The sequence below is a fragment of the Xenopus laevis genome, chromosome 9_10L (genome assembly GCF_017654675.1).
Source record: "Xenopus laevis strain J_2021 chromosome 9_10L, Xenopus_laevis_v10.1, whole genome shotgun sequence".
NCBI lineage: Eukaryota > Metazoa > Chordata > Amphibia > Anura > Pipidae > Xenopus > Xenopus laevis.
Genome location: NC_054387.1, coordinates 132,610,617 through 132,754,269, shown reverse-complemented (window position 1 = coordinate 132,754,269; position 143,653 = coordinate 132,610,617). Strand labels below are relative to the sequence as shown.

The 143,653-nt window shown below is 43.2% G+C and overlaps 8 protein-coding genes across 18 annotated transcripts in view; 3 read left to right on the top strand and 5 right to left on the bottom strand.

The window, feature by feature from the left end:
• Window positions 1–23,723, bottom strand: part of setd1a.L (SET domain containing 1A L homeolog) — a 32,904-nt gene extending 9,181 nt beyond the window's left edge. The window contains exons 1-15 of one of the 8 annotated variants that reach the window (XM_041577431.1): window positions 23,346–23,723; window positions 19,703–19,855; window positions 19,051–19,149; window positions 18,610–18,880; window positions 16,735–16,841; window positions 16,480–16,586; window positions 15,442–16,252; window positions 13,322–13,396; window positions 10,399–11,211; window positions 9,548–9,715; window positions 8,337–8,421; window positions 8,047–8,189; window positions 3,143–3,197; window positions 2,398–2,670; window positions 1–1,216 (exon numbers count right to left, since the gene is read on the bottom strand). The exon at window positions 1–1,216 is cut by the window's left edge and continues 59 nt beyond it. In XM_041577431.1, the coding sequence (XP_041433365.1) occupies window positions 1–1,216; window positions 2,398–2,670; window positions 3,143–3,197; window positions 8,047–8,189; window positions 8,337–8,421; window positions 9,548–9,715; window positions 10,399–11,211; window positions 13,322–13,396; window positions 15,442–16,252; window positions 16,480–16,586; window positions 16,735–16,841; window positions 18,610–18,880; window positions 19,051–19,149; window positions 19,703–19,855; window positions 23,346–23,696 (4,727 nt within the window). In that variant the 5' untranslated portion in view covers window positions 23,697–23,723. The other 7 variants (XM_041577429.1, XM_018240253.2, XM_018240255.2 and 4 more) reach the window with 7 other exon arrangements.
• A 9,889-nt stretch (window positions 23,724–33,612) lies between these two features.
• On the top strand, window positions 33,613–45,940 carry fbxl19.L (F-box and leucine-rich repeat protein 19 L homeolog). Of its 2 annotated transcripts, XM_018240257.2 has the most exons (11): window positions 33,613–34,226; window positions 34,728–34,934; window positions 35,147–35,290; window positions 35,590–35,676; window positions 38,175–38,345; window positions 38,701–38,733; window positions 40,142–40,767; window positions 41,144–41,307; window positions 43,399–43,563; window positions 43,741–43,956; window positions 44,576–45,940. In XM_018240257.2, the coding sequence occupies exons 2-11, from the start codon at window positions 34,767–34,769 to the stop codon at window positions 44,764–44,766; spliced, it is 1,965 nt and encodes a 654-aa protein (XP_018095746.1). In that variant the 5' UTR covers window positions 33,613–34,226; window positions 34,728–34,766; the 3' UTR covers window positions 44,767–45,940. The 2 variants fall into 2 exon arrangements, with proteins under 2 accessions (XP_018095746.1, XP_041433367.1); XM_041577433.1 differs by lacking the exon at window positions 43,399–43,563.
• Window positions 45,941–58,142: 12,202 nt separating this feature from the next.
• Window positions 58,143–61,445, top strand: LOC108703852 (cardiotrophin-2). The gene is made up of 3 exons (XM_041576338.1): window positions 58,143–58,185; window positions 59,528–59,655; window positions 60,942–61,445. The coding sequence occupies exons 1-3, from the start codon at window positions 58,143–58,145 to the stop codon at window positions 61,443–61,445; spliced, it is 675 nt and encodes a 224-aa protein (XP_041432272.1).
• Window positions 61,446–64,235: 2,790 nt separating this feature from the next.
• On the bottom strand, window positions 64,236–74,430 carry LOC108703853 (serine protease 53). The gene is made up of 14 exons (XM_041577432.1): window positions 73,310–74,430; window positions 72,679–72,705; window positions 72,035–72,197; window positions 70,833–71,116; window positions 70,438–70,604; window positions 70,029–70,272; window positions 69,647–69,797; window positions 69,172–69,434; window positions 68,542–68,693; window positions 66,624–66,870; window positions 66,132–66,294; window positions 65,759–66,030; window positions 65,521–65,666; window positions 64,236–64,955 (listed from the first exon to the last, which is right to left on the bottom strand). Exons 1-14 carry the CDS (start codon window positions 73,368–73,370, stop codon window positions 64,764–64,766), a joined length of 2,532 nt encoding a protein of 843 aa, XP_041433366.1. The 5' UTR covers window positions 73,371–74,430; the 3' UTR covers window positions 64,236–64,763.
• A 7,883-nt stretch (window positions 74,431–82,313) lies between these two features.
• On the bottom strand, window positions 82,314–93,752 carry bckdk.L (branched chain ketoacid dehydrogenase kinase L homeolog). The gene is made up of 15 exons (XM_018240259.2): window positions 93,595–93,752; window positions 90,464–90,521; window positions 89,396–89,446; window positions 88,997–89,055; window positions 88,683–88,897; window positions 87,912–87,980; window positions 87,718–87,828; window positions 87,515–87,562; window positions 87,312–87,431; window positions 87,057–87,155; window positions 86,849–86,922; window positions 86,408–86,536; window positions 86,098–86,187; window positions 85,569–85,730; window positions 82,314–84,471 (listed from the first exon to the last, which is right to left on the bottom strand). Exons 5-15 carry the CDS (start codon window positions 88,875–88,877, stop codon window positions 84,327–84,329), a joined length of 1,242 nt encoding a protein of 413 aa, XP_018095748.1. The 5' UTR covers window positions 88,878–88,897; window positions 88,997–89,055; window positions 89,396–89,446; window positions 90,464–90,521; window positions 93,595–93,752; the 3' UTR covers window positions 82,314–84,326.
• A 3,233-nt stretch (window positions 93,753–96,985) lies between these two features.
• On the bottom strand, window positions 96,986–109,658 carry xnf7.L (Nuclear factor 7 L homeolog; the record flags this gene model as incomplete). The annotated part of the gene is given in 9 exon segments (NM_001088004.1): window positions 96,986–97,918; window positions 99,270–99,400; window positions 99,675–99,697; window positions 100,906–101,139; window positions 102,173–102,268; window positions 102,984–103,436; window positions 105,321–105,490; window positions 108,298–108,372; window positions 109,538–109,658. Coding segments are annotated over 9 exon segments (1,830 nt in total). The 3' UTR covers window positions 96,986–97,376.
• On the top strand, window positions 109,221–126,817 carry kat8.L (K(lysine) acetyltransferase 8 L homeolog). 3 transcript variants are annotated; one of them, XM_041577435.1, is made up of 11 exons: window positions 109,221–109,367; window positions 118,071–118,326; window positions 119,918–119,992; window positions 120,129–120,304; window positions 121,041–121,094; window positions 122,157–122,321; window positions 122,424–122,654; window positions 124,219–124,312; window positions 124,407–124,557; window positions 125,524–125,678; window positions 126,368–126,817. In XM_041577435.1, exons 2-11 carry the CDS (start codon window positions 118,086–118,088, stop codon window positions 126,430–126,432), a joined length of 1,407 nt encoding a protein of 468 aa, XP_041433369.1. In that variant the 5' UTR covers window positions 109,221–109,367; window positions 118,071–118,085; the 3' UTR covers window positions 126,433–126,817. The 3 variants fall into 3 exon arrangements, with proteins under 3 accessions (XP_041433369.1, XP_041433368.1, XP_041433370.1); XM_041577434.1 differs by lacking the exon at window positions 109,221–109,367 and adding an exon at window positions 117,432–117,670; XM_041577436.1 differs by lacking the exon at window positions 109,221–109,367 and adding an exon at window positions 117,773–117,904.
• Window positions 126,818–128,264: 1,447 nt separating this feature from the next.
• LOC108703949 (prostasin) lies at window positions 128,265–136,897 on the bottom strand. The gene is made up of 6 exons (XM_018240261.2): window positions 136,687–136,897; window positions 132,522–132,557; window positions 131,701–131,845; window positions 130,444–130,715; window positions 128,964–129,130; window positions 128,265–128,769 (listed from the first exon to the last, which is right to left on the bottom strand). The coding sequence occupies exons 1-6, from the start codon at window positions 136,724–136,726 to the stop codon at window positions 128,440–128,442; spliced, it is 990 nt and encodes a 329-aa protein (XP_018095750.1). The 5' UTR covers window positions 136,727–136,897; the 3' UTR covers window positions 128,265–128,439.
• Between the last annotated feature and the right edge of the window lie 6,756 nt (window positions 136,898–143,653).

Below are 143,653 nucleotides of genomic sequence, written 5' to 3'. Positions count from 1 at the left end.
AGTCTCTCGTAGGTGTCACGGAGGAAGGCCATATCTTCATAGTCAAGTCCCATGTTCCAGATATCATACAGGATAGTCATCTGCTCAAACTCACTGCGAATCTCATACAGAGGAGGCAACCGTCGTTGGACAGTTTTCCGGTTCTTCTGGGACCTCAACTGGCGAGAGCTTACCCATGTTCCTTCTTCCTCTTCCTCCTCTTCCTCAGAGGTTACCTCCCCTGGCTCCGCCTCTTTAGCCAGCGTCCTTTTGCTTTTGATCTTTGGCTCATCATGAACCAGTTTCACCAGAGCCTCTTCCATTTTCCTTGGTGATGTAATTTCCAAATGCCCAACATCGAGCAGCCCTGCCTCCCCATCTCCCCCTGGTATCAGACCTCCTCCTATGCAAACAACCTCCTCCGGGGCCTCCAGCACTGCTTGCCCAAGATCTACATGTACAAGTTCATTGGATTTCTCCGACTCCAGGGAAAGTCGCCGTTTCCTAGGAGGCTGTTTGAGTGCAGCGGGTATACATGCATAGCTGTGCTCTAGGAGTATCTGTCGTACTGGAGCAAAGAGTAGATCTTCTATGGATTCTGTCCTTTCTAACTCACAGGATTCTGATAAAAGAGGAGATTTTGGTTCCGGCTGCGTTGGTGCTTCAATCAGAGGAACTGGTTTGACCTCTTCTACTTCAGGTTCCTTTTCAAAGTCTTCTTCTGCTTCTTCCTCCATGCCGTCTTCTCTATGCACTTGAGGTGGGTAGGACTTCACCAATGATGCATGGTCCCAAGGAAGGTTGAGTACAGTGAGCTGCTCTGGGAGCTGTTTCTTAGGGGACGGTTCTTTGGCTGGAGGTGGAAGCTCCTCAGGCTCAGGTTTAGGGCTGGTATGAAGCTCTGAAGGTTGTGCAGAAGGAGCCTCAGGAGATGGAAGAGGGGTCTTCTCAGTGGGTAAAGGCAACATGAGCTTGGGCTCTGGCAGGGGGCTAACGGGCCGTTCAGGAGAAGCATTTTCTGGAACATGGTGGTTTTGGGGTTTGCTTTCTGACGCCTCTTCTTCTGGAAGGAGCTGGAATGACACGGTTTTACGCCTTTTCTTGGGGGGAGGGAGGAGCTGTAGTGGAGGTGATGGAGGAGCACAGGGTTTCGACAGAGGGTCAGGAGAAGGAGGTGGTGGAGGCTCTGGAATTTCTGTGGATTGTTCCTCTTTAACCTCTGGAGCTGGTGGTATATCTGTACGTCAGCCAGGAAAAAGAAAAACATTGAGAAAATGTGGTCAGAGATGCTGCACTGACATGAGATGAGTCTGAAGACTAATACAGAGAAACCTCAATTTTAAGTACCCTGATTCAAAGTTTTCCTGCATTTTACATTTTTTATTTGTGGTCCCACCAATTTAAAATGCATTTCAATAGCTGCATTTCCCTGATTTTAAGTAATGTTTTCCCGCACTTTACAATACTCAGTAAGAAGTACCCCGTTTGACCGTTAATAATAAAATGTCCAAATTATAATCAGTCTATAATGACCTCTAGTTGAGGAATCAACAATCTCCACAATTAATTTATAAACCATGCACAGCACTTTAGAAATTATATCACTTTATTAATTTATGAAATACGATTGATTGGGTTTTAATTAATTGTGTTTTTATGGTTAGAAATAATTTATTCTAAGCAATTAATATGAGTAGTACCGTCTTTACTGGGTTGTTGGACCCTAAGCACTTGCACTTTACACATTTGATTGAGGGTTTAGTTGGTGATAAGTGGAGATTGTTGATTCCTCAACTAGAGATCATTATCTCTGATTATAATTTGGAAATTCTATTATTAAAGGTCAAACGAGGTACTTCTTTACCTTCTTACCGACTATTATATCTATTTAAGTTATATCCCTGCCTTGACCTTTTGGTTATTAAAGTAGACAACTAAGGTATCAAATCTTTAATTCATTCCCGGATTTTACATCAAAATGTTGTCCCGATGTTCCCAAAAACTGCCTTTTTTCCTCTATGAATGTTATTATTTGTGAAATAAAGAGGTTTAACATACTAACCAGATGTATATTTTGCCATGGTTCTGCCTGTAAATGGTCAGTTCCAATTAGACCCTTATACAGTCCTGAACCAATCACTTATTGCTTTAAGTCTTGCACATGCCCCCCATAGTGTAACATTAACACTGCAATTTTTAACCCTTGTTATTAACACAGTAAATATTGTATCTCAAAGTAAAACGGACTCCTGTGCTTATATCCTCTCAGTACTTGAAGAAAAAGTTACTTTACATTTCCCTGATTTTACATTTTCCCAGATTTAGCATAATTTTTTCCTGATCCCCTGAAAAATGTAAAATGGGGGTTCCACTGTATACAACACGCCCAAAACAAGGGGAGGGCCAAAAACCACTTACCCAACGTCTCTTTTTTAACAGCGATGGGTTCCAGTTTTGGAGGAGGAGAGGCAGGGCTAGGGGGCCTGGCAGGTTCAGAAACACCCAGAATATTTGGGGTCTCCTCTTGTTCCTCCTCCTCCTCATCATCAGAGGAGGCTGGGGAGGACGCCGAGGAGGATGATGAAGACGAGGAAGATGAAGATGAGCTGCTGCTGCAGCTGTCTGATTCGCTGGAGCTGTCGCTGTCGTCGATGATCTTGGAGGAGAGCTTGGTGAGAGGAGAAATCTCTTCTGGAGAAAGAGAAGCAACCATGCATTGATTTGAATGAGAGACAGAAATATGATCTTCGGGGTGCACAGTCAATTCTCAAACACATACTTCACATATTAGTGTCCCAACGTTTTGGTCCTTGTTAGGACCAAATAGGATCTTTGATCTAAAGGTCCTAACAAGGACCGAAACGATGGGACACTAATATGTGTATCTAAATAAAAGTTGATGATTTCACAAAGGGAAGTGCTGGTCCTGGGATGATTCATTCCGAATTTGAAAAATATATATATATATAAAAAAATGATGAAGACCAATTGAAAAGTTGCTTAGAACTGGGCATTCAATAGCATATTAAAAGTTAACTTAAAGGTAAACCACTTGATCAGGCAGGCCTGGATATATGTCAAAGTACAACACACTACTTCTCTTCACTCCCCCATACCCAATCAGCCACATTAACCATATTTCTGTCCTCCTTCCCATTCTCACCTTCTGAATCCTCTCCTTTATCACTCAGTTCATCATCATCATCATCGTCGTCATCCTAGACAAGAGCAAAACAAGAGCATTTTTAGCTAGGCAAGGTCCAATTAGCGGTGCTCAATGGCTTGGGGCACATGTGAGGCAGGAGACGGCTGCTGTTCTCTCCAAGGGCCCCAATAATTGCATTCAGGCCAAGCCATTGGGCATCAGGGAGACTAGAGTTGAAAGGAGTCTGGTGCAGTCAGTGCCTCCAGTTGGCAGTTACTCATTTCTCCCATGCTGGAGCACCTGTACGTGACGCCTGGCTGCAAACACGCGTTCATTATACACACACACACACACGTATGGAAATCTGTGAAAAGATTGTATAGAGCAGTACTGTCCAACTTCTGTGCTACAATAGATGGAATTTTTCTGATCTACATGGTGGAGGGCAGATAATGGAAGCCAGTGTTGGCCACTCCCTGTTTTTAAGCCACACCCACTTTAAAGCACACCCATGTTATCTCATGTCACACTAAAAAACCAAATGGTTGGTGCTGATTGTAGGAATATCACTCATATGTGAAAAAAGGTTAAGTCATATTAAGACATACCCTTAAAGGAGAAGTGAATAGTATTTTACACTTGAGACGACTACTTTTACTTACCTGACACCTCGGGCTGGCACTCCTTTCAGCAGAAAACAACATGGCCCAGGGTTCTTTGAGCACCAAGGAGAGATCCTCTTCCTGTTTCTTCGGGTATCCTTGCAGTTGCGCATGTCCAGTAGAGTGAAAAGCCGGACTTTAATGAAAAAGACGCTATTTGGCTCTACTGCGCATGTGCCTGCCCAGGGAAATTTGAAAACCAATGAAGCAGGAAGAGGATTTCTCCGTGGTGCTCGCTAGAAAAACCCTGGGCTGGTGCGGTTTTCATACCAGGCTTATGTTATGGCACACACAGGGAGCATAGAGAAGGCAGAGTATGGCACACACAGGGAGCAAAGAGAAGGCAGAGTATGGCACACACAGGGAGCAAAGAAAGGCAGAGTATGGCACACACAGGGAGCATAGAGAAGGCAGAGTATGACACACACAGGGAGCATAGAGAAGGCAGAGTATGGCACACACACAGGGAGTATAGAGAAGGTAGAGTATGGCACACACAGGGAGCAAAGAGAAGGCAGAGTATGGCACACACAGGGAGCATAGAGAAGGCAGAGTATGTCTCACACACGGAGCATAGAGAAGGCAGAGTATGGCACACACAGGGAGCATAGAGAAGGCAGAGTATGGCACACACAGGGAGCATAGAGAAGGCAGAGTATGGCACACACAGGGAGCATAGAGAAGGCAGAGTATGGCACACACACAGGGAGCATAGAGAAGGCAGAGTATGGCACACACACAGGGAGCATAGAGAAGGCAGAGTATGGCACACACACAGGGAGCATAGAGAAGGCAGAGTATGGCACACACACAGGGAGCATAGAGAAGGCAGAGTATGGCACACACACAGGGAGCATAGAGAAGGCAGAGTATGCACACACACAGGGAGCATAGAGAAGGCAGAGTATGGCACACACACAGGGAGCATAGAGAAGGCAGAGTATGGCACACACAGGGAGCATAGAGAAGGCAGAGTATGGCACACACAGGGAGCATAGAGAAGGCAGAGTATGGCACACACAGGGAGCATAGAGAAGGCAGAGTATGGCACACACAGGGAGCATAGAGAAGGCAGAGTATGGCACACACAGGGAGCATAGAGAAGGCAGAGTATGGCACACACAGGGAGCATAGAGAAGGCAGAGTATGGCACACACAGGGAGCATAGAGAAGGCAGAGTATGGCACACACAGGGAGCATAGAGAAGGCAGAGTATGGCACACACAGGGAGCATAGAGAAGGCAGAGTATGGCACACACAGGGAGCATAGAGAAGGCAGAGTATGGCACACACAGGGAGCATAGAGAAGGCAGAGTATGGCACACACAGGGAGCATAGAGAAGGCAGAGTATGGCACACACAGGGAGCATAGAGAAGGCAGAGTATGGCACACACAGGGAGCATAGAGAAGGCAGAGTATGGCACACACAGGGAGCATAGAGAAGGCAGAGTATGGCACACACAGGGAGCATAGAGAAGGCAGAGTATGGCACACACAGGGAGCATAGAGAAGGCAGAGTATGGCACACACAGGGAGCATAGAGAAGGCAGAGTATGGCACACACAGGGAGCATAGAGAGGCAGAGTATGGCACACACAGGGAGCATAGGGCAGGCAGAGTATGGCACACACAGGGAGCATAGGGCAGGCAGAGTATGGCACACACAGGGAGCATAGGGCAGGCAGAGTATGGCACACACAGGGAGCATAGGGCAGGCAGAGTATGGCACACACAGGGAGCATAGGGCAGGCAGAGTATGGCACACACAGGGAGCATAGGGCAGGCAGAGTATGGAACACACAAGGAGTATAGAGAAGGCAGAGTATGGCACACACAGGGAGTATAGAGAAGGCAGAGTATGGCACACACAGGGAGTATAGAGAAGGCAGAGTATGGCACACACAGGGAGTATAGAGAAGGCAGAATATGGCACACAGGGAGCAAAGAGAAGGTAGAGTATGGAACACACAAGGAGTATAGAGAAGGCAGAGTATGGCACACACAGGGAGCATAGAGAAGGTAGAGTATGGAACACACAAGGAGTATAGAGAAGGCAGAGTATGGCACACACAGGGAGTATAGAGAAGGCAGAGTATTATTATTATTATTATTATTAACATGTATTTATATAGCGGCAACATATTGCGTAGCACTGTAAAGTAACTGTGATTATACAACTACATCACATGAATTACATACATAGAATATATGGAGTAACAAACATCACAATCAATACAGGTACAAAGAGGTGAGGAAGGCCCTATGCATAGGCATACACTCTAAGGGGAAGGGAGTAATACACAAGGTGTGGGAGTGGGCAAGATCGAAGTAAGTGGGTGAGAAATGTGGTGTTGTATGTGGTGTTGTGTTTGGTAGTTAAGCAGAGTGAGGGTAGGCTTCTCGAAAGAAGTGCGTTTTCAGAGATTTATGGCACACACAAGGAGTATATAGAAGGCAGAGTATGGCGCACACACAGGGAGTATAGAGAAGGCAGAATATGGCACACAGGGAGCAAAGGACAGGCAGAACAGGAGACAGGGAAACCCATCAGGACCACTCTAAGATATACTACATACAGTGACACAGTGCTGATGCTCCATTAGTATTTTGAATAAGATGTGAACATGCAAACAATATGGGCAATTTCAGTCTGGGTCTCAGGTGTGGACAGTACAGGTAAACATGGTAAGCAGACACAGCAGGCAGGCTTTCATGTCAGGGGCCACACAAGGCCCTGTTGGACGTCCCCGGTGTAGATCATACAGAACTTTTATTTCATGCTACACTGCCCTCTGGTGGCTGACATTAATATTACATCTCAATACACTTGATTTTCATGTTTTTAATCACTTTTTTGGTATCTCTGTGGAATTGCCCATATATAGAGAATATCTATTTGCATCTCCTGGTAAATAACAAATGCTTTATATGCAAAGCAATTTAAGCCTTTCCCTTTGCCTGAACTGAGTACACTGATCTGGGGGCTGATAAGAACATGCACTTGAATCTGGATGACACTTTGGTCTATGTTGGGGATGGGCGGGGGTGCTCCCTTGCAGCACTAAACAAGCTTATTCAGTCCTTTGGATCATTTTCGGACTCAACACCTGCAGCAGAAATTCAGTACTTTGTCTGGTAGGCCAGCAACATAGAGAATCATTAACAAACTGCCACCTCAGTCTGCCCCTATTCTGATGTCACAGTATCCCTCCATTTATTTCAAGCACTCAGCATAGATCCTGTTACACTATGGATTTTAAAACAAGCTCAGATCACTGAGAAAGTCTCCCTGTTGGTCCTGAAGGTTGGATACACTTGGGGGCAGATTTATTAAGGGTCGAATAGTAAATCCGAATTTTATTTTTTTTTTGTCAAAATTCACACATTCCAATTTTAATCCCCCAATTCGAATGTGAGATTTATCACACCTCGACTATGGAAACAGTTCTAATTCGAATATTCTGACGAGTTTATTTACAAGTCAATGGCAGAGGTCAGTTGAACCATTTGAACATATTAATCGCCTTCCTGACATTCAAGTTTTTTTTCGGAGGGAGAACTCGAATTGAACTCGATTCGAATTTTCGGGTCGGGGACTATTCAATCGAATATTAGACGTTCTAATTTTTTTCTTAAATAGATCGAGTTGTCAGTATATTCAAATTCAAAAAAAAATAAAAATTCAACCTTTGATAAATCTGCCCATTGACGTTTATTTTACGGAATGGAGATGCTAATTTGTTAGGTTCCTCCCAGTGATGATAACATCTAACCTTATACCCTGGGCTCCTCGAGCAGCTACATGTGCAGTGTAGAACATCTCTCCATTCTCAGTCCTGCACATTACCCCAGTTTCAATTATCGACACTGCCTGTGGTCAGTTACCCATGGCAACCAATCAAATTGTTGCATTCATTGTTCTACCTGCAGCTGCTTGCATAAAAGCCAAGCAGTGATTGGTTGCTATGGGTTACTTTTATTTTCCTTGATCCCTCCCTATCATTAGTTACAGGGAATGTTGGTAAATATACAGATGAGGAGTATATGGCTAGTGGTGGAATGTTGATTCAGACAAACACAAGCACTTGGACAAATTCTTATTAAATAGTAAACAAGTGCTCAGGATCATGTTTTCCAATAATGTAGGTCAGTGATTTCTGTGGTCTAACACAACAGAGCTTATTTCTACCACATAGGCTTTAAAGCTGAACATATATTTAGGTTCCAGGGTGCAGAGCTTAGCACCCATGCAGTGTCACCTTTTCTGACGCAGACTCCTCGGAGGCCTCCTCTCCTTCACTGTCCAAGTGGAATGGACGCCGGCGCTTGTGCACTCGCTTGTCTTCCTTCTGTGTGATTTTGCCCCCTTGCCTAGAGTCAGTCTCGGTCTCCTTGTCTCTTTCTGCAGGGCCAGACACAATATAGGAACAATTAGAGGTCATTAAATGTTTCTGCTGATACCAATGTCACGTCTCTCAAGGTTCTGGCAATGACAGGGGTCAGGTACTTCTCACACAATAAATAGGGGTTATTGGATCTGCTCACTCACCATCCTGTTCTTCCTCAGCTGGAGTGGACGGTCGAGGCCTCTTCTGCTCAATGTCCTCATCTTCTGATGGCTGTTTCCTTTTCACCTGTAATAAGGTGAAAACAGTGAGATTTATACATGCCAATTTATAACTGAACCTGCACTCCCAAGCTAACTATTAAATGGGAATGATCACAAAAATGACAATTAAATATAAGCTTCCTCATACTGAAGTAAGATACTTTCTAAATGCGATCAATTAAATATTCTGTATTGTTTCTGAAATAAATCACTATTCCTCTCTCAGCATCTGTTTCTCTTTATTCTCTCTTCATGCAGCAGTTGGGTGTCAGAGGAATGATCCAATAGAACTTATGGGGTGGCTTCCTTTCCTAGCAGATGTAATTAAGAGTTCACTCAAATTCCAGTACAAACAAAATAACTGCCTTTTGCACAAATCCTGCAGTAGAGAGACATGATGTCTGGTGATTTTAATAGAGTGAGCTCTAATACAAAGGAGCCCCCCTATAAGATATATTGGATCTAACTGTCAATGAATATCTGATACCCAACTGCTGCATGAAGAGAGAATGAAGAGAAACAGATGCTGAGAGACGAATAGTGAAGATAAACTTGATTATTTCAGAAACGGTACAGATTATTTAATGGATTGTATTTAGAAAGTTTCAGTATGAAGAAGCTTATATTAAATTATCATTTTTGCAATAGTTTCCCTTTAAATAATATCCTATGATAGAAGGATGCAATGAATAAACATGGGAGCACTTACCAGTTAGAGTTCAGCCAGGTTCCATATAGAGCACAAGAAAAAAAATGGAGTACCAAAGGAGCCAATTATTCGTCCATTAAAAGTAGTAATCTAATAAAGAATCATTAAAAATGGTAAAGGCATGCCCAGAACATATTGTAGGCTGCCCACTTTAATAGTTTATGAGGAAGTGTCCGGTAGCCACGGAAAGTGGGCAGCCTACAATATGTTCTGGGCATGCCTTTCCCATTTTTAACGATTCTTTAATAAATTTCTATTTTGTAACGCATGAATAATTGGCTCCTCTGGTGCTCCTTTCTTGTGCTCTATGACAGTAGGATGGTCCATGACAAATACTGTGTCACCTGCCATCCCCATCACACACACGGAAACCCAAGACACAACTGCCTGTGCCCCTCTAATTCATAGATCAAGTCTAATCCTGCAGAACTAGCTTTCTTACCTTAAATGATGGCAGCCTGAGAGCCTCTCTGAGCCCAGTACCAAAACCAAAGCCTTCTGAACCTCCGCTCTTGGCCCAGTCCACCAATGAGAGCAGGCCCGGCTCCTTGGGCCTCGGCTTCTCCTTCTCCTCTTCCCGTGGAGGTGGCTTGGCCACATTTTGAAAAGGCTAAGAAACAAAGAATGTCATTTACCGCCCCTTATCTCAAAGAAAACACATGGCCATTCCCTTAAAGGGATTCTGTCTTGGTTGTTATCATGTAGTTTTAATTTCTAAATGACACTGTTTACACTGCAAATAATTCACTCTACAATATAAAATTTCATTCCTGAACCAACAAGTGAATTTTTTAGTTGTAATTTTGGTGTGTAGGTGCATCTCAGGCAATTTTGCCTGGTCATGTGCTTCCAGAAAGATCCAACACTTTAGGATGGAACTGCTTTCTGGCAGGATGTTGTTTTTCCTACTCAATGTAACTGAATGTGTCTCAGTGGGACCTGGATTTTACTATTGAGTGTTTTTCTTAAATCTACCATTGTTCTGTTAGGCTGCTGGGGGGAAAGGGAGTGGGTAATATCACTCCAACTTGCAGTACAGCAGTAAAGAGTGACTGAAGTTTATCAGAACACAAGTCACATGACTGGGGCAGCTGGAAAACTGACAATATGTCTAGCCCCATGTCAGATTTGAAATGAAATAGAAAAACATCTGTTTGCTGTTTTGAGAAATTTCAGTGCAGAATTCTTCTGGAGCAGCACTATTAACTGATGCTTTGTGAAAAAAAAATTCCCATGACAGTATCCCTTTAAGGCTTTCATTGAAAACTATCCCATGCTCTTCTAGGTACTCACCTTGGCCTTTTCTTCCTTACGCTCCCACCAATCATCAAATGCTCTGAAAGCCACATTTTCCACCATCTTCCTGTTAAGGTCTCTCTGCATTGTGTTCTTCATCTCCTGGATCAATGCTGCTAATACACTTTCAATTGTTGAAGCATGGGGGTCCACTCCTCCCCCTGGGGCCCAGCCTGGACCCCTCATCTCTTGGCTGGGCCCCTGTGCTGTTCTGGCAGTGAACTCCCGAGGAGGCAATAGAGGCTGAGGTTGTTGGGCAGGGTAAGGGGGGAAGGCCGGGGAAAAAACTTGCTCGGACATTAGGGGTGGCAGAGGATGGGGCTGGTGGAGGCGAGGAGGAATAGGGTGTGGGAGGAGAGGTGGGGGGTAAGGGTCCTCAAAGGGCAAGTTTTTACCCTGCATGTTCTGCTGCAGTCGGCTGAGCATCTGTGTCTGCATCTGAAAGGACATAGAGGTGCCGCCCCATTGGTTACCCAGGCGGTTAACTAACTCCATTGAGTTCACAAAGTCATATATATGGGGGGCAGATGAAGAGGAGGGTGAGGGATCAAGTGCAGAAGGTGTGGATGAGCCAGCGGCGAGGTCTCCCAGTCTTCCCCGGGCAGCAGTGTTGGGCAGGAGAGGGAAGGGAGAAGGGGGCTGAGCGTGATGGTGGGGCAGGGGGAGCAAAGGGGACGGAATGGGCGGAGTCTGAAAGGTGCCTGCGGCTCCATGCAAATGTGGCAGAAGCGGAAAAGGCGGTACTGCTGCTCCGGGCATCTCCATATTAATCTCTTCATCCGAAATCTCCATATCTTCTCCAGACGACAGCTGTGGGGGGGGGGAAGAAAGATAGAAAGACCTCAACATTAAGAGAGCAGCTCAAGCAAAGCACCAAACCCCAGACAGAGGTACAAGACATCTCCTTCCGATCACTTCAGCTGCCTCCCATCTCCCTTAAATACCCCACCGACACATGGAAAACATTGTGCTTGAAATGGATAAGAATTGCATTAGAGGTGCATTAGAACTGCATTAAAAGTGCATCAGAAGTATATTAGCGGTGCATTAGAAGTGCAGTAAAAGTGCATTAGAATTGCATTAAAAGTGCATCAGAAGTGCATTAGAGGTGTATTAGAATTGTGGTAGATGTGCATTAGCATTGCATTAGAATTGCATTAGAAGTACAGTAGAGGTGCATTAGAAGTGCATTAGATTGCATCAGAAGTGCCGTAGAGGTGCATTAGAATTGAATCAGAAGCGCATTAGGATTGCATTAAAAGTGCATTAGAATTGTATTAAAATGACATTAGAATTGTATTAAAATGACATTAGAATTGTATTAAAATGACATTAGAATTGTATTAAAATGACATTAGAATTGCATTATAATTGCATTGGAAGTGCATTAGAATTTCTTAAAAAGTGCATTAGTACAGTATAAAGTACAGTAGAGGTGCATTAAAATTGCATCAGAGGTGCATTAGAGTTGCATTAAAAGTACATCAGGATTGCATTAAAAGTGCATTGGAAGTGCATTAGAATTTCTTAAAAAGTGCATTAGAAGTACAGTAGAGGTGCATTAAAATTGCATTAAAAGTGCATCAGGGTTGCATTAAAAGTGCATCAGGATTGCATTAAAAGTGCATTAGCATTGCATTAGGCGTACAGTAGAGGTGCATTAGAAGTGCATTAAAAATGCATCAGAAGTGCATTAAAAATGCATCAGAAGTGCATTAAAAATGCATCAGAAGTGCATTAAAAATGAATCAAAAGTGCATTAAAAATGCATTTGAAGTGCATCAGAATTGCATTAAAGTGCATTAGGATTGCATTAAAAGTGCATTGGAAGTGCATTAGAATTGCATTAGACATACAGTAGAGGTGCATCAGAAGCGCTTTAAAATTGCATCAGAAGCGCTTTAAAATTGCATCAGAAGCGCATTAAAAGTGCATCCGGACTGCATTAAAAGTGCATCCGGACTGCATTAAAAGTGCATCCGGACTGCATTAAAAGTGCATCCGGACTGCATTAAAAGTGCATCCGGACTGCATTAAAAGTGCATCCGGACTGCATTAAAAGTGCATCCGGACTGCATTAAAAGTGCATCCGGACTGCATTAAAAGTGCATCCGGACTGCATTAAAAGTGCATCCGGACTGCATTAAAAGTGCATCCGGACTGCATTAAAGGTGCATCCGGACTGCATTAAAGGTGCATCCGGACTGCATTAAAGGTGCATCCGGACTGCATTAAAGGTGCATCCGGACTGAATTAAAAGTGCATCCGGACTGCATTAAAAGTGCATCCGGACTGCATTAAAAGTGCATCCGGACTGCATTAAAAGTGCATCCGGACTGCATTAAAAGTGCATCCGGACTGCATTAAAAGTGCTTTAGAATTGCAACAGAAGTGCAGTAGTGGTGCATTACAAGTTCATTAGAAATGCATTAGAAGTACATTTGGATCGTATTAGAAGTGCATCAGAAGTGCATTAGGATTGCATTAAAAGTGCATTAGGATTACATTAAAAGTGCATTAGGATTGCATTAAAAGTGCATTAGGATTGCATTAAAAGTGCATTAGGATTGCATTAAAAGTGCAGTAGAAGTGCAGTAGAGGTGCAGTAGAAGTACATTAGAATTGCATCAGAAGTGCAGTAGAGGTGCATTAGAATTGCATCAGAAGTGCATTAGGATTGCATCAGAAGTGCAGTAGGATTGCATTAGAAGTGCATTAGAAGTGCATTAAAAGTGCATTAAAAGTGCATTAAAAGTGCATTAAAAGTGCATTAAAAGTGCATTAAAAGTGCATTAAAAGTGCATTAAAAGTGCATTAAAAGTGCATTAGAATTGCATTAGCATTGCATTAGAATTGTATTAGAATTGTATTAGAATTGTATTAGAATTGTATTAGAATTGTATTCATTGGTGGAACTGACCAGCTGTAGAGGGAAGGAGTTACGTGACCAACTGCTGGGGTCTCTTAGGAAGGGAGGCTCCTGCATCAGCATACCCTGTAAAAACAATTATGTCGGCTGGCTAAGTACACTGTACCCATCACAAATGATCCACGATTTAAAAGGTACAACAGAAAAAAAAAACACGGGTAAACACTGCATGGAATGCCTTCTTGCCAAACAACGTACCAGGAATGCACCAAATACTGAAGGCCCACACTCACAAACGTCAACTTCTAATTTGCATAGTAAAGGGAATATTAAGAGTATCCGAATGAAACAATAAAAGAAAGCATTGCCTGTCCTTTGCTATTCCCTGCACTGCTGATTCTGACTTTTGCACTAATGTAGCAGCAGTAGTCAGCTATTCTCCTGGCTAGACTCCCATAATGCATTGCATGCTCTGAGGTGAATGAGACAGCAAAGAAGGAGAATTGTTGCACAAGCAAGGAACTGTGGGAGAGCAGGATTCTGCAATGAGTAGTGCAGAGATGAGTAAAGGACACAGACACTGCTTTCAGTAGCAATTACCAGGGATGCAAAAATCCAGGATTCGGTTCAGTATTCTGCCTTTTTCAGCAGGATTCGGTCGAATCCTTCTGCCTGGCCGAACCGAATCCGAACCCTAATTTGCATATGCAAATGAGGGGCACCGAGGGAAAACTGACTTTTTGTCATAAAACATGGAAGTAAAAAATGTTTTCCCCTTCCCACCCCTAATTTGCATATGCAAATTAGGATTCAGATTCAGTTCGGTATTCGGCCGAATCTTTCACGAAGGATTCGGGGGTTCGGCCGAATCCAAAATAGTGGATTCAGTGCATCCCTAGCAATTACATGTACAGATAATTAAAGGGGTTGTTCACCTTTAAATTAACGGTTAGTATGATGTAGAGGGTGATATTCTGAGACAATTTGTAATGGGTTTTCCTTTTTTATTATTTGTGGTTTTTGAGTTATTTAGCTTAGTATTCAGCAGCTCTCCAGTTTGCAATTTCAGCCATCTGATTGCTAGGGTCCAAATCCCCCTAGCAACCATGTATTGGTTTGAATAAGAGACTGGAATATGAATAGGAGAGGCCTGAATAAAAAGAGAAGTCATAAAAAGTAGCAATAACAATACATTTGTAGCTTTAAAGTGTGTTTGTTTTTAGATGGGGTCAGTGACAAGAGTAACATAACGGAGCAGAGAAGCACCAGGAGATGCTTCCTACATCAGTAAATGAAGGTTTTGTCATTCTGTCCTTCCCCGTCTGGACAGAACAACAGAAGCCACTTTGATCTATGTTACAGTGTTACACAGGTGGGTATGTGTCTCATGTTGGACTATTAAAGGCCTGTGAAAGTAGTGGATAACGTATTCAGATGATATACTACTTTCGCAAGAATACCAACATGAACAACAATTAATATCGACTATATAATGACCAATCTCCGGTCGTCTGTATGTGTCAAAGAATAACTTGGCTCAAACCACACCTGCATCATCATCTGCATATGCCCAACCCTGTACCAGCAGCTGTACCTGCGTCTCTTCACAGCTTCCCACATAATGGGACTGGTCTGTCAGTCCCATCAGTGTAAAAATAAAAACTGGATAAATAGATTATGTGCAAAAAAAAAACAAAACAAAAAAACAATTTTCAATATAGTTAGTCAAAAACGTAATGTATAAAGGCTGGAGTGACTGGATGTGTAACATAATAGCCAGAACACTACTTCCTGCTTTTCAGCTCTCTTGCTTTCCACTGATTGGTTACCAGGCAGTAACCAATCAGTAACATGGGGGGGGCACGTGAATCATAACTGTTGCTTTTGAATCTGAGCTGAATGCGGACGATCAATTGCAAACTCACTGAACAGTTATGTCCCATGTGGCCCCCCTTATAGTCACTGACTAACTCAGAGTTAGAGAGCTGAAAAGCAGGAAGTAGTGTTCTGGCTATTATGTTACACATCCAGTCACTCCAGCCTCAATACATTTTTGGCTAACTAACTATATTAGAAACATTGTTTATTTTGCGCGGACTATTTATTTACCCAGTTTTTATTTTTACACTGAATTGTAAGGGTAAAAAAACTGTAAATGGTAATTATCTCACCCTGTCTTGGCCATTTGCTGTCCTGCCAATCTCTGCCATTCTTAGTATGGCCTCTGCAGATACGTCCTCAAAACTTGCGGGTGGGGGAGGGGTGTATGGATCATGAACAATGGGAGGAACCTCTTCCACTACGACTGGCTCTTGAGCAGGTGCTTCTGCTGTTGCCTCCTCTTCCTCCTCTGTGTCAGAGGACAGGAAGGAGAACTTTGAACGTTGTTCCTTCAGCAAAGCCTCAATTCGGGAGTCCAGGCTGCTACTGTGTTGTGTGAATGGCAGACTCTCTGAGACCCCATCAAGGAGTGGAGAGCAGGAACGAGCTGGAGAAGGAGGAGGAGAACAGGCTGGTGGTAGAGGAGGTAGAGGAGGAGGTGGTGGCTCCCATCCTTCTGTAGGTGGAGGTGGAGGCACCAGAAGAGCAGTTGAAGGTGCAGGTATTGAAGGAGGAAGAGGCGGGTGGGCTATTCGGTAATCACGATCTGTGTGAATGTCATCAGAAGGTGGGGGAGGAGGAGGTGGTGGTGGTGGTAGGGGTGGGGTTCCAGGAAAGCCAATCAGAGGAGGTTCTTCTGGGGGTGGTGGTGGCTTGCGGTGGCGAGAGCGATAAGATGACTGTGGGGAGGAGCGCTGCGGGTGCCTGTGAAAGCGTTTCTGGCTGCTATCGTGCTGGGACGAGGACGATGCAGAGGAAGACGGAGCTGGGGAATAGTGGTGTCCAGAACGACGGGAATACGAGTCCCCAGAATTGTTCTCCTGACGCCTGGATTTATATCCGGAAGAATCCTGAGTGGAGGAATGACTGGGAGTCCCCTGCCTGCAAAACATAGAGAAAGATTAAGACAAGAGTTGTTGGTTGGACAGACCCAGTAATCCCTGCAGCAATGCCCACCTGCCTAGTGATAGGAGAGCACAAAGAACGCTCATGTGACACTGCAGAATAAGGCCACTCATTTGTAAGCGGCGATATAAGGAGTTATAGGAGGAATTATTGGATAGGGGGCCCAAGTAGGAGGTCAATGATATTTGCTTTCTGGTCAATACCTGCTGGAATAGGCAGAGTCCTGAGAGAAGGGGGTGCCACTACGAGGAGTGTAGGGGGTGCCTTGCGAGGAGGATGGGGTATACTGGCTGTAGGAAGAGCCCAGATCCTGAGAGGAAGGAGTTCCGTTATTAGGGAGGTAGGAGGAGGAGGAGGAGTCACTGGAAAGTCTGCGCCTGGAGTCCACCTGAAGACAGACAACAGTCAGACATAAAGTGATTAGATCTATTAATCCTGCAAATGTGACAGTTGCTCACCATCTCTGGCTGCAGCCTGTCCTGTGCCCGTCTCCCACTCGTTGGAACCGTCTGGGGGTTGTAAGAGCCGCTCACAATCAGGTCGTAATATTTTTGTCTTTGCTGACCTGAAAAACAAAAACCATCAAAGAAAAATCTGCAATGAGAATCCATCAATGACTTGATTTCCCTCATTTGTATTCTAATTACTGCTTTCGTTATTCCATGTGACATCACTTCCTGCGCCTAATTATTCATTTTCAGAATTAATTTTCTTTTCTTTAGCAAGTAGTGGTGTATAAAACAAACACTAGGTGAGCCAAAAGTGTCCTGAAAGCTGCCAGTCCAACATCTCATTCCTTTTGCAGCTACTCCCCTACCCCATGTCTTCTGGAAAGGTCCCTCTAGATGTTGGAACATTACTGTGGGATTTGTTCCCAGTCAAAAGTGTGAAGTTGGGGGAGGGGCTCTGTGCAGTCAGGTTCTTCCATTCTAATCTCAGAAACCCATTCTTTAAGGACCTGGTTTTGTGCGTGGAGACATTATTGTGCCGGAACAGGAAAGGGCCATCCCCAAACTGTTCCCCAAAGTAGGAAGCACAGAATTATCAGGAATAGCATTGAAGGTGAACAACCCCTTTAAAGTTGCACGGTACAAACACCTAGTTGGTTTCAGACAGTTCACCAGAAATAAAGACTTTTTACAATTACTTTCTATTTTCGGTGTCACTGTTTTTTTAATATTGAAGTGTAAACGTGTAATTTTTCACCTTCTAAAGCAGTTCTGGGAGGTGGGGTCGCCGACACTGTAACTTTTCTAAATTGTTACATTTAGTCGATACATTTGTTATGTTTGTCCCTGCTGAGCAGAATCTCTGGGTTTCATTACAGGCAGCTGTTAGTGTTGATACAATAGTTACTAATACTCCAGAGATGCTGCTGAGAAATGTATCAACTAAAAATTGCAAAATTGTAACAGTAGAGTCTGAATTACGGAGCTGTCAGACTCAAACACCAGAGACAGGGACATTAAAGGGGAACTCTGGCTCCTAAACCAAATTTTGATAAAGAGCCACATAACACAGAACACCCCTAATATACCCATCACAGTTACCCGTTTCTTCAAAGAATTATGAATAAATGCCATTTTCTATGCTGAAATCCAACAGTTCTCCTCTTTCTGCATCATTTGAAATCCTGGCAGGGAAAGAGGGACTTAACATGGATGTTACAAATTGTAACTCCATAGTTTACAGACTACATAACCCACAACGCATTGCACTGTGAGGTTCCTTTCCTTATTGAGATCACATGTGCAGGGAATTGTGGGGTTTGGAGAATGCAGGCTGAGGACAGATGACTGTTGATACAAAGTAACAGTAGTCAGATAGCTCAGCAAAGTAGTCAGACAGATCAGCAGGAGAGCAGGGGGAATGGTAAGAAACCATTAAAAAAATCATGAAAAGTCTGCACATTTTTTAATTGATGTATATTGCAAAGTTGCTTGAAAGTTTACTTTTCAAAAAGCTCAAGTTACGTTTTTAAGTTCCCCTTTAAACTTAGATTAAAAATCTGATAAAAGTTAACTGGAAAAAGTGTTTGAAAGGTGAACAACTCCTTTAACATGATAATGGAACCAGGGCCCAAACCATGGAAAACATCCCCAGCTCTTTGTTCCTCCACCTTATTGTCTGCATTACACACTCAGCAAGGTATCGTTTCCTAACACACGCCAGACTTGCTGTTTACCGCCAGTTGGTGAAATGACATTTACAGTACATGTATTTAAAGTGACATATCACTTTTTTTTTTGTCTAAAAACCTGCCCAAATACGATTGTCTATATTGCGTAGGCCTTGTAAAAATCTGCTCTGACCCAGAGTCTGTGTTGACTCACCTCGGAGGTCAAGCTCTGCGTGGATGATGTTGCCCATAACAGACGTATTGTGGAGGTGCGTGACTGTATCCCTGGCTGATTTTGAGCTGGAGAAGAGGACCTTGGCCAGTCCCAGATGTTTTCTAGTTTTGGGGTGCAGCAGTATCTCCACTTCCTCCACATTCCCAAACTTGCGGCACATATCAGCCAGAAAAGGCTCCCGCACATTGTCATTGAGATGCGCAAAAGTGATTTCTTTCTGGGGAACTTGTCCCACGTAGAACTCGTCAAACTGGGGTGAAACAGAAATAGGGTTATGGAGCAAGATCTTCAGATTAAAGAGAAAATGGACTGTTTTTGGGGTTCCAAAGACAAGTCTGAAACCAGGTACAGAGTCCACCCACCGAAATACAAAGCATATCCCACAGTAATACATTCTCTGCACAGATACTGCTAACATACCTTAAATTTAGGAACAGGGAGGGATATCTCTCGTGGTTTGCTCCACATACGATGTTGTCTGGGGTCCCGCACATCCCCCAATGGAAGGAATGCTCCATCCTGAAAGATGGCAAAACAAGAACATCATAATTACCTGACAAATCTTAGCTATTGAAAGGGTTTGGCATTTAAACTGCTGTCTGGCTGCCATGCTTACTGACCTTAGCAACAAAGAAGTAGTTTAAAGGGATACAAAACACACCAGTTAATAGTGTTGCTCCAGCAGAATTTTGCACTGAAATCAGTTTCTCAAAAGAGCAAACAGAGTTTTCTTTATATTTAATTTTGAAATCTGACATGGGGCTAGATATATTGTCAGTTTCCCAGCTGCCCCCAGTCATGTGACTTGTGCTCTTATAAACTTCAATCACTCTTTACTGCAAGTTAATGTGGTATCACCCACCCCCCCAGCAGCCTAACAGCAGAACAATGGGAAGGTAACCAGATAGCAGCTCCCTAACACAAGATAACAGCTGCCTGGTAGATATAAGAACAGCACTCAATAGTAAAATCCAGGTAAATAACCCCCTAAATGTCACGCTATTAAAAAAATGACTTGAAAAGAAAATATACTAATAAGCCCCCACACACAGACAAACTGTAAAGGCCTTACGGAGATGTTGAAGTGGATTCCATCATAGCGATAGACTTTCTGTGTTGTTCTGCGACTGTGTAACACGGGATCCAACAACAGTTTGTAACTCCTCCATTGGAAGCCGGCCCCTCTGTGACTTTCGCCCTCGGGCTCCATCTGGGGACATCTGACCTGTAAAGGTGCAGCATAATCTGTCATTATCATCAGCCCCCCAATTTTTTGCAGAAGATGTATAAAACATTGTACGCTGTATTTCAACCCCCCTGTTTATCTGGTGTGGTCTCTCCCACTGTTCCCCCATTAAATGGTTTCTCCCTAAGTGTATGGCCTTTATCATTATCCTGACTGCTCTATGCTGCCTTACACCGTTACATGTTTCTTGTAATTGTTTCTTGTTATCAACCCGGCACTCGGTGTCTCTTGTTTTGCTTTTAGGCATCATGTCCCATGGAGGGGGCCGCTTGTCAGTCGTTAGCTCCCGGACCAAGTTCCTTAGATCATCCATCAATGTCTCAGTCAACCCGGCTGCTGTCAGTTCATGAGAAGCAGACTGGTTTCACAAGAAAACAAAACGGATACAATTTATGGTAAAGTCCGACAGACTCCAGTAAGATCCTGGGCTTGTTTGGTGTCAGCAGTGTTGGTTTCTTGCAACTGTCTGTTTGCTCACTGCCATTGTTTGTCTTCAGAATGATTTCTCAAGCACGTGCTCCTGCGTGTGTCACACACCTGTGTATTTCTGCTGGAAGTGCTCCTTTCTCTTTCTCTGGTTTTTCCTGGGCAGTGTCTCTTCCATGCTGGTCTGTACTGTCTGCAAAAACTCCATTTCTTGCACTCTCTTTGCTTGTCTGTCAGCCTTGTCCCGCAGTCTCTCTCTTCTATCCCCATCTAAAATTAACAATCTCCCGGCATTGATATTCCACATCATCCTGTCTGTGAGATTAGCACAGGGGTGTCCAAACTTTTGGCTCACTGGGCCACATTGGAAAAAGAAAAATTGTCTGGGGCCACACATGAAATACACAAACACGTTTGATTTGTAAAAGTAAAGAAAATACACAGAAAAGAACAACAATGCCAGTTGGATAACCAGATGGAGCTATACACTGGAATATGGGACACCTGGATTATAAATAGACATATTATATTATTATTACTAACTGGGCAATGGGCAGGGTCCCCCCCCCTCCTATTTCCTCGGGAACCAAGCGTTTCAAGCTGGGCCGCATTCATAAGCATCCTGGGCCGCATGTGGCCCTCGGGCCGCAGTTTGGACACCCCTGGATTAGCAAATCTCATACCCCGGTTTTTGGGCCTGTCTAAGGTTTGCCCGACAGTCTCTTACATGTAACAGTCTCTGGCTACCACACTGCTTTTCCTGTCCGTGACTTTGGCATGGATTTAAACTGCAAGCAAATATGTAGCGCAAAATGTCCTTACAACAACAGTTTATCCCAAGTTTGCAACAAATTATCCAAGTACTGAGAAACAAAACAAACAACTGAAGCTGTAACGTGGACTTCTAAAAATTCCATCTAATTGTAACAAGCAAACTAGTTCAGATGCCGATTGTTACAAAGTTTCTAAAACGTAACTTTTAATGTATGTTCCAATTTAAAACAGACTCACAGCATATTTAACTCAGCTGTGCAGGATCCTGTCCCTAAAACAACAAATAATGACATTTTTTTGTGTGGATCAGTGGTGGATACAATATTCAGTTAGTTAGGATTCTAGTATCCATATTTCATCAAAGACTAGTTTCCGTCCTTGTGGAAGACTGAAGTAGCCATTGGTACCCTCCCTCCCTTCCACCCATCCCTCCGTTCGCCCCCTGCCTGACTACGAGTGGGAGCTATCCACACCTACGCCACCCAACGCGTTTCGCTGTTTACACAGCTTCGTCAGGGGTATGGATTTAAACTGGTAACATTTTTACTCCGGAGAAGTTACTAACAACAACAAATCAACAGGTGGCTCTTGTCTGTAAACTGCACTAGGTCTAATGAAAGCAACGTTCGGATTGGCTGTTGTGCATTCCAACTCTGGAGTAAACTTTGCATCTGTTTTGTGGGAAACAACACCAGGATCGTTCTGACAGTCCCACTAATGCATGGCCTGTGCATCATTGCCCTTAATATCGGTCTCCTGTTTGTAAACAATATAACAAAATATGCAACTGCTCAAATCCCTGGCTGTGCCTTTTTCTCCCAGCAGCCCCTATGAATCACACTTCTGGATTTATCAACATTTCTCCCTCTTTGCCTCTCAGCTTCTCTGTAGCTCTGGAACAATGTGGCTTCCCTTACATCTCACAGTGGGGAATGTGTAGGCTTAGCTTAGGCCATTGCACTGCCTGTCTCCCACATACCTTCAGTCCCTCGCTTTCCCCTTCAGCCCCTCGCTTTTTCCTTCACTTTCCCTTCAGCCCCTCGCATTTCCCTTTTAGCCCCTCGCTTTTCCCCTTCAGCCTCGCTTTTCCCTTCACTTTCCCTCCAGCCCCTCTCTTTCCCCTTCACTTTCCCTTCAGCCCCTCTTCCCCCTTCAGCTCCTCGCTTTCCCCTTCACTTTCCCTTCAGCCCCTCTCTTTCCCCTTCACTTTCCCTTCAGCCCCTCTCTTTCCCCTTCAGCCCCTCGCTTTTCCCTTCACTTTCCCTCCAGCCCCTCTCTTTCCCCTTCAGCTCCTCGCTTTTCCCTTCACTTTCCCTCCAGCCCCTCGCTTTTCCCTTCACTTTCCCTTCAGACCCTCGCATTTCCATTTTTAGACCCTCGCTTTTCCCCTCCAGCCTCGCTTTTCCCTTCACTTTCCCTTCAGCCCCTTGCTTTTCCCCTTCAGCCCCTTGCATTTCCCTTTTAGCCCCTCGCTTTTCCCTTCACTTTCCCTCCAGCCCCTGGCTTTCCCCCTTCAGCTTTCCCCCTTCAGCCCCTCGCTTTTCCCCTATAGCCTAGCTTTTCCCTTCACTTTCCCTCCAGCCCCTGGCTTTCCCCCTTCAGCTTTCCCCCTTCAGCCCCTCGCTTTCCCCCTATAGCCTCGCTTTTCCCTTCCCTTTCCCTTCAGCCCCTGGGGTCTCTCCCTCCCAATGTCCCCAGACGGAGGCAGCAGTGTGGCCCTGATGATCTTGGACTAGTGAATATTGCAGAAAAGTCCAGAGGGTGCTGGGAGTTGCAATGCGAGAAGAGCAGGAGGGCTGCAGGTAGGAGTCACGTGATGTAGAGAAGGAAAGTACCTCACAAGTGCTATTACACAGTATTATGGCGCCTTTGTCCATGTATTCGCTTCAGGATTTGGAGGTACAAGGCAAAAGCCTCTCTGCCCTCCCCTATAACCAGCCCCGCTGTATAGCCCTTCCCCGGGTGCCCTGAGCCCCTCTCATCGGCAGCTTCTCATTGCGGGTGAGCCCCAGTGTTGTTGCCCCTCAGCCCCTTACTTCCGGCTCCTCAGTCATGTCTGTGACTTGCCGTTACCTTCCCGGCGCTTATTTCCGCTGACGACTTGGCTGCCTCTCACCTGACTGACGCGCTGTGTTCTGCTGTCTCTCCCCGGATCCCTCTCTCGTCCCTCCCGGTGGCGCTGACTTCCCTTCCGCTCCGGCACTTTCACTCCGGCCCCGCCCCCTTTGCTTCCATTCGCCTCCCCGACGGCCTATTTTATTCTACTCGCCTTTTCTGTCCCTCCCGCCTTCAAGCGGTCCCGTTGTCTCCACAAATGCGCCGAGTAAAATCCAATGTGTGTCCCGCGGGGAGTGGAATCTGCGGCCAGTGAAAGCGAAGACGGGTTTCCTCTCCAGCACTTTCCGCCGCGGCACTTTCCACACAAACACAATAAATTAAATGACGCGGTTTTCCGTCTGATAGAGGAAGAATTCTTACTCCGTAACCCACTAATAACATAAACGGAGCCGCGGTGGATTTTTATTTTCCCTTTTAATTGACTCTGAGATGTGGAATCTGCCGAGCGCGGAATGAAAGCTGAAAGTGACTGAGTACGAGGAGAGAGGATAGGCGGGCTCATGCTATAGAGAGGAGCGCAGGGGGAGAAAGGGGCGCTGCTCTGTAGTGCGACTCTATGGTTACAGGAGGACGGCTACCAGCCTGTACTTGTTTTATGCTGCACACACCACGTGCTGTTGGGTTTTTTGTTTGACCCGCGCAGCGCAAATGGATATTTCTGCAGTTGTTCAATCCTGCAAGTCTGACAAGTCATTGTGGCAATTGAATATTATTAATACACGCTTCATGTTGGGACCAGCGGTGCAGAGAATGGAATGGGGATATTTCTACATAAAAATAAGGCAATAGCCATCTACAATATCTTCTCTGTGGTTACTGGGGTCACCGACCCTTTCATTCTGCGTTTTCTGCAGCACTTGTAAAATAGTAGGAATGTATAGATCCAACGCACAGATGACATGAAACATTACAACTGATACAAGCCCTGGTCAAAGGAGCTTACAATCTAATAAAACACAAAGGGGTGGGTACGGGAACAATCAGATAATGTGTCAGATCTTGTGTTGGAGACATACTTGCCCACATGTTCTGGGACACTTTGCACCATAATGCCCCATGTCTAACCCATACTCATTGCTAGATGCCAGCATTCCATAGCCCTTCATTCAGCCTGTAAGTAACCGCAGGTGCTTGTGTTCATGAGAATTCACCAGTAGAGGGCGCCCTGTTCAGCTGCCAGCGGGGCAATGTGCCCATCATTATGCACCCTTAGAACTAATTTGCCTATTTTGCACCTAGGGTTGCCACCTTTTCTGGAAAAAAAATACTGGCCTTCCTATATATTTATCTTTATTCCCTATTAATAACATTGGGATCACTGACCTTCCTATATATTTATCTTTATCTTATTCCCTATTAATAAATTGGGATCACTGACCTTCCTATATATTTATCTTTATTCCTATTAACATTGGGACCTTGGGATGGGATCACTGACCTTCCTATATATTTATCTTTATTTCCCTATTAATAACATTGGATCACATGACCTTCCTATATATTTATCTTTATTGGGATCACTGACCTTCCTATATATTTATCTTTATATATTTATCTTTATTCCCTATTAATAACATTGGGATCACTGACCTTCCTATATATTTATCTTTATTTCCTGGGATCACTGACCTTCCTATATATTTATTTCCCTATTAATATTGGGATGACCTCCTTTATATGGTAATAACATTGGATCCTTACTATATATTTATCTTTATCCCTATTAATAACATTGGGACCTTCCTATATATTTATCTTTATTCCCTTTAATAACATTGGGATCACTGGCCTTCCTATATATTTATTTTTATTCCCTATAATAACATTGGATCACTGACCTTCCTATATATTTATCTTATTCCCTATAATAACATTGGGATCACTGACCTTCCTATATATTTATGTTTATTCCCTATTAATAACATTGGGATCACTGCCTTCCTATATATTTATTTTATTCCCTATTAATAACATTGGGATCACTGACCTTTCCTATATATTTATCTTTATTCCCTATTAATAACATTGGATCACTTGACCTCCTATATATTTATCTTTATTCCCTATTAATAACATTGGGATCACTGACCTTCCTAATATATTATCTTTATTCCCTATTAATACAATCTCTGGCCTTATATATATTTATCTTTATTCCCTATTAATAACATTGGGATCACTGACCTTCTATATATTTATCTTTATTCCCTATTAATAAACATTGGGATCACTGCCTTCCTATATATTTATTTTTATCTTTAATAACATTGGATTCACTGACCTTCCTATATATTTATCTTATGGCCTGACCTCCTATATATTTATCTTTATTCCCTATTAATAACATTGGGATCACTGACCTTCCTATATATTTATCTTTATTCCCTATTAATAACATTGGGATCACTGACCTTCCTATATATTTATCTTTATTCCCTATTAATAACATTGGGATCACTGACCTTCCTATATATTTATCTTTATTCCCTATTAATAACATTGGGATCACTGACCTTCCTATATATTTATCTTTATTCCCTGTTATGGTAATAACATTGGGATCACTGGCCTTACTATATATTTATCTTTATTCCCTATTAATAACATTGGGATCACTGACCTTCCTATATATTTATCTTTATTCCCTATTAATAACATTGGGATCACTGGCCTTCCTATATATTTATTTTATTCCCTATTAATAACATTGGGATCACTGACCTTCCTATATATTTATCTTTATTCCCTATTAATAACATTGGGATCACTGACCTTCCTATATATTTATGTTTATTCCCTATTAATAACATTGGGATCACTGACCTTCCTATATATTTATCTTTATTCCCTATTAATAACATTGGATCACTGACCTTCCTATATATTTATGTTTATTCCCTATTAATAACATTGGGATCACTGACCTTCCTATATATTTATCTTTATTCCTATTAATAACATTGGGATCACTGACCTTCCTATATATTTATCTTTATTCCCTATTAATAACATTGGGATCACTGACCTTCCTATATATTTATCTTTATTCCCTGTTATGGTAATAACATTGGGATCACTGGCCTTACTATATATTTATCTTTATTCCCTATTAATAACATTGGGATCACTGACCTTCCTATATATTTATCTTTATTCCCTATTAATAACATTGGGATCACTGGCCTTCCTATATATTTATTTTTATTCCCTATTAATAACATTGGGATCACTGACCTTCCTATATATTTATCTTTATTCCCTATTAATAACATTGGGATCACTGACCTTCCTATATATTTATCTTTATTCCCTATTAATAACATGGGATCACTGACCTTCCTATATATTTATCTTTATTCCCTATTAATAACATTGGGATCACTGACCTTCCTATATATTTATCTTTATTCCCTATTAATAACATTGGGATCACTGACCTTCCTATATATTTATCTTTATTCCCTATTAATAACATTGGGGATCACTGACCTTCCTATATATTTATCTTTATTCCCTATTAATAACATTGGGATCACTGACCTTCCTATATATTTATCTTTATTCCCTATTAATAACATTGGGATCACTGACCTTCCTATATATTTATCTTTATTCCCTATTAATAACATTGGGATCACTGGCCTTCCTATATATTTATTTTTATTCCCTATTAATAACATTGGGATCACTGACCTTTCTATATATTTATCTTTATTCCCTATTAATAACATTGGGATCACTGACCTTCCTATATATTTATCTTTATTCCCTATTAATAACATTGGGATCACTGACCTTCCTATATATTTATCTTTATTCCCTATTAATAACATTGGGATCACTGGCCTTACTATATATTTATCTTTATTCCCTATTAATAACATTGGGATCACTGACATTCCTATATATTTATCTTTATTCCCTATTAATAACATTGGGATCACTGACCTTCCTATATATTTATCTTTATTCCCTATTAATACATTGGGATCACTGGCCTTCCTATATATTTATCTTTATTCCCTATTAATAACATTGGGATCACTGACCTTCCTATATATTTATCTTTATTCCCTATTAATAACATTGGGATCACTGACCTTCCTATATATATTTATCTTTATTCCCTATTAATAACATTGGATCACTGACCTTCCTATATATTTATCTTTATTCCCTATTAATAACATTGGGATCACTGACCTTCCTATATATTATCTTTATTCCCTATTAATAACATTGGGATCACTGGCCTTCCTATATATTTATCTTTATTCCCTATTAACAACATTGGGATCACTGACCTTCCTGTATATTTATCTTTTTTTCATTAATAACATTGGGATCATTGACCTTCCTATATATTTATCTTTATTCCCTATTAATAACATTGGGATCACTGACCTTCCTATATATTTATCTTTATTCCCTATTAATAACATTAGGATCACTGGCCTTCCTATATATTTATCTTTATTCCCTATTAATAACATTGGGATCACTGGCCTTCCTATATATTTATCTTTATTCCCTATTAATAACATTGGGATCACTGACCTTCCTATATATTTATCTTTATTCCCTATTAATAACATTGGGGATCACTGACCTTCCTATATATTTATCTTTATTCCCTATTAATAACATTGGGATCACTGACCTTCCTATATATTTATCTTTATTCCCTATTAATAACATTGGGATCATATCACTAACCTTCCTATATATTTATCTTTATTCCCTATTAATAACATTGGGATCACTGACCTTCCTATATATTTATCTTTATTCCCTATTAATAACATTGGGATCACTGACCTTCCTATATATTTATCTTTATTCCCTATTAATAACATTAGGATCACTGGCCTTCCTATATATTTATCTTTATTCCCTATTAATAACATTGGGATTATATCACTAACCTTCCTATATATTTATCTTTATTCCCTATTAATAACATTGGGATCACTGGCCTTCCTATATATTTATCTTTATTCCCTATTAATAACATTGGGATCACTGACCTTCCTATATATTTATCTTTATTCCCTATTAATAACATTGGGATTATATCACTAACCTTCCTATATATTTATCTTTATTCCCTATTAATAACATTGGGATCACTGGCCTTCCTATATATTTATCTTTATTCCCTATTAATAACATTAGGATCACTGGCCTTCCTATATATTTATCTTTATTCCCTATTAATAACATTGGGATTTACCTCCTATTTTTTTCCTATTAATAACATTGGGATAACTGGCCTTCCTATATATTTATCTTTATTCCCTATTAATAACATTGGGATCACTGGCCTTCCTATATATTTATCTTTATTCCCTATAATAAACATTGGGAATCACTGGCGCCTTCCTATTATATTTATCTTTATTCCTATAATAACATTGGGATCACTGACCTTCCTATATATTTATCTTTATTCCCTATTAATAACATTGGATCATATCACTAACCTTCCTATATATTTATCTTTATTCCCTATTAATAACATTGGGATCATATCACTAACCTTCCTATATATTTATCTTTATTCCTATTAATAACATTGGGATCACTGACCTTCCTATATATTTATCTTTATTCCCTATTAATAACATTGGGATCACTGCCTTCCTATATATTATCTTTATTCCCTATTAATAACATTGGATATCACTAACCTTCCTATATATTTATCTTTATTCCCTATAATAACATTGGGATCACTACCTTCTATATATTTATCTTTATTCCTATTAATAAATTGGGGCCTTCCTATATATTATCTTTATTCCCTATTAATAACATTGGGATCACTGCCTTCCTATATATTTATCTTTATTCCCTATTAATAACATTGGGATCACTGACCTTCCTATATATTTATCTTTATTCCCTATTAATAACATTGGGATCACTGGCCTTCCTATATATTTATCTTTATTCCCTATTAATAACATTGGGATCACTGACCTTCCTATATATTTATCTTTATTCCCTATTAATAACATTGGGATCACTGCACCTTCCTATATATTTATCTTTATTCCCTATTAATAACATTGGGATCACTGGCCTTCCTATATATTTATCTTTATTCGCCTATTAATAACATTGGGATCACTGACCTTCCTATATATTTATCTTTATTCCCTATTAATAACATTGGATCACTGACCTTCCTATATATTTATCTTTATTCCCTATAATAACATTGGGATCACTGACCTTCCTATATATTTATCTTTATTCCCTATTAATAACATTAGGATCACTGACCTTCCTATATATTTATCTTATTCCCTATTAATAACATTGGGATTATCACTAACCTTCCTATATATTTATCTTTATTCCCTATTAATAACATTGGGATCACTGGCCTTCTATATATTTATCTTTATTCCCTATTAATAACATTGGGATCACTGCCTTCCTATATATTTATCTTTATTCCCTATTAATAAACATTGGATCACTGGCCTCCTATATACAGTATTTATCTTTATTCCCTATTTAATAACATTGGGATCACTGACCTTCCTATATATTTATCTTTATTCCCTATTAAAACATTGGGATCACTGACCTTCCTATATATTTATCTTTATTCCCTATTAATAAATTGGATCATAATCACTAACCTTCCTATATATTTATCTTATTCCCCTATTAATAACATTGGATTATATCACTAACCTTCCTATATATTTATCTTTATTCCTATTAATAACATTGGATCACTGGCCTTCCTATATATTTATCTTTATTCCCTATTAATAACATTGGGATCACTGGCCTTCCTATATATTTATCTTTATTCCCTATTAATAAACATTGGATCACTGACCTTCCTATATATTTATCTTTATTCCCTATTAATACATTGGATCACTGACCTTCCTATATATTTATCTTTATTCCCTATTAATAACATTGGGATCACTGACCTTCCTATATATTTATCTTATTCCCTATTAATAACATTGGGATCACTGACCTTCCTATATATTTATCTTTATTCCCTATTAATAACATTGGGATCACTGGCCTTCCTATATATTTATCTTTATTCCCTATTAATAACATTGGGATCACTGACCTTCCTATATATTTATCTTTATTCCCTATTAATAACCATTGGGATCACTGACCTTCCTATATATTTATCTTTATTCCCTATTAATAACATTGGGATCACTGACCTTCCTATATATTTATCTTTATTCCCTATTAATAACATTGGGATCACTGACCTTCCTATATATTTATCTTTATTCCCTATTAATAACATTGGGATCACTGACCTTCCTATACTATTTATCTTTATTCCCTATTAATAACATTGGGATCACTGACCTTCCTATATATTTATCTTTATTCCCTATTAATAACATTGGGATCACTGGCCTTCCTATATATTTATCTTTATTTCCCTATTAATAACATTAGGATCACTGGCCTTCCTATATATTTATCTTTATTCCCTAATTAATAACATTGGGATTATATCACTAACCTTCCTATATATTTATCTTTATTCCCTATTAATAACATTGGGATCACTGGCCTTCCTATATATTTATCTTTATTCCCTATTAATAACATTGGGATCACTGGCCTTCCTATATACAGTATTTATCTTTATTCCCTATTAATAACATTGGGATTCACTGACCTTCCTATATATTTATCTTTATTCCCTATTAATAACATTGGGATCACTGACCTTCCTATATATTTATCTTTATTCCCTATTAATAACATTGGGGATTCATATCACTAACCTTCCTATATATTTATCTTTATCCCTATTAATAACATTGGGATCACTGGCCTTCCTATATATTTATCTTTATTCCCTATTAATAACATTGGGATCACTGACCTTCCTATATATTTATCTTTATTCCCTATTAATAACATTGGGATCACTGACCTTCCCATATATTTATCTTTATTCCCTATTAATAACATTGGGATCACTGGCCTTCCTATATATTTATCTTTATTCCCTATTAATAACATTGGGATCACTGACCTTCCTATATATTTATCTGTATTCCCTATTAATAACATTGGGATCACTGACCTTCCTATATATTTATCTTTATTCCATATTAATAACATTGGGATCACTGACCTTCCTATATATTTATCTTTATTCCCTATTAATAACATTGGATCACTGGCCTTCCTATATATTTATCTTTATTCCCTATTAATAACATTGGATCACTGACCTTCCTATATATTTATCTTTATTCCCTATTAATAACATTGGGATCACTGACCTTCCTATATATTTATCTTTATTCCCTATTAATAACATTGGGATCACTGACCTTCCTATATATTTATCTTTATTCCCTATTAATAACATTGGGATCACTGACCTTCCTATATATTTATCTTTATTCCCTATTAATAACATTGGGATCACTGGCCTTCCTATATATTTATCTTTTTTCCTATTAATAACATTGGAGTCAACCATCCTTTTTACAGGCTGGGCTGGTAATATACTGTAGAAAGCAAGCAGACTAGCACACAAGGATGTTGTATGTTTGCTTTCTACAGATTACAGGAGGCTGCTGTTGCCTCTATCACTGAGCATCAAGCTGATAATCAATTATCCAGCACGGGTGTACGAGAGCTCTTCCTTCTACAGCACTGGTAATATACTGGGCAGGTGACAATCCTACAGATGCCTCATGAAACAAGTCAGATACAGCTGGGGGTGACTGGAGGCTACAGCTCCCAAATGGTACCAGAGAAATAATATTTATATAAAAAAACACAACAATGATCATTTTGTGAATTTATCTTTAAAGGGGAACTATTAAAGTTTAATATAAGCTTCCGCATACTGAAATAAGAAACTTTCTAAATACAATCAATTAAATATTCTGCATTGTCTCTGAAATAATCAAGTTTATCTTCACTATTCCTCTCTCTCAGCATCTGTTTCTCTTCATTCTCTCTTCATGCAGCAGTTGGGTGTCAGATAAGGTCAGATAAGGTTAACCCTCGATATTCGACTGCCGAATGGAAATCCTTCGACCTCGAATATCGAAATTGAAGGATTTACCGCAATTCATTCGATCGAACAATCGAACGAAAAATCGTTCGAATCGTTCTATTCGAAGGATTTTAATCCATCAATCGAACGATTTTTGTTCGACCCAAAAAAGCTTAGAAAGCCTAAGGGGACCTTCCCCATAGGCTAACATTGACTTTGGTAGGTTTTAGGTGGCCAAAGTTTTTTTTAAAGAGACAGTACTATCGAATGGTCGTATAGTCAAACGATTTTTAGTTTGAATCGTTCGATTTGAAGGTCGAAGTAGCCAAAAAAAAACATTCGAAATTTGAATTTTTTTTTTCTTCTATTCCTTCACTCGAGCTAAGTAAATGGGCCCCATGATGTCTGGTGAGTTTAATAGCGTGAGCTCTAATACATCTTCTAGGCAAAAGGAGCTCCCCTATAAGATATATTTTGGATCAGTCTATATTGAATCATTCATCTGACACCCAACTGTTGCATGAAGATTAGGGATGCACCAAATCCACTATTTTGGATTCGGCCGAACCCCCGGATCCTTTGCGAAAGATTCAGCCGAATACTGGACTGAATCCTAATGCATTAGGAGTGGTTCCTTCATGCAATTTCCCTCCCCACCCCTAATTAGGATTTGGATTCGCTTCTGCATGGCCGAATCCTGCTGAATTAGGCCGAATCCTGGATTCAGTGAATCCCTAAAGAGAGAATGAAGAGAAACAGAGGACTAGTGAAGATAAACTTGATTATTTCCGAACTGATGCAGAATATTTAAATGATTGTATTTAGAAAGTTTCTTATTTCAGTATGATGAAGTTCGTGTTGCATTTTCATGAATGTTCCCCTTCGATGATTGTCTGTGCTGATCCAAACTATGAGCCAATGACTCCTCACAGGCCATTAACCCCAGGGACACCCACAGTCTCTGCCCCTCAGATACACATTGGTTATGACAATCTCACTCATTGCCTGTATTTTGGGGGGTTGATGGAGCACTAAATAGAGAAATATCAGCACCCCCTTAGGAAGGAAATGTTATTTGAAAAATCACGGGTTTCACTGCCCCCATGTGACCAGAACTACATGCTCCGACAGCAGCACTCACACACTCACTCTCACACAGGAAGCCTCCAACTTCCTTTTTCCTCTTTTTCGCTCCTCTCTGGACTACGTCCCCCAACGTCCCATTCGCGAAGCGGCTAACCGCCATTTTGCTTGTAGTTCTACGCGCTTCCGCCTTCTATTGATGGGACTGCGGCTGAAGGTCAGGTAAGGACTGCATTTCCCATCTTACCCCGCGGCGGCGGAGGCGGTCGCCCTTGCCTTTCCTACGGGGCAGCCATGTTGGATGTGGTATTGTTATGAGTGTGTGAAAGGAAGGGAGCAAAGGGGGCAGCTGGTTCAGGGCCAGGTGTTGGAGCTCTGAGGGAACCTACAAACACGGCACATGCTGTAGCAGAAAGAGGGGAGCCCGCAGTATCCTGCGCACCCTGAAATCACGAGCTCCCTGTAAAGTGGGGCAGGGAAATGAGAAGCAAGGTGAAAGCCCCATAGAGGAAGCGAGGAGGAGCGCTGGATTGTATAGGGAAGGGGCACCTGGTTATTATCCAATAAAAGAGGCGCTGCCCTCACTCCCCTCCCTGGACCATACCATTATTTACCCTGTGGCCCCTCACTCAGTGGAGGGCCCCAATCACTGGGACTGCTCACCTGCCTGGGACTTGAGGCCTTGGGAGTGTGTATGTGAGGGAGCTGCTGGTAATTAGGGGTTAATTGGGGTGGGGGGAGGTGGCTGAGCCCTGGCCTGGGGGGTAAGACTGTTCCACTGCAGGATGTGTAATAGGGAGAGCTGGGGGGCACTTGGGTGCTGTCTGTGAGGGGGTGTGTGAGATCGGCGGAAGGGAATCCAGTTCTGATCATGGTAAAGCCAAGCCAAAGACAGACCCAGTCGGCAACAGAAAGCAGGTTAGTCGGTGCCTGGGGATAGGTTGGCTGGACGCTCATTACTTTATTACCATTTGTCTCTGCAGAGTAACCATGGGTGGGATTGGCTCAAATGATACTGGGGCTGCCCTCAAAGCAGTGGCGTAACTAGATATTACTGGGCCCCACAGCAAAATATTTTTCAGGCCCCCAAAATGTCTAGGGGTTGAGCTGTTTTACCAATATTTATTGAAACTGTATATGAATTAGGGTCTCACGGGGCCCCTATACCTCCTGGGCCCCCTCTGTAGTTACACCCCTGCCTCAAAGCCATATTTAAGTTTAATGATGGAACAGCCTTGTTCATATTTAGGCTTTGTTTACATGTAAAGCATGTCTGTCTGTCCAGATGTTGAACTATAACTTCCAGTGCCTGTAGCAGCTTTTAAACTTATAATGAATTGCTGTGTTCCCTGTAGAACCCCCCCCTGCGCATAACGTAAGCTCACAACTTACCTGTGCTACTCTCTCTCTTTCACTAAGGAGTGGGCGCAGCTGAAACACTGCCTGGCCCAGTGGGAGATGTCGGCAAAGAGTTTGGGGGCTGCGCGTCGCAGGAGGACGCGCTGCCGAAAGTGCGATTCCTGTGTGCGCACGGAGTGTGGGGAGTGTCACTTCTGCAAAGACATGAAGAAATTCGGGGGCCCCGGGCGCATGAAGCAGTCGTGTCTGAAGAGACAGTGCACGGCGGTAAGAGAGACGGAGCTCGGGTGTTTGAGTGGGAGGAGTTAATACCCTACAACTGGTTCGGTGTCGTTCAAATATTAAAGCTGGTGCACCACTTAGAGGGGACATGGATTATATTTATTTATATTGCTGTGCTGAGAGCACAATGTTTATCCCTGTCATAGAGACACATTGGGAATTGTTTTGTACTGATAATGACTTCTTCTTCCCCACAGCCCGTGCTCCCACACACAGCCGTGTGCCTTCTCTGTGGGGATGCAGGGAAGGAGGACACTGCGCAGGAGGAGGAGCAGAAGTTCAACCTGTCTCTAATGGAATGTACCATCTGCAACGAGATTGTCCACCCCGGCTGTATCAAGGTGAATCCCTGGACCGGTCTATAATCAGCACTTATGGGATGTATAAACTCTGTCTTCTACACACAGGCCTCTGCCTCATTACCTGTCCTCATTTGTGACATGTCCTCTGTGATTGGCTGTTTTATCTTGAGGGCAGGTGCTCTGAAAAGTCATTGTTGTGCAACTGTCAGATCAACTAATGAAAAAGAACACGTACTGTTTATTTACCCTTTCCTCTCCTCCTCTGTTGTTTGTCTTTTATCGGCTGCCGCTGACTTCTTATACGTTTCGTATTCACCCCCCAATCTGTCTCCCTTCAGATGGGGAAGAGCGAAGCCGTCATTAACACGGAGATTCCAAACTGCTGGGAGTGTCCGAAATGTAAGCGTGAAGGCCGCACAAGCAAGGTACAGTTTTATGAACTTCGTCAACACCTTCTAAGGATGTAAGTTCATTAAAGGAACAGTTCAGTGTAAAAATAAAAACTGGTTAAATGGGCTGTGCAAAATAAAAAAATGTATCTAATATATGGCTATGAAGATTTTCATTCATCCAGGTCATGGTATATCTAGTATAGGTAAATCTAAAACAACTGCACTTGCTGAGTAATCAATGAAGACTTTTCACCACTCATCCGAGCAGCTTCTCGTCTTCATTAATTACTCAGCAAGTCCACTTGTTTTAGATTTACCTATACTAGATGAATCTAATATAGTTAGGTAGCCAAAAATTTAATGTATAAAGGCTGGAGTGACTGGATGTGTAACATAATAGCCAGAACACTACTTCCTGCTTTTCAGCTCTCTTGGTTTCCCCTGATTGGTTACCAGGCAGTAACCAATCAGTGACTTGAGGGGGGCCACATGGGTCATAACTGTTGCTTTTGAATCTGAGCTGAATGCTGAGTATCAATTGCAAACTCACTGAACAATTTTGTGGCCCCTCTTATAATCACTGACCAAGAGAGCTGAAAAGCAGGAAGTTGTGTTCTGTTATGTTAGATATCCACTCACTCCAGTCTTTATACATTAAATTTTTGCCTAACTAACTATATTAGATATTTTTTTTTTATTTTGCACAGCCTATCTATTTAACCAGTTTTTATTTGTACACTGAACTGTTCATTTAAAAGTTTTTATTCTTAAATTACACTGTTTACATTGCAAATAATTCACTTTATAATATAAAATGTAATTCCTGAACCAACAAGTGTATTTTTTAGTTGTAATATTGGTGTGTAGGTGCATCTCTGGTCATGTGATTTCAGAAAGAGACTGCACTTTAGGATGGAACTGCTTTCTGGCAGGCTGTTGTTTCTCCTACTCAATGTAACTGAATGTGTCTCAGTGGGACCTGGATTTTACTATTGAGTGCTGTTCTTAGATCTACCAGGCAGCTGTTATCTTGTGTTAAGGAGCTGCTATCTGATTACCTTCCCATTGTTCTGTTGTTTGGCTGCTGGGGGGGAAAGGGAGGGGGTGATATCACTTCAACTTGCAGTACAACAGTAAAGAGTGACTGAAGTTTATCAGAGTATAAGTCACATGACTGGGGACAGCTGGGAAGCTGGCAATATGTCTAGCCCCATGTCCGATAACAAAATTAAATATAAAAAAATCTGTTTGCTCTTTTGAGAAACTGATTTCAGTGCAGAATTCTGCTGGAGCAGCACTATTAACTGATGTGTTTTGGGAAAAAAAAATTTTTTTTCCCATAACAGTATCCCTTAAAATAAACAGTGCAGCATTTAAATTGCTCTATGTGCGTATCCTGTGCCAGTGCTCCTGTGATCTTAGCACTCCAGTAAGCACCCAGAGCAACATCAATCAATGTGGAAATTGTAGAATGAGAAGCGCATTCATTGTTGTCCTTCTATAGCGGCGCTGCCGATTCTACGGTAAAGGGTTAATAAGCGAAGGATCCGGGGTGACCCCTGTCTCGCTGAGGGAATTAGTATTTATTTACTGTGTAATTATAAATAACGACAACCCCATGGACAAGACAGGTGTGAGTAAAGCTCCTCGCTGGTGCCAGATCTGATTGCAGGTGAATATAGAGTAGAAAATCTGATTGTTGCTGAATTGGGCGACCGTATCAACTCACATACACGTCATTACTTTTCTGTTAAAGGACCGGTAACATCAAATTTTTTTTTTTATTAAAAAATTCTTTAGTGTAGAACGAAAAAAAACCACAGACATATTAAACTTTTAAACCACTAAGTCTTTATTAAGAAATAACTTACTGAAACTCCGCTTCCACTCCGATCCATCATGCGGCGCTCGATTTCTCCTCCCTGCTTTCCTTATAGGAGATAGCCAGGAAGGAGAAATCGATCGCCACATGATGGATCGTTGCCGTGTCGCTCTTTATTCCTTTAGATTTTTTTTTTATCAATATAAGTTTCCTTTTCACTATTTACATAAACATCAAAGACTTTTATTTTAATAAGAATACAAAGCTAAACCATAACCGGGTGGTGTGAACAAACACTAGTAGGGAAATCCCTGTTAATCCCAGAGCAAAGAAGCACTGCCTTGTCTCTATTTCTAATAATCTGCAATTAAGAAAATAATTAGTGGATCTTTCTTCAATTTCTTCATTGCTGCTGGTGATCCTTCCCCTCCTGGGCCATTTAGCAACATGCTGGAAATCCCCTCTGCTTCTCTAGTGACTCTGTCCCGGGCTTTCCTCTTCCCCTGCTCTCAATTCAGCTCTGTCCAATTTCCGTCATTGCAGCCCAGCAAGGCTATATTCTGGCCTTCCCCCAATTCAGCTCTTAAAGGGCCACTGTCTATTTCCAGCAGAATTGTACCGGGGATACTTATTCCGGCATAGATTTACCGGATTATTGGAGTGGATAGTGCTAGTATCATCCAATCAGAAATATTCTCTACTATCCCAGGACTCTCTGGACAGCTCGGGCAAGCGACGTTTGGACAACGGGGAAGATGCCGTGCGGTGGAAACTGACGGATGATCCGGCCCCCGGAAAAAAGAAATCCTCGGACGAAAATGCAGGGCACAAGAGAAAGAAAGAGCAGGGGCCACAGTCTGAAGCGGGAGTCAAGAAAAAGGTAAGGGGGGCTCCATTGGGAGGAACCCATTTTTACCTCCAGATCCCGCTTTTACCTCCAGATCCCGCTTTTATCCCCAGATCCCGCTTTTATCCCCAGATCCCGCTTTTACCCCCAGATCCCGCTTTTACCCCCAGATCCCAGTCAGCCACTTATTTGCACAGCCAATCAGAGCACCGGGCACCCGTCTTTTACTGCAGCATAAATATTTCCCCATATTTTGTATGGGAAGTGGTGACAGGAGGACAGAGGGGTTTTGGGAAGATGAGAGAATAGAATATATAGGAATATATCAGTGGGGAAAGGAATGAGGATAATTATGCACTGACTATTTCATTTTACATATTTTCTACAGGTGAAGGCAGAGAAGGACAAGAAAGCCAAAAAGGTGAGGGCGCAGGTTATGTTTCATACAAGGGAGGGTTTTCTGTTTCTTCTGTCTGTACAGTAAAGTGGCTTATGCTCCTAAATATATACAGTAGAACCCCTATTTTATGTTTTTCAGGGGACTGCAAAAGATAGTGAAAAATTAGAGTCAGGGAAACGTGTTAAAGCAACTTCTTAAAATATTGAAGCACAGGAGTCCCTTTTACATTGAAGTATGGGATGCGTTATCTAGAAAGGCCACCTACCATAGACTCCATTTTATCCAAAAAAATTTAAAAATGATTCCCTTTTCTCATTAATAATAAAGCAGTAGCTTGTACAGGTATGGGACCCATAATCCGGAAACATGTTAACCAGAAATCTCCAAATTACAGAGCCCCGTCTCCCATCGACTCCATTTTATCCAAATAATCCACATTTTAAAAATGGATTTTTCTCTGTAATAATAAAACAGTCGCTTGTACTTGTTCCCAACTAAGATATAATTAATCCTTATTGGAAGCAAAACCAGCCTATTGGGTTTATTTCATGTTTATACGATTTTCTAGTAGACTTGAGGTACGAAGATCCACATTACAGAAAGATCCGTTATCTGAAAAACCCCAGGGCCCGAGCATTCTGGATAACCGGTCCCATACCTGTACAATATTTACTGTTTTAATAACATAACTGATGTACATGACTGTATGAGGTGCAGACTAACTGGAATTATTTGCAGAATCATGGAAGAATAAGCATCTAGTTAGTATTTTAAAGGAGACATATAGGATACATGAAAAAACCCTAATTTTGTAGGCAATTATAAGTAATATATGGTGTTGCTTTTACATGGGGCTAAACATTAATATTATCTTTAAAAATAGCCCCTTTATTGGAGCTCCCTATAGATGTTCTCTGGTCCCTGTCTGTGTTTCAAATGAGGGGTGGGCGTGTCCTAACGGTCCCTGCCAGAAGCACAGTAGGAGGGGGACAGCCAATCACAGCCCTGCAGTCACACAAGCACAGACAGGTTTCAGTTCCCTATCAGGTCCTGCTAGCTGCTGATTGGTTCCTGTCCTACAGTGCAGTGAGCTGAGTGCACAGCCTGGGAATTCAGGGAGCAGGAAGTGGAGGGAGGGATTATTAGAATATTAAAATCAGGAAAAAGCACCCATTGACATGCATAATAAATTGGTATAACCACTAGTGTAAAATGCAGGAAAACGTAAAACCAGGTTATGTCTTATTAAGGTTTCACTGCATAATAAACATTTTCAGTGGTTGTAATAGTTATTTGTAATTGTTGTTAGAAACCACATCTGTCCCACTGCCAGTTCTGACTCCTGAAACAATGTTGCATATTTAGTATCTGCACTGCTGACTGCTCACTTGTATTCCTCCTCCATGTCCATCTCTGCTGCTTGATGAAGATTGAGCCGCCGGTCCCAGCGGATCCCGTTCCACCTCCAGATCGTTCCCACCAGAGGGAGAAGATTGAGCGCTTCAAGCAGATGTGCCAGATGCTGGAGAGAGCGCGCAGCAGCACCTCAAGTTCCAGTTCTGATTCCGACTCTGATTCCGACTCCAAAGGCTCCAGGGGCAGCAGTGATACTGGCGACGGGGGGGAATCCAGGATAAGCTTCAGCACCAGCTCCGAGGAGGAAGAGGAAGAAGGGGGCACGGGGGATGGACGCAATGGGACCCGAAATGGCAAACCGAAGCCACCGCGGGCTAACTGGCGGGAAAAAGAGAACAGAAGAGGTGGTGGGGTGGGCAACAACAGGAAGGGCATTACAGGAAGGAACACTGGGCAAGCGATTTCACGGACTCAATTGCTAAAGAGGCCTCTGGTCCCTTCTCCCCCCAAACCGGCTCCCCCGCAACTTGAAAGGCACGTGGTTCGACCCCCTCCTCACAGCCCCGAGCCGGACTCCCTACCTCTTGACGGCGGGACAGACCATGTGATGCAAAGGGGGGTCTGGCTGTCTGTGTTCAGGCACTTGGGACAGAAAGAGCTGTGCGTCTGTATGCGAGTGTGCCGGACCTGGAACCGCTGGTGAGATGGGTGGGGGGCGAGTAGAAAGGGGGAGAGCAAATCCCTCTAGTGTCCCTATTTTGGTACATACATGGGCAGCCTGCGTTATAGCCAGAAAGTACAGTGCAGGTTATACTACTGATTTATACCTTGGCTAGATTTCCTCTGCCCGGCTCTATAAATGATTGTATTGCAATATAATAGGATCTGTCACCTTTTATATACAGTATATTCTATAGGTATCACTATCTCTCTATGTTAGAAAATGGTCACTTCCGTATTGAGGATCTGTGTGCCCCCCCCATTATAATAATAATATTGGAATAGCCCTGATCATATTGCTGCGTCTCTGTGCTGTGAGCACAACCACTGTACTTATCTGGGTGTGTCCTGACAGGTGCTGTGACCGCCGTCTGTGGACATCCATTGACTTGAGCCGACGAAAATCAATCACTCCTCCTATGCTAAGTGGTATAGTCCGCCGGCAGCCAATCAGACTCGACTTGAGTTGGACCAACATATCAGAAAAGCAGCTGACCTGGTTAATCCATCGACTCCAAGGTAAGGAGAGGTGACTGAGAGTTATAGTCGAGTTACAGGAGGGGTAGCGCTTGCACAGGGAGCTCACCGTGGGAACGTTTCATGTGTTTATTCATGGAGAAGGAATGGCTTAAAGTGGTTACAGCCCAGGATTCCTTTATTGCTGATGTACTGGAAATCTGTGCTCATGCTGATGCTGACTATCCCTGACTTGCAGCATGAGCCACTCATTGGAAATCAGCCCATATTTCCTACACTGACTCATATTGGGTATCAGTCATTTTGTTTGACCAGAAGGGAAGGGACCTGGGAAAAAATATTTTGTGAAACTGTTTAAATAGCCACTACATATTCCATTCAAAAGGGATTTATTTGCTTTAGTAGCTGTGGAATGACACTGCCTGTAATTAGATAAATTATCTACAAAAACCCCCAAATCCTTTCTAAATTAATCTGTAAGCAGCAGTCCTGTCCTGCTTTATGGCAGCTGAGATTCTAGCTATCTGTATAACAGGATCTGTGCAGCCACTGGGACAGAATGCTCTGTTATACAGATAGCTAGAATCTCAGCTGCCATAAAGCAGGAACAGGACTGCTGCTTACAATGGGGATCAGATAGGATCTGTGCAGCCACTGGGACAGAATGTTCTGTTATACAGATAGCTAGAATCTCAGCTGCCATAAAGCAGGACAGGACTGCTGCTTTACAATGGGGATCAGATAGGATCTGTGCAGCCACTGGGACAGAATGCTCTGTTATACAGACAGCTAGAATCTCAGCTGCCATAAAGCAGGACAGGACTGCTGCTTACAATGGGGATCAGATAGGATCTGTGCAGCCACTGGGACAGAATGTTCTGTTATACAGATAGCTAGAATCTCAGCTGCCATAAAGCAGGACAGGAACTGCTGGCTTACAATGGGGATCAGATAGGATCTGTGCAGCCACTGGGACAGAATGTTCTGTTCCCCATTGTAAGCAGCAGTCCTGTCCTGCTTTATGGCAGCTGAGATTCTAGCTATCTGTATAACGGAACATTCTGTCCCAGTGGCTGCACAGATCTTATCTGATCCCCATTGTAAACAGCAGTTCTGTCCTGCTTTATGGCAGCTGAGATTCTAGCTATCTGTATAACAGAACATTCTGTCCCAGTGGCTGCACAGATCCTATCTGATCCCCATTGTAAGCAGCAGTCCTGTCCTGCTTTATGGCAGCTGAGATTCTAGCTATCTGTATAACAGAACATTCTGTCCCAGTGGCTGCACAGATCCTATCTGATCCCCATTGTAAGCAGCAGTCCTGTCCTGCTTTATGGCAGCTGAGATTCTAGCTATCTGTATAACAGAACATTCTGTCCCAGTGGCTGCACAGATCCTATCTGATAAGCACAGCAGCTAGTTGAGTCTTATTCGCATTCTCGTACTCTGCAATAGACTTCTCAGGCCAGACTAAGGGGCCGATTCATTAACTTCGAGTGAAGGATTCGAAGGTAAAAAGCTTCGAATTTCGACGTTTTTTTGGGCTACTTCGACCATCGAATGGGCTACTTCGGACTACGACTATCGAAGGATTCGAAGTAAAAATCGTTCGACTATTCGACCATTCGATAGTCGAAGTACTGTCTCTTTAAAAAAAAATTCGACCCCCTAGTTCGGCAGCTAAAAGCTACCGAAGTCAATGTTAGCCTATGGGGAAGGTCCCCATAGGCTTTCCTAAGTTTTTTTGATCGAAGGATATTCCTTCGATCGTTGGATTTAAATCCTTCGAATCGTTCGGTTCGAAGGATTTAATCGTTCGATCGAAGGAATAATCCTTCGATCGTACGATCGCAGAATTTGCGCTAAATCCTTCGACTTCGAAGTCGAAGGATTTCAATTCCTAGTCGAATATCGAGGGTTAATTAACCCTCGATATTCGACCCTTGATGAATCGGCCCCTAAGTGTCAGGAGGAAATAGAAGGGACTACAGAGGATAAGGCTACAGAGGCCACAATGCCATTGCAGAATATTTTGTTCTTCTATTGGTAGAATGTGGAATCTATAAATATCAATATTTGGGTTACAATATATTGAAATGGATGAAAGATTCCATTCTCCGTCTCTTCCCGCAGGATTAAAGGAGTTGTTGGTGTGCGGCTGCACATGGAGCGCGGTTTCGTCGCTCTGCACGGCCTCCTTCCCATGTCTGTCCCTGCTGGATCTGGGCTGGGTGCAGGGAATGAAAACCTCCCACCTCCGTGAGCTGCTCTCCCCCCCATCCTCTGACTGTAAAACAGGTGAGACCTGGGGAGTGAGGGATCGTTTGATTGGTCAGTGAGCAGTCTTGCACAGTACAGCATACCTGGTTGCCGTTGGCTACAAGACCCTGACAGGACATAATCCTATTTCTCTAATATCTCTTTGGGGGCCAAGCTGGGATTTATTTATCTTCTCTACTTTCTTTTCTCATCCAGTTGTGCCGGATCCTCGGGGTCGGCTGCCCTCTCTATCTGAGCTGCGTCTTTGTGGCCTAGAGATCGGAGACTCCACCCTGCGTCTGCTGCTCCGCCATACGCCGCGGCTCCATCGCTTGGACTTGAGTCACTGTGTGCAGCTCACTGACCATGGGATCCATATACTGACTGCAGCCTCCACCCTGAGGGACAGCCTCACACACCTCAACCTCACAGGTACCGCCCACTCTACCTGCACCACATATATATCTTGTCTCCTTTTCCTCCCCTTTAAAGGGATACTGTCATGGGAAAACATGTTTTTTTTCAAAACACATCAATTTAATTTTGAAATCTGACATGGGGCTAGACATATTGTCCGTTTCCCAGCTGCCCCCAGTCATGTGACTTGTGCGCTTATAAACTTCAGTCACTCTTTACTTCTGCACTGCAAGTTGCAGTGATATCATCCCCTCCCCCCAGCAGCCTAACAGAACAATGGGAAGGTAACCAGATAGCAGCTCCCTAACACAAGATAACAGCTGCCTGGTAGATCTAAGAACAACACTCAATAGTAAAATCCAGGTCCCACTGAGACACATTCAGTTACATTGAGTAGGAGAAACAACAGCCTGTCGGAAAGCAGTTCCATCCTAAAGTGCTGGCTCTTTCTGAACATGACCAGGCAAAATGACCTGAGATGCACCTACACACCAATATTACAACTAAATACACTTGCTCGTTCAGGAATGACATTTTATATTGTGAATTATTTGCAGTGTAATTTTAGAAATAAAAACGACATCAAAAAATCATGACCGAATCCCTTTAAGTTCTCTCTCATTCTTGTTCGTAGGGTGTCACCGCCTGACGGACCAATCCCTGGCCTTTTTTAAGCGCTGCCCCCACTTGCAGCTTGTGGATCTGCGCTCCTGCCGACTCCTCACCAGCGAGGGATTCCAGAAGCTTCTCCAGGATCCGCCCTCTGACCCCGACGGAAAACCTTTCCAGTGTGCGGAGGATCAGGTGCTGAGCCGGGAGAGCTAGCGGCCCCCCAGCACTACTGCCCTCAGCAGGGACAACTCTACTGTATCTGCCTCCTTTACCAGCCCCGGGGCTCTGTCTGGGACTCGGAAAGCAGGTTGCACTGAAGTCTCCATCTTTAACTGTGTCAGGATGGAGCAGCCAACAAAGCTGAAGCCATCTCTGGTATCAAGCGGTTAATCACGTGGGGGAGGGGAACTTCCTTCTAACTCATACTGAGGTTTTTTTGGGGGGGGAGGTGGACACCTCTTATACCTTAATAAATAGTTATGAATGTCTTGACTCAATGGGAACCTCCTGTGAGAATGTTCTGGGGTGGTGATCACATGAGCTCCAGGATGAGGGTTCAGTCTCGTTGCCTCCCGCTCTCTCTTCAGTCGGTATCTGACAGTTGGCGCACACTCCAAGCAGGGCAATGTGGGGACGGAGCAACGCTCCACGTGTTTTGCATTAATGGGATATAGGCCTGTGCAAAGGAACGGGATAGGGGGGTAGAGAAGCTTTGCTGGGTGAGAGCAGAAGCCCCTGTCTGCATGGTACGACCCTGGTGGCCATTGGGACATAGGCATTAAATGTAGACCCTCCCTCTCCAGGAGGACTGGGCGTGTCCTTTGCAGACAGGGGGCGTGCCCTTTGCAGACGGGGCGTCCCAGGTCTTCTGGGGCATCAGAATGAGAAGCTCCTACATAGGCGCAGACTCTACATCATGACCTGACTGCGGGGGGGCAGAGGGGGGAGGGGTCCCTCCTATTTATAAAGAACTGGGCTGGCAGCAAGATTGTACTCTGATTGCTGTATTTTACACAGGTGAGATACTTGGTGTCGGTATATATTGCAGCATGTTCATTCCCGTGGGGGTTATTGCATCGAAAGGCTTTTTTTTTTAATGTTCCCCCCCCTGTTTGTTGTATTATGGGAAAGGCTTGAAGAGCACGGCTGTGCAGCTATATATATATAGACCTATACGGTGGGATGGGGAGAGAGAGGGGGTCTGGCAGTGCAGGGAGGATCACATGTAGGCACCACACAGGCACATATCACACAGATTTGGGGTGATTTCGTTTTTTTTTTTCTCTCCTCCTTCCCTTCTCGCCACGGGTTCTAAACGGTTTATGGATTTATGTTCTGCTCTGTTTATTTTGTTTTTTATTTTATATAAACGTGGTTCTTTTGTAAAGCTGCTGTCTCTGAGTCTGTTTGTCTGTCCTACCCCCCATTCCTCCTCCTGACGGGGAGCCCCAGCCGTCCTATAGACCCTGTAATGGAAACGTATCCGTTAGTACACGGCCTCCTCCATAGGGGGCGCTCTAGTCTTGCCACAAATCTCACTCTCACCAATAACTGCACATTTACACTGTTTGCTCCATAGAGAACAAAGGGGTTTTGTGTGCACAGAACATCCCTAGTCCGTGTATTTGCCTTTATACTTGTAGCTGAGGGCTGCTGTATTGTATCTTACAATAATATTATAATAGGTTGTATTGGAGCCTCCCCTACATAAAGTGGCTTTGCCTACACCCCCATATTGTACAATTTAAGGGAAACAACCCAGTATATATATATATGACATCACTACTCACCGTTTATAACTGATGATGTCACTAGTCACCGTTTATAAGGATATAATATACAAGATATTCATGGATTTTGTGTATTATATAGTGAATAAAGTACCCCCTCTTGTAAAATATAAGGATATTATAAGTTACCGAGGAGTTTCATGACCATATAAAAGTACGAGGCCGAAGGCCGAGTGTTTTTATACAGGTCATGGAACTCAGAGGTAACTTCTAATATCCTCATATTTTACAACTGGGGGGACTTTATTTATTATAATACACAAGTTTCAGTGAGTCGTGACAGAAATTACATCAGAACTCACCGTTTATAACTGATGACATCAGAACTCATCGTTTATAAGGATATAATTTACAAGATATTCATGGCTTTTGTGTATTATATATTGTATAATTTACCCCTGCTACTACCAGGCTTTTAGCTTGGAAACCATAAGGTTTGCTTACAAGGGGTTGTTCACCTTTAAAGGAGAACTAAACCCTAAAAATGAATATGGCTAGAAATTTTATATAGTGAATTTATTGCACGAGGCTAAAGTTTGAGCTTGTCAATAGCAGCAATGATCCAGGACTTCAAACTTCAAACACAGAGCATGTGCAGTGAATCAGCAGAAAAGAAGATGGGGAGCTACTGGGGCATCTTTGGAGACAGATCTTTACTGCTAAAGGGCTGTAGTTGCCTTGGGCTGGTACAGAAGCATAAAACTTCATGTACAACATTTCTAGCTACTTCTTCAGTTAAGCTTTAGTTCTCCTTTAAATTAACTTTCCATATGATGTAGAGAGGGATATTCTGAGACAATGACAATTCTGAGATTGCAATACATTTGTAGCCTTACAGAGCATTTGTTTTTTAGTTGGGGTCAGTGACCCCCATTAAAAAAAAACAGTAAGAAAAAGGCAAAAGTTTCTTGGAATTGGTCATCCTATAACAAGTTTGGTATCAGCAGTGAAAAACAGCAAATATCCTCAATACAGAATGTAAAGTGCAGAAGTTCTGAGAGGGGCACAGAGAGAGGAGACATTATTTGGGTGTCAGTAGAATCAGTTAGAGAGAGAAGAGACATTATTGGGGTGTCAGTAGAATCAGTTAGAGAGAGAGAGAAGAGACATTATTGGGGTGTCAGTAGAATCAGTTAGAGAGAAAAGAGACATTATTGGCGTGTCAGTAGAATCAGTTAGAGAGAGAAGTGACATTATTGGGGGTCAGTAGAATCAGTTAGAGAGAGAGAAGAGACATTATTGGGGTGTCAGTAGAATAAGTTAGAGAGAGAGAAGAGACATTATTGGGGTGTCAGTAGAATAAGTTAGAGAGAGAAGAGACATTATTGGGGGGTCAGTAGAATCAGTTAGAGAGAGAGAAGAGACATTATTGGGGTGTCAGTAGAATAAGTTAGAGAGAGAGAAGAGACATTATTGGAGTGTCAGTAGAATCAGTTAGAGAGAGAAGTGACATTATTGGGGGTCAGTAGAATCAGTTAGAGAGAGAGAAGAGACATTATTGGGGTGTCAGTAGAATAAGTTAGAGAGAGAGAAGAGACATTATTGGGGTGTCAGTAGAATAAGTTAGAGAGAGAAGAGACATTATTGGGGGGTCAGTAGAATCAGGGGCACAGAGAGAGAAGAGACATTATTGGGGTGTCAGTAGAATCAGTTAGAGAGGGGCACAGAGAGAAAGAAGAGAGACTTTATTGGGGTGTCAGTAGAATAAGTTAGAGAGAGAAGAGACATTATTGGGGTGTCAGTAGAATAAGTTAGAGAGAGAGAAGAGACATTATTGGAGTGTCAGTAGAATCAGTTAGAGAGAGAAGTGACATTATTGGGGGTCAGTAGAATCAGTTAGAGAGAGAGAAGAGACATTATTGGGTGTCAGTAGAATAAGTTTAGAGAGAGAGAAGAGACATTATTGGGGTGTCAGTAGAATAAGTTAGAGAGAGAAGAGACATTATTGGGGGGTCAGTAGAATCAGGGGCACAGAGAGAGAAGAGACATTATTGGGGTGTCAGTAGAATCAGTTAGAGAGGGGCACAGAGAGAAAGAAGAGAGACTTTATTGGGGTGTCAGTAGAATCAGTTAGAGAGAGAAGAGACATTATTGGGGGGTCATTAGAATCAGTTAGAGAGGGGCACAGAGAGAGAAGAGACATTATTGGGGTGTCAGTAGAATCAGATAGATGGGGCACAGAGAGAAAAGAGACATTATTGGGGTGTCAGTAGAATCAGTTAGAGAGGGGCACAGAGAGAAAGAAGAGAGACTTTATTGGGGTGTCAGTAGAATCAGTTAGAGAGAGAAGAGACTTTATTGGGTGTCAGTAGAATCAGTTAGAGCAAGAAGAGACATTATTGGGGTGTCAATAGAATTAGAGAGAGAAGAGACATTATTGGGGGGGTCTGTAGAATCAGTTAGAGAGAGGAGACATTATTGGGGTGTCAGTAGAATCAGTTAGAGAGAGAAGAGACATTATTGGGGTGTCAGAAGAATCAGTTAGAGAGAGAGGAGACATTATTGGGGGGTCAGTAGAATCAGTTAGAGAGAGAAGAGACATTATTGGGGGTCAGTAGAATCAGTTAGAGAGAGAAGAGACATTATTGGGGGTCAGTAGAATCAGTTAGAGAGGGGCACAGAGAGAAAGAAGAGAGACTTTATTGGGGTGTCAGTAGAATCAGTTAGAGAAAGAAGAGACTTTATTGGGGTGTCAGTAGAATCAGAGAGAAAAGAGACATTATTGGGGGGGGGTCTGTAGAATCAGTTAGAGAGAGGAGACATTATTGGGGGGTCAGTGGAATCAGTTAGAGAGAGAAGAGACATTATTGGGGGGTCAGTCGAATCAGTTAGAGAGAGAAGAGACATTATTGGGGTGTCAGTAGAATCAGTTAGAGAGAGAAGATACATTATTGGGGTGTCAGTAGAATCAGAGAGAGAAGAGACATTATTGGGGTGTCAGTAGAATCAGAGAGAGAAGAGACATTATTGGGGGGGTCTGTAGAATCAGTTAGAGAGAGAAGATACATTATTGGGGTGTCAGTAGAATCAGAGAGAGAAGAGACATTATTGGGGTGTCAGTAGAATCAGAGAGAGAAGAGACATTATTGGGGGGGTCTGTAGAATCAGTTAGAGAGAGAAGAGACATTATTGGGGGGTCATTAGAATCAGAGAGAGAAGAGACATTATTGGGGGGGTCTGTAGAATCAGTTAGAGAGAGGAGACATTATTGGGATGTCAGTGGAATCAGTTAGAGCAAGAAGAGACATTATTGGGGTGTCTGTAGAATCAGTTAGAGAGAAGAGACATTATTGGCGTGTCAGTAGAGAAGGGAATCAGTGTGGCAGCTCCGTGTGTGTCAGACAGAGAGAAGGAATGAGAGGGAGTCAATATTAATGCACATGACATGAGAAGTCCCCGAGTGATTCGAGCTGGGTGTCGGGGAGTCGGGATACGGGGGAGGGGTGAATCTTCCCTGCGGCTGCTGCTGGGGGTTTTCCCGTGGTTCCCGGGGTGTCCGTGACGTCAGCAGGCGCGAGGGAGCCAAGTCCGTGGGAGAGGGGGGCGGGATGATATAATACCTCTAAGGGGGGTAAGTGATCAGCTGGTAACCCTACTCCTTGTGCCACTTCATCACCATGGCAACGCTTCCTTCTGCCGCTGCCCGGGGGGGGAGGGGCCCGGCTGTGGGGGGTAAACTGGCAGTTGGCACAAGGGCCACTTGTAATGTCCCGACTGGTCATGTGTCACATGTGTCTCCTCTACCAGCCCCCACTAATCCTCTCCCCCCCCCCCATTTATTTCTCCCTCATTTCTGCTCCCCTGACTTTTCTTCTTTTCACCCCCAAAAGTTCCCATTTAATTCCCCTCGTGTTTCTCTCTCACCCAGACAAGTTTCTTTCCTTCTGTCTCTTATTCTCTCTCCTATTTACTCCCATTCCCTCTTCCCCCTTTATTCTGTCCATCATTATCTCATTCTCCCTCATTCAGTCTCACCAAACCTTTCATTCCTTCTCTCTCATTCTCCCTTATTCTTTCTCCTATTTACTCCCACTCTCTCTCCCCCCCATTCTATTAATCTCCCCCCTTCTCTGTCTCTCCCAGTCTGTCCCGTCTCATTCGTGCCCATGTGCTGTGAGTCTCACATTCCTTTCTGTCTGGCAGCTTCTTGGAAGGAAGAGGAATGAGAGTTGTGAATAAGAGGAGAGAATCATGGCAGGGGGTGTGTGTGACGCGGAGGGATTTCCACACAGGGGTGAAGGAATGGGTGGGGGCAGGATAAGTATAAAACATGTCACCTGAGGGACAGGTGCAGCACAGGTGAGAGGAAACATGTCCAGAACACACACTACGGCAGGTAAGTCTCCCCGGGAGCCCGTGCCCTGTGGCACTTACACAGTTAACAAAGGGTTTTCTGCAGAGTTATTCTCATCAATGAGACTTCAAGTTTCTACAGACTCTGAATGGGAGTAACATCCTCAGCACTCAGGGTACCAGCTGGGAACCTCATCATAGTGCTGCCCCAAATGGAGAAAGTTCTGTTTGTGACTGATACAACTGCTACACTGCTACTGACAGTTACTATAACATAGAGCACTTGCAGGTAGATATACTGTAGGTAAGGTAACTGTGACAATAAATGAATGTGTTGCAAATAGATACAGATATTGTTACTGCAACTGGCCATAAATCATTGCAGTTGCGGGTAGATATAGGTAGTGGGACTGTGATTGGATATAAATCAGTACAGTTGCAGGTACAGTAGATATACAGTAAGTAGTGACACTGTGAATATAAATCAGTACAGTTGCAGGTACAGTAGATATACAGTAAGTAGTGACAATGTGAATATAAATCAGTACAGTTGCAGGTACAGTAGATATACAGTAAGTAGTGACACTGTGAATATAAATCAGTACAGTTGCAGGTACAGTAGATATACAGTAAGTAGTGACAATGTGAATATAAATCAGTACAGTTGCAGGTTACAGTAGATATACGGGTAAGTAGTGACAATGTGAATATAAATCAGTACAGTTGCAGGGTACAGTAGATATACAGTAAGTAGTGCATGTAAATATAAATCAGTACAGTTGCAGGTACAGTAGATATATCAGTAAGTATGAAAATGTGAATATAATCAGTACAGTTGCAGGTACAGTAGATAACAGTAAGTAGTGACAATGTGAATATAAATCAGTACAGTGCGGGTACAGTAGATTACAGTAAGTAGTGAAAATGTGAATATAAATCAGTACAGTTGCAGGTACAGTAGATATACAGTAAGTATTTGACAATTTTGAATATAAATCAGTACAGTGCAGGTACAGTAAAATATACAGTAAGTAGTGACAATGTGAAATAAATCAGTACAGTTGCAGGTAAAAGTTGATATACAGTAAGTAGTGACAATGTGGAATATAAATCAGTACAGTTGCAGGTACAGTAGATTACAGTAATTTAGTGACAATGTGAATATAAATAAAGTACAGTTGCAGGTACAGTAGTATACAGTAAGTAGTGACATGTGAATTAAAATCAGTTCAGTTGCAGGTAAAGGAAAGATATACGAAAAGTAGTGACAATGTGAATATAAATCAGTACAGTTGCAGGTACAGTAGATATACAGTAAGTAGTGACAATGTGAATATAAATCAGTACAGTTGCAGGTACAGTAGATTACAGTAAGTAGTGACAATGTGAATATAAATTCAGTAAGTTGCAGGTACAGTAGATTATACAGAAAAGTAGTGACACTGTGAATATAAATCAGTACAGTTGCAGTACAGTAGATATACAGTAAGTAGGTTGAACTGTGAATATAAATCATGACAGTTGCAGGTACAGTAGATATACAGTAAGTAGTGACAATGTGAATATAAATCAGTACAGTTGCAGTACAGTAGATATACAGTAAGTAGTGACAATGTGAATATAAATCAGTAGCAGTTGCAGGTTACAGTAGATATACAGTAAGTAGTGCAATGTGAATATAAATCAGTACAGTTGCAGGTACAGTAGATATACAGTAAGTAGTGACAATGTGAATATAAATCAGTACAGTTGCAGGTACAGTAGATATACAGTAAAGTAGTGACATGTGAATATAAATCAGTACAGTTGCAGGTACAGTAGATATACAGTAAGTAGTGACACTGTGAAATAAATCAGTACAGTTGCAGGTACAGTAGATATACAGTAAGTAGTGACAATGTGAATATAAATCAGTACAGTTGCAGGTACAGTAGATATACAGTAAGTAGTGACAATGTGAATATAAATCAGTACAGTTGCAGGTACAGTAGATATACAGTAAGTAGTGACAATGTGAATATAAATCAGTAAAGTTGCAGGTACAGTAGATATACAGTAAGTAGTGACAATGTGAATATAAATCAGTACAGTTGCAGGTACAGTAGATATACAGTAAGTAGTGACAATGTGAATATAAATCAGTACAGTTGCAGGTACAGTAGATATACAGTAAGTAGTGACAATGTGAATATAAATCAGTACAGTTGCAGGTACAGTAGATATACAGTAAGTAGTGACATGTGAATATAAATCAGTACAGTTGCAGGTACAGTAGATATACAGTAAGTAGTGACAATGTGAATATAAATCAGTACAGTTGCAGGTACAGTAGATATACAGAAAGTAGTGACACTTTTTGAATATAAATCAGTACAGTTGCAGGTACAGTAGATATACAGTAAGTAGTGACACTGTGAATATAAATCAGTACAGTTGCAGGTACAGTAGATATACAGTAAGTAGTGACAATGTGAATATAAATCAGTACAGTTGCAGGTACAGTAGATATACAGTAAGTAGTGACAATGTGAATATAAATCAGTACAGTTGCAGGTACAGTAGATATACAGTAAGTAGTGACAATGTGAATATATAAATCAGTACAGTTGCAGGTACAGTAGATATACAGTAAGTAGTGACAATGTGAATATAAATCAGTACAGTTGCAGGTACAGTAGATATACAGTAAGTAGTGACAATGTGAATATAAATCAGTACAGTTGCAGGTACAGTAGATATACAGTAAGTAGTGACATGTGAATATAAATCAGTACAGTTGCAGGTACAGTAGATATACAGTAAGTAGTGACAATGTGAATATAAATCAGTACAGTTGCAGGTACAGTAGATATACAGTAAGTAGTGACAATGTGAATATAAATCAGTACAGTTGCAGGTACAGTAGATATACAGTAAGTAGTGACACTGTGAATATAAATCAGTAAAGTTGCAGGTACAGTAGATATACAGTAAGTAGTGACAATGTGAATATAAATCAGTACAGTTGCAGGTACAGTAGATATACAGTAAGTAGTGACAATGTGAATATAAATCAGTACAGTTGCAGGTACAGTAGATATACAGTAAGTAGTGACAATGTGAATATAAATCAGTACAGTTGCAGGTACAGTAGATATACAGTAAGTAGTGACACTGTGAATATAAATCAGTACAGTTGCAGGTACAGTAGATATACAGTAAGTAGTGACAATGTGAATATAAAATCAGTACAGTTGCAGGTACAGTAGATATACAGTAAGTAGTGACAATGTGAATATAAATCAGTACAGTTGCAGGTACAGTAGATATACAGTAAGTAGTGACAATGTGAATATAAATCAGTACAGTTGCAGGTACAGTAGATATACAGTAAGTAGTGACACTGTGAATATAAATCAGTACAGTTGCAGGTACAGTAGATATACAGTAAGTAGTGACAATGTGAATATAAATCAGTACAGTTGCAGGTACAGTAGATATACAGTAAGTAGTGACAATGTGAATATAAATCAGTACAGTTGCAGGTACAGTAGATATACAGTAAGTAGTGACAATGTGAATATAAATCAGTACAGTTGCAGGTACAGTAGATATACAGTAAGTAGTGACAATGTGAATATAAATCAGTACAGTTGCAGGTACAGTAGATATACAGTAAGTAGTGACAATGTGAATATAAATCAGTACAGTTGCAGGTACAGTAGATATACAGTAAGTAGTGACACTGTGAATATAAATCAGTACAGTTGCAGGTACAGTAGATATACAGTAAGTAGTGACACTGTGAATATAAATCAGTACAGTTGCAGGTACAGTAGATATACAGTAAGTAGTGACAATGTGAATATAAATCAGTACAGTTGCAGGTACAGTAGATATACAGTAAGTAGTGACAATGTGAATATAAATCAGTTACAGTTGCAGGTACAGTAGATATACAGTAAGTAGTGACAATGTGAATATAAATCAGTAAAGTTGCAGGTACAGTAGATATACAGTAAGTAGTGACAATGTGAATATAAATCAGTACAGTTGCAGGTACAGTAGATATACAGTAAGTAGTGACAATGTGAATATAAATCAGTACAGTTGCAGGTACAGTAGATATACAGTAAGTAGTGACAATGTGAATATAAATCAGTACAGTTGCAGGTACAGTAGATATACAGTAAGTAGTGACACTGTGAATATAAATCAGTACAGTTGCAGGTACAGTAGATATACAGTAAGTAGTGACAATGTGAATATAAATCAGTACAGTTGCAGGTACAGTAGATATACAGTAAGTAGTGACACTGTGAATATAAATCAGTACAGTTGCAGGTACAGTAGATATACAGTAAGTAGTGACACTGTGAATATAAATAAGTACAGTTGCAGATACAGTAGATATACAGTAAGTAGTGACACTGTGAATATAAATCAGTGCAGTTGCAGGTACAGTAGATATACAGTAAGTAGTGACAAATGTGAATATAAATCAGTACAGTTGCAGTACAGTAGATATACAGTAAGTAGTGACAATGTGAATATAATCAGTACAGTTGCAGGTACAGTAGATATACAGTAAGTAGTGACACTGTGAATATAAATCAGTAAGTTGCAGGTACAGTAGATATACAGTAAGTAGTGACAATGTGAATATAAATCAGTACAGTTGCAGGTACAGTAGATATACAGTAAGTAGTGACACTGTGAATATAAATCAGTACAGTTGCAGGTACAGTAGATATACAGTAAGTAGTGACACTGTGAATATAAATCAGTAAAGTTGCAGGTACAGTAGATATACAGTAAGTAGTGACAATGTGAATATAAATCAGTACAGTTGCAGGTACAGTAGATATACAGTAAGTAGTGACACTGTGATATAAATCAGTAAAGTTGCAGGTACAGTAGATATACAGTAAGTAGTGACAATGTGAATATAAATCAGTAAAGTTGCAGGTACAGTAGATCTACAGTAAGTAGTGACAATGTGAATATAAATCAGTACAGTTGCAGGTACAGTAGATATACAGTAAGGTAGTGACAATGTGAATAAAATCAGTACAGTTGCAGGTACAGTAGATTATACAGTAAGTAGTGACAATTGAATATAAATCAGTACAGTTGCAGGTACAGTAGATATACAGTAAGTAGTGACACTGTGAATATAAATAAGTACAGTGCAGATACAGTAGATATACAGTAAGTAGTGACACTGTGAATATAATCAGTACAGTTGCAGGTACAGTAGATATACAGTAAGTAGTGACACTGTGAATATAAATCAGTACAGTTGCAGGTACAGTAGATATACAGTAAGTAGTGACAATGTGAATATAAATCAGTACAGTTGCAGTACAGTAGATATACAGTAAGTAGTGACAATGTGAATATAAATCAGTAAAGTTGCAGGTACAGTAGATATACAGTAAGTAGTGACACTGTGAATATAAATCAGTAAAGTTGCAGGTACAGTAGATATACAGTAAGTAGTGACAATGTGAATATAAATCAGTACAGTTGCAGGTACAGTAGATATACAGTAAGTAGTGACACTGTGAATATAAATCAGTAAAGTTGCAGGTACAGTAGATATACAGTAAGTAGTGACAATGTGAATATAAATCAGTAAAGTTGCAGGTACAGTAGATCTACAGTAAGTAGTGACAATGTGAATATAAATCAGTACAGTTGCAGGTACAGTAGATATACAGTAAGTAGTGACAATGTGAATATAAATCAGTACAGTTGCAGGTACAGTAGATATACAGTAAGTAGTGACAATGTGAATATAAATCAGTACAGTTGCAGGTACAGTAGATATACAGTAAGTAGTGACACTGTGAATATAAATAAGTACAGTTGCAGATACAGTAGATATACAGTAAGTAGTGACACTGTGAATATAAATCAGTACAGTTGCAGGTACAGTAGATATACAGTAAGTAGTGACACTGTGAATATAAATCAGTACAGTTGCAGGTACAGTAGATATACAGTAAGTAGTGACAATGTGAATATAAATCAGTACAGTTGCAGGTACAGTAGATATACAGTAAGTAGTGACAATGTGAATATAAATCAGTAAAGTTGCAGGTACAGTAGATATACAGTAAGTAGTGACAATGTGAATATAAATCAGTACAGTTGCAGGTACAGTAGATATACAGTAAGTAGTGACAATGTGAATATAAATCAGTACAGTTGCAGGTACAGTAGATATACAGTAAGTAGTGACAATGTGAATATAAATCAGTAAAGTTGCAGGTACAGTAGATATACAGTAAGTAGTGACACTGTGAATATAAATAAGTACAGTTGCAGATACAGTAGATATACAGTAAGTAGTGACACTGTGAATATAAATCAGTACAGTTGCAGGTACAGTAGATATACAGTAAGTAGTGACACTGTGAATATAAATCAGTACAGTTGCAGGTACAGTAGATATACAGTAAGTAGTGACAATGTGAATATAAATCAGTACAGTTGCAGGTACAGTAGATATACAGTAAGTAGTGACAATGTGAATATAAATCAGTACAGTTGCAGGTACAGTAGATATACAGTAAGTAGTGACACTGTGAATATAAATCAGTAAAGTTGCAGGTACAGTAGATATACAGTAAGTAGTGACAATGTGAATATAAATCAGTACAGTTGCAGGTACAGTAGATATACAGTAAGTAGTGACACTGTGAATATAAATCAGTAAAGTTGCAGGTACAGTAGATATACAGTAAGTAGTGACAATGTGAATATAAATCAGTAAAGTTGCAGGTACAGTAGATCTACAGTAAGTAGTGACAATGTGAATATAAATCAGTACAGTTGCAGGTACAGTAGATATACAGTAAGTAGTGACACTGTGAATATAAATCAGTACAGTTGCAGGTACAGTAGATATACAGTAAGTAGTGACACTGTGAATATAAATCAGTGCAGTTGCAGGTACAGTAGATATACAGTAAGTAGTGACAATGTGAATATAAATCAGTACAGTTGCAGGTACAGTAGATATACAGTAAGTAGTGACAATGTGAATATAAATCAGTACAGTTGCAGGTACAGTAGATATACAGTAAGTAGTGACACTGTGAATATAAATCAGTACAGTTGCAGGTACAGTAGATATACAGTAAGTAGTGACAATGTGAATATAAATCAGTACAGTTGCAGGTACAGTAGATATACAGTAAGTAGTGACAATGTGAATATAAATCAGTACAGTTGCAGGCAGAATCTGTTGGAAGGAGAGGAAATAGCATTATGGTAGAACATTATAATGGAGGATATAGAATGTTTGTGTTCCCTTCTGGATCAGTAATTCCACACAGAAATGGAGTGCTCAAACCTTGTGCACAATCCTTTTGGATCAGGTGCTCAGCAGTGATTAGCCCAACCTGCCTCGAGTCAAGGGAAGGGAACACAATGCATTATCCAGTAACTGCAGCACTCTGATGATTATTCCATATTATAATTTTAGTGGCTCATTAGTTCATGTAGACAAAAACGGCAATGCCCTGTGAGGCCCTTTATCAAGAGCTTGATAAAGGGCCCTGTGAGGCCCGAAACGTTGCCATTTTTGTCTACATGAGCTAATGAGCCACTAAAATTATAATATGGAATAATCATCAGAGTGCTGCAGTTACTGGATAATGCATTGTGTTACCTTCTGGGTCCTGTCTGATGCTAGGACACTTTGTGCACCCCAGTCAACCAGTGACTTACTGTGCCCAGCTGGGGGCAAGACTTGGTTACACGAGTGATTAAGGAGATGAGTAAGACTTCATGGCAAGAACCAGCCTGACTGACTTACTGTGTATTCCTCACCTCGTGTATGAGGATTTGGGGCTGGAATGCAGCCGGATGAGTCTCTATGAAGTGTACAGTAACTGCTACAACAAAGTGATACAGGATTTCCGCCACCCACTAGTGATGTCACAGCCAGTGATACTTGTGGTATGGAGGGAATGTATCATGCGGGTCAGATTCTCTCTTTGCTCCCACGCCCCCTCACCCTCTCAGAGCCAGTCTTGTATTGAGCCGGGCAGGGACGGAAGCAGTGGGGTGTTCTGATGCTTGCCACTCATGTATATCATCCTGCATTCCCTGCTCATACCTTAGTAATCTCACAGGTACGTCATGCCCCCAAGAACTTTCCCTTCTCTTCCAAAGAAAACATGTGTCACATTATTAGAGCTTCTCCCGTAGTAGATCAAAGCCTCCTCTGCTCCCCATAAGTGGGGTGTAGCCAGCGGCCCTGAATTAATAGTGGCTTGGGATTCCACCTTCACATTGTCCTAGTTTCTTAATCCAAATTTATTCACTCATATCCTGCGTGAGGGATTGTGAATAGGCCCCTAACACTGCAGTGTTTTCATTGGTGGCAAAGAATCTAGTTAATAGTCTATGGTCCCCTTATATCACAGAGCCCAGATGTGACTCAATCCCCTGCAACACCTGCAGCTTTGACATTTTTCCAGAGGGTGAAGCCTCAAACCCTATGTTCCCTACCATCAGGGGACCTTGTTCCACCATCTTCTGTCCTACTAAGAGACCTTATTTTTCCCTTACTTCTACCACCCAGAAACCTTATTTCACTGAATTCCCACCAACACAGGGCCCTTATTTCCCCTTGTTTTCCCTTTCTCATCCAGCAAGGAACCTTATTTCCCCATCTTCTCTCCCACCAGGAGACCTTGTTTCACCATCTTCTCTACTACCTAGGAACCATATTTCCCCATCTTCTTTGCCAACAATGAACCTTATATCACTACTCTCCCATTAAGGCACCTTGTTTCCACTTTTCTTCCACCAAAGAACCTTATTTCCCCATCTACTTTGCCAACAATATACCAAATATCATTATGTTCTTTAATTTTTCTGTTGTCTCATTACAGTTGTCCTACTGATTATCTTCAGCCATTCTCTAGACACGGCCCCTCTCCCAGAAGAAGACATTATAACCAAGATCCAAAGGCAAGCAGAATACTTGCAAAACAATGCCACACTGCTTCTCAACACCTATGTAAGTGTAATAGGGATCTTACAACCATATCAGTATAGATAATGAGAAAGGAAACAAATTGGCTAATTGATGTCACATCACACTATGATATATCACCATGTAGACCCAGGAGGAGATGACCACCTAACAATATAATGATTCCAGGTTTCATGTAGATCAATCATAAACAAGGACTGTTGGGCATAAGCTCTCTAAACAAATCTGCAGGAAATTCCAACACAATATTTTGTTTCTTAATGATAATTTATATTTACAAATATTAGGGACAGCAATGGGAGCAGGTTGTGCACCCACTTATGTCAACATTTCAGTGGCTGGTGGGGAAAGAAATGCGCATAGATTCTTAGGTGGTATTCCTGTATTAAATACATGGAACTGCTCAAGTTATTCAATCCACAGTTTCCTCATCAGTCATCAGTCATCTGCTCTTCTTCAAGGATAGTATATAATTCCCGATAGATGGTGTACTCTGTAGTTCCTCTCTGTTCCTCTGCTTTATTAATGTGTATTTAGAAGAGTAGCCTGTATAGGAATATACTGCCAATTCAACTCATGTACAGCTTCATGACCCTCCCATGCAGAGCAGAGTATTGATAACCACTCCCATGCAGAGCAGCATACCAATAAACCCTCCCATGCAGAACAGAGTACCTACAACCCCTCCCATGCAGAACAGAGTACTTATAACCCCTCCCATGCAGAGCAGTGTACCAATAAACTCTCCCATGCAGAACAGAGTACTTATAACCCCTCCCATGCAGAACAGAGTACTTATAACCCCTCCCATGCAGAACAGAGTACTTATAACCCCTCCCATGCAGAACAGAGTACTTATAACCCCTCCCATGCAGAACAGAGTATTTATAACCCCTCCCATGCAGAACAGAGTATTTATAACCCCTCCCATGCAGAACAGAGTATTTATAACCCCTCCCATGCAGAACAGAGTACTGATAACCCCTCCCATGTTCATCTTTTCACTGGCCCTCCAATACAAGTCAAAGGACTGCTCTTCCTTCTTGTTTGAATAAAGTACTATAATTCCTTCCAATAAATACTATTAAACTTATCCATGCAAAGCAATGAGCTTCTAATCCTTCCCACGTGCTGTTCCCACCCATGATTATCTCACTAGAGCTTTTACCCTGTACACAGAGCTGCGATTGCAGATTACTCTTTTGTGCATTCTCACATCTTCTTGCTGCTGAACCCTCCCTTGCAGAGCATTAAACTGCTGACTTGTCCCCCACACACAGTCATCATCATTTTTTTCCTCCCTCCCACAGCTGCAGTTCCAGGGCAGTCCATTCAGTAACCCTGGGTTCAGCTTCCCTTCATGGCAGGAGCCAGGGTTGCCAACTGCCAGCCTTGGCTACAAGAAGTGGAGATGCCTTTGTCCTGGAATTCGGCTCCTGCTGGCCAGAGGGGCATTTTCTGCCATCTCTGAGTTCTTCCAGTTGGTCCTGGATGATCAAATATCATTGAACCCCAGAGAATCAGATCTTCACCGTCTACTTGAAGAGGCCAAAATTTCCTCTGGAGCGGTGCTCAGTAACCTGGCATCTGCCCTGGAAATGTTGAACTTTCAGTCTCCATCAGTGGAGCCGGATCCTTGGAGCTGGAGATCTACAGGGGCCACAAGCTTCCAGAAGAAAGTGCGAGGCTATGTACTTTGCAGGGAGTACAAGGACTGGCTAGTCAGATTAGTCAAGGACATGGATATACTAAAAGGGGCACGTGTGATGATACACGGCGCAGGCCAAGAGAAAAAAGACTGCTGCAGGCCATGAGGCAGGCGTGGGGAACTAAAACGGCAGTTTTTTACAAAGGGTCATACGGATAGATAGAGGGGCACAGAATAAAGCTGAGTGGAAGTGAGATTTGCTTATGTCTCTAGGGTTAGGGTCGGGCAGGTATTTTAGTCCTGAGAGATAAACAGAAGATACCAAAAAAGATAATACCCAAGAGAACAGAGACTTCACAACCCAATGTTTAGACATGGCAGTGACATAAATGATGATCTATGTCCTGAAAAGGACACAAGGGACTGAGAGAGATAAAGAAAATTAGACAGAAAATGTTTACTTTAAACTCTGAACATTAATAAGAAAAAGGACACAAGGATTGGCCAAGGTTTAAATGGAACAGTGAGAGGCAAAGAAAACTAGAGAACAAAATGTGGTGTTCTTCAAACCCTGAAGGTTGGGTAGTAAGTAGGGATGCACCGAGTCCATTATTTTAGTATATGGCCCAATCCCGTACTCTTTGTAAAAGATTCAGTCGAATACCGAACCAAATCCGAACCCAAATTTGCATATGTAAATTAGGGTTATAAGGAGGAAAGAGAACCACACATGCAGTTTCCGGTTAAAACAAAGTCACTTGATTTTTTTAGAATTGGATTCGGCGGAATCAGAATCCTGCTGAAAAGGCAGAATCCTGAACCGTATCCTGGATGTGGTGTATAACTAGTAGTAAGGAATACAAGGGATCATCACTGTGCAGACAGACAGACAGACAGACAGACAGACAGACAGAGAAGCAGAGAGACAGACAGAGAGGCAGACAGAGAGACAGACAGAGAGACAGAGAGACAGACAGAGAGACAGAGAGACAGACAGAGAGGCAGAGAGACAGACAGAGAGGCAGACAGAGAGACAGACAGAGAGGCAGAGAGACAGAGAGGCAGAGAGACAGACAGAGAGGCAGAGAGACAGACAGACAGACAGACAGACAGAGAGGCAGACAGAGAGACAGACAGAGAGGCAGAGAGACAGACAGAGAGGCAGAGAGATCGACAGACAGACAGAGAGATAGACAGACAGAGAGGCAGAGAGACAGACAGAGAGGCAGAGAGATCGACAGACAGACAGAGAGGCGAAGATACAGACAGACAGAGAGGCAGAGAGACAGACAGAGAGACAGACAGAGAGACAGACAGAGAGGCAGAGAGACAGACAGAGAGACAGACAGAGAGACAGACAGACAGAGAGGCAGAGAGACAGACAGAGAGACAGACAGAGAGGCAGAGAGACCGACAAACAGACAGAGAGGCGAAGAGACAGACAGACAGAGAGGCAGAGAGACAGACAGAGAGACAGACAGAGGGAGATGAAGAAAAGAGCTGTCATAGCCTGAGAGTGTTAGGGTTAGGATGGTAATGGTTGGCCAGTGAGGTTTTAACACAAGTCCAGACTCTTTATTTCTTTGTTGTTAATTAGCCTGGAACAATTTCTGAGAATAATTAAGGAATCACAGGGGGTATTTCTCTCTGTAAATATATTTGAAGCAGTTGAATTTAATTATTATTAACCTGTTTTTCGGAACTTGAGGAAAACCTTCTCTCCAGATTGTACTGACAGACAAGCTCCTGCTCATTACAAGGTGAGAAGCTGAAACCCTCCCCTTTAATGTGGGCACCCCCCAACTCTAATCCCCCCTTTTTTTAGACATTAGGGAAGAAAAGAAGATACTCAAGCCACAGAGAAAGACTGAACTGACAGGGCACTTGGGTATATTCACACTGCACTTTATCCCCTTCTCTGTTATTTTGCACTTTTTCATTCAGCTTGACTGCAGGGGTGACACTTAGTATAGGGGGCTGATGGGCGACCTGAAAGGGTACAAGTCCATGACACAATGCACCCCCACATTGACTTAGTGTAAGAGCGTTGCACTTTTTGAAACAATGAAATGTTTATGTATGTATTACTTTTATTCTATTTATTATGTTGGTGTAATTTTGTTCTGCCCTTCTTTTCTTATTATTCAATATTTATAGAAATAAATCTTAAATTTTTCAGTTTTCATGTGAAATTATTTATTAAAATAACACGCACAGAGAAGAGTCGGGATTAGTTCAGGATTAAACAATTCTTTGATGCATAAAATATTATTTATTGGTTTGAAACTGACAATACTACTTACAATAAGTTCTTAAAAACACTTGGCTGCTACATTGTACCACCAATGTAAAAATTAGACATAATGGAACTCACCATAGAACTTGTGCAGTGACTTCTAATATCCTTATCATTTACAGTAGGGGGTACATTATCCCTTATAATACATGAGTGATACTCAGAGTTCCCTGTATAACTCAGCCTGCAGCCTTGTGCCTTTATATGGTCACAGAACCCCTCAGTGGCTTCTAATATCCTTATCATTTACAGTAGGGGGTACATTATCCCTTATAATACATGAGTGATACTCAGAGTTCCCTGTATAACTCAGCCTGCAGCCTTGTGTCTTTATATGGTCACAGAACAACCCCTCAGTGACTTCTAATATCCTTATCATTTACAGTAGGGGGTACATTATCCCTTATAATACATGAGTGATACTCAGAGTTCCCTGTATAACTCAGCCTGCAGCCTTGTGCCTTTATATGGTCACAGAACAACCCCTCAGTGACTTCTAATATCCTTATCATTACAGTAGGGGGTACATTATCCCTTATAATACATGAGTGATACTCAGAGTTCCCTGTATAACTCAGCCTGCAGCCTTGTGCCTTTATATGGTCACAGAACAACCCCTCAGTGACTTCTAATATCCTTATCATTTACAGTAGGGGGTACATTATCCCTTATAATACATGAGTGATACTCAGAGTTCCCTGTATCCTCAGTGACTTCTAATATCCTTATCATTTACAGTAGGGGGTACATTATCCCTAGTCCAGCAGAGAAATGTGTCCATGTTCCAGATGCTTAGAGACTATCACTTTTATACTGTTCCTTTAATGATTATGAAATGAAATGATTAGAGAAGAACTGATGGTGTCTAGGTCCTTCTTGCAGCTCAGAATTGAGGTATTTCAGTTGTGTTGTGTGGTGGTTCCAAAGTGGGTAAATTAATTACTGACTCCATGTTGTGGTCTGTCTCATCTCATATGTACAAGAGCAGCTTCAGAACAACATGGAGTAAGAGTACTTTCCTATTCCACCATATGGGATGAGAGGTTTATCTACAGAAGTCCTGGTAGAGTCACTTCTTGTAGACGTCTGCACCATAAGGTCAAAATGCCATTATGTTCTCTTCTTGGTGTTGGGAACCTTCCATTGTGACACACTTGGGCTCATTCTGGTTGTGGCAAAGTTATGGAGTCATTTTCTCCAGTAGGCGTCCATATCTTTTGGTGGGATCACCTCTCGGATCCAGGACAGCTTGGAAGTCACTGCTGTAAAGTTACCAGGACACACAGGTTGCTGGGGTTTTGCACTGGAACTGCTGATCCCAAAAAGCATCCAAGGCCCCTTAGTCTGAAGCTGGCACACAAGTGGCGCCCCTGAATCACTCTATAGAAACAGAGAGAATAATGGAGAAGAAGTCTTATAGCAGCAGTTCAACAATGAATGGACAACCTTAATCTAATGCCTAACGTGGACATTCCCCTTGTGGTATGTTCCAGATGGATACAATCTTATTTACACTTCTCTTTGCTTCTCATCAAGATGAAATGTGAAATGATATCTACTGAATGTAGCAACTAAGGAGCAGTTGGCATTTCCAGACATTTTCAGCAACTGGTTGAGACAGCATGTAGGCTGCACTTGGGCTCCAGATAGCTGAGCTTAGGAACGGGTTCAGAATATAGAGTATATTTACAATATAAAATGGATTTACTTAAGCTTAGCTTCTCAACAGCTGCCGAGAGCACACTGAGCATGTGCAGTGCCACTGACACTCAAAAGATGGCCTAACAAGATCCAAGATGAAGAGCTGCTATGGACAACTTTGAAGGCCTGGATCATTACTGTTATAGGTCTGCGGAACCTCAGGGCTGGAACAGTAAGTTCAGCATTATCTTTTTTAGGCCTTAGCTCACTATTAACTTCTTCCTCATCTTTTAATGGTTCTTACCAGACAGGCAAATTTCCTCCCGTTCTTCCCTGCTGCACACAATAGTGTTCCCCTTATTGGGTTTCTCTTGCTCATCTTAGTCCCGCACTCCTTAGGGTCCAATAGAGACACTTGCAGCCCTTTTAGAGGGGCAGAAGAAGGGTCACCTTGGGAAAGGAGTACAAAATGAACAAACTTAGACATCTTCTCACATGTAACAGATACATAGATGCAAAATGGATGCAAATGAGGTTCTTACCATGGCTCTGAAGCTCCCCCCACCCAGTGACCCTGCATTTTGTGACTTGGGATTGGGTAAAGTCAGGCGGAGGAGGGCAGATGGGTTGGATGTAGTCGTTGTAAGTGACACCATAGTAGGTCTCCAACAAGGCCAAATCATTATCTCCTGCTGTACTCCCATGACCAGGGTGCAACACCACCCGCTTGACCATGCGTGTCAGCTGATGAGGGTTGTGCCCATCTTGATGATGCTTGCCCAGATGCACAGAGTATTCACTTGGAGGTACAATACTGCAAAGAACAGTTAGTAGGATACAAATTAGTCCAATGGAATGCACAGCGGTGGGACATATTGGCACGACTCCACACAACTAATATGGCCCATCTCTTACCTGGATATACAATGAGCTGCAGTGAGGACCCAGGTTTCAGTGATAAGTACCCCAGAACAGATGTGGAATCCATACTGCTGGATACTAACCTGCCATGGCCAGACCACATCTGTGGCTTCATTGGTGAGCAGAAGACTAGGCGAGGCCACGGAATTTCCACAGCCTGCAACATCAGAATTTAACCAAGATGTATCATTTGTGTGACATAATGGACATATAGATAGATGGATAGATAGATAGATAGATAGATAGAGATAGATAGATGATAGATAGATGATAGATAGATAGATAGATAGATAGATAGATGATAGATGATAGATAGATAGATAGATAGATGATAGATAGATAGATAGATAGATAGATAGATGATAGATAGATGATAGATAGATAGATAGATAGATGAAACAGATAAATAGATGATATTGTCCAAGTTCCAGGTGGGCCCAGGCCATGAGCCCCCAGCCACCCATCCACACTGATCCCACCCTGTACCTCTGGGAGAGTCCTCAGAGCATCTCTGGGTGTCGAGCTCTTGGGGGGGCGTCTCTATCTGAAGGTTGAAGAAGGCGTCCCGTGTGATTGTAGATATCCAGTCTTCATAATCACTGAGCTTTGTGTAAACCCCAGGCAATGAGCCCATCTTCTCTCTTCTCTCCTGGCAGCTTCCTCCAAAGCTCTGCACCCCCATCAGGAACCATGTCCCCTTCTCTTTACACACCAAGGGCCCCCCAGAATCGCTCTACAGAGGAGACAGGGAACTTGATCATAGGACTAATCAGAGACACTTCCCAAAAATGTCACTAGAAGGTTTATACTGATTGCAGGCAGTTTAAATGCAGCATTTATTTGTTTAATGTTTCACCTATAGAAGGTTGCAGGGATCTATTCTCACCATTAGAGGTCGCCCTCTGATCTGGGCTGTAGATAAAATACATCTAATGATAAGGTGATTGTCAACACATGGACCCCTCACTCTGAATTTCTCTCTTTTCATTATGCATTCAGATGTTCTTCTGGTCTGTGGTGACTTCTCTTCTTCTAAGCTGTTACTCATTAATCCCAGGGATAATTCAGCAAACACAGGGGGCTGTTGCTGCTGAATTGTGCTTAGTACAGAGGAATACATATGCTGCCATAGTTTTATGAGATCTCTCTGTACAGACTATGAGCAAACTTAGGGGACTGTTCCTGCTGAATTGTGCTTAGTGCAGGGAATATCTATGCTGCCATAGTTTTATGGGATCTCTCTGTACAGACTATGAGCAAACTTAGGGACTGTTCCTGCTGAATTGTGCTTAGTACAGGGAATACCTATGCTGCCATAGTTTTATGGGATCTCTCTGTACAGACTATGAGCAAACTTAGGGACTGTTCCTGCTGAATTGTGCTTAGTACAGGGAATACCTATGCTGCCATAGTTTTATGGGATCTCTCTGTACAGAATATAAGCAAATTTAGGGGCTGTTCCAGCTGAATTGTGCTTAGTACAGGGGAATACCTATGCTGCCATAGTTTTATGGGATCTCTCTGTACAGACTATGAGCAAACTTAGGGGACTGTTCCTGCTGAATTGTGCTTAGTACAGAGGAATAACTATGCTGCCATCGTTTTATGGGATCTCTCTGTACAGAATATAAGCAAATTTAGGGGCTGTTCCTGCTGAATTGTGCTTAGTACAGAGGAATAACTATGCTGCCATAGTTTTATGGGATCTCTCTGTACAGAATATAAGCAAACTTAGGGACTGTTCCTGCTGAATTGTGCTTAGTACAGAGGAATACCTATGCTGCCATAGTTTTATGGGATCTCTCTGTATTGACTATGAGCAAACTTAGGGGCTGTTCCTGCTGAATTGTGCTTAGTACAGAGGAATACCTATGCTGCCATAGTTTTATGGGATCTCTCTGTAGAGACTATGAGCAAACTTAGGGGACTGTTCCTGCTGAATTGTGCTTAGTACAGGGGAATACCTATGCTGCCATAGTTTTATGGGATCTCTCTGTACAGACTATGAGCAAACTTAGGGGCTGTTCCTGCTGAATTGTGCTAAGTACAGAGGAATACCTATGCTGCCATAGTTTTATGGGATCTCTCTGTAGAGACTATGAGCAAACTTAGGGGCTGTTCCTGCTGAATTGTGCGTAGTACAGGGGAATACCTATGCTGCCATAGTTTTATGGGATCTCTCTGTACAGGCTATGAGCAAATTTAGGGGCTGTTCCTGTTGAATTGTGCTTAGTACAGAGGAATACCTATGCTGCCATAGTTTTATGGGATCTCTTTTGTGCTACAGACTATGAGCAAATAAAGGTGTTTGTTCCTGGTGAACTGTGATTAGTACAGGGGATACCATATCCCTAATGTCCCCAACTGGGGCAGGATACAGGGACTTGAACACACATATACTCACCAAACACTGGCCCTCCTGCTGTGTGGCACAGAGCATCCCAGGTAGGACAGAGACACTCTGATTGGTTGTGCCTGGTTGACTGTAGATACAGTTACACTTGTTTGGACCAATCAGCTCCATTGATACTCCATGCGGGGGTCCCATCTTTCCATCTGACAAGCAAGAAGGGATTATAAATTAGTGGGATATGTGCTCCCTGCCTGGCCAGCTTACTGGTCAACCCAGATATGGTTAAACTACAGCTCCCAGCACCCCATGGACAGCCAAACACCTGCTTATAAAGTTGTACAGAGCAGAAGACCTAGATATCATAAAGTGGACCTGATATAGAGCTCTATACTCAAGACTGATGTCAAGCAAAGGATTATGAGACTGTGATATGGAAATAACTTTTAGAATTTTAGGTATCAGACGGATAGGAAATGCCAGCCCACAGCTGAAACTTGTATTTCTCAATTAAAGATCTGGAACAGGCTTTCATGACTTGGCGTCCATGGGTTGCCCAACAACTTCATAGCAACATCATAGTCCAGCCCATGACATCACTGTTCTAGAACATCCCACTAGAATCCCAAAGAATACCCAAAACCTATAGCTAATGAAGACAAGAGCCCAGAGTCCCTGCCTCACCTGGGTGGGGACCATCCCAGCCTGTGTGCCAACAAGTAGAGCCATAGAGTAGTCGGTGAGAGGCACGGGGCAGGCAGATTGGAAGGGTATAGGGACCAAAAGAAGCAGGTCGGGTCAGCTGAAGGAGGGCAATATCTTTCCCGTTCTCCATGGAGATGTAGGCCCCATGCAGGTTGATCTTTTGCACAGGTATTTCCTTCATGGCAGGGGTTCCAGGGGACAACACCACTGACCAATCAAAAGGAGAGTCTGGAGAGAGGGTGCTGTGGTGTCAAAGTAGAAAAAAAATTATTAATCAAACTGGCGCTGTAAATCCTTTCTCCCAAGCTACCTGGACTCTCTTTCTGTTAGGAGGACAGTCCTTCAAATCACATCACTATTTCACCAAAAATGTCCAAATCTCTGAGACTTCAGGTCTCCCTAGTGGGAATCCTTAATACATTTGACCATAGGAAAGTCATTTTATTAAACTTACCCTGTGAAGCAGTGCGCTGCTGTGACCACCCAGTTGGCAGAGATAAGAGCCCCGCCACACATCCTGCGGCCATCTTTGTGCAGATCCACCTGCCATGGCCAGACTCCAGGACTGCTGGGACCAGAACCTTCTATTTCAATTATCCCACAGCCTGTGAAAGGAATGAAGGCTTAATTAAACCACAACAGAATACTGTAGTGTATCCATGGGATCTACCTCTTGAAACTGGGCCCACCTATCAACCACTGTGGGCCTCCCTAGAGGAGGTCAGTTCCCTGGTTGGGAACCTACAGTAAAACCCTGTTCCCATAGGCTAAAAAGTTGTGTACATATAAAAGTATACCTTTAATAGGATAATACAGTGTATACTTCTTCATTTTACCTGGGTTTCTGGTGCTGAGGAGATCCGTGCAACTATCTGTGTCCACATCATCTGTCACATCAATGGTCTGCGGAGAAAAGGAGGCTTTAGAGCCAACCTTCTGCTTAATCCAGTCCTGGTACAAGGACACGGCAGTGAGAACTGTTGGACTATCACGCAAGTGACACCCTTGGGAAAAGCTGATGACACCAGCAAGGAACCAGGCTCCATCTTCTTTACATACCACTGGTCCTCCAGAATCACCCTGGGAAGAGTGAGTTTAGGAAATATTTATGGAAAAAAAAGGGAGGACAGGTAATGAGAATTGCATGGAGGAGAGAGCCAGGATTGCTGGACAGAAAGGATGAGAAGAATTTCCAACTCAATCTCCAATCATGATGTCCCATGGAAAGTTCATAATGTCACTTACCAGGCAGGGCCCTTTCTCTCCATCACTCTCTGCTGCACACAACATGCTGGGCAAGGTGGCATTGGTTAGCTCTTCTCTGCCATGGGAATTGTAGATACAGTTGCATGTCTTGTGCCCGATCAGGGTCTGAGCCACATTCTGTAGAGACCTCTTGTTGTCCAGGGGCACTGGTTGGAGGAGCAACATTATTTAGTTGGAAGGGAGTGAGGGATAATTCCACAGTTGTGTGAGGGGAAATAAAATACACAGTTTGGGGGGAGGAAGTAGCCTGGAAGAGTGAGTTGAAACAGTGAAGAAAGGAATAAAGACTCATGAACTATTTCAAACCAGTATAGTCCCTTTACTCTATGCTTTGCTTTACTGCTACTCTGACCGGTCTCATGCCACTTTCTCACCTCCTGGAGCCACGTCTTGGAGTCCAAGTGCCCAGCAGGATTTGCGCAACCGAAACCTATGATTTATCTCTGGGAGGCAAACGGGGGAGATGAAATTTGTGAACTTCACTGGTTTTGCCAGTTTGATCAAAGCTAGGTCATGACCATCCAAGAAGTCTATGTAGTCTTCATGCAACAGGATCTGAGATGCCTTCAGGTTGAGCGCTGATATCTCTGGGGGACCTCCTGCTCTAGAACTTCCCAGCTGTATAGTCCAGGATTCCGGGGTCCTTAAAGACAAGTCCCTATGTGGGTAGAAAAAAAAAATTAAATTTCTTGTCTCTCTTAGTCTGGTGGAAATTCTACTCTGAGTAAGTGAATCCCACTCACTCAAGGAACAGGTCACCTTCACAGACAGAAATATTTTTTGAATTTTACACCACAAATAATTACTTTTTTGATTCACTTTTGTTTTTTTTTACCATCTTCCTAAAGTATATATTTTAAAAACACCTCTCATGTTAACCAGTAGAAGCTCTAAAAGTGTCACAATCTGATACATTAGTTGCTGGTATTTCTCAGCCCCAATATGGTCCCTGACTGTACCAGCAAACAATGTCAATCAAATTATAACCGTTTAGAAAGTCTTACTGAATAGCCGGGAAACATTAAATTAATTCTTTAATTGCATCATTTTGGAAAAATGGAATAAAAATTAAATCTATTAGGAAGCTTATTACCCAGCGGTCCAACTCAGTGTGAGTCATCTCCACCGGCTTTTTGGATGTTTTCCACTTCTCGGTGACTAATAAGCTAATGCCAAGGGTATGACACACTTTGGATGATGGAACAGATCCAATAACTAAGTGGACCTCTCCCTGGGGTTATTCATTTGTTGCATAATTATGGTTCATCTTCGCAGAGGTTTGTGGGAACTGTAGTAAAAGCCACTGCTTGAAGATCAAGGTACTTCAAAGGCTTCCCTTTTTCATAAATTGTGCTGTAAAATGAATACACCTATCTCTGCAGTCTCTTTCATCCTGGTGGTGGGCAGTTATAGTATCGCACCTTCTAGCTGCCCACTCCCAGTGCAATGACAGACCAGGGCCGGAACTAGGGGTAGGCAGGCAAGTAGGCACCTGCCTTGGGTGCAGTGGGGCAGGGGTGAGAAGTTGTGCAGACTGGGGGAGTAAGAGCTGAATTACATGGATGGTTGGACTCACCCATCAAAGCAGTGGGCGGCGGTGATGATGTAGTCGTTTGAAATAAGACTTCCTCCGCAGTATGGCTTCCCCTGATAATTCAGTATTGCGTACCACGGCCATTCTCCGGGATAGGAGTCACTGCCACCAAAAATACGGTTTTGCAGGCCTTGCCTTCCACACACTGTAGACAGATTTGGAAACACAAGGAATGAAGTTGGCAATTCAAGGTTCTTGGTTAGTTTGCCATAGCACCTATGCAGTTGATTAAGGGGACGAACCCTACAACCTTCCTACTTTAAAAGAGAACAAAACTCTTCTAAATAGAGTGACCATCCCCAGAAAGAAGAGTAGTACAACTGAGTTAGTGGTTGCCACCTCACAACACTTAAGGTCCACTTTTCTGAGATCTCCTAATCTTCATCTGCAGATGCATGGTGTTGGTGATCACAGAGAAGAAAACCTGATGCAACATGAGTTGGTGCCCAACAACTCTGGTTTTTAGAGCAAGATACATAAAATGAGGAAATAGGGGGGCCTCCAATAGTGCATTTCATGAGGGGGGGAAACGGCTCAAGATGGGGCCAAGGGTTTTGTTATCCTCTAACAGAAGGTTGATCTGAGAACATCTATCCAGAGCTCCTTCATACATAAAAATGTCTTACCTATTGCTGCTGCTGATTGGTGGATCCCTGTAGAGAGAGAATAGGGAGATGGGTTAGTGCTGCCAGCAAGGCAAACTGTCAATTAGTTTAATTAAAACTGAAAGAGGAACAAGAGAGGATGTGGAAAGTGAAGGCCAAAGTGATCCCAGTGGTGGGAGTTTTGACTCCTAAGCTGAGAGAATGGCTCCAGCAGATCCCAGGAAATAGATCAGAGAACTCTGTCAAGAAGAGTGCAGTGCTAGGAAGAGACAAAATACCCCAAAGAACTCTCAAACTTCTGGGCCTCCGGTAGAGAACCTGAGGTTGAGGAAGACACATGCCCCCAACATGGGTGAGATTTCCACTTTCTTTTAAAAAATATTTAATAGATTCTGTATTCTGCCACTAGGTGGAGCAGGCTGTGAAAACTGACAATAGCAAACACACTGCGTCAAGATATTTGGATTATGGCATTGCTGCAAAGGTTTCAGATACTACTGAAGCCATCCATCTGAGCCTTCTAGATAAACCATAAATTGTACCTTAGGGTTTCCTATGCTGGAAATGTTTTTTCCTTTTAGTGTAATGAGTAGAACTGAGCTCTCTGCAATCCCTATGGTTACATACCAGGTAATTCCCAAAAATGACTTACCTATGCACCAGCCCAGCACAGCCGCAGTAATAACAATGCGTATCCCTTGGGTAGCGTCCATATTGGTCACTCACAGCTAATTGCCCACAGTCTGATTTTCCAGGGTGTCCTATAGCATCATGTAGGTGTCCTGACGGTCTTCTTCTGTGGCCTGGAGGTTACTGTGACTCTCTACTATGTGAAGCTGTCTCTTTAGCTCAGTCTTGCTCCCAATATTCAAACCAGTGAGTGTGATATTGTGCCGCTTCCAGTCATTGATGCTGCATATAAAGCTCTCGGCACATGCACAGTCACACCCTCAGCTCCTCCTATAAATTCTCTGCTGCCTGTGTGTCCTCACATGGGAATCCAGGTTGTTCCTGCACCAAACGTGAACCCAATCCCATCGCTCAGCACCTGTCCTGTTAGGAGTCAGAGATAGGTCATCCTCTTTTCCTGCTCTTCTGTCAGCCTCAAACCACTTCCTATGACTGTGGATAAAGAGACCATCATGGTTTTATGGCCCTGTGGCCCTTGTGATAGAGTCATGTGGACTCTTAGTATTATGGTTTCTATTTAAGAGGAAGGGACTGCTCTTACAGTTGCGTTGTTACACTCATATTATGTACGTGACATTACGAGCAAGTTTGACAGTACGTGGTTCTTTGTTGTAGAACCAGTGGAACTAGGCTCTTCTCACTTCCTGCTGTGCCTTGCTATGTAATGATAACTGGCTTCTGGTAAGGAAGCAGAGTGTGCAGAGGAAAATCACATTCCCCAGGAAAAAGATGCATCCTACAAGTCATAACCCCTTTGCCATTATGATTTTGTGCAATTAAATTTTCTTGGTAAACGGGTCCAGATTTGTTGGAAGGGAGCATTGATGTTAGACAGGCTTACATGTCTTCTTCTCAGAGAGGATGGCCAAAATATGGTGGCTTTAGAGGTAACAGAGAGTTGTGGGGAGTTGTCGCCAGAGAAAATCGTGACTGGGGTCTCTAGGGATTCTACAGTCAGTTGCTCCATAGCTGAGGGGGCCCAAAGAGACACATAAGTGCGTTTCACTGGTCCCAAAGAGAGTGTGACATGTGGGGAGTGGGTGGGGTTTCTGTACAATGAGACGTGACCAGGGTCACCATCAGGGGGGTTACAGTAAAGGGGGGCCCAGCTGTGCTGCACTTTTTCGAAAAATTAGACAGCGCCAAAGCCGCACAACCTCTTCTGAAGTCCCGAAGAGCCGAATGCCCGAAGCTGTGAAAAGACTCGAAGTCCCGAAAGAAGCCGAAGTTGAATCCTGAAGCCGCGAAAAGACCCAAAGCTACGAAAGGAGCCAAAGTTGAAGTCCCAAAGCTGCGAAAAGACTCGAAGTCCCAAAAGAAGCCAAAGTTGAAGTCTTGAAGCCGCAAAAAGACCAAAAGCCACGAAAGGAGTCGAAGTTGAAGTCTTGAAGCCGCAAAAAAACCAAAAGCCACGAAAGGAGTCGAAGTTGAAGTCTTGAAGCCGCAAAAAGACCAAAAGCCACGAAAGGAGTCGAAGTTGAAGTCTTGAAGCCGCAAAAAGACCAAAAGCCACGAAAGGAGCCGAAGTTGGGGTCTTGAAGCCACAAAAGGACCAAAAGTCACGAAAGGAGCCGAAGTTGAAGTTTTGAAGCCGCAAAAAGACCAAATGCCACGAAACGAGCCGAAGTTGAAGTCTTGAAGTCGCGAAAAGACCCAAAGCCACGAAAGGAGCCAAAGTTGAAGTCCCGAAGCTGCAAAAAGACTCAAAGTCCCGAAAGAAGTCAAAGTTGAAGTCTTGAAGCCACAAAAAGACCAAAAGCCAAGAAAGGAGCAGAAGTTGAAGTCTTGAAGCCGCAAAAAGCCCAAAAGCCATGAAAGGAGCCGAAGTTGAAGTCTTGAAGCCGTAAAAAGACCAAAAGTCACGAAAGGAGCCGAAGTGGAAGTCCTGAAGCCGCGAGTTTAGTTCTACTGAACTCCAATGTATTTTTTTTTTAAATTTTAACCACCTAGCCGCCAATGCATTGTTTTAATACTCTATAGGCCCCTTCCTTCAATGTTTTTTAAAAAATTATTCTCTCGGGCCCCAATGTTTTTTTAACTTGTAAGGGGGGCCCTGGTGCAAAGTTTTTTTTTTTTACTTATGGGGGGCCCTGACCACCAATGATTTGTAAAAAAAAATTTATGGGGGGCCCTGGCACCAATGTTTTGTTTTTTTTTAAAAAAAAAAACCTTTTATGGGGGGCCCTGGTCACCGATTTTTTTTAACTTGTAGGGGGCCCTGACCACCATTTTTTTAAAAAAAAAACGTATATGGGGGGCCCTAACTTGTGTTTGTGGGGGGTTTACCGTTTTTAGCGCTGAAGTCTTTGTGGTCTTTTAACTGTGGTGTGGGCAGGATCTGGGGTGGGGCTTGGGATGGCCCTGAAAATGTTGCTGTACGAGGCCCCATGATTTCTAATGGTGGCCCTGGGCTTGACTCTGATGGACCAGGGATGTGATCATGCATGGTGGGCAGCAGTGGCGCAATTATAGAGAAAGGAGACCCTGCAGCCCAAAGGGTCTGATTCCTTTATACAGGGGACCTGCAATGTGGACACGTTAGCCTCTCCTTTATTTCCCGTAATTTTTCCATGTTAATCAATTATAAAGCAATTAAAATATCTATGTGTAATTAGAGTGATGCACAATGGGAGACATCAGAATGACATAATCTCCTTGTGGTGGAGGTAATGCACCTAAACTTCCAACTAACTGGAATCTCTGTCAGTGCTCCACGTCACTCAATGTACAGCAGGAAACATTGAAATTCTCCTGTGCCCCCCCCCCCCAATTTAACCCTCTTTACTGTGAGACTAACACTATTAACTGATAGAATGTAACTGTATTTACCCAAACCTTTTTGTGCCCATAGCCGTACCACTTCCTGCACTCAAACAATTCCGTAGAGTGTTGGGAAAGTGAAACCCTGAATAATGCCCAGGTAATGGAAAAATAATGTGTATGCATCACGACTATGTCACAGGAGCCATTATTGGATGCTATAAAGACTATAAAGCTGCGGTGATTCAATAGTATATACATCTCATTAAACAGGTATGACATTAATTGGTATTGCACTGTTTGTGAAATTCCATTGGGTAATGATTTCCCTGAGCGTCAAACCAAGGCACATGCCATCCATCTACAAATCCATTGGGACTTCCTTCAGATCTTCTTGCCTGTTCTTGCCTATAATATAACTCCTGTAACGCCTGGATCCATTCCACTTTAAATCCTTGGGACAGGACTGGTGCAAACGTCCACCCACCAAGACTGATGGAACGGATCTTCTAAGGCAGCACAAGATTTCTTTAATGTAAGAGGAGTGAAGAGATATTTCCCAAGAGGAATATAGTGGTGAGGAATTCTTAGGCAATAGGAGTCAGAAAAGCAACTGGAGAGCCTCTCAGCAAGAATGTGAATGGTATTTTGAATGGGGGAAATCATCTCCTTAATTGTATTCCAAGAAACCTGCCAGATTCATGGAACGTCATATAAAGTACAAGCCACCAAAAGGGTTTAAAGCCTATAAGAAAGGGCTTGTGTTCTTAGCTATGGGTTTGTAGGTCAGTTTGTCTATAAGGAGACCATGTTGCTCCATGTCGTCTGCCCATTTCTAGTATTATTTGAAGTCTTCAGGTGCATCTCATGCATAGTTGGATCTCCACTGAGTTGAGGTGGCCATACACAATAGGATCCACTTGTTTGGTGAAATCAACAAACGCGTGGATCTTTCCCTTGACGTTCCCACCTAAGCTGGACGATATTGGGCTTTACATCCGATTGTTGACCCTAGAGCCACACAATCAGATAACAACGGCAGTGATAGGAACTGTCGGAGCAAAGACCCTTTGAACTAGCCAACGTGGTGGTCCTCTATCCGACAGAAAAAACAAAACTGCCTGATCAACATTTGTCCGATTTTTGGCCATCCCACTATACAGGCACATAAACAGCTTAATTTAAAGGGCCAGGATCACCTGCCCTCATATGGCCACCTTTAGTCGCCACTATTTGGTGATGGGAAGGAAACTCCATAAATAACTTTTTCCCAGTAAATAAATGCTCCCTTGTGTCCTTGTTCATCTCTCGTCAGTTTCAAACCCTATTGCTTCATGTATGGCCCCATTGAGTGATGTTTAGTACATACTATAGATCTCAGGAGTCAGGAGTAATGGGACAGTTAGTTTTGGCCTAGGATACAATAACAACCCATGTCCCACTGCTCTATAGGAAAGGAACAATAGTTCTTTTCTTTCTATTCTGAATCCACCAAAGGGTTGTGGGAAATGAGAACCTTATGGATCTCTGCCTGGTTCCATCCTTAGTGTAAATACTTTACATTCCATTAAGGAGTCACAGGTAGGAAATGAAGTAAAGAATGAATCTTCCTATGATGTCATCCTTTCCTGTATTACATAAGCAGATATTTCCCAGCCTCGTGTGCTACAGTCCTGCACCGGGACGGGTACCCGCAATACGTTTGGGTGGATTATTCTTCATTTGTCCAGTGTGCGGTTGCCCCGCAGGTACCCGATCCTCTGAAGTGGGGGGCTACAGGTGGCCAATGCAGGGGAAACAGCTATAAATCCCAGTTTCCTAACGTTCGGTGTGATGTCACTTCTGGTTGGAGCGATGAACACCACGGGAATCGGGTGGGGTGAAAGGTGGGTAATTGGGTCAGGGTCAGGCTTGGGGAAAAGATGCGGCCATCTTTCTCCAAAAAGGAGAGATCCTCAACTCTAATTACCCCTCTTTTCTACTAAATGGACTCAATAAATAGAAGTTGGTCGTATCACTTTAAATGGTGACTCCATTGCCTGACAATTCTTTTGGGTCATTCATAGAACATCACAATATCTTACAACCAGGCAATGTCCCCTCCCCCCGTCTGATTTTTTTTGGGGTGGTGGGAAATATTTTATTGTGAATATAAACACTAAGGGGCGAATTTACTAACCCCCGAAAAAGTTAAAGTTGAATGGACGTATATGTTGCAGCAAATACATTACACTACACAAGGTCAGGGAACCTTAATAAAATAAAATAAAGTTGTTATATTGCCCTACACATGAGCCCAGTGTATAGTTTATGTGCCATATGTTAGGAAATGTAGGGGGGAAGCCGGTTACCCCCAAAAAAATGTACGCTATTTTTCAGTTTATCTCTCTGTAAAAAGGAAAAGACGCCAGAAAGAGTAAGGGGCAGATTTATCAAGGGTTAAATTTTGAAGTAATGGGAGTTTTTTAGAACTTTCGAAATTCGAAAAAAGACCATCCGAAAATGATTAAAAATTATTGTTAAAAATATTTGGGTTTTTTCTCTGCGGGTGAATAGGCTGCATTCGATCGAATTTGTTTAGAAGTATTTTAAAAAAGACTTTTTTGCTTGGAAACGTTTTCCAAGGCCACCTATTGACTCCAAATAGGTTCTAGGAGGTCCCCCATCGGGTATAACAGCAATTCAGAAGGATTTAGACGGCGGATGGTTGAAGTCGAAGTTTTAACAGTACACAATGAATTTTAATATTCAAATAGTTGGATTTTTTGAAATTCGAATCGAATTTTGGCCTATTCGATAGAACACAAAAATAGCTTGAAATTCAAATTTCTTTCCTTCGAATTTTTACTTTAACCCTTGATGAAGTCTCATTTTATTCTTTTTTTTGTAGTCATTGGACTGTCCCAGGGAAGAGACGGTGCGGTCTAATCGATATTAGATATTAGCGTTTTTTCATTTATCCTATATGTCTCCTTTAAGTCATCTTTAGTATGTCATAGAATGGCTAATTCTAAGCAACTTTTCAATTGGCCTTGATTTTTTTCTTTTAAATTGTTTTTGAATTATTGGCCTTCTTCTTCTGCTGACTCTTTCCAGCTTTCAAATGGGGGGGTCACCGACCCCATCTAAAAAACAAATCCTCTGTTAGGCTACAAATGTATTGTTGCTTTTTATTCCTCATCTTTCTATTCAGGCCTCTCCAATTCATATTCCAGTCTCTCATTCGAATCAATGCATGGTTGCTAGGGGAATTTGGACCCTAGCAACCAGACCGCTGAAATTGCAAACTGGAGATAAACCACAAAAAAAACACAAATAAAAAATTAAAACCAATTACAAATCGTCTCAGGATATCCTTCTCTACATCAGTAGGACAGGTAAGAGGCGGAGCAAGTGTCTGTTCATCCAGTCGTACCATCACCACATTCTTTCATCAAGTCTCATGGTTTCTGGAGCTTCCCCTGCCAAGTGGTTTCTTCCTTCCTGGGGAAATGCAAATCAGGAGCATAAATCAGAGCAATGTAAATATAGTCCTTTCAATAGCTCTAAATTTACACCTGATGCTTAAAGACACAATAAGGAAACGAGACTCGTATGGACGAGGAAGAGGAGAAACGTGTGAAACGACCGCCAGTACCAACGACCCACGGGGGAGGATTTCAAGCCATTGCTTATTTATTAAGCCCATACAAAGGATTTCAAGTCAATTATTTCTTCAAGGGTTTGTTATCCGTTAGTATGAGGCAGAGAGGGACATTCGGAGACAATTTGCAATTGGTTTTCATTTTTTATTATTTGTGGTTTTTGACTTATTTAGCTTTTTATTCAGCAGCTCTCCAGTTTGCTATTTTTTTTTATCAGGTTGCTAGGGTTCAAATTAGCTTAGCAACCAGGGAGTGAGAGACTAGGTTATGAACAGAGACAGACTGAACAGAAAAAGAAGTGATAAAAACTAACAACAACAGTAAAATTGTGACATCGAGGAGCTATAGTTTGTTGGCTGCTGGGGTCAGTGACCCCTCAGATGAAAGTTGAAAAGAGAAGGTAAATAATTTAAAAAAAAACAAAAAAAACTATAAATATATAGAGAATGTATAAGACCAATTGAAAAGTTGCTTAGATTTGGCCATTCTATGACATACTTAAAAGTGAACCATCATGTTTTCCTGGGGAATAGTACAAATGATTAACCCTTACAACTCTAAAAGGGACAATGAAATCTACTCAAAGTTTGAAACTGGATTTAATTTCTGTCTGCGAAGGATTTGTCCCAAACAAAGTGCTGGATTGGGTTAATATCAGTGATACAGTGATCATATTGACTGGCCCTATGGGAGGTGAACAAACAGCTGGTGCTGGAATTAACTGCTTCAGGGCTGACACCCAGGGACACAGAGTTAAGGGGCAGGAGAGACCCAGGAGCACAGAGTTAAGGGGCAGGAGAGACCCAGGAGCACAGAGTTAAAGGGCAGGAGAGACCCGGGAGCACAGAGTTAAAGGGCAGGAGAGACCCAGGAGCACAGAGTTAAGGGGCAGGAGAGACCCAGGAGCACAGAGTTAAGGGGCAGGAGAGACCCGGGAGCACAGAGTTAAGGGGCAGGAGAGACCCGGGAGCACAGAGTTAAGGGGCAGGAGAGACCCAGGAGCACAGAGTTAAGGGGCAGGAGAGACCCGGGAGCACAGAGTTAAGGGGCAGGAGAGACCCGGGAGCACAGAGTTAAGGGGCAGGAGAGACCCGGGAGCACAGAGTTAAAGGGCAGGAGAGACCCAGGAGCACAGAGTTAAGGGGCAGGAGAGACCCAGGATCACAGAGTTAAGGGGCAGGAGAGACCCAGGATCACAGAGAGTTAAGGGGCAGGAGAGACCCAGGAGCACAGAGTTAAAGGGCAGGAGAGACCCGGGAGCACAGAGTTAAAGGGCAGGAGAGACCCAGGAGCACAGAGTTAAGGGGCAGGAGAGACCCAGGATCACAGAGTTAAGGGGCAGGAGAGACCCAGGAGCACAGAGTTAAGGGGCAGGAGAGACCCAGGAGCACAGAGTTAAGGGGCAGGAGAGACCCAGGAGCACAGAGTTAAGGGGCAGAAGAGACCCAGGAGCACAGAGTTAAGTGGCAGGAGAGACCCAGGAGCACAGAGTTAAGGGGCAGGAGAGACCCAGGAGCACAGAGTTAAGGGGCAGGAGAGACCCAGGAGCACAGAGTTAAAGGGCAGGAGAGACCCGGGAGCACAGAGTTAAGGGGCAGGAGAGACCCAGGAGCACAGAGTTAAGGGGCAGGAGAGACCCAGGAGCACAGAGTTAAAGGGCAGGAGAGACCCGGGAGCACAGAGTTAAAGGGGCAGGAGAGACCCAGGATCACAGAGTTAAAGGGCAGGAGAGACCCAGGAGCAGAGAGTTAAGGGGCAGGAGAGACCCAGGAGCACAGAGTTAAGGGGCAGGAGAGACCCAGGAGCAGAGAGTTAAGGGGCAGGAGAGACCCAGGAGCAGAGAGTTAAAAAAGCAAGTATTATGGTCAGTTTCACAGAATCAGTCCTTTCCTCTATTAGAAATGCCTCTGTTACACAGAATATTCTTCTACAATAACCAGGGGCTCCTGCAGTGACGCCCAGTGGTGAGTGCAGGTATTACACTGTTCTCAGTTGCTGGTATCAGATTTCTGGATCTGGATTATCCTCTATATCAGGGATCCCCAACCTTTAGAACCCGTGAGCAACATTCAGAAGTAAAAGTAGTTTGGGAGCAACACAAGCATGAAAAATGTTCCTGGGGTGCCAAATTAGGGCTGTGATTGGCCATTTTGTAGCCCCTATGTGGATTATTAACCTACATTGAGACTCTGTTTGGCAGTACATCTGGTTTTATACAACCAAAACTTGCCTCCAAGCCTGGAATTCAAAAATAAGTTCCTGCTTTGAGGCCACTGGGAGCAACATCCAAGGGGTTGGGGAGCAACATGTTACTCACGAGCTACTGGTTGGGGATCATTGCTCTATATGGAGTAGAATGGACTGGCCATACAGGCAACTTACTGAAGCCTTGGGGAGACTGGGCACCATAAAATCCATTGTTCAAGTCTGAATTCAGAGTGTGAGTCTCCTTAGCCTGGAACTAGAGTGCAAAATGACAGTGTTTTATAGTATAATCCCTTTAATAGCCAACGTTGAACCTACAGCGACACCTACTGGCCAATCAACCAACGGACACAAAAGTCAGATTTTTTATCGTTTATTTGTGACGGGGCTTTTAGAAAACACAGAAAGAAAAACCTCACAATTACGGACGTTATTGACATCAGAACCACATTAAAAAAAAAAAAAAAAAGTACAGTAACGCAAATGAAAGGGGTTGTTCACCTTTGAATTAACCGTTAGTATGATGTAGAGAGGGATATTCTAAGACAATTTGCGTTTGGTTTTTAATTATTTATTTATTATTAATTTAGTTTTTTCAGTTATTTAGCTTTTTATTCAGCAGCTCTCCGCTTTGCAATTTTGGCAATCTGGTTGCTAGGGGGCAAATTACCCTAGCAACCACTCACTAATCTAAATTAGAATGAATAGGAGCGGCCTGAATAGAAAGATGAGGAATAAAAAGTAGCAATAACAATACATTTGTAGCCTTACAGAGTGTTTGTTATTAAATGGGGTCCCATTCAAAAGCTGGAAAGGATCAGAAGAAGACAGCAAATAATTAAAAAACTATTCAAAATAAATAACGAAGACCAACTGAAAAGTTACCTAGGATTGGCCATTCTATAACATATTAAAAGATAGTTCAAAGGTGAATCACCCCTTTAAAAGGCCTGTTAGTTCTTTCTTTTGGACACGGGATCAACAAACGTGAAATGATTGTCAAACTGTCGGAATAAGTGACTCTGGTCTGTAAAGCAAGCGGCACTCCGTCTATTACCCAGAACCCCCCCCAGGGATCCCCAAGTCTTTGGAAGGCTTAACGGAGCCCTAATATCATCGGGGTAACTTTAGATCCCCTTGTAACCTGCCATAGTTGCGGCCATAGCGACCTGCTCCGTCGACAGTTTCATAAACATCCGTGCCCGTGATATGCCGTCTTCGGGCGTTCGGTAACTTTAACAGAACAAAGACTCCGGTTTCGGCGGAGCTGAAAGTAACAAGTCATTATTTAAAAACATTTTTTTAAAGGCCATAAAATGAAAGAAAACACAAATAAATCCACATCCGGACAAGTCCATTGGCTTATCCTCCTCTCTCGCCATTTTGTCCTCATTCAGGCTGCAGTCCCACCGTTCCCATTTATTAATAATGCCGATTTCCTTTATTCTTCCGCTTCTTTTTGGTGAAAGGCAATAATTTATATGCTGAAACTTAACTCTTTCTGTGCCAAGCTGGGGGTTCGATCTCCTTGAGAAGCGGGTTTTAAGCTTTAAAGCAGCAGCTGGTGACCGGAGTAGTACTTGCAGGGTGCAATCGCCCACCACACAGACACACGAACACCAGCTTCTGCAACACTTGGATCTGTTGTGTTCCTGAGGTCATACTGCTAAATGTAATCATTGTGTTTAGACACACACACTGAGTGACCCCCATTATGTATTACTGCAAAGCTTTGGATCACACAAACAAGTCCACGATAACAAAGAGCTGTAGTGGGGGGTAGGGAGGGGCTTCTCACAGCCATTGTATGTAATGTAAAGTATTTGCAAGGGCAGCAGCCGCCAGTATTCCAGCAGGTCTGTAGCAAACTCCCATAAAGCCATGACCTTCTTCAGGCCACATAGTTTGCAGTTTGGTGTTGCAGCAGGAAGCGCATTATTCCAGGCATGTCCGTGTTTTATCATTGGTTGGGACTACAGAATTCATTGATGAAGACAGATCCAAGTGTAAAATGTAGGGCTCAATCCAGAGCCTCTTTACTGCAATACAAAGATGACTTTTGGTAACAGATGCTTTCCTGCGTTGGTGGAAGAGCGGAGGGTCGGCCTGCAACTGTCACGCTGGTTAAGTGGATGAGACCAATCAGATTCCAGGCCAAGACGTTATCAGGTAAGAGGGGAAACCAGCAGCCTGGAGCATGATCAGTGATTTGCCATCATACAGGGACTGCAGGCTTTTGTCTTGTCACTTTAATGCCAAAGAACATGGTGATGGGGGAGTGGAATTCTCTAGCAGGGGAAACAAACAGGTCAACGATAATTTCTCAATTATTATCCCCTTTCTTCAGTCCGTTGCTGGAAAGTCCTGTCCTCAGATGCGGAAGCTTTCTTCTCTGCCATCAATATGCTTGAGCCGCAGGTAGGCGTCCGTGCCGATGCCTTGGAGAGACTGGAGGCACAGGGATCCGCCCAGATACTCCGCGTACGCCCGCGAGGTGGGGAGGCCAAAGCCAAAACTACGGGAAGAATGAAAAAGAATGTACAAAATGGCATTAGAGCTACGAGCTGAGCCTTTCAAGTCTCCCGACGGCTTAGTGCTTGAGCTTTTACAGCATGGGACAGATGTGTGCAGTAGAGTGAGGTATTAAACTGATTCTGTCGTGATTTTTATTTTTATATTACACTGCAAATAATTCACTCTACAATATAAAATGTCATTCCTGAACCAACAAGTGTATTTTTTGGTGTGTAGGTGCATCTCAGGTCAGTGAGAGCCAGCACTTCAGGATGGAACTGCTTTCTGGCAGGCTGCTGTTTTTCCTTCTCAATGTAACTGAATGTGTCTCAGTGGGACCTGGATTTTACTATTGAGTGCTGTTCTTAGATCTACCAGGCAGCTGTTATCTTGTGTTAGGGAGCTGTTATCTGATTACCTTCCCATTGTTCTGTTGTTAGGCTGCTGGGGGGAGGGGGTGACATCACTTCAACTTGCAGTGCAGCAGTTAAGAGTGAATGAAGTTTATCAGAGTACAAGTCACGTGACTGGAGGCAGCTGGGAAACTGACAAAATGTCTAGCCCCGTGTCAGATTTCAAAATTGAATATAAAAAAATCTGTTTGCTCTTTTGAGAAATGTATTTCAGTGCAGAATTCTGCTGGAGCAGCACTATTAACTGATGCGTTTTGGAAAAAAAACATTTTTTTCCCCCCATGACAGTATCCCTTTAAACATGGCGGCTCCAATATTAAGGGGCCTGAACTTATATTACTACTGTACAGTGGGTTGCAGATGTAGCACAACAACGGTCTCAAAACTTAGGATCTAGAAGCAAAAGGGCCAATCCTAAATGAAGACAATAATGTTCTCATTGTACCTGTCTTACATGAAAGTAGAATTGATTCCGGTGTGCTCAAGGCTTCTTTGCTTCTACAAGGCTTTTCAAACTTGCCTAAGCTACCAATGTCTCAGGTTGCCCATAAACCTTCCCCATAACCTCCCATACTCTTCCTATTATGTTATAAACACATTAAAAGAAGATAAGCAGGTTGTATGGCAACAATCCGTGTGCAAAGCTCAGTGCAAAGTGTTACAATAACTCTATGGTCCTTCTCACCCGTGCATAGGGCCTGACTGGCCGCTGTTCACCATGTCCACCATGTTTCCAAAAATGGGGTTGATACGAGGATCCTGAGTGCTGGTCTCTGCCGTGGTAAAGTGGTAATCCATTACCCGCTCCAAGTGACCGTGTGGGATCCCACCTCCTCGGTCTGAGATCCTATAGTGAGATTAATAACACGTGATGTCATTGGTATTCAGGGCAGCAGACAAACAGCTGTGACTTTATACTGAGGGGCTGAACCACTTCCTGTTCATACTATGAATTCCACCTCCAAAGCAAAGGCTCATGTTTCTTCAGTGAGTAACAGGACGGGATATGAGCAGGTTTGTGTGACTCACACTCTGACATCACAGACTTGCTCAGACATGAACCAAAGCAACAAGCTCTTTCCTGACCCCTCCCACACATAATTACTCCTCCTTTCCTGACCCCTCCCACACATAATTCCTCCTCCATTCCTGACCCCTCCCACACATAATTCCTCCTCCTTTCCTGACCCCTCCCACACATAATTCCTCCTTACCTGATAATGAAGTCAATGTCGTTGTTAGCGATGGTAATTGAAATGTCTGGGACATTGTAGGGAGTGTCAACGTGACTTTCCATGGTGGCCCTAGTGGGACAATATCAACAAGTCAAATTTACACCAGCAGTAAAACACAAAGCCTACAGGACAGGCAACATGCAGCCATTTAGATGTTGCTGAATTACAACTCCATGTGTCCAAAGTCTCTCAGGGTGGGGGTGATGGGAGCTGCAGTTCAGAAAGATCCGGAGTGCTGCAGGTTGCCCAAAGAGAGTGCCGACACACGCTATGCACTTGCTGAACTCACCGCATGGAGTTCTTGAGCAGCTCTGGTAGAATGTAATCCAGTGGCATGGGGATGAAAGGGAATCGAGCAGCAACATGGCCGTTAATGCGGACTCGGGGGGCATTTCCATATTTGTGTTCACACAGACGCCTGCGAGGAGAATGAAAGAGTTAAGGAGCAACGGTGAGAGCAGGATGGCTGTCTAATATCACATGGAGTGGTCTCTCCTCCGAGAAATCACTCATTGGGGTGAATCTCAACCTGTAAAATCCCAAGTGTCCATATTTGAGTCTAATGTGTGCAGTAACAGGAGCATTCTCATCACTGTAGTCATATACAGGCGGGTACGGGGAGGAATGAGTGGTTTTTCTGCTGCGTGAAATGTTAGCCTTAGAGGCAGGGAAATCCAACACAGATAAACTGATCAGGGGCAACATCTTCACCCCACCCCGAACTGGTTACCTGGCAAAGTCCACCCATTTCTCAATGATCTTCTTAGGTGACAGGCGGGTGCAGATAATGCCAACAAAGTCTGGCTGTGAGTAGAAAGAAAGAGTAACATTAAAGAAGAGGCAAAATAAAGACGAGTGAACTGCATATTGTACATTTAGGAGGAGAAAACAGAACGAGTTGCCATTATATTACATAACTATTATAAGATATTACATACCCGGTCCTCGTGCAGAGCCAAGTGCTGTGTTGCCAACATCCGGATGCCCAGGCGTGAGGTCAGAGTCTTATCCAGGAAATAACTGATGACTTTCTCATCCTGCAAGAAACATGTGGGTTACAGAGGAAAAGCGCAGGGAAACAGCACAAGTAGTAGATCTCTACAAGAATGGAACAATCCGGAAGCAGTGAAGATGCAGGTTGCTAGTGACGTCATATAAATAACAGATTGTGGTGCATCCCATGAGATAAGCACCTGGATGTGTTTCCGGCTCTCTCTCAGCCCCTCGGCCAATTGAGTCACCACGTCCTTGTGATCATCGAGCAGCTGCCTCAAGAGCTTACAGTACTGACTCTCCGTCTCATGGTCAGAGATCTGGGGAGGAGAGGGCGATGTTGTGATGCAACACAATGACTGAATAACAAATGGCGGAGCATGGAAGAGAATAAAACACTCACCGGGGGGAACTCACTCAGCTTTTGGAAGGCTCGGATGTACAACTCGTGCTGAGAAACAAGCAAACGATAACACTCAGGTAAGGGTTACACCCACATAGCTAATGGCTTTAGATACGGAAAGTATCAAGAACATTCTACCAAGAGATCTTCTCCCCCAAGGGAGGGCACATTTAGACCAATATCTGGGAGAATAAGAGCCGTACCACATGCAGGATTGTTGGATTGCAGCCGATGATAAACGGGAGACTGCGGAAGCCTTTGATGCGATGGGAAATCCGGACCGGGAGCTCCTTGTGCAAATAGCGAGCACTTTTCTGCAGGACACAGAGGGCCAGTGAGTGGGGATATGATGGAATATACTGGATATATTAGGGTGGAGGGGGTCTTAGTGTCTCACCAGAATATGGCTGCCATCCTGAGACCTCCCTGAGTACAGCATAGTGGTTGGAGTGAGGCGGACGGAGGCCTAAATATAAACAGAGAACACTTAAAGGAGAACTAAGCCCTAAAAATGAATGAGACTAAAAATGGCATATTTTATATAATGAACTTATTGCACGAGGCTAAAGTTTGAGCTTGTCAATAGCAGCAATGATCCAGGACTTCAAACTTGTCACAGGGGGTCACCATCTTGGAAAGTGTCTGTGACACTCACATGCTCAGTGGGCTCTGATTGGCTGTTGAGAAGCTAAGCTTAGGGCTCGTCACTAATTATCCAGCAGAAAATGAGCTTCCCTGGCTGTAATATAAGCTGATGCTACAGGTTTGCTGATTATTAAATTCTGATGCTAATTGCACTGGTTTCTGTGCTGCCATGTAGTAATTATCTGTATTAATTACTAATCAGCCTTATATTGTGACATTTCTATTCTATGTGTACTGTATATTGTGAGTGGCTCCCTAAGCTCAGTAAGTGACAGCAGCACAGAGCATGTGAATCAGTGAATCAGCAGAAAAGAAGATGGGGAGCTACTGGGGCATCTTTGGAGTCACAGATCTTTACTGCTAAAGGGCTGTGGTTGACTTGGGCTGGTACAGAAGCACAAAACATCATGTACAACATTTCTAGCTACTTCTTTAGTTAGACTTTAATTGTCCTAATTTTCCAGCAGATTCATGCCAAGCCTTTCATGCTCAGAGGCACCCCACTACCACCCCCAATACTTACCTTCTCTGCTGAAATATCAATGCCGGATTGGTTGTAGAAAGAGGTGACGGTTTTGGAGCGCTCCCTTGCCAGTTCGACATGGTTGTGGTCTGTAGCAGAGGTGGAGTGAGAACGAATGGGCAGGAGTGATAAACTAACTTGAACGGGCTTTAGCGCCCCCCGGCCCGCCAAATCCAACAGGTTCTTCCGGAACATCTCTGACCAGGCAAGTGATCCTGCGGCAATAAGGATGAGGGGGGAGTGTGAGAATGAGGGATCATGAGATGGAGTAAAGGAGACCCCCCCCATCACATTCAGGTCTTATATTCACCCACCCAGATCCAGAAATGTTCAGCAGCAGGTTGCCTCAGCCTTTGCACAATTACTTCAGAACCTCGGGGAAGAGAATACAGGATTAGCATTGTATAAATACACATGGAATACTTGGAAGCCAATTTGTCAAAGTCCGAATTTATCTCATTATTTTCTGAAAACTACTAATAGCAGGAGATTCTATTGTGCCCTAGTTGTGAGCAGCGCTGTCTGGCCACCAATCAGTAGAATATCTGCAGATTAAACCAATTGTCTCCATCAGCAGTGCTTCCATTAGTGCAGGACTGGGATCACTTGATGGAAGGAGACAGAGTTTTTCAGCATATTTTGGAGGCTGAAAAACTCGGCTTATACTCGAGTATATACGGTAGTGCTGCCCATTCCCGGAGTTACAGACTTACTGTCGAAAAGCTCATGTCATGGAAAGAAGAGGCTTGTGGGCACGGTGCCATCTATGATAGAGAAATAACATGAAAGAGTTATAAATACTGCACATTCCAAATGCCCCTTAAAGGGGTTGTTCACCTTTGAGTTAACTATTAGTATGATGTAGAAAGTGATATTCTGAGACAATTTGCAATTGGTTTTCATTTTTTATTATTTGTGGTTTTTGACTTATTCAGCTTTTTATTCCGCAGCTCTTCAATTTGCATTTTAAGCAGTCTGGTTGCTAGGGTCCAAATTCCCCTAGCAACCATGCACTGATTTGAATAAGACAGAAATATGAATAGGAGAGGCCTGAATAGAAAGAGGAGTTATAAAAAGTAGCAATACCAATACATTTGTAGCCTATCAGAGCATTTGTTTTTTTAGATGGGGTCATAGACACCTATTTGAAAGCTGGAAAGAATCAGAAGAAAAAGGCAAATAATAAAAAACAATTGAAAAGTTTCTTAGAAAAGGCAATTCTATGACATACTAAAAGTTACCTTAAAGGGATTCTCTCAAGATTTTTATGGTGTAGTTTTTATTTCTAAATGACACTGCAAATAATTCGCTCTACAATATAAAATGTCATTCCTGAACCATCAAGTGTATTTAGTTGTAATATTGGTGTGTAGGTGCATCTCAGGTCATTTTGCCTGGTCATGTGATTTCAGAAAGAGCCAGCACTTTAGGATGGAACTGCTTTCTGGCAGGCTGTTGTTTCTCCTGCTCAATGTAACTGAATGTGTCTCAGTGGGACCTGGATTTTACTATTGAGTGTTGTTCTTAGATCTACCAGGCAGCTGTTATCTTGTGTTGGGGAGCTGCTGCTGCTACTGAGAAGTGATTTGCACCCAACCATAGGTGCACCTAGTCCCTGGCCTGTGGTGATGGCAATGTACTGAGGTTCCTCCCGTCAGCAATGCCTGTGCTGTTTGTGACTCATGAGAATACAGGACAGACCTGCTATGGAAGAGTCATTGTGTGTGCCAGCCCTACAGACGCTAAGCCTTGTATGTGCCACTACTAATAAACTCACTCACCTCAGACTTCATGAAACCCATAAGCGCAGAGATGTGGAGGCTCCCAGCTCACCGACGCCTGGGGGAAGAGAAACCATTAGATAAAGGAGGCTGCTGATTGGCCTACGACATACAGACGGTTCATGGTTAGTAGCAGTTAAATAGAACTGGATCAAACATTTTATGGGTTGTCACACTAGTTTCCTAATCTTACGGCTGCTGCACAAAGCCACAGCTACAGCGACTCTATGGAAAGGAGAATCCCTGTTTCTGAGCTGCCGCATCTATACTGGGTGTTGCCTGGAATAACTTAGTCCCTGTGTAAAATGTATGATGAAGCAATTGAATTCTTAATGAATCAGGTGCAAGTTGAGTGTATTTGTTCACCTTAAAGGGATTCAGTCATGATTTTTATGATGTAGTTTTTATTTCAAAATGACACTGTTTACACTGCAATATAAAATTTAATTCCTGAACCAGCAAGTGTATTTAGTTGTAATATTGGTGTGTAGGTGCATCTCAGGTCATTTTGCCTGGTCATGTGATTTCAGAAAGAGCCAGCACTTTAGGATGGAACTGCTTTCTGGCAGGCTGTTATTTCTCCTACTCAATGTAACTGAATGTGTCTCAGTGGGACCTGGATTTTACTATTGAGTGTTGTTCTTAGATCTACCAGGCAGCTGTTATCTTGTGTTAGGGAGCTGTTATCTGGTTACCTTCCCATTGTTCTGTTGTTAGGCTGCTGGGGGGAAAGGGAGGGAGGGGGTGATATCACTAGAATTTGCAGTAATCCAAAAAAGGCTTTTTACACGGATTAGCGTTAATTCAAACGATTCTTGTGGTGGTTCCTTGGATGCCTCTGGCATACCTTATAGATTCAATTTGTAGCAAAGTTTGGAAACACTCACAAACGCAGCTTAACTGCAATTAGGCTTTTATTCCATTGCCACACAACATGTTTCGGGCACCTGGCCCTTTCTCAAGGGCCAGGTGCCCGAATAAATTACACATTTGGTAATTGGTGGGCGGGTTAACAACTGTGGTGTTATAAAATATCTTTTTACACTATCTGATGTTCAGAAATTGCAGTAAAGCAGTAAAGAGTGACTGAAATTTATCAGAGCACAAGTCACATGACTGGGGGCAGCTGGGAAACTAACAATATGTCTAGCTCCATGTCAGATTTCAAAATTAAATATATATAAAAAAAAAATCTGTTTGCTCTTTTGAGAAACTGATTTCAATGCAGAATTCTGCTGGAGCAGCACTATTAACTGATTCATTTTGTAAAAATGACAGTATCGCTTTAAATATATTGCAATATAAGGACAAACAATCCCTGTTTTGTTTAAAGGGTAAGACATTTTTAGTAGCTTAAGGCACAAATTGTTTCAATGTCCTTAATATATTGATAATTGAGTTGCTGAGGGCCTCTTGTATTTGTCTATGGAATAACTGTATGGACTGAGCACATGTTATTATACACCCAGGTCACACACAGATCAATACTCGCTCTCTGAACACCAGGCAGCAGATTGGAGGGGACAATGCCCTGGTACAAACAGAAGTAATATATAAAGTTTGTCAAAAGTTGCACTCTAGGGTCTTTTTTAAAAATTAAAAATCCTTATTTGTATCGACCCTCACTGGGGTCTTTATCAAGATAAATATATACAGAAGATGCATGTAAAAAAACGATAACCAATACAAAATTCCCATCCTGTGCTGGAAATGTCCATCAGCCGTCTGTGGAGCTGTAAAAGAGCGAGTACCCTGGTAACACAGGGGAGAGACGCGGGCCAGTTAATAATAGCAGTGACTAACAGGAATGGCCGCCGCTTGCCAAGTACAGGTTTTATTGAGGCTATTGAGTGAATTGCCAGTAGATTGAGGAGAGTGTAATACAGATAAGGAAACAATCAGAACTCCGATCAATCAACACGTTCACTAAACATACGTCCCCTCACAGCTGTGACACTTTGATACAAACAGTATAAAATATACACAAAGACATTGTTACACTTGAATAAAATGACTTCAGGTCACCTTGGCATCAGGACATTGGTCAGTAAACAAGCGCATGTCTGGGCTATACACACTATATATATAGATAGATAGAGATACACAGATAGATAGAGATACACAGATAGAGAGAGTGTGTGTGTGTGTGTGTGTGTGTGTGTGTGTGTGTGTGTGTGTGTGTGTGTGTGTGTGTGTGTGTGTGTGTGTGTGTGTGTGTGTGTGTGTGTGTGTGTGTGTGTGTGTGTGTGTGTGTGTGTGTGTGTGTGTGTGTGTGTGTGTGTGTGTGTGTGTGTGTGTGTGTGTGTGTAGAAATCCTTCCACTGTTTGTCTGCCTGTGACATCATCCAGCCCAGTTGCATGCTGGATAGCGATCCGATTGGCTGGGAACCCCAGTGCATCCTTGGGAGAGAGGGTGTGCCTGACTTTGGAGCCAAATGCATGGGGTCTCCCAGAGAGAGAGCCAGCGTGAGTAGCTGCAAGACTGTGAGGTGCAGAGAAGAAGCTGTTGAATCTGGGGAGATTGAGCCCAACCTGTCCCCTGCCAAGCGGCTAGAAACTCAGAAGTAGAAAGGTGCCAATAGTGAGATTGATCCTGCTGCAGAGCTGCCTGTAATCTCCAGTGTGAATTCCTCTGAGAGCACCCGGTGAGTGAGCCACCCAAGGGAGGATACTGCAGGGATACAAGTGTGGGGCCCCAAAGTGAAGACAGGTCTTAACCCTTTACCTGCTACGAGGGAGCTGCTGCCAACTTGAAAAAGGAGAGGTACTTTTGGAGAATAAGGTAGCGCTACCTGGGGAATAAGAGCTCTGGGGAAGGGACAATAATTTGTCCCAGTGTAATTCCCAGTTCCCGGTACTTTTCATACGCAAAAGGGACTCGGGGCCCCTGGATTTCCAAGGGTAAGTTGCTATTTAAAGAGAAAGTAACCAAATTAGTGTTATATATAATATGTGTATGTATATTTACACACACACCATACAGCCAGACTCACGTCACACACACAAAGTGCACAGCCCTGATACTGTACTACACACTTACATACACATCTTGCTGGATTAAAGGCACAACCACAGAAATACACACACAGTAGGAATATAAACAAGATACACAGTGAGTAAGTAAGACTTACTAGTAGGCAGCAGGGATACAGTAACACACAAGCAGGACTCCAGTCTCACACCCTGAGATGGCAGCGACCGACCTTCACCCCAATCTCCACTCACCAGCCCACCGTCTGCTTCGCCTATGGCCTGTTTGCTACGTCACTCTCACTGCGCATGACGAGGGAATTGAAATCTAGAAGCCGATTGGCGAAGACTACAAGACCCAGCATGCACCGCGTGAGACGAGCGAGCTGAGGAGTGAGCGGGCTGCACCGAGGCATGTCGGGAAATGGAGTTTAGAAACAGAGCTGGGAAGGGTGTGAGAAAACTACAAGTCCCGCGAGCGTTAGCTATTGTTTGTGCGATAGTGACGTCTCTCCGGTATCTTGACTACCCGAGAAGAGAGCCAATGGGAAAGGAGGGCGGGGTGGAACTGTTTCCTAGTAGCAGCTTGTGTTTAGCTTTCCCTCACGTGACGCTAGGAGGATGGCGCCACATTACTGCTGTCCTGACTCCTGCTGTCACCCAGAGAACGTGCCAATAACAATAAGACACACATTTACAGGACGCTTTCCTGCCCCGCCCCTACTCCTGCACATATTTACTGCCTGCGATGTTGTCTGTCTGAGGGACGAATAATCACGTGACGTGGGAGATCGTTGTCTAGGCGCCTGCAGGGGCCAGCACTGAGCATGCGCCAGGCCCGGGGCAAGAGGAACCTGTAGATTCCCTGTCAGTGACGTCACCATCTGTTACAATAAACTGCTCTGTATAACTATAAGCCTGGCTGCTCCCCATGTTCCTCCACACATTGCTCCATGTCTGACAAGGGGCTGATTGCTCCCAACTCACAGGTATGAGGCCAGGCTTCACTACTGCATCACATGATCTGCAAACGCTTGTGTTGTCCCCCAGCACCCATAAGAAAGGGTACCCACCCCATAACCTAACCAAACACGAGCAGGAGCATTTGGTGAGACCAGAGTGTGCCGGCGACGCTGCATAAGTATTTAAAGGGATACTGTCGCAGTAAAACTTGTTTTTCTTATTTAAAACACACCTGTTAATAAATAGTGCTGCTCCAGCAGAATTCTGAACTGAAATCAGTTTTTATTTTTAAAGGGACAAACATATTTTTTCTTTATATTTAGTTTTGAAATTTGGCATGGGACTGGACATGTTAGTTTCCCAGGCGCCCTCAGGTCATGTGACTGGCGCTCTGATAAACCTTAGTCACTCTTTACTGCAAGTTGGAGTGATATCACCCCCTCCCTTCCCAGCAGCCAATGAGCAGCCTATCAACAGAACAATGGGCAGCTACCAGATACCTCTGCTGAAGGATTTGTTTGCATTGCTAGCCCCACCTAGTGGTAGATATGAGGAAAACCCCTGCTTTCTCCTGCGTGGGTGCTATACTCATGTCTACTCCTAGGTGGAGCTAGAGTGAACAGCCCATGGGAAGGGGAGAAACAATAGCGCTCTCCTTCTCAAAGCTCAGAATCAGGCACAATGAAGTGAGATGGGGCCTACACAGCTACTCTCATCCACAACCAGGGGGCCATTCCCTATACATTAATAAATATCTATTTTGGCTGCAACCCCAAAGTACAGTGGGGACTCTCTACCACTTGGCCAATTTTTTATGGAAAGGAGATAACTCTGATCAATGTGTTTTGGTAAGGGCTTGTAGGGGAAAGCTTTCTGTCAGCAGCAGGGGCAACACTCTTGCTCAGGGTTCATAGCATCGGGGGCTGGGCAATATGGCACATATCCCTCAATGTTTCCAATGACATCAACTTTATCTCAGCTGCTGTTCTTTCTGCTGCAACCCCTCCCCCAAATGCCATTTTTGTTGGTACCATGGCTGCTGGCCAATGAGAAGTGGTCAGTTGAAAAGTATTCTAGGCTAGGATTAACTCACAGCCATCCTAGGGGGACAATAGTCTCTTAGTGGAGCAGCCCCCCCCCTTCAATTTAATCAAAAGTGCGGAGTGGTCACCTTGATGGCAGACTACCTATTGCCCGAGCGGCCATTTTTAAAGGGATTCTGTCATGATTTTTATGATGTTGTTTTTATTTCTAAATTACACTGCAGATAATTCACTCTACAATATAAAATTTCAATCCTGAACCATCAAGTGTATTTAGTTGTAATATTGGTGTGTAGGTGCATCTCAGGTCATTTTGCCTGGTCATGTGATTTCAGAAAGAGCCAGCACTTTAGGATGGAACTGCTTTCTGGCAGGCTGTTGTTTCTCCTACTCAATGTAACTGAATGTGTCTCAGGGGGACCTGGATTTTACTATCGAGTGCTGTTCTTAGATCTACTAGGAAGCAGTTATCTGGTTACTAGTGGTAAAATCTGATCTGAACCCGCCCTCCCTCCACCTGAGCCAGAGTTCCAGGTCCCTTTATAGATCCGTGTGCCCAGCCAATGACGTCACAAAAGCGACAGGGCGAGCAGGTGCATGGCTATAAAAACGGAAGCCGGCAGTGTAGCAGGCGGGAAGAGCAGCAAAAAGAGCTCGACAAATGGGGGTGTGAGGTTGGCATGAATGGCCTGCGCATCACTACTGTTACCCTTCAATTGTTCTGCTAATGGGGGGAGTGGGTGAAATCACTCCAACTTGCAGTACAGCAGTAAAGAGTGACTGAAGTTCATCAGAGCACAAGTCACATGACTGGGGGCAGCTGGGAAACAATCTTCTGGCTTTCCTTTCAAGAGATGACGTTTGGGTCACGTCATCAGTAACCTCTCTTCCCCTGCCTGCATTTACTTACCCGCCAATTAGATTTAGGTTTCCCTGCTTCCTGGAAATGAAGGGAAGCTTTGAAGCGCCTGCCTGCGCTTGCTCGGTTTTTATTTAGTGTCAGCGAGTGGAGGAGCAGAGAACAAGCAAATATACCTAGCGACGGGTCTGTAGTAATACATCATTCATTTTTTAATAAGCTCAATAATGCTTCCTGTATTTTTCTCACAAAGAAGCGCAGGGAGGAAGTGACGCGGCTATTTGAAAATGGCGGCAGCAAAGTTTAAACTAAGAGCAAGTTTTTCAAGTTTCCTTCTCCTTTAATAGGTATAGCTGGCCCTTCTTTATATCAGTATCAAGAGCTGTGGGAAGATATATCCAAGGTTTTATTGCCATTCCATACAAATCTAAGGGTGGGGAGGCTGAGCAGATGTCTGTGGGCGGCCATCTTTACAGCTGCCTAGCCAAGATAATTATAGAGGAGGAAGATTTGCCCTTTAGATGTTATATTCTTAGCTTATAAATTGGGAGGCAAACAGAATTTCCCAAGGGCTTCTCTCTGAAGAAGGGAATGGTTTTGTCCTTGATAAAAAAAACAAACAAAAATGGCAGCTTATAGCGGCCCAACTAGCAGCGCACTGACATCACGATACACCGGAGGTTATTTCTGAGCCTCTTTATTTTCAGAATGAGCAAAATGCAACTACATTCAGAGCAATGACAAAATATACGACACAAAAACATTCAATATAATGCAAATTCACATTAAAAAAAAAGCAGAACGGGCAGCGAAAAGGATGACCGACAGTTTGTCTAAAACCGGCGACGCAGTTCTAACAGGCTTGACGTAACCCTTGTGGAACCCACGGGGGGGGGGGGGGGGGATTAAACATGAACACGAGTGGTTTAAAAAAAGAAGAAACTGTGGTTCATCGAAAACGAAATTTGAGAGAAACGTGAAAAAGAACTTGCCTTCATTCACCGTGAGCTAAATGGGCGGCAGGCACAGGTTTGGGGAGGGAATGTTTCTAAGCAGCTTCTGCCTCTTCTACGTCAAGTTACTTATTATGGACAAAGCGGAGGGGATCTACATTCTTGCCACTGTCGTGCAGGAACGGGGAGAGATACGGGTACAGTTTCTCCGTGAAGGTGGCATTGAATGTGTAGATGATGGTCATATCATCTGCATTATAGAAGGAAATCTGCCCTCCCTCATAATCCACATAAACACCAATCTTACGGGGGTGGGAGGACAAACTTAGAGACTTAGATGGAGACTCGAGAGCCTTGTAGGCATTGCCGTTTCTCAGCCAGATTGCCCAGTAACCGTTCTTAGGGTTCAGCTTGATCTTGCCCTTGCGATTACTCGATTCACTAGCCATACCCACATCCCAGGCCGTCTTATCCCCGACTTCCACTTCCCAGTAGTGTCGCCCCGAATCAAAGCCCTGGGACCCCAGCACAAGGATACACTGGCTGAACCGTTTGGGGTTGTCGGGGAGGGAGAGCTTGTTTTCCCCATATCTGACACTGGTCAGCCCATCTGATAAATGCAGGTTGGGATGAGCAGAAGTTGGGTCCAGCAACATTGGAGTCAGGCCTGAGGGAAAAAATATATATGTTTAAATATCAAGACTATCACAACAATTAAACATTTATATCAGCTTCAGCATACTGAAATAAGAAACTTTCTACATACAATCAATTAAAAATAATCACGTTTATCTTCACTATTCCTCTCTCAGCATCTGTTTCTCTTCATTCTCTCTTCATGCAGCAGTTGGGTGTCAGATATTCACTGACAGTTAGATCCAATATATCTTATAGGGGGGCTCCTTTTGCCTAGAAGATGTATTAGAGCTCACTCTATTAAACTCACCAGACATTCTGTCTCTCTACATGCAGAATTTGCAGAGTTATTTTGTTTGTACTGGAATCAGTTATTTGAGTGAACTCTAATACATCTGCTAGGAAAGGAGCCCCCCTATAAGATATATTGGATCTAAAGGTGGCCATGCATGGAGAGATCCACTCGTTTGGCGATATCGCCAAACGAGTGGATCTCCCTCCGATATGCCCACCTTGAGGTGGGCAATATTGGGCTGATCCGATCGTGGGCTCTAGGGCCCAAGGATCGGATCCTAACGATGCCCAAACGGGCGGTCGGATCGCATCAACAAATAGATGCGGCCGCGATCTGACGGGATTTTCTGTCCCACCCGATCGAGATCTGGCCGACTTTCGGCCAGATATCGATCGGTGAAGCCCGTCGGGGGGCCCCATACACGGGCCAATAAGCTGCCAACACGGTCTGTCGGTAGCTTTTATCGGCCCGTGTATGGCCACCTTAACTGTCAATGAATATCTGACACCCAACTGCTGCAGACAGAACGAAGAGAAACAGATGCTGAGAGGGATCGTGAAGATAAACTTGATTAATTGATTTTCACAACAGTTCCCCTTTAGGGCAAAGACACACGGTGAGATTCGGGGCGATTAGTCGCCCGGCGACAAATCTCTTCTTCGGGGCGACTAATCTCCCCGAACTGCCTTCCCCTCGGCTAGAATGTAAATTGCCGGCGGGGTGGCACTCGGATCGCTTCGTTTTTTGAAGTCGCCCAAAGTTTCCTCGAGAGGCAGGAAGTGTTCCGAGTGCCATCCCGCCGACGGGAAGGCAGTTCTGGAGATTAGTCGCTCCCCGAATCTGACCGCGTGTCTCTGCCCTTAACATTAACAATATAGGTGCAGGTTTTACTGGCTACGACTGCAGTTTCTGTTATTGAGGTTGTCTGTGACAATCTATCCTGCCCTCCGCTCCCCTATTGTATTGCGCTTCCATCAAAAGAAACCTAGAGAGGGTGTAGGTGAGCTGCCCAAGGGAAGGGTCGATGTTGTTTGAGGGGTGTGTGGGCACAAACAAGTCGGTGGCACTTGATCAGAAAAGTACTCACTGGGGATGACGACAGACTTCAGCTCCTTCCACATGATGTACTGGATGGGACCCTTAAATGTTCCCTGGCACAGCTCCTTGGAAAGCAGGGTATTGCCAGTTGAGATCACAGCTCTTTGTTGTTCTTGGCACCTATAAGGAAAGGCAAATAAACTCAAACACACATGCTAGTTTATGAGAATACTAGAGTAGGGGGACTAACACGGAGCCATTGCTTTCAGGCACATGTATAGAAAACACATAACTATGCACCACTGTGGCTCAACCGCTGACCCATTTCCACGATAGAGCAATAGATTTATTTGATTAAAGCAGACATAAAGCATAAGATAAAATCTTGTAGGCAACGGTAAATAATCAGGAATTTCTCAGCGTGCGAGCAAAATGGTAGAAAGTGCGTTCTTACTTGTCAATAAAGGCTTTGATGTCCTGTGGGAGAAAAGGAAAACCAGATTAGTGCAAAGGTCTGTATAGTTTACATCATTATTACTAGAAGCTCATATCTGCAGGGATTAAGGGGTTATTTATTCAAGTCCGAATGCAAAAAACTAAGATCTAATAACTATAAAATCCAAATATTTAGTGGAAAAAATATAACAAAACGTAAAATTTTGAGATTTATTATACCCAGAGGATGGAAAAATTCAGAATCCAAAAATCCTCCATCTCAGACCTGCCGTGGTTGTATACAAGTCAATGGGAGAGGTCCCTCTTCTATTTGGAAGTTTCTTTGGTCTGCTCTGGATTTAGCCAGAAAACTGTACTATTTCAGCTTTTCTGAAAAAAAAACGTACGATTCGGATTTTCGCTTGATTTTAGGGATGCACCAAATCCAGTATTTGGCCGAATCCCCGCAATCCTTTGTGAAAGATTCGGCCAAATACCAAACGAAATCTTAATTTGCATATGCAATTTTGGGGCAGGAAAGGAAAAAGTGGAAAAAAAAAGTCTTTTGTGACTAGGGATGTTCGAAAATTTTTTGCCTTGTTTCGCAGAAAAAATGATGGCCATAAACTTGTATGGCGTTGTGCATTGAAATAAAAAGATGCGCGGCAAAAAAATTTCGCCGCGCGACAACATTTTTTCGAGTCTATGGCCGTCGGCGACATTTCGCCGGTGGCTAATTTTTGGCAAAGCGAAACGGGTCAAATTCGCCCATCCCTATTTGTGACGTGATTTCCCTACCCTTGATAAAGGACCCGGATTTATACTCTGGGCTTCAAATAAATCACCGTTTGGACACAATTGTAACTTACAGGTGTGCATCCGAATTTCTTCTGTGATTTCCCTACCCGACCAAATTTACATATGCAAATTAGGATTTGGTTTGGCCAGGCACAAGGATCCGGCCGAATCCAAACCCTGCTGAAAATGGCCGAATCCCAAGACGAATCCTGGATTCGGTGCACCCCTACTTGATATCGAGTTTCTCCCCTGATCCAATTCGTACTTTTTTTTAAAGTAATAAATAAAGTCCAATCACGGATTCTAATTTGGTCGGACTTTTTTTCTATTTTAACACTTGGATTTTGATAAATAAGGCCCTACCTAAATTCTAAATTTGGTATCTAAATTTGGTAAACATTCCAGAACAGGTTCAAGACAAGCTGCATGGGGACATAATACACGGCACATACCATTAAGAAGGAAATAGAATCCGTGTCTTCCATTCTCTCCTTCGCCAGGGAAATGGTTTTCTTAATGGCATCCTGGCTCTCTTGCATCTTCACCAGGTTATTTTCCATTTCCGTCAGAAGGTTCTCCCCTTGTTCCTTCAGCTGCTCCAGCAGTTTCTCCTCTCGCTCCCTAAGGAACTTGTGGAGCTTCTCAAATTCGCTTGTGATATGCTCCTTGTACTGGGACATGTTTTTCTAAAGGGGAAACAGTGAACAAGAGGCGTCGGGAAACGCACGTTTATGCCAAGTTTCAGCCCATGAGCCCAATGGCTTTGTAACAACCACATTATGGATCTCAGATGTGCAGCTCCACTCCGTAATATTGCTTTAAAATAGCACATCTGCAATAATGACTCATTTGATTTTTAACATTGACTACTTTTCATGATATTTAAAGGATAAATAAAACTTAAAAATAAGTGAATCTAAAATTGATGAGGGTATTATTCTAAGCAACTTTTGTCATTTGCATTCATTATTATTTTTGTTTTTATTCCAAGATATTAAGGGATACATGTACTGTTAAAAGGAATTAATTTTGTTACAACAGCGCCACCTGCTGGTTATTTTCCCACCAGTCTGACAGAAAGAAAGAGGCTGCTCTGACGTTCTTCTACTTAGGAAAAATGTGAGAAAGGATTCTAATGTTTCTCCTAAGCAGAAGAACATCAGCCTCTTTCTCTCTCCTGACAACTTCCTTGACTACTTGGTGGTCAGACTGGTGGGAAACTGACCAGCAGGTGGCGCTGTTGGAACACAATTCATTCATATAAACAGCACATGTATCCCTTAATATCTTGGAATAAAAACAAAAATAATAGAAGCACAGTAGGAGGGGGACGGCCAATCACAGCCCTGCAGTCACACAAGCACAGCCAGGCTTCAGTTCCCTATCAGGTCCTGCTAGCTGCTGATTGGTTCCTGTCCTACAGTGCAGTGAGCTGAGTGCACAGCCTGGGAATTCAGGGAGCAGCAAGTGGAAGAGAAGCCTGTCTATTGCTGGCCTTTGGTTTGAGATGGACATCAAACAAACCAACCCCTGACTTACTGAGCCTAGATCTAGTCAGCTTTGTGGTCCTGACCTTATAAAGATACTATACATCAAACATACAAATAACTGCAGCCACCAGGCATTTGCTTTCCTTATTCTATGTACAACGCACAACATATTTTATACAAATTAGTGACGGGCGTGCAGGAAATCTGTGCCGCTATGAGGCTCACTTACATTGTGTTGCTCAATCTTGTCGCTCTGCTCACTAGACAGCTGCTCTGTCACTTTCAGTGAAGCTTCGAGAGGTGCCACAATGGCAGAAAGCTCCTCCTACAGAAAAAAAATATTCACATTAGCATAGAACAGTAATATCATAAAACTTACTGGCCCACTAAAACTCTAAAGGTGGCCTTAGACTCACTGGTAATATCTTACAATACGATATTCGGTGCGTGTCGTAAAAATTTGATCTTGCACCTTTGAAGGAACCCCAAAGGTGGCCACACACAGGCAGATGCCGAAGCTGCCGAAATTGGTCCTTTAGACGGATTCAGCAGCTCATCTGACTGTGTGTAGCTGAGTCCAACGGGTCTTCCTGGTCCATCATTTGGCCAAAAATCGGCTTGATACCGATAGAGCAGGTTTTATTTTTCCTGTGATCGAGGACTGCATTGGATAGTTGATTCAGTCCTACAATCTGTGATGACCATTTCCTTTGTATAATCCGATCGTTTGGCCCTAGGAGAAGATACTAGGGATGCACCAAATCCACTATTTTGGATTTGGCCGAACCCCCAAATTCTTCACAAAACATTCAGCCAAATACGGAACCAAATCCTAATTTGCATATGCAAATTAGGGGTGGGAAGGGTAAAACATTTTTACTTCCTTGTTTTGTGACAAAAAGTCAAGTGATTTCCCTCCCCGCCCTGGCAGAAGGATTCGGCCGAATCCTGCTGAAAAAGCCCAAATCATGGATTCGGTGCATCTCTAGAAGATACTGACATTGTAAAGGGAGAGGCTGTAAGCAAAATGATTAACATACCCTGTACACACCGACTGCATCCAGGATGGGCAGGAAGTTATGGCTGGCGTGTTTGAGAGAATCCCGGCAGATAACACAACTCAACGTGCCATCGTCCTTACAGTAAAGCTTTAGACGTTCATCATGCTCAGAGCACTTCTCCAGGGGCCGTGTCTTTTTCTCTACAGGTGTGACCGGCGTACAGGCGGCTTTCTTGGCCAGGTTAGCCAACACACGGTTAATGGTGTATTTGCGATCAGTGATGGATTCCCTGCACTCAGGGCAAGCAAAGGAACTCTGCCCTTCCCAAGCCTTGTCAATGCAGCTCCGGCAGAAGTTGTGGCCGCAGGCCACCATCACTGGATCCTTAAACAGTTCCACGCACAGCGGGCACGTCAGCTCTTCTGCAAAATCGCCAGCGGCTCCTAAACTCGATGCATTTTTTGAAGCATCTTTTTCTTCCACCTTTGCTTTCTACGGGAACAGAGATTTTAAAAAAAGAACAACAGAGGTTTTCAGTGGGTCAGAAGAAACAGGATGACATAATTAAACATGGCAAGGAATTGTAGGAACCTAGTGAAAAAGTATTGCCTACAGATCATATACCGTGTATGTGGAAGGCGAGGGGTCCTACAATGCATACTAAAAGTCATGCACATAAAAAAAACAAAAAGGTCAAATCTTCCTGTGCCTTCCTCAGACCATGGCACAAAGCTACAACGCTGCAGAGGACGTTGGGTTTGCAACTGAAAGAACAACAAGAAACTGTCATCTTGCATTGCATGGAAATGATAAATCATTCATAAACTTACCGTCATAAAGCCACGCCCACTCTAGCCATGCCAACCAATCCTCTCTCACTCCAGCCAAACAAGCTTCTGACACAGACAAGTGCTCTTTTATTTGTACAACGTTTAATGGATTTTTCTCATTGCGGAAAGCGAGCATGAGGACAGCAATACAGTCATTAAATATATATATTAAAAAAAAAAAAACGACATTTCCAAACAAAGGATGAGAGTTTCCATGCAAAAGAGGAATATGAACCGATATACTGAAGATGCTATATTTCCATTATAAACCTGGCCATCTTTAAAGGAAACATTTGAATGAGTTTTGACTGAGAGTTGTGGGTATTGCTAGGGTTCTAGAGCAATCGAGCTAAGGAAGCAGCATCACGGCTTCCTATTGAGATCATGGATCACAAAGCATGTGCTCAATTCTGTGGATAGATGAAGATCTAACCCAGAAAGGCCCGGCTTTAAATACACCATTAAATACACACCGGTGCCACAGGGAAATAGCCAAGAAATGGAAATTGTAGGAGTCATATCAGGGGAATTTGCAGCATGTAAGGAAAAACGTAGGTAGGAAGCGGCTATGATAAACAATATCACGGCCACTTATGGATCCTGCTAACGGCACAAAAAAAATGAGCATCTCACAAACAGATGCCAAGGACGAGGAGGCAGTGCTGCTTCAATGGTTGGCATTATGAAAACCAAACTGCCCCGGATTGCCTCAAGCTCACCTTTTCATAATAACAGCTCCCAAAGCCAGGTGCTCAGTCCTCAGGGTCCCCACTGTATCCATATACCATAAAAAGCGATTGGACGGCACTCTGGTTAAAAAAGGTTTATTGCAGCAGACTGTGGATAGGCATAACCCGAACGCGTTACGGGGAAACCTTCCTCAATCATAGGCTTTTTGTAGGAACAACAAAAGTGGCAGTTGGGTATGAAGTGCTGTTAGATGCAGGAGCAGGTCATAAGAGTGAACGCTCCTTTAGTGCACCGTGTACAAGGACCAGGTTTTAATAACTGCAAAAATATGGAAAGCTGCGAAAAGAACAGGCTCAGAGAATATTGTATGGCCAATACTGACAGTTTGGCTCAAACAAAGTCTGTTTAGCAGGCATTTTAGTAAATCGCAGTGGCTTTTTGGCCATTTAGACTTCCAGCACTCTACCCACTGCCAGCTTTACTGAATCTATTTTAGGGCCATGTTGGCTCTCCATGTGTCTCTCAATAGGACAGATGCCTAGTTTTCCTCTATTTAAAAAAAAAAATGGATCCATCAAGTTCTGGTCAGGGATTAGTTCCCAACACAAAAGCACTTGGAATCTGGGCAAGTTTTGCCTCAGATAAGAGAGAGGATACCGAAATTAGGGCACAATGTACCCCTGATGTTGAAAAAAAAGAGGGGAAAAAAAGTTACAGCAGAAAGATCAAAAACCTGCAGACGTCGGTGCACAAAAATCAGGGTACAGGTACAAGGGGGTACAGATTTTCATATGAAAGTGGGGATACGGCGAATGCTGGCTCACTGGTATTTGGGAAGAAATGAACCTCACGTTACCTTCGGTTCAGGCTCAGGTTCCTCAATCTTTCTCTTCTGGGGAGTCTTTGAGTCTGGCTGCTCTGCGGTATCCGTCACCTCTTGGTCGGTGCCGTTGGTTTCACCCTCCTTCGGGGGTTTGGTCAATACCAGACGAGATTTGTCCACCCATTCGTTTTGGCGGCGGTTCACTGCAGAAAGAGCGAGCTTACAACACATTTTCAAAACAAACCATAATGGGTCATGGGGGTATAATGGGATATTGGGACAAAAAAGCCATTACTTACCATTCGCCCCCAGATGTATACAGGCAACACATACGGCAGCAGCATTGTGCGCTTGCTCTGTACAGACTACACACTCATTGCCACAAGGCAACACAAAACCATATATGATAGAATTATAAGAGGAAAAAATACAAAACACCAAGGGAAAGTTTCTTTATTTTGGTGAATGTGAAACTAACAATACTATAATCAATTATATTCAACAATCTCCATCCAATTGGATGTTCACAGTGAATACCTGCCACTGTGAGTGCCCAACTCTACCCCCCAATGTCTGCAAAAGGGATTGCAAATTATGTACTTTATGACTTTGTGATGAACGACCAACAGTTCAGAAGGCGCCAGAGACGTTTAGGAAGGGACATCGGTGCCCAGTTTCCTAAAAGAAAGCTGAATTGTACAGCTGCTGCAGCGCTACACGGGATACTTGGCAACAGAGAGTCCTAGACTAGAGGGAGCCATACACAGGCAGATTAAAGATGCCGATATCTGTCCTTTAGACCAATTTGGCATCTTATCTGCCGTGTGTGGGGGCTTCCGGCTGATATCAGGCCAAAGATCGGGCAGATATCGATCAAGCAAGTTTGATTTTTATTCTTCGATCCAGGACCTCACTGGCTAGTTGATGTGGTCCTGCGACCCGCCGGCGACCCATTCACATCATTGTAATGTGATTGTTCGGATTAACCCGATATCACCCTGCCATTAGTAGGCGTATCGGATTAAAGGGATTCTGTCATGATTTTTATGATGTAGATTTTATTTCTTATTTACACTGCAAATAATTCACTCTACAATATAAAATTTAATTCCTGAAATTGGTGTGTAGGTGCATCTCAGGTCATTTTGCCTGGTCATGTGATTTCAGAAAGAGCCAGCACTTAGGGATGGAACTGCTTTCTGGCAGCCTGTTGTTTCTTCTACTCAATCTAACTGAATGTGTCTCAGTGGGACCTGGATTTTACTATTGAGTGTTGTTCTTAGATCTACCAGGCAGCTGTTATCTTGTGTTAGGGAGCTGCTATCTGGTTACCTTCCCGTTGTTCTGTTTGGCTGCTGGGGGGGAAGGGAGGGGATGATATCACTCCAACTTGCTGTACAGCAGTAAAGAGTGACTGAAGTTTATCAGAGCACAAGTCACATGACTTGGGGCAGCTGGGAAACTGACAATATGTCTAGCCCCATGTCAGATTTCAAAATTAAATATAAAAAAAATTTGTTTGCTCTTTTGAGAAATGGATTTCAGTGCAGCACTTTTAACGGATGCATTTTGGAAACAAAATGTTTTCCCCATGACCGTATCCCTTTAAGATCCGCTCATTTGGCAACCTCGCAAAATGAGTGGATCTAATAGTGTGATCATACCTGGGGGTATCCTCTCCCCAATTGGTACAGATAAGTAACTGCTCCGCATACAGGTGGAGCACAGGCAAACGGAAGCGCTATGCAGATGTTAAGGGTTTTATAAACCTCAAAACGTTCAGGGCAATGAGCTGTGGCAATGTCACTGCCATCAAATTGCCTTCCAGGTGGAAAGCATAGTCCCAAAGGCAGCAGCTCCAGGAGACAAGCATCCTGTATGTGTATGTATGTATGTATGTATGTATGTATGTATGTATGTATGTATGTATATATATATATATATATATATATATTTGTTTAGATAGATTTCCAACAGTCACGTGAAAAGAACTGAGCCACCAGAAAGGGGCAATAGATGACATCGTTGACACCTTTTTAATTGGTTATAATGGCAAAAACTTGTATCTGCACAATAAATAACATTTTAAAGGAGAACTAAAGCCTAGAAAGAAATGTTGTACATGATGTTTTGTGTTTCTGTACCAGCCCAAGGCAACCACAGCCCTTTAGCAGTAAAGATCTGTGTCTCCAAAGATGCCCCAGTAGCTCCCCATCTTCTTTTCTGCTGATTCACTGATTCACATGCTCTGTGCTGCTGTCACTTACTGAGCTTAGGGACCCACTCACAATATACAGTACACATAGAATAGAAATGTCACAATATAAGGCTGATTAGTAATTAATACACATAATTACTACATGGCAGCACAGAAACCAGTGCAATTAGCATCAGAATTGAATAATCAGCAAACCTGTAGCATCAGCTTATATTACAGCCAGGGAAGCTCATTTTCTGCTGGATAATTAGTGACGAGCCCTAAGCTTAGCTTCTCAACAGCCAATCAGAGCCCACTGAGCATGTGAGTGTCACAGACACTTTCCAAGATGGTGACCCCCTGTGACAAGTTTGAAGTCCTGGATCATTGCTGCTATTGACAAGCTCAAACTTTAGCCTCGTGCAATAAGTTCACTATATAAAATAGGACATTTTTAGGCAGTCATTTTTTAGGGATTGGTTCTCCTTTAAATAAAATCTGGATTTGTTCCCCTTTAACACTGGCATATTGTACATATGAAATGTGCCCAAAACAGGGCAAGTCATGATTTTTCAACTAAGACATTGCAGTTGCCGCGAGTTACTTGTTCCACTTCCGTGCGTGATAAGAGAGTCGGCAGAAGTAAAGTGAGGTTGGAAATGAAGGAAAACAAACTAAAGCTGAATGTTCGGTGAAGTACAGAGAACAAAGTGTCAGCATCTAGCTGCTCCTCTCTGAAACCCTACACTGCCATGTATTGTCTGCCAGAGAAACACAAGAGAGTAGGGCAGCCGCATATACAGAGTTACTTACAGCCCACGTAATGCGCGTAATACTCTTCTCTTCCAGCCTGTTTGTTGTACCGGACCTTCACTATCTCCGCATCATCTGCAGGAAGGAACACAATATAGTGAGTGTCACATGCAAATATACACACACACACACACACACACACAATAGGCAATTACAGATATCGGCATATGTGTCTCTCTACTGACCCCTCCTTCTGACCACCCGTCCTACTGACCAATCCTTCCCCCTACTAATCCCTCCTACTGGCCTTTCCTTCCTCCTCCTGACTCCTCCTCTCTCATACTGACTCCTCCTCCTGACCCCTCCCTCCTCCCGTCCTACTGACCAATCCTTCCCCCTACTAATCCCTCCTACTGGCCTTTCCTTCCTCCTCTCTCATACTGACTCCTCCTCCTGACCCCTCCCTCCTCCTGACCTCCCGTCCTACTGACCAATCCTTCCTCCTACTAATCCCTCCTACTGGCCTTTCCTTCCTCCTCCTCTCTCATACTGACTCCTCCTCCTGACCCCTCCCTCCTCCTGACCTCCCGTCCTACTGACCAATCCTTCCTCCTACTAATCCCTCCTACTGGCCTTTCCTTCCTCCTGACCCCTCCTCTCTCATACTGACTCCTCCTTCCTCCTCTCTCATATTGACCCCTCCTCCTCCTGACCTCCCCTTTCTCCTAGTGACCAATCCTTCCTCCTACTAATCCCTCCTCCCTATCTCCTTCCTCCTCCATCCTTCCTCCTACTTTCCCATCCTTCCTCCTACTGATCCCTCCTTCCTCCTCTCATACTGACCCTTCCTCCTACTGACCTTTCCTTCCTCCAACTAACCCCTCCTTCCTCCTACAGACCACTCCTCCTCCTGACCTCCCCTTTCTCCTATTGACTAATTCTTCCTCCTACTAATCCCTTCTACTGACCCCTCCTCCTCCTCCTGATCCCTCTCACTCCTCTCTCATACTGACCCCTCCTCCTCCTGACCTTTCCTTCCTCCTCCTGACCCCACGTGCTCCTCCTGGGCAGTTCCATCAGCAGGGGGTGCTACACTGCCCCTAGGAACAGGATGGGCTTCCCCAGATGAGGTACAGTACAAATGGTGACAAATGGACAGTCTTTAGCCACAGATAAGCGTTGTGCATGATGAAGGTTTGTTTATCCTGAGCTCATTATATATACACACACAGACATACAGATGGAAATGGGCCAATAGTCCAGTCTATTAGTTGCACAAGAGAAAGGAAAGGTCACTCACGTTGGCTGCCGTCACTTCTCTTACACGGGTACGTACTGCCCACATTCACCACCAGCACCTCCTCCTCCCCTTGTTCTCCATCGTCCGCGCCTTCTTCTTCCTCCATGTCCTCTTCCTCCTCGTCCCCCACAACCGAATCCTCCACGTTGTTGTTCCCGGCCTCGTCCTTAGCGAGGATGTCTGGATTAGAGGCGTCGGACTGTGCTACGGAGGCCATGACTGAGAAATGCTTCTGCCGTGGCGAAAGGAACAAGATGGAGACGAAGAAAAACACGGATCTCTGGGTAAAAGCGAAAGAGGTTCTACTGCGCCTGCGCAACCGGCTTCAGGAGGCGGGATAAGCGCCACAGCTGATTCAGTTGGTGGATTGGTCAGAGGAACCGAGATTCCCGCCCCTAAACGCACGTGGCGACGCCATTGCACTGAGCCCCCTACGTTATTGTTGTGTGCTGGGAATCTGGGATCACGTGGTTTATTGTTTGCATTAATGCTGATCAATATATATTTATATATCCAGTAGTCTGGGCAGTATATACTGTATATATCCGGTTACAGAGGAGCCCTGGCAGTATACACTGTATATATCCGGTTACAGAGGAGCCTGGGCAGTATATACTGTATATATCCGGTTACAGAGGAGCCTGGGCAGTATATACTGTATATATCCGGTTACAGAGGAGCCCGGGCAGTATATACTGTATATATCCGGTTACAGACGAGCCCGGGCAGTATATACTGTATATATCCGGTTACAGAGGAGCCTGGGCAGTATATACTGTATATATCCGGTTACAGACGAGCCCGGGCAGTATATACTGTATATATCCGGTTACAGAGGAGCCTGGGCAGTATATACTGTATATATCCGGTTACAGAGTAGCCCGGGCAGTGTATACTGTATATATCCGGTTACAGACGAGCCCTGGCAGTATATACTGTATATATCCGGTTACAGAGGAGCCTGGGCAGTATATACTGTATATATCCGGTTACAGAGGAGCCAGGGCAGTGTATACTGTATATATCCGGTTACAGAGGAGCCCTGGCAGTATATACTGTATATATCCGGTTACAGAGGAGCCTGGGCAGTATATACTGTATATATCCGGTTACAGAGGAGCCCGGGCAGTATATACTGTATATATCCGGTTACAGAGGAGCCCGGGCAGTATATACTGTATATATCCGGTTACAGAGGAGCCCGGGCAGTATATACTGTATATATCCGGTTACAGAGGAGCCCGGGCAGTATATACTGTATATATCCGGTTACAGACGAGCCCTGGCAGTATATACTGTATATATCCGGTTACAGAGGAGCCTGGGCAGTATATACTGTATATATCCGGTTACAGAGGAGCCTGGGCAGTATATACTGTATATATCCGGTTACAGAGGAGCCCGGGCAGTATATACTGTATATATCCGGTTACAGACGAGCCCTGGCAGTATATACTGTATATATCCGGTTACAGAGGAGCCTGGGCAGTATATACTGTATATATCCGGTTACAGAGGAGCCCGGGCAGTATATACTGTATATATCCGGTTACAGAGGAGCCTGGGCAGTATATACTGTATATATCCGGTTACAGACGAGCCCGGGCAGTATATACTGTATATATCCGGTTACAGAGGAGCCCTGGCAGTATATACTGTATATATCTGGTTACAGACGAGCCCTGGCAGTATATACTGTATATATCCGGTTACAGACGAGCCCTGGCAGTATATACTGTATATATCTGGTTACAGAGGAGCCAGGGCAGTGTATACTGTATATATCCGGTTACAGAGGAGCCTGGCAGTATATACTGTATATATCCGGTTACAGACGAGCCCGGGCAGTATATACTGTATATATCCGGTTACAGAGGAGCCCTGGCAGTATATACTGTATATATCCGGTTACAGACGAGCCCTGGCAGTATATACTGTATATATCCGGTTACAGACGAGCCCTGGCAGTATATACTGTATATATCCGGTTACAGAGGAGCCAGGGCAGTGTATACTGTATATATCCGGTTACAGAGGAGCCCGGGCAGTATATACTGTATATATCCGGTTACAGAGGAGCCCGGGCAGTATATACTGTATATATCCGGTTACAGAGGAGCCAGGGCAGTGTATACTGTATATATCCGGTTACAGAGGAGCCCTGGCAGTATATACTGTATATATCCGGTTACAGAGGAGCCTCGGCAGTATATACTGTATATATCCGGTTACAGAGGAGCCTGGGCAGTATATACTGTATATATCCGGTTACAGAGGAGCCCGGGCAGTATATACTGTATATATCCGGTTACAGAGGAGCCCGGGCAGTATATACTGTATATATCCGGTTACAGAGGAGCCCGGGCAGTATATACTGTATATATCCGGTTACAGAGGAGCCCGGGCAGTATATACTGTATATATCCGGTTACAGAGGAGCCCGGGCAGTATATACTGTATATATCCGGTTACAGAGGAGCCCGGGCAGTATATACTGTATATATCCGGTTACAGACAAGCCTGGGCAGTATATACTGTATATATCCAGTTACAGAGGAGCCCGGGCAGTATATACTGTATATATCCGGTTACTTGTACTTGTGACTTTATTTCCATGGGGCCAATTCTACATCCACAACCACTGGTTTAGGGTTATGGCACACAGGGTTTACAGGGCCGCATGCTTTTGAGCAATATGAGTCTGTCACTAAGACTCGACAGTGGAACTTCACATTCACACAGAACAGGTGAGTGCCATTACAACTACTAGCACAGATACAGCCAAATCATTTACAGACATAAAATCCAATCATTTTAGAGCTTGTCAGTGCAAAATATTCGAACATGACTTCCTTCCATGATGACAGTGGCTTCTTCTTGCTCACTACCTGTAAGTTGATATCCACAAGGTCCTCTCATGTGTCATTTCAAATGCTCACCTCTGCACACATATCCTGCCCATTAACATCAGAGGGGAATGAACAGATTATATCAGATGCTTTTTATGAAGCAATTGAGAAAACCCATGTGCTATTATAAGTAATATATGGTGTTTAGTGATTTGCAGGCCGACCCGATACCCGCGGGTTCAGGTCGACCTCGCAGTGCTCCTCGCCACCTTCAAATGCCGGCATCCGACTTCTGGGTTCCGGTTTTATAGTGTTGCGTCTGCTCGCCCCGCCCCTTATGTGACATCGGCGGGGCTGGTCGGCGCAGGTCTATAAAAGGACCCCCAGAAGTGGGTGTGGGCGGGCGCGGGTATTAGCAGGGCAGGTTAGGGTTGGGTGCGGGTCAGGGAAACCCTGACCCGCACATCACTAATGGTGTTGCTTTTACATGGGGCTAAACATTAATATTATCTTTAAAAATAGCCCCTTTATTGGAGCTCCCTATAGATGTTCTCTGGTCCCTGTCTGTGTTTCACATGAGGGGTGGGCGTGTCCTAACGGTCCCTGCCAGAAGCACAGTAGGAGGGGGACAGCCAATCACAGCCCTGCAGTCACACAAGCACAGACAGGCTTCAGTTCCCCATCAGGTCCTGCTAGCTGCTGATTGGTTCCTGTCCTACAGTGCAGTGAGCTGAGTGCAGAGCCTGGGAATTCAGGGAGCAGCAAGTGGAAGAGAAGGGAGGGATTATTAGGGTTTTTGCAGAAATATTCAATAAATCAGCCTGAAAGCACAATTATTCTATATCTAAATGAGTATAATGCACTGGTACATACTTATTTTTTACACAAATGTCTCCTTTAAGCCAAGTTTTCCTTGTATATTATTAACTAGTAAATCAGTTGGGGACATACTGGTACAGGCAGATCCAGTGGCTAAATACAATGGGACTGGGAAATCACACAAAAACAAGGCTGCAACAAATGTTATTATTGTGTCTGCTGTAATGCAGGGAAATACTTTAGACACCCCCACACACGGAGAAAGCATAAAATCAGAGGCAATTAAAACTGCCCAATGTGTATATTTTATAAATTGCACTTGCTCTATAGTGTATGTAGGGAAGTCTGATCGCATGTTTAAGAGGCCCATTTATCAAAGGTTGAATTTCGAATTTATGTGATGTTTTTTATCATTTGAATATACTCACAATTCGACTGGGAGGTTATTTAAGAAAAATTTAGAACTGCTAATATTCGATCAAATGATTCCGACCCGAAATTTGAATCGTATTCGATTGTACCAACTGAATTTTTTCACCCGAACAAAACAAACTCGAATGTCAGGAAGGCAAATAACATCTCCAAATGGCTCTACGGACCTCTGCCATTGACTTGTACATGAACTCGGCAGGTTTTGGGTGAAGAACATTCCAATTAGAACTGTTACTATAGTCGAGGTGTGATAAATCTCATTCAAATTTACATTCGAATAGGTGGACTAAAATTTGAATGTTTGAATATTTCAACTCGAAAATTTGAATTCACTATTTCGACCCTTGATAAATCTGCCCCTAAAACACGTTTAACAGAACAGAAGTCACACATTAGGGGAGTTAGTTATCAAATGACGAAGTTTAGAACTTTGTTAGATTTTTTTTATACCCTGAATGAACTCACAACTCAATTTTTTCCCGATTTAAGAAAAAACCCGAGTCAGCGAATTCGAGGTGAACAACCCAGAAACTCAAATTAATCGAGAGTTCTACAAGATAAAACTTGAATTGCTACAATTAATCGAGTTTTCGAGAAAAACCCACCGAAAAAAACTTGAACATCATGAAGGCTATTAATTAACATATTGAAATGGTTCTAGGGACCTCTACCATTGACTTTGACAAGGTTTTAGTCGGAGTATTTTTGGATTTGAGCTTTTTCCAGCTTTGGGGTATAAAAAAAACTTGAAAAATTTGGAGGGATTTTTAAACCCGAAAAATCCATATTTTTTTTGTACCTGAAAAATGTCCAGTTTTTGTTTTGTAACCCAAAAATTTGAGTTTTGACTGAAAAACACCCTATAAAACTATTTTTTCGGGGTAAATACTACTTGACCTTTAATAAATCTGCCCCTACCATTAGCCAACACTGTGCTGAGAAGGGACACAGTATAGAATTCTGGTCACAGATAATGTTCCTGCAATGACTGAGGGAATTGATTTGTTGTTTTATATTGCAAAGCTTTATATGGATTGTTGTCCTTTTGAAAAAAGAGACTTTTTACAGTTCAGAAACGTCAAAAAAAATGAAATAAACACTTTTCCTGGTGACAAAGTGGATTCCAATCTGCAAAACTCCATTTCAGAATTGTCTTTGCAGGAAGAACATTAGTGACCAAAATCCCCTACTCCTCAGCAGTTGCTTCCTTTTAATTTATACAGAAAATGTGGCAGTTAGATCTGCCCCCTTGCTGCCATTATATTGGCTTGGAGGGTAGTGATGGGCGAATTTGGGGCGTATACGGAAAAATTGGCGAAATCCGCGAAACTGCGAAAAATTAGCGAATTTACAGCGAAATTAGCAAAACGGCATCAAATTTGCGAAACTGTGCCTGCGTCCATTTTTGACGCCGGCGCACATTCGCTGGCGAAAATGCACCGGCGTCCAAAAAATGGATGCCAGCGTCCATTTTTGTGACGCTGCCGAATTTTCGCTGAGGTTACGCAAATTTATTCGCCTGCGGCGAATCGCGGGAATTCGCACCTGCCAAGTAAATTCGCCCATCACTATTGGAGGGTTAAAATTATGCCAATGCTATCAACAGCGAGAAATATAACTGAGGCCAGTAAACACCCCCAAGACTAGGGATGCACCGCATCCACTATTTTGGATTCGGCCGAACCCCCGAATCCTTTCAATTTGCTTATGAACAATCTGGTTGTACTGTACAAGATGCACTGATTTGAAAAAGAGACTGGAATATGAAATGGAGAGGCCTGAATAGAAAGAGGAGTAATAAAAAGTAGCAATAATAAAGGTGTAGCCTTACAGAGCATCCTGTGGAGGAGACATTTAGGGCATATTTATCAAGGGTTGAATTTCGAATTAAAAAAACTTCGAAATTCGAATTCAAAAAGACCAAATGAGATTGAGTCAAGGTTTTTTTTTGCTCGAATAGGTCAGTTTTCGACCGAATTCGAATCAAAGGAATAGCGAAGTCATTCCCAAAAAAACCTTACATTTTTCAAAGTCCACCAATTGACTCCAAATAGGTTCTAGGAGGTCCCCCATAGGCTAAAACAGCAATTTGGCAGGTTTTAGATGGCGAATGGTCGAAGTCAAATTTTTTAAGAGACAGTACATGATAAATTTAGATATTCTAATTTTTTTTCAAATTCAAATCGAATTCGGACTATTCTCTAGTCGAAATACACAAAAGATAGCTCGAAATTCAAATTTTTTTCGTTCGAAAATTCATCTCGACTTTTGATAAATATGCCCCTTTATGTGGATGCTCCCAGTACCACTCCCATGTGTGAGGAGGCAACAACAGCCATTATTGCAATACACACAGGCAGCACATGATTTACTGGATACGTATTTCGCACAACACCCCACTCTCCTCACCTCCGGGTCCCATCTCTCGCTCTGGCACTGCTTGGGTTAAGCCGACACTTTTAGTTGCGGTGAAGAACCAGGAGAAGATTAGTGCGTGTAAGGCGTGGCTTGTTTTGAGGCGGGGCCTAGCTAATTAGCTTTTGTGGCTATTACCAAAAAGAAAGCTGGGCTTAGATGTACTGACAGAGTTGTGGGTCGGAGGTTACTTTTACAAATAAACTTTAAAGGAGACATTTTGGGGCATATTTATCAAGGGTCGAATTTCGAATTGAAAAAACGTTGAAATTTGAATTCAAAAAGACCGACCGAAATTAAGTTGAAGTTTCTTTTCGAGCGAATAGGTCCATATTCGGCTGAATTCGAATCGAAGGAATAACGCATTCGATTACTCCCCAAAAAAAACCCTTCGATTTTTCAAAGTCCACCAATTGACTCCAGTTAGGTTCTAGGAGGTCCCCCATAGGCTAAAACAGCAATTCGGCAGGTTTTAAATGGCAAATGGTAGAAGTTGAATTATTAAAGAGACAGTACATGATAAATTTCAATATTCAAATTTTTTTTGAAATTCAAATTTGTACTATTCCCTAGTCGAAGTACACTCAAAATAGCTTGAAATTCGATTTTTTTTTTTCATTCAAAAATTCACCTCGACGTTTGATAAATCTGCCCCCTTGTGTAAAAAATAAGAATGTATCAGTGCGATATACTCATTTAGATATAGAAGAATTGTGCTTAAAAAATGTTTCGGGCTGATTCATTGAATATTTCTGCAAAACCCCTAATAATCCCTCCCTTCTCTTCCACTTGCTGCTCCCTGAATTCCCAGGCTGTGCACTCAGCTCACTGCACTGTAGGACAGGAACCAATCAGCAGCTAGCAGGACCTGATAGGGAACTGAAGCCTGTCTGTGCTTGTGTGACTGCAGGGCTGTGATTGGCTGTCCCCCTCCTACTGTGCTTCTGGCAGGGACCGTTAGGACACACCCACCCCTCATTTGAAACACAGACAGGGACCAGAGAACATCTATAGGGAGCTCCAATAAAGGGGACATTTTTAAAGATAATATTAATGTTTAGCCCCATGTAAAAGCAACACCATATGTTACTTATAATTGCCTACAAAATTTTTCCTATATGTCTCCTTTAATACGTGGGCGCTGAACTCCGGCTGCCCATAACTAATCACAGTATCTATAAAGGGAGCAGAGCGGCCTGCTGGGTAATGACAAAACAAAGACCCAGTAGCTTATGAGACGCAGTTGAAGTGCTCAGCTTTCATGTCATTACTCTTTCACTGGTACCGCTGCCATCACTTGGGATCCCGAGGCTCACAGCGGAAACTGCCCTTAACTAAGATGGCGGTTAGAATGAGATCACGTGTTTTTAAACGGCCTCGTCACGTGACCGGGAAAGGATGACGTACTTCCCGTCGTTGGCCCAGGCCTGTGTACGTTACTGGAGATCTGGCGCAGCCCTGTAGATTCGATCATCCAGATTCGTTTCGCTCCAGTTAGCGACAGCGATCTCTCCCTGGGCTGGCAGCGATATATTTGCGTTACCTATCGCTCTGTTTCGGTTCCGTGACGTGCTAATAACGCGTCCGACGTTAGAGCGCCTAGTCACGTGATAATAAGGTAAAGCCTGTGTGTAGTGTTTATGTTATCATGTGGCTCAGCCAATCACACGCCTGTTACCACTAGGGGCGCTCTTTCACTCTGTATTCCTGAAGGACTTTATGGCTTATTCTTTGCCTAAACTGTAATACAAATGATACACAGCCTTGTTTGTCTGTTGCTTGTGTAGCCTGTATATAAACACAAGGCCTCTCTTTACTGCATTGTCCTCACACACATCCCTGAGGTCACATGGTGAGCCCTATAGACAGGTCTGTCCCAGTGTAATTTGTAGCTGATGAACTGAAGCAGTGGCTTCTGGGATTTACACCAATGATTGGCTCAATTGGATTAGCAACTCCCCCTGGTGTATTTCAGTTTTGCCTCATCCCTTGTTTATCTCTTCTTTATTCCCCCCCAGCTCCTGTAGATTGTGATGGACTCCTTGTCAGCAGAGGAACAGAGAAGCCTGGCCAGCCCCATGAATGACAACCAGCAGGAGGCTCTCCCCTCACAGGAAGATGGACTTGACCAGTTGGCCATTAAAGAAGAGGAGGATGAAGAGACCATGTCTGGGGGAGGAGAGACCTGCTCTTCTGTTGGAGGAGGGAGGGATCAGGAAGTGACTGTAGAGATCGGGGAGACCTACCTGTGCCGAAGAGCTGATAACACTTGGAGTGAGAGACTTTCGTTTATGTTGTATTCACGGCTAGGTCTGAGGCGTTGGCCTGGGTGTGGCCTGTTGTGATATGGGAATATCAGGTCAGAGGGATGAAGGGGCAATGAGTTTGCTAATATCTGTTAGTTCTCTTTGTACTGCTCATATATATCGTAAACATAATACAGTTTAGAAAGCGCACACCCAAAACGAAATGCTGAGGTGCTAATACCTGAGGGGGCCGCCCAAAGAAGCCTCCTAACATATACAAGCTCAGAAAGTAAGGATTGCACACTCAGTCTTAAAGATACAAAAGTAATTTTATTAAACACTTACATTATAGCAGGTTACGCGTTTCGACCACATGCGTGGTCTTCATCAGGGGCCAAATATTATACAAATACAAAAAGTATAAAAAGGCCTTTTTATACTTTTTGTATTTGTATAATATTTGGCCCCTGATGAAGACCACGCAGGTGGTCGAAACGTGTAGCCTGCTATAATGTAAGTGTTTAAAGGGATACTGTCATCAGAAAACATGTTTTTTTCAAAACGCATCAGTTAATAGTGCTACTCCAGCAGAATTCTGCACTGAAATCCATTTCTCAAAAGAGCAAACAGATTTTTTTATATTCAATTTTGAAATCTGACATGGGGCTAGACATTTTGTCAATTTCCCAGCTGCCCCAAGTCATGTGACTTTAGGAAAGAAATGTTTTCTGGCACGCTGCTGTTTTTCCTTCTCAATGTAACTGAATGTGTCTCAGTGGGACCTGGATTTTACTATTGAGTGTTGTTCTTAGATTTACCAGGGAGCTGTTATCTTGTGTTAGGGAGCTGCTATCTGGTTACCTTCCCATTGTTCTTTTGTTTGGCTGCTGGGGGGGGGAGGGGGGTGATATCACTCCAACTTGCAGTAAAGAGTGATTAAAGTTTATCAGAGCACAAGTCACATGACTAGGAGCATCTGGGAAATTGACAATATGTCTAGCCCCATGTCAGATTTCAAAATTGAATATAAAAAAATCTGTTTGCTCTTTTGAGAAATGGATTTCAGTGCAGAATTCTGCTGGAGCCGCACTATTAACTGATTCATTTTGAAAAAATGTTTTTTTCCCATGACAGTATCCCTTTAATATATCGTAAACATGTCTCTGACTATATCTATGTGTCTATTAGGGATGCACCGAATCCAGGATTCAGTTCGGGATTCAGCCTTTTTCAGCAGGATTCGGATTCAGCAGAATCCTTCTGCCTAGCCGAAAACAAGGAAGTGAAAAATGTTTTCTCCTTCCCACGGCAATTCAAAAACAGGCAGGCACCAATCCGGAACATCCATCAAACAAATAGTAGAATCCGAGAGCCAAAGTTGAAAAAATAAAAATATGTCTTTATTTTACATAATGTCTTAAGCCTTACGCATTTTGTGTCATCCAGGGACACTTAATCATAGGCAAATTAGGATTTGGATCATTATTCAGCCAAACCCCCAATTCCGTTGCGAAAGATTCGGCTGAATAACAATCCAAAATAGTGGATTCAGTACATCCCCAGTGTCTATAATTCTAGGTCATATGTGTATCATTCATCATCCCTTGTCTCCCACACAGATTCAGCAGAGGTGATCCAGTCACGCCTGAACGAGCAGGAGGGTCGGGAGGAGTACTATGTACATTATGTGGGATGTAAGTGCCAGCAAACTGCTGCTCTCTTTCCTCTGCATTGGTCTCTCACATATCCACCACCATTTCTTCTGCCCACCACTGACACCGGGAGGAAAGTAATCGTAAACCCTGACGGTGTCTTTCTCGTTCTGCGCAGGTAACCGGCGGCTGGACGAATGGGTGGACAAGAACAGACTGGCCCTGACCAAGAACGTGAAAGACGCTGTTCAGAAGAACACAGACCAGTACCTAAATGAACTGACCGAGCAGCCGGAGAGAAAGATCACCCGAAATCAGAAGAGGAAACACGATGAGATCAACCATGTGCAGAAGGCAAGAGCTTATTCCAGACTAATAACATCGAATTTCGGCTCTGCTCTGTTATGGCAACCGAGAAAGTGATTTTGTCTTTTGGGAACTATAATGCCCAGCAACATCTGACAATTATGTGACAGTCAGAGAACCATTGTTCCTTATGGCAGGGTCAGTTTGTTTTTAGTTTTAAAGGAGACATTTTCTGTAAACAATAAGAATGTACCAGTGTGTTATACTCCTTTACAAATAGAAGAATTGTGCTTAACAAAAGTAGTGTTTCAGGCTGATTTATTGAATATTTCTGCAAAACCCCTAATAATCCCTCCCTTCTCTTCCACTTGCTGCTCCCTGAATTCCCAGGCTGTGCACTCAGCTCACTGCACTGTAGGACAGGAACCAATCAGCAGCTAGCAGGACCTGATAGGGAACTGAAGCCTGTCTGTGCTTGTGTGACTGCAGGGCTGTGATTGGCTGTCCCCCTCCTACTGTGCTTCTGGCAGGGACCGTTAGGACACGCCCACCCCTCATGTGAAACACAGACAGGGACCAGAGAACATCTATAGGGAGCTCCAATAAAGGGGCTATTTTTAAAGATAATATTAATGTTTAGCCCCATGTAAAAGCAACACCATATATCACTTATAATTGCCTACACAATTAGGGTTTTTTCATTTATCCTGTATGTCTCCTTTAAGAATTCTCCTTGACTGGCTGTCGGCTTCTGAGTCTCTTAACTGCCGTTTCCTTTTTGCAGACATACGCAGAAATGGATCCCACCACCGCTGCCCTGGAGAAGGAGCATGAAGCAGTAAGTGATTCTAAAGTCTTACCCTCTTGATTTACCCCGAGATGTAGAGAATTCCCAGTAGCACCTGAGCAAACTGCTGCCATAAAGTTGTAGAATATTCCCTTGCATAGAGTTCAATTGTAGCCCAACTGGCCACACCCACAGACTCTCATTTTTTTTGGATTCGTCCATCCACAGATTATGTCAGTGCCTTAGATTGGCCATATAAGAGCCCTACACACATATCTGAAAGTTACAATCTAGGCCATTAGTATTTTTAATTGTACTCAAAGTGTAGTGCCCAAATCTCAGAGTAATGAATGAGATCGGTACTTGTTTTTTTGTTTTTTTAGGGATGCATCGAATCCACTATTTTGGATTCGGCCGAACCACCGAATCTTTTTCGAAAGATTCAGCCGAAAACAGAATGCAAATTTGCATATGCAAATTAGGGATGGAAAGGGGGGAAAAATTTTTACGTCCTTGTTTTTTTGACAAAAAAGTCACGCGATTTCCCTCAATGCTCCTAATTTGCATTCGGATTCGTTCAGTAAGGCAGAAGGATTTGTCCGAATCCTGCTGAAAAAGGCAGATTCCTGGCCGAATCCAAACCGAATTTTGTGCATCCCTAGTTTTTTTTTTTTAATGAAGTGGTTTAACTCCTGAAGTTACAGGGAGTAGAGTCCTGCAGCAGGTCGGGTACCCGTGGGTTACCGCAATACCCTGCGGGTTGCGGGTATAAGTTCCGGGTGCAGGTATAGACGGGGGTCGGCGGTTCTGTGGGTCGGGCCACAGGTCTTCTCAATATAGATTTTTACTATTTTTTTTCTGATCACGCCTACTTCCGATGATGTCACTTCCGGTTTACAATGACAACACTTCCTGATTCTTGATGGTCAGCAGGGTGCGGGTTGGGGATAAGGTACTTGCGGGTCAGGTCGGGTACGGGTTCCAAAAAATGGACTTGCGCAGGACTCTAACAGGAACAAAGTTTGTTTGACATGTGTAGAATGAGGTCATTACATGGGCCAAATATCCGCACCCAGTGATGTAATGCACACGATTCTCCCCTTTCAATTCCAGATAACAAAAATCAAATACGTGGACAAGATTCACATTGGCAATTTTGAGATCGACGCCTGGTACTTCTCTCCGTTTCCGGAGGATTATGGGAAGCAGCCGAAGCTGTGGGTGTGTGAATATTGCCTGAAATACATGAAGTTTGAGAAGAGCTATCAATACCACTTGGTAAGATCCCACCTCTGTCCTCTCTCAGAGGCCGTATCTCATGGAATCACTGATACATGTGCAATGAAACGGCAGAACTGTAACTTATTCTCTTTCTCACAGGGTCTCTGTCAGTGGCGACAACCCCCAGGGAAGGAGATTTACCGGAAAGGCAATATCTCTGTGTATGAAGTGGATGGAAGAGACCACAAGATCTATTGTCAGAACCTCTGTCTCCTCGCCAAGCTCTTTCTTGACCACAAAACATTGTACTTCGACGTGGAACCCTTTGTGTTTTACATTCTGACAGAAGTGGACCGACAAGGGGCTCATATCGTGGGATACTTTTCCAAGGTACGGCAAATGGTCTCCAACAACCCCCAAATTCGGTGGGGGGCTCTTACTCAGAACAAGGATATAGAAACATTGGGGTAACGGTCACCATGCTATAGTTTTCTACTTTGAATGACTGCCCCCGTGGCTACACAGCAGCTTGTTTATATAAACTATAGTAGTACTTATCTGTTATCTACTGTGTATCCTGTGCTTGAAAGACTGCCCCCATGGCTACACAGCAGCTTGTTTATATAAACTATAGTAGTACTTATCTGTTATCTACTGTGTATCCTGTGCTTGAATGGCTGCCCCCATGGCTACACAGCAGCTTGTTTATATAAACTATAGTAGTACTTATCTGTTATCTACTGTGTATCCTGTGCTTGAATGGCTGCCCCCATGGCTACACAGCAGCTTGTTTATATAAACTATAGTAGTACTTATGTTATCTACTGTGTATCCTGTGCTTGAATGGCTGCCCCCATGGCTACACAGCAGCTTGTTTATATAAACTATAATAGTACTTATCTGTTATCTACTGTGTATCCTGTGCGTGAATGGCTGCCCCCATGGCTACACAGCAGCTTGTTTATATAAACTATAGTAGTACTTATCTGTTATCTACTGTGTATCCTGTGCTTGAAAGACTGCCCCCATGGCTACACAGCAGCTTGTTTATATAAACTATAGTAGTACTTATGTTATCTACTGTGTATCCTGTGCTTGAATGGCTGCCCCCATGGCTACACAACAGCTTGTTTATATAAACTATAGTAGTACTTATCTGTTATCTACTGTGTATCCTGTGCGTGAATGGCTGCCCCCATGGCTACACAGCAGCTTGTTTATATAAACTATAGTAGTACTTATCTGTTATCTACTGTGTATCCTGTGCTTGAATGGCTGCCCCCATGGCTACACAGCAGCTTGTTTATATAAACTATAGTAGTACTTATGTTATCTACTGTGTATCCTGTGCTTGAATGGCTGCCCCCATGGCTACACAACAGCTTGTTTATATAAACTATAGTAGTACTTATCTGTTATCTACTGTGTATCCTGTGCTTGAATGACTGCCCCCATGGCTACACAGCAGCTTGTTTATATAAACTATAGTAGTACTTATCTGTTATCTACTGTGTATCCTGTGCTTGAATGGCTGCCCCCATGGCCACACAGCAGCTTATTTATATAAACTATAGTAGTACTTATCTGTTATCTACTGTGTATCCTGTGCTTGAATGGCTGCCCCCATGGCTACACAGCAGCTTGTTTATATAAACTATGGTAGTACTTATCTGTTATCTACTGTGTATCCTGTGCTTGAATGGCTGCCCCCATGGCCACACAGCAGCTTATTTATATAAACTATAGTAGTACTTATCTGTTATCTACTGTGTATCCTGTGCTTGAATGGCTGCCCCCATGGCTACACAGCAGCTTGTTTATATAAACTATAGTAGTGTTTCTAAACAGTTTTACCAGTGCAGGGCAACACTGCATTATATTTGTATTACTTTAAAACACTTATTTTTTGATGTTACTGTTCCTTTAATATATATATATCTGTTTTGAATCCCAGGAGAAGGAGTCACCGGATGGAAACAACGTGGCTTGTATATTAACCCTCCCTCCATACCAGAGGCGTGGCTATGGGAAGTTCCTCATTGCTTTCAGTAAGTGTGGCACGTGTTCCTTCCAGTACAGAGTTAATTGCCAATAAGAATGTGTTTCCCACCAGGGACTTATTGTCTCTCTCATACTGTGCAGGTTATGAACTCTCCAAGCTGGAGAACACCGTGGGGTCGCCTGAGAAGCCTCTGTCTGACCTGGGCAAGCTCAGCTATCGCAGTTACTGGTCTTGGGTCCTGCTGGAGATCATGAGAGATTTCCGTGGGACGCTCTCCATCAAGGATCTCAGGTGAGTAACTTACCTGTGGATGAGCACTGTGCCAGCATGGTGTATACTGATAAGCAAACCCCTTCGTCAGGTACGCCCCCGAAATGTTGTAACCTTTTTGGCTTGACGTTAAAGGGATAAAAACTTTTTTTTCAAAATGAATCGGTTAATAGTGCTGCTCCAGAAGAATTTTGAGCTGAAATCCATTTCTCAAAAGAGCAAACAGATTTTTTTATATTCAGTTTTGAAATCTGACATGGGGCTAGACATATTGTCAATTTCCCAGCTGCCCCAAGTCATGTGACTTGTGCTCTGATAAACTTCAATCACTCTTTACTGCTGTACTGCAAGTTAGAGTGATATCACCCCCCTCCCTTTTCCCCCCCAGCAGCCAAACAAAAGAACAATGGGAAGGTAACCAGATAACAGCTCCCTAACACAAGATAACAGCTGCCTGGTAGATCTAAGAACACCACTCAATAGTAAAATCCAGGTCCCACTGAGACACATTCAGTTACATTGAGAAGGAAAAACAGCAGCCTGCCAGAAAGCATTTCTCTCCTAAAGTGAAGGCACAAGTCACATGACCAGGGGCAGCTGGGAAATTGACAATATGTCTAGCCCCATGTCAGATTTCAGAATTGAATAAAAACAAATCTGTTTGCTCTTTTGAGAAATGGATTTCAGTGCAGAATTCTGCTGGAGTAGCACTATTAACTGATGTGTTTTGGAAAAAACATGTTTTCCGATGACAGGATCCCTTTAAACACAGGTTAAAACCCTTAAGCAGATACGTGTGCTGGAATACTTCGTTTGCTTATCAGTATACACCATGCTGGCACTGTTTGCATTGATTGGTGGAGGTGCCGTCCTCCTATACCCCAAGCACCGTACGTGGACATTGAGAGGCCAGGTGTATACTTACAATCTTTCGCTAATCTACGTTGCTGTATACTGATACGTACACTGTATACTCTTGTCTCCCAGTCAGATGACCAGCATTACGCAGAATGACATCATCGGCACGTTACAGTCGCTGAACATGGTGAAATACTGGAAGGGGCAGCACGTTATCTGCGTCACACCCAAACTGGTGGAGGAGCATCTGAAAAGTGCCCAGTATAAGAAGCCACCAATCACAGGTGAGTGACAAAAGCCTGCCATTGGACAATCTATTAGTGCTTGTAACTACAGACACAGGGCAAATAAGTTTCAATTACAGCTACAGAGAGACAAGGAGGGTATATAATACACAAGGAGTTTGATATACAGCATGGGGTGGAGTTGATAGAGCTGAGATTAGAGAGGCAGATGGAGTTTCAGGTAAAGTACGGGAGCAAATTACAGTGGAATAGAAAGAAACAGCAGCCGGCAGTTTATTCCTCCCAAAGCTTCTGTCGCAACAAATACCCTTTGTATAGTACCGACAAGATGACACTGTGTATTTAATTCCATATCTGTGCTCCTGGAAGAAGCCCGAGCTGCTATTGCTGTCCCACTAACCAGAACACTAACCAGAACACTAACCAGAACACTAACCAGAACACTAACCAGAACACTAAGCTGGAAACATTATGGCCAAGATTTGTTATGGCACTAACTTGTGTTTGGAATCTGTGCCAAGTGCTGGTAGACTAGTGATTGGTGCTAGTGATACTCACAACTGTCGTTATTCTGGATCTAAAGACCATGCTCATGGTGGAACAGGGAGTCTTGGGACACTGGAATGCGCCTGTAGAACGTTGGCGTCTCTGGAATATCCGTTGCTTTCCAGCAGAGGAAAGTCATTTTATAATATTGTCCATCATATTAGTCTTTGTTTTTCCTACAGTGGATTCTCCGAACCTGAAATGGGCCCCCCCAAAGCACAAGCTGATGAAGGTCACCAAGAAGTGACAGCAAGACAGACAGACTCAGAACTGACCACATGAGACAGACAGACTGAGAACTGACCACATGATGTTCCACCCGTCAGCTTTATGTTGTACCTGGAATTGCATTAAAGCTGTTTGGCTCATGTTAGCAAGGCTGTGCCGGATCTGTCGGCTGTAGAAATCGCTGGTAACCCCCTCCCCCAAGCATTGCCGGAGAGAGACCCGCCCTCGGATCTGCTGTGGTGCAAGAGACTCTTGTGTTGCACGTATTTTGTGCCAACTATAAACTTCTGTTCATCTCTACTCCTAATCGCAGTGAAATTGACGGGAAGAAAAAACCTCACTGTTGGACATATAAACATTTATTGTAGTTTACAAATCTTAGAAATAAAATATTTTTTATCTAAGCGACCCTGTGAAGGTGCTAGCTCAGGCCAAGAGCCGCCCTAAGGGGGGGGGAAAGATGCTGTGTACTGATTGGTGGGGAAAGGTGACCCTACAAGGGGCCGTCTAATCTTGCAGGTGCCCTGGAATCTATTCAGCCTTCAACCCGAGGAGTTCAGCTGAGACCAATTGCAGCAATTATATAGCGCCAACATATTGCGTAGCACTGTAAAGTAAATGTGATTATACAACTAAATCACATGAATTATACATAGAACATATGGAGTTACATACATCACAATCAATACCGGTACAAAAGGTGAGGAAGGCCCTATGCAGAAAGAGCTTACACTCTAAAGGGAAGGGAGTAATACACAAGGTGTGGGAGTGGGCAAGATCGAATTAAGTGGGTGAGAAATGTGGTACTGTATGTGGTGTTGCGTTTGGTAGTTAAGCAGAGTGAGGGGAGGCTTCTCGAAAGAAGTGCGTTTTCAGAGATTTCTTGAAAGCAGAAAGGTTGGGAGAAAGTCAGACAGACAGTGGGAGAGAATTCCAGAGGAGGGGTGCAGCCCTTGCAAAGTCTTGAATGTGAGCATGTGAGGAGGTAATGAGAGAAGAGTTGAGGAGCAGGTCAGTAGAAGAGTGTAGTAAGCGAGTGGGTGAGTATATAGAGATGAGTTCAGAGATGTAGGGTGGGGCAGAGTTATGAAGTGCTTTGAAAGTCAGGGTCATTAATTTGAATTTGATTCTGAAAGGTAACGGAAGCCAGTGCAGGGATTGACAGAATGGCGAGGCAGAGGAGGAGCGGTTGCTGAGGTGTATGAGCCTCGCAGCAGTGTTCATTATGGACTGGAGAGGTGACAGTCTCTGGAGGGGGAGGCCAATTAAAAGAGAGTTACAGTAGTCTAGACGTGATATGACGAGAGAGTGAATAAGAATTTTGGCAGCATCTTGGGTGATAAATGATGGTATTTTGGATATGTTCCTTAGGTGGAAGTGACATGATTTAATAAGTGACTGGATATGAGGAGTGAATGACAGGGCAGAATCTAGGATAACCCCATGGCACCGGCCTGGGGAGAGGGGGTGATAGTGGAATTGTTAACTATGATGGATACTTCCGGGATGTTACTGGTGTTAGTTGGAGGAAAGAGAACCATTTCCGTTTTGGAGAGGTTTAATTTAAGGTAGCGTTGCGCAATAACAGAGAGGGGGGTGCATAGGGTTTAACGTATAGGTTACTGAGAAAGAGCCAAGAGGCAGAACTTGCTGCTTTATTGCCACTATTGGTGCATAGGGTTTATTGTGCTATTAGTACTGTCCCCGGGGTGGCATATGTATTCTGCCTAAATGACTAAATCAACGTAAGCCTCGTAAGAGACAAGACGATACGGCTGAGAGGGGCGCAGAGCTTCCTGCAACATTTTACAATTAGGATACGGCCAATTAAATGTAATGGGCGAGAGGTGGTTTATGTCAGACAGATACTACAGGCTTTATTGGCTGCTGATCATACAGTAAATCTGTTCTGTAACATAGAGGAACATTCAGTGACTGCTCCACCATCTCCAGTCTGGGCTGTGCACCCAATATAATGACCCGCCCGAGGCCTTTCCATAGGTCCATGTGGCTTATGCCCCAGTCTTTAGAAGTCGCTCAGGATATAGGTCGTTAACCAATAGAAAGGCAGCGCTGCAAAGGTCACGAGAAAGATGGAGGCTCCATTCGGGTTGTTATAAAACTTTCCGTCTGCACCAACGCAGCCGCCGTCGTTCTGTGGGTCAGAGGGAATGTTCACGGTGACGTACTGGACCGTTGCACTGGGGTCGATGCTCCTGATCCAGTTGACATAGAGAGAGATTAGGATATAGACTCCAGGCCTGTTTGCTGCTCCACATTGGTCACCCCAACTAACTACTCCTGCCAGGTAGGATTTACCATTCACGGTACAGGTGAGAGGACCCCCGGAATCTCCCTGCAGCAACAACAACAAATCAAAAGTGAGTGAATGCAGCACTTGTACCTCCCACTGATACATCTATAGTCAGTGTTTGGAACCATTATATGAGATGACACTCTTCAGAAGTCAATATTTCATGCAGCATGAAGATTCTATAGGCTTGGAGCTAAAGTGATTCATGTGATTGGCCAGATCTGCTTCCCACGTACCTGACAGGCGTCCACGCTCCCCGCTGCTGAGCCGGCGCAGATCATGTCTTGTTGGATGGAACCCAGAGAGTCTGAGGAAGGTGCGATGTGATAGAGACAGTTGCAGGTCTGACGGCTGATAATCTTCACATTCCCCACCTGCAGGGCTTTGGCCCCCGAGAGACTCACTGCAAAGTGGAATTGTGTGTCATGAAATGATATAGTGAATGAAGTACCTCCTCTTGTAAAATATAAGGATATTATAAGTCACGAGGAGTTTCATGATCATATAAAGTATGAGGCCGAAGGCCGAGTGTTTTATACAGGTTACTCAGAGGTTACTTCTAATATCCTCATATTTTGCAACAGGGGGTTATTATTTATAATACACAAGTTTCATTTGTCATGTGACATGACATCACTAAGCTCAGTTTTTAAGGATATAATTTAAATACATGGCTCGTATTATATGCAAATTACCCTAATTGTATCACTCTCTCATCTCACCACCCTTATTTTAACTGAGCTGTGTGCAAATCATTCCAGCTGCACATTTAATGGCACATGGATAAAACCATTATATTCCCAGAACCCCTCAGTGACTTCTAATATCCTTATCATTTACAGTAGGGGGTACATTATCCCTTATAATACATGAGTGATACTCAAGAGTTCCCTGTATAACTCAGCCTGCAGCCTTGTGCCTTTATATGGTCACAGAACAACCCCTCAGTGACTTCTAATATCCTTATCATTTACAGTAGGGGGTACATTATCCCTTATAATACATGAGTGATACTCAGAGTTCCCTGTATAACTCAGCCTGCAGCCTTGTGCCTTTATATGGTCACAGAACAACCCCTCAGTGACTTCTAATATCCTTATCATTTACAGTAGGGGGTACATTATCCCTTATAATACATGAGTGATACTCAGAGTTCCCTGTATAACTCAGCCTGCAGCCTTGTGCCTTTATATGGTCACAGAACAACCCCTCAGTGACTTCTAATATCCTTATCATTTACAGTAGGGGGTACATTATCCCTTATAATACACGAGTGATACTCAGAGTTCCCTGTATAACTCAGCCTGCAGTCTTGTGCCTTTATATGGTCACAGAACAACCCCTCAGTGACTTCTAATATCCTTATTATTTACAGTAGGGGGTACATTATCCCTTATAATACATGAGTGATACTCAGAGTTCCCTGTATAACTCAGCCTGCAGCCTTGTGCCTTTATATGGTCACAGAACAACCCCTCAGTGACTTCTAATATCCTTATCATTTACAGTAGGGGGTACATTATCCCTTATAATACATGAGTTCCCTGTATATGACAGTTAGTATTTAGTTCACCCCATGTTCAGTATATCTGTGATGAATTCTAGTGAATATAATATTTCATATCTATATATAAAGAAGTTTCCCTATAATAAAAAATGAATTGTCAAAAAGGTCATGGAAATCCTGTAAGAAACAGTGAAAAAGGAGAGACTCACCTCCCTGTCGGATATTGCCCCAGCCGGTGACCTGGCAGGTCAAGCCAATAGGGAACTGCACATTGTCACTGGGCAGAGAGATGGGTTGGACTGCGCTGGAGAAGGCTGCAGGGGGGTTGAGGGCAGCGAGTGCCACATCACCGGAGGAAGTGTCGTGCGAGTAGGAAGGGTGGATTTTTATTTCCTTCAGTTTTAGAAGTTGGGAGTCTGAGCTAGGGACGTCCAGCTCGAGGACCCCCAGGTTTACGGAGTAATCACTCATTATGTGGTCTCTGGAGGAACAGGAGAGAGAGTCTGGTCACGTGCGGAACACAAATAGGAGAATGTAAAAACAACACCATATATTACTTATAATTACCTAAAAAATTAGTTGTTTTTTTTCAAGTAATATCTGGTGTTGCTTTTACATGGTGCTAAAAATTATTATCTTTAAAAATAGCCCCTTTATTGGAGCTCCCTATAGATGTTCTCTGGTCCCTGTCTGTGTTTCACATGAGGGGTGGGCGTGTCCTAACGGTCCCTGCCAGAAGCACAGTAGGAGGGGGACAGCCAATCACAGCCCTGCAGTCACACAAGCACAGACAGGCTTCAGTTCCCTATCAGGTCCTGCTAGCTGCTGATTGGTTCCTGTCCTACAGTGCAGTGAGCTGAGTGCACAGCCTGGGAATTCAGGGAGCAGCAAGTAGAAGAGAAGGGAGGGATTATTAGGGGTTTTGCAGAAATATTCAATAAATCAGCCTGAAACACTACTTTTTTTAAGCACAATTCTTCTATATCTAAATGAGCATAATGCACTGGTACATTCTTATTTTTAAATAATATGTCTCCTTTAAGTTGTGTCGGCACATGCTCAATGTGCTAAGAGTACCAGCAGGCACAGAGGGTGGAGCTTACAGTACAAGCAGATACAGAGAGGAGCTAACTATACAAAGAGGGAGGATCTAACTGCACAAAGAGGGAGGGGCTAATGGTACAAGCAGACACACAGGGAGGAGCTAACAGTACAAGCAGACACACAGGGAGGGGCTAACAGTACAAGCAGACAGAGGGAGGAGCTAACAGTACAAGCAGACACAGAAGGAGGAGATAACTGTACTAGCAGAGAGGGAGGGGCTAACAGTACAAGCAGACACACAGGGAGGAGCTAACAGTACAAGCAGACACAGAGGGAGGAGCTAACTGTATTAGCAGAGAGGGAGGGGCTAACAGTACAAGCAGACACAGAGGGAGGACTCGAGTCTCTATAGCAGTACTTACGAGGGGAAGCAGTGTGCAGCTGTCAGGATATAGTTTAAGCTGATGAGAGTTGCACCACACACGTGTTTATTTTGGTACCTCAGGCTGACCTGCCACGGGAACATTCCCTTTGAAGCATCGTGTCCTCCAACAATGCGGCTCTGAACTGTGGGAGAGGAAGGATCAGTAACATGGAGCTTACCGTTCCATATACACGAGAGGAACATCATTACTTGTACCAGTGATATTGTCCAGCTTTGGATGTAGGAAGGGCACCCAGTTTAGGGGCCAACGCTGTGACTTAGTCCTGTTCAATATCCGGCCCTTGTTGGCTTGTGAGTGGACTGCCATAAACTGAGCTATGGGTGGAGCAGGCGTAACTGAAGCATCTGGCGCACACATCCATAGCCCTTTCCTACACAATTATTGTGCTCCAAATGCATCACTTCCTGTTTCACCTGCTCATTGTCTGAAAGGTTTTGCCCGGCCTGTAGCTGAAATGGACCCTGGCCTCCCAATCATTGCTCATCTCATGGTGATCCCTAATGAGGAAAGGGGGTGTGGCTACTTGCTACCATTACAGCCAAGTAGGCTCATTTACTAAACATTTGCACCAACGCCGTAACCCACGGCAACCAGTTCGCCATGGCCTGTCTACTGCAGTAAAGCTCGGCCTTCTGGCTGCATTAAGGCAAATTTTGTTTTAGTCAATGAGCCAGGATGAAAAGTGACCAACTGCAATTAAAGTGAAAGATGAATTGCTCTGTAAGTGCGGAGGGGTTACACTCCAGCCCAGCACCAACGCGCCCCTCGGAATGATACCGACAACTAGAAGTACTTACCTCCCTCTTGAGATTTGCCCGGCTCAAAATGGACAACTGCAGAGAAAGAGGAGAAAAAGGATCAGTTAGGGCCATCCAAAAACATTATTATTAGTATTATACATACACATGTACAGTCCTTCCTCCGTTTCTTATCAACCATATTTAATGATCTGATCCACAACTTAAATGTTTTTCCTGCGGCCGATGTCTCACCCATGCTGCGAGCCACAGTCCGGCCGATCCCAACACAAGCCAGCCAATGGGAACGGGCCAACTGCAAATCAGCAGCTGCAGCGATGGAAACCCAATGAAAATATGGTGGAGCCAATATGCTAGAACATAACACAATCCCCACGGTCAATAGACTCTGTTTTGACAAATGTATGTGGCCAAAGTGGCCAATGTTAACTTTATGTGCCATAGGCTTGGTCATGTGCTCTATGGTAGTGTTGCTTTTCTAGAGAGGACAGGATTTAATGACTTTGCAGCAATGCAGTATTCCAGTATGAGCATAAATATTAACCCCATGTTCCACCTAGTGGCAGAATGCAGAATTTGTTTTCGCCCTCAGCTAGTGAGTCTAGAAGCCGAGGAATGACAAGGTGTAAAACCCTGGAGCTGATACAGTAATTTATGGACTGGGATTAATGGCCGACCTAATTGCAGGGAGTAGGTTTATTTCAGAGGCAAGACAAGCAAACTGAATTAACCTTTATATTATATCTCCACAAATATGCAATAAACCCTTTTTATATTGTTATTCTGCCGTTTTATTTGTATATTGTATTCCTGCCTGTGGGAGCTGAGTGATTGCTCTCATCCAAAGTTCTAGTGAAACAGAGCCCCCTAGTGGCTGAAACACTACAGATTTACACAGAGACTGCTTGCCTGGTATTACCAGCAATAAATAGCTAATACACAGAATATCAGGCAGGAGTACAGGTTACAGGAGAAACACTCTCAGGTTCTTTCAGGCACTCTCTATGAATGTAGCACCCAGAGAAACACCACCACACTGGAGATAGGGTTTATTATGGATATACCTGGGGCTTTTAGATGGTGATTAATGATAATGAGTGCAATGTACCCAAGGGGAACTATGTAGTGAACTAAGGGAGCCTGAGCAAATCTGGAATGGGGAAGACGGAGACAAAACAAGATCTTGTAGAGACTGCGCCCATTACGGGAAAGTGGCAGTTGCAGTTGAATGTAATCACTATAGGGTGACACATAAGGAGTGGCTGCACATACACATACCAATTATAAGCTGTGACATAATACAGTGGCATAGGCACAGCATGTACCCCAGTGTCAGTCTCTCCCCATAAATTCACACTGATATGCACCCCTCTGCTCCATGGCCTGTAGAAACACCCCAGACACCACAGACACAAATACTAGCCCACGGCACCCACAGCAGCACATACACCAGGAATACACAGGTACAGCAGCATGATGTGTATAAGGACAAGTTAATGTTAAATTCTTGCCCTCGGCACATTCAAGGTCTGGGCCATTAGAGCGTGAAGTCACATGCGAGGGACGTGGGTCGCTGATCATGAATGGGTGCCAGTGGCCAATAAATAATTTCTCTGCTCCCTCTCTCCCTTTCAGATCTCCCTTTCAGACTCTTATTGACAATTTACGGTGACAGTATAAACCAATGGGCTGACAGTTTAGGAGCCGTATAATCAGGACACTGTGGTGTAACAACCAACTGCCCAGTCTCCTGTCTGACATCCAAGTATCCTTTGCTTTGGCTCCATAACTATTTGTACCACCCAGATCTTTGCTTTGGCTCCATAACTATTTGTACCACCCAGATCTTTGCTATGGCTCCATAACTATATGTACCGCCCAGATCTTTGCTTTGGCTCCATAACTATATGTACCGCCCAGATCTTTGCTTTGGCTCCATAACTATATGCACCACCCAGATACAGCTGCCTGTTACTCAATAACTATACCCTGTCCCAAAGGGATCTATTCCTTGGTCACTCTCTTAGGCCCAATTGGCTCTGGAACCTTTAGGAGTAGCAATGGTCATTGGCCAACCAAGTTTTTTTAATTTTGGGTGGAAGTTTCAGTGTCTCACTCAAGAACCACCCCCTCCCAAACAGGAATTGGTACAGTCCATGTGTATATTTTCTGGCCACACCCCATCCCGTGTGAGTAGAGGCTGGCGGATGCCATTTGTCATAATGCCTACCCAATGGGATGGAAGCAGTACACTTGGGACTCTACCAAGATGGGGTGCCACTACCAGGTAAGAGAAGGATACCTGACCCAATGGCTTGTTTACAGAGAAACCAGACCACTGCTAGGACACTGGGAGCAGAGGGCACTGTATAAAGTTGGAACTAACTAGAACTATAAAAGGTAGATCCATGGAATGGCCACACAGCAGAGGTGGTGGAGACGGAACATGGAGTATGGGTATTTGGGGTGGGCACTGTAGTTGCCAGTAATGTCAGCAGGTATCACTTGCCCTTGCGATGGCACCGGAGAATATGGATAAACTTACAGGTCCTGTATATCATGATCATATCCAGCTAGAAGGGCTGCACTAAAAACCATTGAATGTATTTCATAAATATGTCCCTGAATTATCAAGTTCTCTGGTAACCCTACCCCTGCATAAGGTTCCAGTTAAGCCATGATAATTATCAGGGCTGGTTAATGGATAATATTAGGGATACATTGACTCTACATACACAGGGACAGGTTTAACCAGTGCTGGTTTATAGATAATATTGGGGATACATTGATCCTACATACACAGGGACAGGTTTAACCAGTGCTGGTTTATGGATAATATTGGGGATACATTGACCCTACATATACAGGGACAGGTTTAACCAGTGCTGGTTTATGGATATTATTGGGAATACATTGACCCTACATATACAAGGACAAGTTTAACCAGTGCTGGTTTATAGATAATATTGGGGATACATTGACCCTACATATACAAGGACAGGTTTAACCAGTGCTGGTTTATAGATAATATTGGGGATACATTGACCCTACATATACAGGGACAGGTTTAACCAGTGCTGGTTTATGGATAATATTGGGGATACATTGACCCTACATATACAGGGACAAGTTTAACCAGTGCTGGTTTATAGATATTATTGGGGATACATTGACCCTACATATACAAGGACAAGTTTAACCAGTGCTGGTTTATAGATATTATTGGGGATACATTGACCCTACATATACAAGGACAAGTTTAACCAGTGCTGGTTTATGGATAATATTGGGGATACATTGACCCTACATACACAGGGACAGGTTTAACCAGTGCTGGTTTATGGATAATATTAGGGATACATTGACCCTACATATACAAGGACAGGTTTAACCAGTGCTGGTTTATGGATAATATTGGGGATACATTGACCCTACATATAAAGGGACAGGTTTAACCAGTGCTGGTTTATAGATAATATTGGGGATACATTGACCCTACATATACAGGGACAGGTTTAACCAGTGCTACTTTAGACTAATGGCCGGAAACAGGTCAGGACTGGGATTCAAACTAGGCTCTGTCATTTCAAGTACACAGAGGCCCAAACTGCCCCCCACAGGCCCAATAACTAGTGAGTGACTGTGGCAAGTTACACATTTGCCAGTAGCCACAGATTGCCAGTCTGGGCCCAGTTGGAGATGGACTGTCCCTGTGAGACTGTGCTGGTTCTGATTCTGTAGCAATGACAGTCTCATGATCTCACTGAACACCAATCCCCCACTAATATATATGTAAATATATTCATTTCCATTAACCATACACAACCTATCCCACAATGCCTTGCGTGCAGGCGAGAACATTACAAGCAGATATTCAGTATCAGCAGAACAATAGAGATCTGGGTGGATTCCTAAATAACCAGATTGCGCAGGAGGGGTGGAAGGTAATGGAGGTTTGGAGACACCGTCCCTCCCTGCCCCAACCACAACTAAAAAAAACAAACATCTTCTCTCCGATCATTATAAAGGCGCTAGGGATCCTGGGAACTGCACCCCAATCACACAACTCTCTCCCTATTGAACTTCAACTTGTGGCCCTTCAGCTGCTGAACTAAAACAAGACCTGGTGGGGCCACAGGACGAGGGTCAATTCTTAATGCCAGGAATACACTCAACTGCCACCCAGACCCCCAGTGCCACTTACCTGCCAATAGGAACAGTGAGAGAAGTGGGAGAGGCTCCATGTTCCTTCCTTATGGAGAACTTGCTCTTTCCTTAAAGTCACAGGTAGATGAATCAGCCAGAGGAGTAAATGGGAGTAAATGTGGTCCCTCTCGGTGCCTGAGAGATGTGAACAGGTGGATCCAATCGTGAGTCTGAGTTTCACCTGAGACGCTCACCCAACCTGCTCCTCCTCCCCTCCCATTCCACCCCCTCCTCCTCTTCTTCCTCCTCCTCCTCAGTCTCCTCTCCACTGCTGGCAGCTCCACATCAACAGAAACGGGATCCAGCGGCTCCAGCTGGTTTCACCTGTTGCACCTCAACTGCTCTGGGCGCTAATGAAAGGGGTTTAAAGGGGAAGTCTGCCATCTATGGGGCACACACTGTCACCAGAATTTAAAATGCAGCCTGGTTGCTAGGTTCCCTTATGATAGCAACCAGGGAAACATAAAATGGACAGGCGGAGGCAGGTTTGGGGGTCTCAGGTTTCCAGTGTGGGTGGATTTATAATCCAATTTTAGGCCAGTTGATATTTGCATATTACTTCCAACAATCCCAAGGCCCTTGGGCATCAGCTCTACTTTGTGCCATTGTTTTTTATGAGCTCCCCAGGAACAATTAGTGCCATTTTCCAGCTACAGATGTGAATGGGGAGGGAGGGAGAAGGAGTGTTTATTTTCCTCTTATCTCCACTATACGGCTTTTCCTGTTTGCAGATTGGGAGAGTTTCACTCACTTCTCTCTCTCTGGTTTCTCATTAACAAGAGCCTGAAGTTCCCAGGCAGCACAATCCAGCGGGAACAGCCTGAATTCCTCAGCTCGGCTTCTGTTTGCTCAGATTATTCCTACACACAACTGGGGCTTATCTGCTGATCAGTCTCACAATCAGTCTCACCTTTAGGGCTCTTACTGACGAGCGGTTGTTGCTGCGCTCCCCTGCGTTCCGTTTTTCTGCGTTCAGTCGCAGGGGAGCGCAGGAATAGACACATTAATCGTGTAGGCGCCGAACGCAGGAAAAATGCAGCATGTTGCGTCTCAACCTGCGTTCGGTGCCTACACGCGCCTGTGTGAGTACAGCCCCATTGAAAAAAACGTAATGCGTCTATTCCTGCGCTCCCCTGCGGCTGAACGCAGAAAAACGGAACCCATGGGAGCACAGGTTCAACCCCTCATCAGTAAGAGCCCTAACACTGATACCTGAGACAGGGGCCAAAAGGGATTGGGAGACCTCGAGGACCACAAAGGACAGAGCGCAGGACAATGTTCCCTTCACAGTAGCCTCTTGCAGCCCCTCCAGCTTTTATATACAGGTGCCAAGTTAAGAATGGTCCCATGTTATATAGATGCCGTCACCATAGGGATAGATCATCCTTTTGCTTCTATATAAAACCCCCAATGATCCTGAATTGCACCCGCTCCCCCCACTTAGAAAGACTTCTGCAGACTTGTACCCACCCAAAATTCTCCATTTGTCAATATATTTATAATATATGATATTTTATTTAACACTCCTCCCTGATCCAGATAAGCCACGCCCACGTGAACCAACCACACCCAGAAACTGCCCAGACTCCACCCTTTCATGAACACTTTTCTTCCTCATTCCTCACCCATTGGCCAATAGCCATGGGCACCTACCAAAAAATATCTTATGTTTCCCAAAATTTGTTAGGGAACCTCAAGTGATATTTTTTCTATGGGGCTCACCATAATTTGACTTCTTTGCCCCCTTGGGAATGAGTAATATATAGTGCTGGTTTTAAACCGGGCTAAAATTGAACTTTAAAAATAGCCCCTTTATTGGAGCTCCCTATAGGTGTTCTCTGGTTCCTGTCTGTGTTTCAAATGAGGGGTGGGCGTGTCCTAACGATGCCTGCCAGATAGAGTCCTGCGCAGGTCCATTTATTGGGACCCGTACCCGCAACCTGCAATTCGCATTCTTACCCGCTTGGACCCGCTACCCGACCCGCAAGTACCTTATCCAAAATCTGGACCTGCGACCCACTGACTATCAAGAATCAGGAAGTGCTGTCATTGTAAACCGGACGTGACATCATCAGACGTAGGCGTGATCAGGAAAAAAGGAGTAAAACAGGAAGTGCTGTCATTGTAAACTAGAAGTGACATCATTGGAAGTAGGCGTGATCAGGAAAAAGGAGTAAAAATCGTTATTGAGAAGACCCGCAGCCAGCAAACCCACAGAACCGCTGACCCGCGTCTATACCCACACCCGGAACTTCTACACACAACCCAGGGTACCGCAAGTTTTTGTGGGTAACCCATGGGTACCCGACCCGCTGCAGGACTCTACTGTCAGAAGCACAGTAGGAGGGGGACAGCCAATCACAGCCCTGCAGTCACACAAGCACAGACAGGCTTCATTTCCCTATCAGGTCCTGCTAGCTGCTGATTGGTTCCTGTCCTACAGTGCAGTGAGCTGAGAGCTGCTGGCTCCCCTGCACAGCCTGGGAAAGGAGGCAGCAGTAAGTGGAACAGATGGGCGGGACTAGTAGGGACTTTGCAGACACTACTTTTTAAAGCACAATTCTTCTGTAGTTTAGAGAACAATGCACATTTTCAAACAATATGTTTCCTTTAAGGTGTAGAGTATTTCAAATTTCCAACCAATCAGCCCCAGACTGACAGACATTGTATGGTGTGGCCACAGAATGAGATACAACACTGACAGCTGCTTGTTACATTTATAGGGATATTTTACTGCTTTCAGCAATACAAATGGCTTAGTGTGTTCCGCACATAATCCTATAAATGTGAAATATAACAATCCCGGGAACATTACTACTAATGTGCTCTTTGCCTAAAACACTTGAGTGGAACTATGTGGGCGCCACTGGGGTGCCCCGGAGACATCTTGGAGTAAAGGAAGGTGTGGCTGTAGGGGCTGCTGTTTCCTGAACAGTGTAAAGGGGAAGTAAACACTAAAAATGAACCATTAGTGAGAAACAGACATTAAGGTCTGTATTTTCGTGAAACTAGCAAAACCCTTTGATTGGAATGATACCACTTTTGCCATTTGATCTATGTGGTTAGAGGGTCAGTGACCCTGGGAGCCAATCGCTGGTTTTGAATGTGCAGCACAGAGAAATGATGGGCTATGGTGCCAAGTTCTTGTAGGAATGCAGGGAAAATGCAGGTGCTGTGGGCATGAAACAATGGCTCCTGTGTTTTTGAGACGCTCTATAGAGGGACACTTAATCCTTATTCTGGTCAGGCAGCAGAACAGCAACTTCACTGTGTTATTTCTCAGCCCCTGATTAACTCAACAAGCTGTGATAGTGACAAACTGCCTGCCTTCCAACTGCCTGTCCTGCCTTCCAACTGCCTGTCCTGCCTTCCAACTGCCTGTCCTGCCTTCCAACTGCCTCCCCTGCCTTCCAACTGCCTGTCCTGCCTTCCAACTGCCTGTCCTTCCTTCCAACTGCCTGTCCTGCCTTCCAACTGCCTGTCCTGCCTTCCAACTGCCTGTCCTGCCTTCCAACTGCCTGTCCTGCCTTCCAACTGCCTGTCCTGCCTTCCAACTGCCTGCCCTGCCTTCCTGTGTTGAATCTCTCACTGACTCTGCCCCTTTAACTGCAACCTGTGACACCTGTTACCCCATCGCATCCTTACCCCATAAATCTAAATGTGCCCCATGTGACATCATATCTATGATGAAATCAGTCTGCCGGCTGCCTCTGAAGGGAACACTGACATTCTGCACACAGAAACTGACACACCTTTCTGCCTATTACTCAACCCAAGAAGCTCAGATACATCAGGTCTAACCAGCACAGTCAGGCAGGAACAACATGGTCCAGAGAACCTCACAGCACATTAAGGTCTATCTCCCAGCATTCCCCTTTTTACAGGGACGTATGGGAAATGTACTGTGCAGGGCTGAGCTGAATCTCTGTCCCCCTTTATAGGTTGATTAAAGTGAAATGTGAGTTTGTAGCTTCTGTACTGAGTAGTAATCAGCAGTGCAGCAGGTGTGTTTTATGTGACTGATTTGTAAAGAATGAGGTGTCAGATCTATTCATCTGAAGTGTCCCAATCCTCGTTGTTGGTTCCAGGCTGGTCTCCTTGTTGACTCACATTCCTGAGGTGCCACACACACACAGCAGTACAACAATAACTGGCAGTTGTGCTAAGTGGCAGCCTGGCATTGAACTCCTTCCCCTGTGCCAAGGAATGAAGTGGAGCCGGAGTTGCGCTAATACTGAGGGAACTGGTATGACGAGTGGAAGGAAATGATGTCTCCATAAAAGTGATACGTTGAATGTGGGGTGCGTGGATGTACTACATGGACAAGCAATTTATACTGACCCCTAGTGGACACTATAGACTAACATCTCACAACTACCCAGAGCTGCCTGTATTACCTTAAAGGGGACCTGTCACCCAGACATAAAAAGCTGTATAATAAAAGTCCTTTTCAAATTAAACATGAAATCCAAATTCTTTTTTTTATTAAAGAGTTCATAGCTGTTGTAAACTAATTTAAAAATCTCAGCTGTCAATCAAATATAGTCTGCCCCTCCTCTATGCCTTAGGCAATTACTTTCACTTTCCATTCAGCACTTAATGTCACTGCTCTCCCCACATTCCCCCCAGTTCTCTTCACCATTTAATTGTGTAACCAGGACATGGGGATGGACATCAGGTCCCCCATTCTGGTGCACAAACAAGATTCTGAGATGATACAAGACTTGTCTTAATAACAGTGTCAACAATATGGCTGCTGCCTGCTTGTTATAATTATGACTTCCCAGACTGATGGAAACAAGATTCTAATAATTTATGTGTAGCGCTATAGTAAACTGACTTGTGCTAGGACAGTTTAGCTACTTTCCTTGGTGGGCTGAGACCACCGATGAGCTCTCTTTCTCAGGGGTAAGCCCTCGCAAGCGGGGTGGAGGCAAGGGTGTAGTGTAACTGTAACCTGATGCGATAGCACAATGATGGGCGCCAGTAGTTCTTTAACAGTTGAACCAAGAACAGTATTTATTGAACAATAGCACAGAGATCATTTAGCACATTGATCCACAATGGAGTACAGAACATACAGAGCAGCATAAAGGAAGCATATACTCACAGCACGTATAGGCTGAATCCCCACAGGCTAGGGAATATACAGCAGAGAGTAAGTTGACAGCATGTGATGGGTATTGTCCAGTTTTCAGGATATCTTCCAGTGGCAGACTAGGGGAACTCCTGACATCCCTATCTCAACACTTGGTTCCCTACTCTGGGTCAGTAATACCCTGGGATCTTAATCCCTCTAATCTCCTCGGTGGAGCCTTGAGCTGCTCAACTATTTAACCTCTCTATCACTCCTAGAGCAATCTATAAAACGAGTATAGCTGTCTAATTACTAGGGTCAAGGCGCCTAGGGTCAGCACTACCCATTCCCTTCCAGCCTGCTTGGTTGGGCTAAAGCAATGGACCCAGAGCACATGGTTCCTAAACCTTTTATACTCTAGCACAGTGACATCTGGTGTACACGGTGTGAACTGCAGGGGTTACATAAGCACAAGGTCCCCATAAGGACCCACTGAGGTGTCCATATTACTAGGGATGTGCCTGTCTGTAATGTGTAAGGGTGTCTAAGATGTTCACATCCCTACATATGCATTGTAATTAAAGTTCATTTTGCTTGACTTACATAGTTACATAGTTTAATTGGGTTGAAAAAAGACAAAGTCCATCAAGTTCAACCCCTCCAAATGAAAACCCAGCATCCATACATACACCCCTCCCTACTGTCACATAAATTCTATATACCCATATCTATACTAACTATAGAGTTTAGTATCACAATAGCCTTTGTATTATGTCTGTCCAAGAAATCATCCAAGTCCCTCTTATAGTCATTAACTGAATCATCACCCGGCAGTGCATTCCCCAACCTCACTGTCCTGACTGTGATGAACCCCCTACTCTGTTCCTTTAAATGAAACTTCTTTTCTTCTAGTCTGAAGGGGAGGCCTCTGGTACGTGATTCTCTTTATGGGTAAAAAGGTCCCCTGCTATTTGTCTATAATGTCCTCTAATGTACTTGTAAAGTCTAATCATGTCCCCTCGCAAGCACCTTTTTTCCAGAGAAAACAACCCCAACCTTGTCAGTCTCCCCTCATAATTTAAGTCTTCCCTCCCTCTAACCAGTTTAGTTGCACTTAGTCTCTGCACTCTCTCCAGCTCATTTATATCCCTCTTAAGGACTGGAGTCCAAAACTGCCCCCATACTCCAGATGAGGCCTCACCAGGGACCTATAAAGAGACACAATTAGGTTTCATCCCTTGAGTTAATTCCCTTTTTTATACAAGAACTTTATTTGCTTTAGTAGCCACAGAATGACACTGCCCAGAATTAGACAACGTGTTATCTACAAAGACCCCAAGATCCTTCTCATTTAAGGAAACTCCCAACACACTGCCATTTAGTGTAGAACTTGCATTTATATTATTTTTGCCAAAGTGCATAACCTGCATTTATCAACATTGAACATGAGAAAATAGGATTTGGGATAATTTTTTTGGGTGACGGGTCCCCTTCAATACAACACAAATATTAATATTTCCATTGTAAAAGTCCATAGGGAGAAATGCAGGTGTAGTGAGCCCTTATATAAGGGTAAGTGTACAATGCAGCATTAGTAGTAGTTATCAGAAATGGCATCTCCCACAGCTGCAGGCAAAGGAGAGACATTGGAGTGACACTGAGCCTGTATAGATCCGCCGCTGGGCACAGGTGTTCTCAGGTGTAGTTAGGCACAAATTCTGCTGGTCCAACTGGTCCGGCCACAATCCTGCTTAGACTTGTAATGGGGAAAGGCACAATACATATCGGTAGTTTTATATTCTGCTCTTACAAGCCTGGTGTGATGTTTATATCAATAGGGGGAAAAGAGAAAACTGATTCATACTTACCGAGATTTTCTTTTCCCGGC

Excerpts from the sequence above, each read along its gene's own strand:
- fbxl19.L (XM_018240257.2), top strand. The coding sequence starts at position 34,767 with ATGTCGGCAAAGAGTTTGGGGGCTGCGCGTCGCAGGAGGACGCGCTGC. Across the intron at positions 38,734-40,141 it reads AGGACAAGAAAGCCAAAAAG|ATTGAGCCGCCGGTCCCAGC; the intron begins GTGAGGGCGCAG and ends TGCTTGATGAAG. Across the intron at positions 43,957-44,575 it reads CACACACCTCAACCTCACAG|GGTGTCACCGCCTGACGGAC; the intron begins GTACCGCCCACT and ends TCTTGTTCGTAG.
- LOC108703852 (XM_041576338.1), top strand. The coding sequence starts at position 58,143 with ATGCCCTGTGAGGCCCTTTATCAAGAGCTTGATAAAGGGCCCT. Across the intron at positions 58,186-59,527 it reads AGAGCTTGATAAAGGGCCCT|TTGTCCTACTGATTATCTTC; the intron begins GTGAGGCCCGAA and ends GTCTCATTACAG. Across the intron at positions 59,656-60,941 it reads CACTGCTTCTCAACACCTAT|CTGCAGTTCCAGGGCAGTCC; the intron begins GTAAGTGTAATA and ends TCCCTCCCACAG.
- LOC108703853 (XM_041577432.1), bottom strand. The coding sequence starts at position 73,370 with ATGGACGCTACCCAAGGGATACGCATTGTTATTACTGCGGCTGTGCTG. Across the intron at positions 72,198-72,678 it reads CCAATCAGCAGCAGCAATAG|TGTGTGGAAGGCAAGGCCTG; the intron begins GTAAGACATTTT and ends ATCTGTCTACAG. Across the intron at positions 65,667-65,758 it reads GGGGGAGCTTCAGAGCCATG|GTGACCCTTCTTCTGCCCCT; the intron begins GTAAGAACCTCA and ends TCCTTTCCCAAG.
- LOC108703949 (XM_018240261.2), bottom strand. The coding sequence starts at position 136,726 with ATGGAGCCTCTCCCACTTCTCTCACTGTTCCTATTGGCAG. Across the intron at positions 131,846-132,521 it reads GGGCAAATCTCAAGAGGGAG|TTCAGAGCCGCATTGTTGGA; the intron begins GTAAGTACTTCT and ends CCTCTCCCACAG. Across the intron at positions 130,716-131,700 it reads GCTGCACACTGCTTCCCCTC|AGACCACATAATGAGTGATT; the intron begins GTAAGTACTGCT and ends CTGTTCCTCCAG.
- bckdk.L (XM_018240259.2), bottom strand. The coding sequence starts at position 88,877 with ATGTTCCGGAAGAACCTGTTGGATTTGGCGGGCCGGGGGGCGCTAAAG. Across the intron at positions 86,537-86,848 it reads AAATGGGTGGACTTTGCCAG|GCGTCTGTGTGAACACAAAT; the intron begins GTAACCAGTTCG and ends TTCTCCTCGCAG. Across the intron at positions 84,472-85,568 it reads CAGTCAGGCCCTATGCACGG|TTTTGGCTTTGGCCTCCCCA; the intron begins GTGAGAAGGACC and ends TTCTTCCCGTAG.
- kat8.L (XM_041577435.1), top strand. The coding sequence starts at position 118,086 with ATGGACTCCTTGTCAGCAGAGGAACAGAGAAGCCTGGCCAGCCCCATG. Across the intron at positions 119,993-120,128 it reads CTATGTACATTATGTGGGAT|GTAACCGGCGGCTGGACGAA; the intron begins GTAAGTGCCAGC and ends CGTTCTGCGCAG. Across the intron at positions 120,305-121,040 it reads AGATCAACCATGTGCAGAAG|ACATACGCAGAAATGGATCC; the intron begins GCAAGAGCTTAT and ends TCCTTTTTGCAG.